We start from the raw sequence: 144,179 nt of genomic DNA on the forward strand, positions 1-144,179 counted from the left end.
TGCAGATAAAAGGCCGGGTCCGTGGAACCCACCAGGGTGCATCCATCCTGGAAAGGCAGTGCCTGGCGCTGACTGGCCCTGACATTGGGGGTGGTGTGGGGGGCGCTCCTGGTGTATGTGCACCCCAAGAGAGGGCTTTGCAGGGAAGAGGAAGGCCTTGTGTCCATCATTTAATACAACTCTGGTCTGGAGAATATGCGTAAGAGTAAGAAGATTCCTGTTCACATAGGAATGATAAATCAGCCATTCATGGAAGGAATGCTGATCAAACACCTAGTCTCACAATAACAAGATGGCAGTGGAGGTCACTGGACTCTCATTCAGCAAGCCAGATCCCCACGCCCAAGGTGGGGCCTGCAGAGCACCAAATGGGCGCCAGCTGAATATGTGCAGCCTCGTGCAGTCTACACCTGTACACAGCCACTCTGAAACACAGGTGCGCCCCTCTACTCTAGGACCGTGGGAACGTATTTGCAACTGAAAAGTTTGGAGACCACCAACAGTTATCTTTTTTGTTTCATCAAAATTTTATTAACAAAACCAGAGTTCGGGGAGGCACGGGTGAGCAGACTCCACAGTCCCACCCAGGCACAGAGAACGGAGAGATGTGAAATTCCGAGGCCCTCTGGTAAGGGCAGACAGGCAGTCAGATGGTGGACGGATGGGCACAGGGACTCGGGGACCGTCGGAGAAACATGAACGGCAGACCAGACAAACGGGGGTCCAGGGCCGGGCCCACCCACAGTGCAGGTAGAGAGGACGTGTGGGCCGCCGAGGCTCAGCGCTCAGCGTTTGACCGCAGGTCGGTGGTGAGTGGGTCGTGCTGGATGGTTTGGTGCAGCATCAGGGCCAGTAAGCCCGCCCGGTTGGTCATGGCTGTGCGAACGTTGCGCTCCTGCTCAAACAGCTCGTCCAGCTTGTACCACTGCGTGGGGAGCAGAAGCCTTAAGAAGCGGCTCTGGAGCCCCGCTCCACCCAACTGCGGCGGCATCCACATTGGCAGCCGCACATCCACGGTCAGGGCCTAGCACGCAGTCAAGACCTACCACGCGCACACGCTCCAGGTCCACCTCGGCGCGCCGCAGCTTCTCCCAGCAGTAGTGCCGGTTGCACTGGCGCTTGGGCAGGCGGCAGAAGTCACCCGTGAGCTCAAAAACATCCCTTACGAGGGGGCACCCGCATACCTCATCAGCTGGCACCTGCAGGGAGGCCGCGGTGGGTGGGGGAAGTTGCAAGTTCGGAGGAGAGTGGGAAGGAACCAAGAGGCGGGCAGAGGGAAGAGAGGAATGCAAGGAAGGGGTGCCCCAGAAAAGAGAGGGATGACGGTGAGGAGGCCGGGCAGCGGAAGGGGCAAACATGGGCAGAGGAAGGGAGCGGGGATGGGAAAGCCTTACTTTGGGGTCCCGTGAGTGCTCGGGGCATAGCACCTGGAGCCGCTTACAGTACGTCTTGCTCTGAGGGTTGTAGACATCACAGAAGAGCCGTGTGGCCCTGGGGGTGTGGAGCGGAGGGCGTGGAAGAGGAGGACAGCAGCGCCCCCGCCTGCACCGGCGGCGGCCACCGACCCCGCCGTAACCCCGCGCTCACCCCGCACGCGCCCACACTCACCCCTCGATGCGGGTGGGGTACATGGACCCAAAGGACGTCTGGCTCTCGTACTGGAGGGGCGAGCACAAACGAGGAAACTGTGGGTGTGCGCTGCGGGCCCTCGCCAGACGGCCCACCTGCTCCCCACGGACCCCACGATGTCCCCACACTGTCCACCCCCTTGGGCCGACACCCTGACCTTGGCGTAGCAGCGCTCCATGTGGCGCAAGGCAACGCGTGGGTTGATGGGGTGCCCGCAGGAGACGCAGAAGATCTGCAGGTCCGTGTCGTCACTGTCGCCCTCGTTGCTCTGCGAGGGCGGAGGGGACCATGAGGCCAGACAGGGCCAGGCACGCGGCCCCGCGCCGGGCTGCCGCGGCCGCGGCCCTCACCTCCTCGTCCTCGCGCACCGCCTGCTGCTTGGCGCGCAGGATGATGGCCTCGAGCTCGTGGAAGCGGCGCTCCATCTCCTGGAGGCGGGTACGCGCGCTCTGCTGCTCCCGGCGGATGCGCTCGAGCAGCTTCTTGCCGTGCTCCTCGGCGATGCACGGGCTCTGCTGCCACTGCTGGATGCGCTGCGGGAGGATCTCGTAGATGCGGCTGCAGGGACGTGGGGAATTCGGTGCGCAGGGGAGGAAGCCAGCAAGGAGGCGGGTAAGTGGGGTCCTCCGATGCAGGATGGAAGGGGACTCAAGGGTGAAAGGGTGCGTAACCAGGGGAATGAATGGGCAGACAGAGGATGGGTGCGTGAGCAGGTGGACGGACAGGTGGGTGCTTGGTTGACTGAACGGTGGCCACGTGACCGACTGGGGGCTCCGGTCATGCCCTACCGTGTCCTCCCCGACACCCCCAAAATGACTCACTTGGCCGCCAGCTTCATGCCGCAGTCGTCGGAGCAATACTTGGAGCCGGGCTGGGCGGCGCGCACGCAACCAGGCCCCAGGCACTGCGGCAGCGACGCGGGGTCCTTGGCGTCAGCCCGCTCTGGGTGTTTCCATTTGTCCTTGTGCTTCTGCTTCTGTCGATGGCGCTTGTATCTTTCGTCCTTCTGTGGGACGACACGCGTGGGGTCAGGGCAGGGCTGAAGGCGTCTCTGGACCCCTGACACCCCCGGTGCCCCAGCCCGTCAGGCCCTGACCTTTCCCTCCTCACACCCACTGCGCCCTGTCACCTTCTTCTCAGACTTCTTCTCCCGCCGCTTCACGTGCTTCACTTTCACCGCCCTCTTCCGCAGCGCTGGGTCCAGGTACTGGGACTCCTCCGTGTCACTCATCCAGGGCTGCCAGTGAGGCAAACGCTGATTGTCCTGCGCTCCTGGTGACCTCCCCACGACCTACTCAGTCCCCACATCAACCTTCCATACCCTCTGCCTCCTCTCTCCTCATTACGGATACTCTCTGCTTCTGTAACCTCTACTTGATGCGAAGAACTGACTCGTTTGAAAAGACCCTGATGCTGGGAAAGATTGAAGGCAGGAGGAGAAGGGGACGACAGAAGATGAGATGGTTGGATGGCATAACGACTCGATGGACATGAGCTTGAGTAAACTCAGGGAGTTGGCGATGGACAGGGAAGCCTGGCATTTTGCAGTTCATGGGGTTGCAAAGAGTCAGACGTGACTGAACAACTGAACTGAACTCAACTGGGCTGACCCTTCCACCATGGGACGCTCTGCCTGCTCACCAGGCTGTGGTCATCGAAGGCCCCTGCACAGAAGTCCTGGTACAGTTCAGAGTCCAGTGGGAGGTCCTCATCCGAGAGTGGCTCGGGTGTTGCCGTAGCCTCCGGTGGCTCCTTGACTGCCGCAGATGCCACTGCCCCCTCATCCTCTCGGAGGCGCCCCAGCTTCTGCGACGGCTGTGGCTGCGGCTGGGTGGGCAGGGGCCGGCGAGGCCTTGGCAGGGACTCTGAGGGCGTCACCGGCGAGAGCTGCGGGGCAGAATCTCAGGACTGGCCCTGACCGCCCGGCCCGCATGCCCCGCCCGCCCTGGGGGGCTGGACTCACCGAGGAAGGGAAGTACTTGTACGATTCCTGTGCCGGCAGGAGGAAGGCCCAGGTCAGCCCCAGGTGGAGGGAGGGGGGCCCTGCCCTCGCCCTGCCAAGTGCCTGACCCCACCCACCAGCCTTGCCTCACCCCCCCAGACACACCAGCCTGCCCACAGCTCATCAGCAGGACACATTCAGCCCTGTCCCAGCCAGGCCCGACCACCTAGAAATGCCTGGCCCTACCCTGTCCACCTAGAGCTGGAGGTTCCCCTGCCAGCCCGGCACATCTGGTCACACCCCGCTCATTTCGACAGGACAGGCCGCTCGCCACCTGTCTGAATGCGGTTAGACCCCACCCCGCCTAGCTTCCGGCGGCTCTTCCTGGACAGCTGGACCCCCACCTGACCTCGCCCAGCTCTGCCCATGCTCACCCGGGCCCGAAGCTGGCACTGACGCAGCCGGCACTTCTGCCGGATCTTGTTGGGGCCCCCAAACTTCTTCATGTCTCGGCAGAAGTCACAGTGACCACAGTCCTCCGTGCGCCGGCAGGCCTCGCACTCGCCACACATGCGGGCTGATCGTTTGACCTGCTGCTGCTGCTGTTGCTGCTGCTGCTGCTGCTGCTGCTGCTGGTGATGCTGACGGAGGGGCCCAGAACAGAACTCAGGGACCAAGCAGGGCCTCCCAGGGGAGCCCCTCACTGATCCCAGCCATCACTGCCACTCACCTGGCTGGGCGTGGCCACCAGGGGCTGTGGAGAGGATTTGTGGGGCGAAGCAGATCCCCGAGCAAGCATGGTCCCAACCCCTGTCCCTGCCCCTGCCCTGCGCTGCAGGTCCGGATCCGGGGCAGGCCTCTTGCGCCCTCCACCCTCATCCCGGGGCTCACTGCCGTCTCGCTCGGAGCTGTCTCGCTCCCGCGACTTCTTATGCCGATATCGGATCTCCAGCTTGGGGTCCTTCTCTGTGGGGCAGAGGGCAAGGCCAGTGGGGGTTGTTATGGGGGGGCCTGGAGGGGCCCCAGAACTCTTTCTTCCTCCTCTGGCCCACCCACAGGCTCTGTCTCCCTACTCCAGGGCAGAGCTGCCCCTTCTATCACAGCTCACAGGGCACCAACCCGCAGTCACTCCGCCCACAGCCGCCCATCCACTGCTCCCCATGACCCACCCTCCCATGAAGTCTCCTCTTCCTCCCTCAAAGCCCCAGCTGCCTGCCCCTCACCTCGGCACTCACGACAGTACCACTCCCGGATGGCCTTGGCCATCTTCTCAGTGATCCGGATGCAGTCCCCGTGAAACCATTCATTGCAGTTGTCACACCCGCTGTGGAGCACGGGGCGAGTGATAGGAGATGTGAGGGGCGGGACCCACCGGCCTCACCCCACCTGGCCAGGTGTCCGTCCCGCCCGCCTCTCCTGGGCTCACATCATGAAGCAGTTGATGTCTGGTTTGCGGCAGATGCAGTAGATGGGCGCATTCTCCCCGTTCTCGGACTTGCTGTCCTCCCCGGCGTCTGGAGGCTCTGGATCTGAAGCGTCGCCCTCCTGTGGGACCCGCCCCCCATCATGGCACCTCATCCGACTAGTACAGCCCCATCACGGCTCACCACACATCTCAGGTCTCCCAGTGCAGACTTCCCACCATGGCTCCTCATTAAATCTCTCCGTCGTGGTCCCCATAGACCACTCCCCATCGCTCACCCGTGACACCTCCTTTATCGGCTTATTCACTGTCTCAGACTTTCCAATCACTTACCCCACTGACACCCCATCACTAGGCACCCATTCACATAATGGCTCGCTGCAAACACCCCGCCACTCGCCACATTTTGCCCCTGTCATGGCTCTGCATGGGCCCCCCATCACAGGCTCTCATAGGTACCACTTTATTCATTCGGCAGACTTCCCACCACGGTGCCCTTCAGGTTCTGGAGTGATCGACTTCACCGGCGGCCCCGCCCCCCTGGTTCCCTGATACGGACTCATCACGGCTCCCTCCAGACTGCCCCAACACAACTCTTCGAAAACCTCCCCACCACTCTGCACAAAGAATCCCCCATCGGGACCCTGAAGGCACTGCCATCAGGGATCCCCGCTAAACTTCCATTACAGACCCCCATGATGGCTCATCAGAGAACTCCCCGATGGTTCCCCCACGAGCAAAAATTCGGACCATCAGACCCCCGTCATTCCACCCAGGGACCCGGGTTAAGGCTCACAACAGACCCTCCCCCTCCCCCATTCTGCCCACAGTCCCTGGTTATGGATCACCACAGACCCCCACGAGCCTGCCAATGGACTCCACCATTTCCTACCTCACTGACCTCTAACCGCCGACTCCCTCCTGGGACCGCGCACTTACCATCTCTTGGCTCCCGACGCACCCGTTCGCGAACCCCGCCAGTGACCCGCGAACCTGCACAGACCACTCGGCGGCGTCCGCGGCCGTTGCAAAGGCGCCCACAAGCACTTCCGCTTTTCCTGGTGCCTCCCAGGCACCATACTCCTACTGCGCAGGCCCAGTGCGTCGGTTCCGCGACACGCAAGTTGGTGTCTCCCGGCTAGAGCTCTGACTGTCTCCGAGGTGCCTCCATCTTGACTACAGACACCGTACGGCAGCCGAGCTCGTGTGCTCTCAAGTGTTCTCGGGAAACAGGGCGGCGCCTATAGTTCAGCTTTACCAAAGGCGCCGCCATCTTGTTGGCTGGGCTAGTCCGTACAGTCACTACCTGTACGGCCGCTAAATTTAGGCAATATGGTCGCGCCTACTGCGCGACTTCCATGCTGACGCCGCCATTTTGGAATCGTACGCTCAGTAGCAGCGTCCTAATCGGCCACCGAGAGGGCGCAGCCATCTTGCCGGTGGATTCTGGCGCCGGTAGCTGGTATTGCCTAGATGTCTGTAGGGAAGGGGATCCTCTTTTAGTGTTCCTAAAATAGTAGCTAAGTGTTCCTAAGATAATAGCTCTTTCCACTCTTCAGTCGTTTTTCCTTTCCGCGTCTACTAATGGACGTCCGTATACTGTGTGCCTTATGCTGGGAAGGAAAGCAGCCCCTTCGTTATGCGTCCCACATTACCTCTGACAGGTAATTTTTGCCTCTTAGGGGCAGGGGAAGCCCAGTCAGGCTTATATCTCATTTGGCCTAAACGTTATGTAAAACTGGAACAGCCTGATTTATGATCTGTCAAGTACACGCTGTGGAGAAGGCAATGGCACCCCACTCCAGTACTCTTGCCTGGAAAATGCCGTGGGCGGAGGACCCTGGTAGGCTGTAGTCCATGGGGTCGCTGAGGGTCGGACACGATTGAGCGACTTCACTTTCACTTTTCACTTTCATGCAGTGGAGAAGGAAATGGCAACCCACTCCAGTGTTCTTGCCTGGAGAATCCCAGGGACCGGGGAGCCTGGTGGGCTGCCGTCCATGGGGTCGCACAGAGTCGGACACGACTGAAGCGACTTAGCAGTAGCAGCAAGTACACGTTGTACATTTGTGCTAACCACTGCGATTAAAGAATGCCCACTTTCCGATAGGGAGAAACGCCTCCCTTTTGTGGTTAAGCAAACCTGCTTTCTCCAGTAATTATTAACTTACAGGAGTTTCCCATATTTTTCTACTTAGAATCTATCCCCTAAGGGGGATTAACTACTTAGTCACCTATTTTGTCCATTCATTCTTTCTTATTATTCCTGTGACACCAATGGCAGTACTTCTTGGAGGATAAGGTTCCTGTCCCACATGCCAAGGTCATGCTCACTCACTATGTGTCTGCTAGTTTGTAACTACACATCGCTGTTGAAACCTCGAAGGAATCTACCTTTGCCATGTTTGATGTATTAATATATTCTTTTTTCTGATGCTGTATCAGTTCAGGTCAGTTCAGTTCAGTCAGTTGTGTCCGACTTAGGGCAACCCCATGAATTGCAGCATGCTAGGCCTTCCTGTCCATCACCAACTCCCAGAGTTCACCCAAACTCATGTCCATCGACTCGGTGATGCCGCCCAGCCATCTCATCCTCTGTCATCCCCTTCTCCTCCTGCCCCTAATCCCTCCCAGCATCAGTCTTTTCCAATGAGTCAACTCTTCGCATGAGGTGGCCAAAGTATTGGAGTTTCAGCTTTAGCATCAGTCCTTCCAAAAAACACCCAGGACTGATCTCCTTCAGAATGGACTGGTTGGATCTCCTTGCAGTCCAAGGGACTCTCAAGAGTCTTCTCCAACACCACAGTTCAAAAGCATCAATTCCTCGGCACTCAGCTTTCTTCACAGTCCAACTCTCACATCCATACATGACCACTGGAAAAACCGTAGCCTTGACTAGACAGACCTTTGTTGGCAAAGGAATGTCTCTGCTTTTGAATATGCTATCTAGGTTGGTCATAACTTTCCTTCCAAGGAATAAGCGTCTTTTAATTTCATGGCTGCAATCACCATCTGCAGTGATTTTGGAGCCCCCCAAAATAAAGTCTGACACTGTTTCCACTGTTCCCCCATCTATTTCCCATGAAGTGATGGGACCAGATGCCATGGTCTTCGTTTTCTGAATGTTGAGCTTTAAGCCAACTTTTTCACTCTCCTCTTTCACTTTCTTCAAGAGGCTTTTTAGTTCCTCTTCACTTTCTGCCATAAGGGTGGTGTCATCTGTGTATCTCAGGTGATTGATATTTCTCCTGGTAATCTTGATTCCAGTTTGTGATTCTTCCAACCCAGCGTTTCTCATGATGTACTCTGCATAGAAGTTAAATAAGAGGGTGACAATATACAGCCTTGACATACTCCTTTCCCTATTTGGATCCAGTCTGTTATTCCATGTCCAGTTCTAGCTGTTGCTTCTTGACCTGCTTATAGGTTTCTCAAGAGACATGTCAGGTGGTCTGGTATTCCCATCTCTTTCAGAATTTTCCACAGTTTATTGTGATCCACACAGTCAAAAGCTTTGGCATAGTCAAGAAAGCAGAAAGAGATGTTTTTCTGGAACTCTCTTGCTTTTTCCATGACCCAGCAGATGTTGGCAATTTGATCTCTAGTTTCTTTGCCTTTTCTAAAACCAGCTTGAACATCAGGAAGTTCACGGTTCACGTGTTGCTGAAGCCTGGCTTGGAGAATTTTGAGCATTACTTTACTAGCATGTGAGATGAGTGCAATTGTGCGGTAGTTTGAGCATTCTTTGGCATTGCCTTTCGGATTGCAATGAAAACTGACCTTTTTCAGTTCCGTGGCCACTACTGAGTTTTCTGAATTTGCTGGCATATTGAGTGCAGCACTTTCACAGCATCATCTTCCAGGATTTGAAAAAGCTCTACTGGAATTCCATCACCTTCACTAGCTTTGTTCGTAATGATGCTTTCTAAGGCCCACTTGACTTCATGTTCCAGGATGTCTGGCTCTTGAGTGATCACACCGTCGTGATTATCTTGATCTTGAAGATCTTTTTTGTACAGTTCTTCTGTGATGCTGTATAAAACTGTTGAAAATTATGCTTCTCTAGAGTGCTTTCTTCCTTGGTGGAGGCTGCACTCCTGGGCCAGTCCTCAGCTTGGTTCAAATGAAACTCTCTTCTCTTCTTTAATATAGATTGTTTATTGATTATCTGTGTTGACACCTCCCAACACTGTTTGTAGCTGTCACTCCTCCCAGCAGTGCCTTAGCCAGGCCTACCTGATGATTCAGCCTCTGGGCCTCTACAAGAGCACTCATCCATCAGAATTAGGCAACAACTGAAGGCCATGCATGATAGTGACCTGACCATCTCTGGTGAGAATGGCTGGACCAAAGTAGATTTTTAAATCAGCAACCACCAGCTTCATCAAGTCTTCCCTTGAGCAGACACAATGGGTCTGTCATTTGGGTTATTTAGCCAATGAACACATCAAGAACTTCCTTGTCACAAGTAATAAATAATAAAGCAGAGGCATTTATTATTTGTTACTTGTGACAAGGAAACAAGGAGATAGTTCTCAAAGCACTGTGTCCCTGGGGGCGTTTTAAGTTAAGCGACAAGAGGCATTATCATTATAATGAAACAAAGGTTTCTCTAGTTTGCCCAAAACTGCAAGTAAGTAGGCACTTGGTTACTTGCTCTCACTGTAGTATCTTGTTGACTGGAATACACTGTAACCTTTTTGTAACATCTAGTGGCTGCACCTTTCTGCAAAACAAAACTCACTTTGGTTTAAACCCATCCTATCCCTGCTGCTCCCTAGCTAACACCCACCACCAGACTGTCACTTCTTGGCGATGTCCACTTGGGTTCTCTTGTTTCATAAGTATTCACTTTTCTCCCCCATAAATTTAATTTTAAAGTTTTTTAAAAATTTATATTATGTATGACAAAAAATCCTCTGACTGGAGAGCCAGAGTTTCCTCAGGGTAATGCTCTAAGGTGGGCCACCCTGAAAATCAAATAAGATACAAAGTATCAGTACAGCCCCTCCATGCCCCACACACATACGCACACTGAAAGGGGAGGTTGTGGTCATTATAACTGTCCTCATGTCCACATTCAAAGCCAGAATGACTTTATTCATTTCCAGTTTAAAAATAAGGGATTATAATTCAGATTTAAATTAAATCTAATTGTATGCATGCATGACAGAGGATGAGATGGTTGGATGGCATCACCAACTCAATGGACTTGAGTTTGGGTAAACTCGAGGAGTTGGTGATGGACAGGGAGGCCTGGCATGCTACCGTTCACAGGGTCACAAAGAGTCGGACACGACTGAGCAACTGAACTGAACTGAACTGAAGTGAATGTTCAGTCACTTCAGTTGTGTCCAACTCTGTGATCCTATGGACTGTAGCCCGCCACACACCTCTGTCCATAGGACTCTAGGCAAGGAGTGGATTGCAATGTCCTCCTCCAGGGGATCTTCCCAACCCAGGGATTGAACCTATGTCTCCTGTGTTTCCTGCATTACAGGCTGTTTCTTTACCCACTGAGTCACCTGAGAAGTCCTAAATTTGATTACTCAAGCTAAATTTAATTTAACATAATTGAACTTGGATTTATTCATGCAGGCAATTTGCTTTAAAATAATTTAATATTAATTTAATGTATGAAATTCAATGTCTTACATATTTAATTTCAATTTAATTTTAGTTCAATTTATTATATGATATTTTATTTAATATGGTTTAATTTAATTTTACATGTTTAAATTTTAATTCAAATTCACGTTAACTCATTAAACAAATTTAATATCATTGAGTGAACTAAATTTATAGTCAATTCTATATTTTTGAAATATATTTTATTAAAATATTTATTTAATTATAAATTAAATATTTATTTAAATATGATTTAATTTAATTAGTAAACACAGTGAAAAAACAGAAATCACCCCCATGACGAATGAATAAAGAGCCATCAGTACAGATCCAACAGACACTGACTAGAGAATATTATTCACTCGTATATACCACTTAATTGGAGAAGGAAATGGCAATCCACTCCAGTACTATTCCCTGGAAAATCCCATGGACAGAGGAGCTTGGTAGGCTACAGTCCATGGGGTTGCAAAGAGTCGGACACAACTGACAACTTCACTTTCATACCAACTTAATATATTTGACAACTTAGATAAAATGGACAAATTTCTTGTCTTTAGCAAGACAATTTACCAAACAAACAAATGAAGAAATAGAAAATATGAGTAGCCATATTGATATAAAATTATTTGAATTTATGATTAAAGACCATCCCACAAAGAAAGCTTCAAGTCCAGATTAGTTCACCAGCAAATTGTGTCAAATATTGAAGGTGTAAAATAGTAATCCTAAATAAACTTTTTGAGAAAACAGAAGAGGAAGGAATACTCCCCAATTCCTTTTGGGAATCATTTCTCTGACACCAAACTAGAAATAGACATTACAAGAAAAAAGACAAATATACCCCATGAACATAAATGCTGCAAAATTTGAGAAATGGTGTCCAAGAGACCACCTTTATTTCTGAAATCATTGCAGGGTTTAAGGGTTATCCAAGATGGGCTCGATAAAGGACAGAAATGGTATGGACCTAACAGAAGCAGAAGATATTAAGAAGAGGTGGCAAGAATACACGGAAGAACTATACAAAAAAGATCTTTATGATCCAGATAATCATGATGTTGTGATCACTCATCTAGAGCCAGACATCTTGGAATGTGAAGTCAAGTGGGCCTTAGAAAGCATCACTACGAACAAAGCTAGTGGAGGTGATGGAATTCCAGGTGAGCTGTTTCAAATCCTGAAAGATGATGCTGTGAAAGTGCTGCACTCAATATGCCAGACAATTTGGAAAACTCAGCAGTGGCCACAGGACTGGAAAAGGTCAGTTTTCATTCCAATCCCAAAGAAAGGCAATGCCAAAGAATGCTCAAACTACCGCACAATTGCACTCATCTCACATGCTAGCAAAGTAATACTCAAAATTCTCCAAGCCAGACTTCAGCAATATGTGAAGCGTGAAGTTCCTGATGTTCAAGCTGGTTTTAGAAAAGGCAGAGGAACCAGAGATCAAATTGCCAACATCTGCTGGGTCATGGAAAAAGCAAGAGAGTTCCAGAAAAACATCTCTTTCTGCTTTCTTGACTATGCCAAAGCCTTTGACTGTGTGGATCACAATAAACTGTGGAAAATTCTGAAAGAGATGGGAATACCAGACCACCTCACCTGCCTCTTGAGAAATCTGTATGCAGGTCAGGAAGCAGGAGTTAGAACTGGACATGGAACAACAGACTGGTTCCAAATAGAAAAGGAGTACGTCAAGGCTGTATATTGTCACCCTGCTTATTTAACTTATATGCAGAGTACATCATGAGAAATGCTGGGCTGGAAGAAACACAAGCTGGAATCAAGATTACTGGGAGAAATATCAATCACCCGAGATACACAGATGACACCACCCTTATGGCAGAAAGTGAAGAGGAGCTAAAAAGCCTCTTGATGAAAGTGAAAGAGGAGAGTGAAAAAGTTGGCTTAAAGCTCAACATTCAGAAAACAAAGATCATGGCATCCGGTGCCATCACTTCATGGGAAATAGATGGGGACACAGTGGAAACAGTGTCAGACTTTTATTTTTGGGGGCTCCAAAGTCACTGTAGATGGTGACTGTAGCCATGAAATTAAAAGATGCTTGCTCCTTGCAAGATAAGTTATGACCAACCTAGATAGCATATTCAAAAGCAGAGACATTACTTTGCCGACTAAGGTCCGTCTAGTCAAGGCTATGGTTTTTCCTGTGGTCATGTATGGATGTGAGAGTTGGACTGTGAAGAAAGCTGAGTGCTGAAGAATTGATGCTTTTGAACTGTGGTGTTGGAGAAGACTCTTGAGGGTCCCTTGGACTGCAAGGAGATCCAACCAGTCCATTCTAAAGATCAACCCTGGGATTTCTTTGGAAGGAATGATGCTAAAGCTGAAGCTCCAGTACTTTGGCCGCATCATGCGAAGAGTTGACTCATTGGAAAAGACTCTGATGCTGGGAGAGATTGGGGGCAGGAGGAGAAGGGGACGACCCAGGATGAGATGGCTGGATGGCATCACGGACTCGATGGATGTGAGTCTGAGTGAACTCCGGGAGATGGTGATGGACAGGGAGACCTGGCGTGCTGTGATTCATGGGGTCACAAAGAGTCAGACACGACTGAGCGACTGAACTGAACTGAGCTGAAGACCATGTTTACTTCTGACACCAACTGCAAATCTGGGGATCCCTAACTAATTTGCAAGAAGGACTTACCAAACTCACTGAAAGTTGTTACACCCATAGTTATCCAGGAAGAAGATACAGATAAAGTCATTCATAGGATAGAGTCCAGGAGGGTTTCAAATGCAGAGCCTCCAGTTATCCTCTCCCTGAGGAATCATGGACAGGCTTAGCTGCTCCCAGGGACAATATGCATGGAATTGCCAACCAAAGCTCAACTGAGCTTTGGCATCCAAAATCTTTACTGTGGTTCCATTACATAGACACTGTTAATTGCCCATGTGCCTGATCTCAGTTTTTAACCCCTTAGGAGGTTGAGATAATACCATGTGACCCAAAGTCCTCATCCTAAATGACATTGTTAGACTTTGTGACATGGCCAGCCCCAACCTGAATTACTATATTGACTATCAGTTCAGTCAGTTCAGTCACTCAGTCATGTCTGACTCTTTGCAACCCCATGGACTGCAGCACGCCAGGCCTCCCTGTCCATTGCCAACTCCCGGAGTTTACTCAAACTCATGCCCATTGAGTCAGTGATGCCATCCAACCATCTCATCCTCTGTTGTCCCCTTCTCCTCCTGCCTTTAATCTTTTCCAGAATCAGGGTCTTTTCAAAAGAATCAGTTCTTCGAATCAGGTGGCCAAAGTATTGGAGTTTCAGCTTCACCTTCCAGTGAATATTCAGGACTGATTTCCTTTAGGATGGACTGGTTGGATCTCCTTGCAGTCCAAGGGACTCTCAAGAATCTTCTCCAACACTGCAGTTCAAAAGCATCAATTCTTTGATGTTCAGCTTTCTTTATACTCCAACTCTTACATCCATACATGACTACTGGAAAAACCATAGGTTTCACTAGATGGACCTATATTGACTATAAAGTGACTAAAATATCCCCAGGCAAACAAAGACACTCCTGTGAGGAATAACACGATGGGGCTTAGATATTGCCACCCAAAGCCAAGTAGGGAAGAAGGCAGACCTCTCTTTGTTTAGTCACTAAGTCATGTTGACTCTTTTGTAATATTTGTAAGATGTAATATTATTCCATTACATAACATAGTGAAGTACTCATATACCATGCTATAACATGCATGAATCTTGAAAACACTGCTAAATAAAAGAAACACACACAAAAAGTCACATATTATATGATTTCATTTACATGAAATGTCTAGAAAAAGCAAATCTGTAGAAACATAAAGTAGACATCTGTGTTGTGTTCCTGCCCTTGAGGGAAAGTATTCAGTCTTTTACCAGTAAGTATGATGTGAGCTGTGGGCTTTTTTGGACTTTAAGAAGTTCCCTACTATTCTTTGTGTGTTAAGTGTTTCGTTTTTTGAATCATGAAAGGCTGTTGAATTTTGTCAAGTGCTTTTCAGTGTCTGTAGATGAGGCTAATATTCTATAAATATTGATTTATAAAGATTGACTTTTTTTAACATTAAGCCACGCTTGCATCCCTGGAATATACCCCACTTGATCATTGTGTATGATCATTTTATATGTTGCTGGATTTGATTTGCCAGTAATTTATTGAGGATATTGCTTTATACTCATAAGATATCTTGGTCTGCAGCTTTATGAGTTGGAAGTGTTACTTCCTCTTCTACTTTTTTTTTTAGGAGTTTGTGAAGGCTTGATATTAATTATTCTTTAAATATTTGATAGAATTCACCAATGGAGTCATGTGGGTTGGCCTTTGTGGGAAGTTTTAAAATTACTAATTTAATCCTTTTGCTTGTCATAGGTTTACTCAGATTTTCTATTTGTTATAGTCATATTTTGTAGTTTGAGTCTTTCTAGGAATTTGTCCATTTCATCTAAGTTATCTAATTTATTGGCAGTGATTTACACTATTTTAAAAAATAATCGTTTACTTCAGTAAAGTTGGTATTTCATTTTTGATTTTAGTAATTTGAATCAATCTTCTGTGTTTTTCCTTCTGGTCATTCTAGCTAATTCATCATTTAAAAAATCTTTTTGAAGACCTAACTGTTTGTTTTTTGAATCTTTGTTAATTTGCACTTTAATCTTTATTAGTGCTCCTTCTGATTGCAGTGGGTTTAATTTTCTTCCCTTTACCTATTTATTTTAAGCTGAATAACTAGGTTGTTTATTTGAGTGTAAGTGAGTGAGTGAGTGAAGTCGCTCCATCGTGTCTGACTCTGTGACCCCATGGACTGTAGCCTACCAGGCTCTTCCATCCTTGGGATTTTCCAGGCAAGAATACTGGAGTGGAATGGACTCTAAAAAGAGAAACTAAGCAAGTGAACAATCAAAAGTCAGTTTTCCAGCAAAGCACACGATAAGATAGGAAGTAATTTAGGAATTCTAGAAGCATACCTCCAAGGGATAGAAAGCTCCGCCTCATGGTTGAGTATGGGAATAAAAGATTATATATGATCTTTTTATGTGTTTGACAGGGGTTGTGTTCAACTGGTAGATCAATTTTGGGCAGGCCAACACAACCCTTATCAAACCCTATCAAAAATCCTACCTTATTTATTTGAAAAATTAAACAAGCTTATGGAAATTTAAGGAATTCAGAATATCCAAAGCAATTTTGAATGAATAACAAAATTGTTTGACTCACAATTCCTGCTTACCAGGGGCTTCCCTGGTGGCTCAGTTGGTAAAGAATCTGCCTGCAATGAGGGAGATGGCCTTCAGCACAGGGGGCCTGGGTTCCATCTCTGAGTCTGAAAGATCCCCTGGAGAAGGAAATGGTAATCCACTCCAGGATTCTTTCCTCAGAAGCCTGGTGGGCTGCAGTCCATGGGATCGAAAGAGTCCGATATGACTTAAGTTTTTCCCTTTACAAACACAGGATGTCATTCTTTCCTCTTCATATGAGTCCTGACTGCAGGTCCAGCTGGGCTAGGCTGGGCCTAAGAACTGGAGGCGGCTTGGACAAATGTCTGGAATCTAGGCCCCAAGTCATTAACTCCCTTCCTTTCCCCCTTCCTCCTCCCGTGTCCAGCTCCCTGCCCTCCAACTCCTCAGTTGCCCCGGTCGCCAAGAGAGAGTGTTATGCCTTTCACCTCCCAGTGTCCCAGAAAGCCAGGAAGTTGTCTTTACATTTTCAGAGTACCGGGTACCTTCAGCCGCCGCCGCCGCCTTGGCAGGATGCCTCAAATCGCAGAGACTAGTGAGGAGTGTTTCCAGAAGCGGCGTTCTGGTTGCCCCGGGCTACCCACTCTGCGCGGTTTGCACCTGGCCGGAAAGGGGCAGCGTGACCATGGCAACGTAGGACGCCGAAACCAGCTACTTCCTCTCGGTTGAGGCTTCGAGATTCTCTACTCCACCTCTCTGGATATTTTCCAGTTTCTGCTCGGAAGGCAAACTATGTAGTATGCCTTTCCTCTTGGAAAAGTTGAAGGCCAAAATACAACTCCAATTTATACAGCTAGTTGTATCTTATAATGGGAATAAAGGGTTGGTTACATGCCATCTGATCCTAAGAATGTACAGTTCAGGCTTTCTTAGCACGTCGGGAAGACTTTTGTGATTTTTGTTATTTATTGTACTGGCTTAAAATGGGGGGAAGCAGGAGTGCCCCTCCAGATCAGGCGAAGGAGTGCGAGGTTATGGTAGTGGCCGTGGCCCCTCCGCCGCCTCCAGCAGCAGCCGCGGACGCGCCCGCACCGGGTCCCTTCTGCTGCCTGCTGCTGCCGCGGCTTTGGCATCAGCTGCAGGGGCCCCAACCGGAGACCCCGGGCACTCCTAGAGCTCCTCATCCCGCCAAGGAGCCCCGGAAGTCGAGTCCCGCGTGAGGTCAGTCAGCCCTCTGCAGTCGTCCAACCTCGGAACCCGTTCTTGGGAGGGAGGGTTTTCATAATGGAAATCCTGCATCCCTCGGCGATCAGGGCGCGCCAGGAGCTGGAGGGGCCTCAGCTCAGCAACAAGAGGCCCGTGCTATCCCAGAGCCCGGCACTCCCCTGGAGAGACTTCGCCATACGCTACCCACCGCCAGGGTGACTCTCAGCCGTGCCACGGGGACGGGGTGGGGCTTCTGCGCCTTCTGGCCGGGTCTGAAAACGGCTGCCTGGCGGCCTTCACTCCCGCGGGGAAACCCGTGTCGACATATGGAGAATGTAACTAAGCTACTCCTGAGTATTGCTGCCTCCTCGTGCATTTTGTTTGGCCAAGCGGTTTGCAGAGACCTTAAACTGACATCAGCCCCCTCACACAAGCACGCACCCGCTATAGCCGCTACAGAGTCACAAGCAAACATAAGTTCCTGAAATGCCTTCACCAACAGCTCCTGTGATCAACAGTCTCTCCTGCATCCCAGCGCCTGGATGCCTTATGCACCTCCTTAGATAGACCTTCTGTGGCTTACCAAAACTCTGGTCTGAATGGATCACTGGGACCCTATCTTAGGAAGCCCAAAGTACTCCACCCAGGGACCCTTATGATAAAGGCATCCGGCCTCTCTGTACCCTGTCTTGACTTGAAGACCACTGGAGAGACGAAGTGTACCTTCTCTAGGACCCGTGAGTAATAAGCTTATCTATTTTAATTACTCTTGTGGTCCTGTTGCCACCATCCTGCTCCTATACTCCACTTGTGTGTGTGTGTGTGTGTGTGTGTGTGTGTGTGTGTTAGTCATTCAGTCGTGTCTGACTCTTTGCAACCCCATGGACTATAGCCCACCAGGCTCCTCTGTCCATGGGATTCTCCAGGAAGGAATACTGGAGTGGATTGCCATGCCCTTCTCCAGGGGATCTTCCCAACCCAGTCATCTCCCACAATGTGGACATTCTTTACCTTTTGAGCTACCCGGAAAGCCCTATACTCCACTTAACAAATGTTAATTTAATAAAGTCACAAGATTGGTGGCATAAGACAGAAGCCCACGGTCAAACCACTCTTTTCCTCCTCAAGGACTCAGCCCTTTACCTCTACCTAGGAAGAGCCAGATCACAGAGCCCTGGTCCAGCCAGTTCATGTCTGAAGACAGGCAGCGTGAAGAGCATGCTGCCTGGGAACTGGGTCGCCCTCAGTAAGCCAGGAAGTGTATCATGGGCCCCTGGGGACCGTGACACCAGGAGGAGCAGGAGTCTGAGAAAACCTGCTGCTTTGGCAGGTTGGGGTTTGCAGCTCATCAGGAGCAAGGGTCACCTGGACATGTTGCAGGAAGGGAGTTTGCCCTCCAGGGCCCAGACTGGGCTCTTGTCTAACACTTGGAAATGAATTGTCCAAGGAGACACACGTGCTGACCAAGCGAGAGACTTTACTGGAAAGGGGTGCCCGGGTGGAAGGCGGGAGGGTGAGGGAACCCAGGAGGATCGCTCTGCCTTGTGGTTCACAGTCTCAGGTTTTACGGTGATGAGATTAGTTTCGGGTTGTCTCTGGCCAATCATTCTGACTCAGGGTCCTTTCTGGTGGCATGCACATCTCTCAGGCACAATAGAGTCTAGTCAGAAGGTTTCTGGGAGGTTGGTAGGACAGGCGGACTGGTGTCTCCTGTCTCCTTTTGACCTTTCCTGAATTATTCCTCTTGGTGGTGGCTTGTTAGTTGCATATTCCTTACCAGGATCTCCTGTCATAAATCACTCATGCAAATGGTTACTGTTATGTCTGGCTAGGGTGGGCAGTTTCAATCTGTGTTTCCCCTAACAGCCAGAGGACCTGAGACTGCTTTCTCAGGTATCTGACTGTTTGTCAGCCTGTATCCTCATTGCCTTTGTGGGTCCTCAGTACTAGGATAGATAGAGAAATCTTTCCAGCATCGGGAGATATGCTGGAGGCCTTTGTGTGACAATTGTTCTCTCCCAGGCATGGCCTTTCACACCACAACTGAAGTAGAAGTTATCACCACCACTTGCCAAATTGTGGGGTTTTTTTCCCTAGTATTGTGATATGACTTTGTTTTCTTCCTGTGTCCCCAAATTACCGTTTCCTCCTCCTGATGATTTAGGAAGATAAAACCAATGTTTGCAATTTTCAAGATGCTTATGGTAGGCTACCATGTTATGGCTCTGTTTTGTGCTATTTTAGAAATGGTAATTGTCCCAACATTCTTTTGGTTTCAAGCATAGGAGGGAACTGTGTGAAAACAAAACAAACCAACCAGCCCACAAATTCTTGTGTTTTTTTGAAATTGTTTTAAATAATATTTTCGTGTTTTACCTTAATATGGACAGTGTTTTTGTTTACATTTCAAAAAACAAATGTACCTATAAAACGTATCTTTTGTTCTTAAGTGTGTTTGTAATGTTTATGAATTTATAATATATGTGTTTACATTTGCTCATTATATAAAGGATTTTCCTTTATATAATGTATAAAATTATATGTATAATATATAAAATTATATATTATATGTATAATATATAAATGTATAATATATAATTTTATATTATAGGGAAGCCCCATGAATATATGTAAAATATATAATTTTATATGTTATATATATGATATATATTATATTAATCATATGTAATAATGTATTATATTTTATATTATATATAATATATTCATATATTATGTGTTATAATATACTATTATATAATATAATAATATATTATCTATAAATAAATATAAATATATTAATATATAAATAAATATAAATTAAATATATACATTAATATATAGATATATAAATAAATATAAGTATATAAATATATCATATATTATATATTTATAATATATATTCATATAAATAAATATATAAATATATATCATAATATATATTATATATATATTTATAATATAAATAATATCATATAATATATATTATATTATAAAAAATATATAAATATATATCATATAATATATGTATTTATAATATAAATAATATCATATAATATATATTATATTATAGCTTCCCCAGTGGCTCAGATGGTATGAATATAAATATATATAACAATTTATATAATCATTTATTTATTATTTATATAATTTTAATTATATAATATATAAATATATTTTATAATTTATATTAATATTATAATATAATATAGTAAATATATTTATAACATAATATATTTATATATTATATATTATATTAATTATATATTATATAATATACAATTTTATACATTATACATATAATATATAATTTTATATATTATACATATATTCATAGGGGCTTCCCTGATAGCTCAGTTGGTAAAGAATCTGCCTACAATGCGGGAAACCCCAGTTTAATTCCTGGGTCAGGAAGGTCCACTGGAGAAGGGATAGGCTACCCACTCCAGTATTCTTGGGCTTCCCTTGTGGCTCAGCTGGTAAAGAACCTGCCTGCAATGTGCAAGACCTGGGTTTGATCCCTGGGTTGGGAAGATCCCCTGGAGAAGGGAAAGGCTACCCACTCCAGTGTTCTGGCCTAGAGAATTCAGTCCATGGAGTTGCAAAGGGTCAGCAGCGACTTTTAGTTTCTTTCAAATGTATTATGTAATCTTTATGAATTTACAATATGTACATATTTGCTCATTATGTAAAGGATTTTTTGAAAAATCACTTGTAATATTACAAAGAAGAATGGCAAACACAAAGGTTATTGTTTTGATTTCATGAATGTTTTCCTTTGATTTGACAAATATGGGAGAAGAGGATTTGTTTCTCTACCATTAAGTTGCCTGCAGCGTGTCAGTCTCATAATCTGAAGGTCCTGAGTTCGAACCTCAGAGGGGGCAACGCAAAGCTTTGGCCTTCCCATGTGGTGCTAGGGGTAAAGAATATGCCTGCCAGTGCAGGTACAGACTCGATTCCTGGATCAGGAAGATCCTCTGGAGAAGAAAATGGCAACCCATTCCAGTATTTTCTCCCCCACAGACAGAGATCCTGGAAGACTACAGTCCATGGAGTCATAAAACAGTTGGACATGACTTAGCAACGAAACAACAAATTACTGATTCACTTTGCTGTACAGCAGAAATTAACACAACATTGTAAGTTAACTATCAGTTCAGTTCAGTTCAGTCTCTCAGTCGTGTCTGACTCTTTGCAACCCCATGAATCGCAGCATGCCAGGCCTCCCTGTCCATCACCATCTCCTGGAGTTCACTCAGACTCACATCCATCGAGTCCGTGATGCCATCCAGCCATCTCATCTTCGGTCGTCCCCTGTTCCTCCTGCCCCCAATCCCTCCCAGCATCAGAGTCTTTTCCAATGAGTCAACTCTTCGCATGAGGTGGCCAAAGTACTGGTGTTTCAGCTTTAGCATCATTCCTTCCAAAGAAATCCCAGGGCTGATCTCCTTCAGAATGGACTGGTTGGATTTCCTTGCAGTCCAAGGGACTCTCAAGAGTCTTCTCCAACACCACAGTTCAAAAGCATCAATTCCTCAGCACTCAAGCTAAGAAAGTCTAATTCCTCTGCCTTGTGCCCTGGGGGAAGAACTGTTTCCCAACCTTCAAAGCATCTCATCTCCTCTCTGCTCTGGAGGGGGTGGTTCATGGAGGTTAGTAATTAGCTCCTCTTCACTTTCTGCCATAAGGATGGTGTCATCTGCATATCTGAGGTTATTGATATTTCTCCTGGCAATCTTGATTCCAGCTTGTGTTTCTTCTAGTCCAGTGTTTCTCATGATGTACTCTGCATATAAGTTAAATAAGAGGGTGACAATATACAGCCTTGACGTACTCCTTTTCTATTTGGAACCAGTCTGTTGTTCCATGTCCAGTTCTAACTCCTGCTTCCTGACCTGCATACAGATTTCTCAAGAGGCAGGTCTGGTGGTCTGGTATTCCCATCTCTTTCAGAATTTTCCACCGCTTATTGTGATCCACACAGTCAAAGGCTTTGGCATAGTCAATAAAGCAGAAATAGATGTTTTTCTGGAACTCTCTTGCTTTTTCCATGATCCAGCAGATGTTGGCAATTTGATCTCTGGTTCCTCTGCCTTTTCTAAAACCAGCTTGAACATCAGGGAGTTCACGGTTCACATATTGCTGAAGCCTGGCTTGGAGAATTTTGAACATTACTTTACTAGCGTGTGAGATGACTGCAATTGTGTGGGAGTTTGAGCATTCTTTGGCATTGCCTTTCTTTGGAATTGGAATGAAAACTGACCTTTTCCAGTCCTGTGGCCACTGCTGAGTTTTCCAGACTTGCTGGCATATTGAGTGCAACACTTTCACAGCATCATCTTTCAGGATTTGAAACAGCTCACCTGGAATTCCATCACCTCCACTAGCTTTGTTCATAGTGATGCTTTCTAAGGCCCACTTGACTTCACATTCCAAGATGTCTGGCTCTAGATGAGTGATCACATCATTATGATTATCTGGGTCGTGAAAATCTTTTTTGTACAGTTCTTCTGTGTATTCTTGCCACCTCTTCTTAATATCTTCTGCTTCTGTTAGGTCCAGACCATTTCTGTCCTTTATCGAGCCCATCTTTGCATGAAATATTCACTTGGTATCTCTAATTTTCTTGAAGAGATCTCTAGTCTTTCCCATTCTGTTGTTTTCCTCTATTTCTTTGCATTGATCGCTGAAGAAGGCTTTCTTATCTCTTCTTGCTATTCTTTGGAACTCTGCATTCAGATGTTTATATCTTTCCTTTTCTCCTTTGCCTTTCACCTCTCTTCTTTTCACAGCTATTTGTAAGGCCTCCCCAGACAGCCATTTTGCTTTTTTGCATTTCTTTTCCATGGGGATGGTCTTGATCCCTGTCTCCTGTACAATGTCACGAACCTCATTCCATAGTTCATCAGGCACTCTATCTATCAGATCTAGGCCCTTAAATCTATTTCTCACTTCCACTGTATAATCATAAGGGATTTGATTTAGGTCATACCTGAATGGTCTAGCAGTTTTCCCTACTTTCTTCAATTTGAGTCTGAGTTTGGTAATAAGGAGTTCATGATCTGAGCCACAGTCAGCTCCCGGTCTTGTTTTTGTTGACTGTATAGAGCTTCTCCATCTTTGGCTGCAAAGAATATAATCAATCTGATTTTGGTGTTGACCATCTGGTGATGTCCATGTGTAGAGTCTTCTCTTGTGTTGTTGAAAGTTAACTATACTCCATTAAAAATTAATTAAAAAAGGAAAATCCCAAAGAATTCACAAAAATAAGCTATGGAATCTAATAAACAATTTAACCAAAGTTGGAAGATGTGTGGTACAAGATCAACTTTTTAATGTGATGAAGTGCATCCATTAAAAAGCCTAGAGCTAACATCGTACTTAAATAGTGAATGACTGAATGCTTTCCCCTTACGACTTGTTGGGAAAGGCAGTCAAGTGCAGCTTCTTGCCCCTTGCAGTTGCATAAGAGTGACCTTGGGTCTGGAATATGTTGCGAGCGAAATGACACAAAGACAAAACACACGAGACACACAAGAGACAGACAATACACACTCTGGCTGGAGGAACAGAACTGCACAAACAATTTGTGGTTTATTATTATAAAGCCCTTTAGGCAGAATTCCAGACTGCATGAATAAGCCTTTTCAGTACAGTGCAGGTGCATACATGTTATCATACAGCAAGGGGAGTGAAATCCCTGTCTACTGCAGAGTCTGTCCAAAGCCCTCTTTTCCTTCTTATCACAAGAAGGGAATGCTCCCTCGTTTGCAAGGGACCATTAAACTTAAGGCTGTGTCCAGACTCTTTGGCAGAACGCCTCATTTGCAAGCACGTGCAGCCCGAGCAGAGAGACCCGTTTGCAGGCACATCTCTGCTACCCTATTAACCCTTCATCTCCCCCTTTTTTATTTGCTTTTATAAATTGTAGCATGGTCTGGATCTTCTCTGCTTCATGCTTTAGTTGTTTCTCTTTCCACCACCGCCGGAAGACTAGAAAAGCAACACAACATAAAAGTAATATAAACACAGTGTTCCCAAAGGTAATCCCAATTAGTGAGGATACATGCCCTAATGGATTTAAGTTATTCATTCCCTCTTGAAGACTTTTCAGCAAATCAGACCCCGTAATGTCAGGTAAAGTCCTGCTAAAAGTAGACAAAATTTGTCGTTCCAGGTCCATAATCTCCGTAGTGAGATTTTGATGCCCAGTCAAGGATCGTTTTACTTTATCCCATCCTTCACTCACATTAAATGGTACAGGTGTTATACAAAATTGAGAAGAATTCCAATCACATTTCAACACACTTCGTGTAGATAAAACAGCCAATTGATCTCCAAGCCAGGAAATGGTGTGTTGAAGTTTGAGCACATCGGTAACAAGTTGTGCATCCAAATCTCGCTGTTGTTGCCATAACAAATGAGAATCTTTATGCCAGTCCCGAACAAAATCAACTGTTTGAATTCCTTGGTGTAACGCAAGACCTGCTACCACTGCTGTTGCAATTACTGATGCAACTGCTAGAATCGAAGCAATGACCACACCAAGCATACGTTGAGATCAATGTAGCAAAGTCTGTATAGCGGTTACCAGATGAGAAACAGCAAAAGAATCTGACCACGGCCGAGTCAGATTTATAGGCAACCATACTTCTGTCCGAGCTTTAACAATTACTAGCGAGAAATTGGAGTTAAAGGCTTGTCTTTCAAATTCTTCCCACCAAGACTGATTTACAGATTGAGTTAGATTACAACAGTCACATGACACAGACCCCACAGTATCATTCCAGGTCCAATTCCCATATAACAATGCAAAAGGATATTTTACACATGCCATTGCGGAATAAGATTTATTAACATGTAAATTAACATGGAATGGCCCCGAAGAGTCACCGCTGTCCAAAGTATAGTTTCCTGACCAGATAGTGAGATTACCAGAAACTGCCCATAGTTTCCAAATATCTCCTTGAATGTGCGGATATCCTTGCAATTGTAATTGAGGAGGGACAAGTGCAAATTGCTGCCATTTAACTGTTTCATTACCATTACCATCAAAGTGCTATTTGCACGATGCCACCTAAGAGACTTATTTGACCATTTTTCTAAGAATTGCCCATGATCTGGACTGCAATCTACAATGATGGCCCCAGAATAATTCATGACTTTAAAGGGTTGATGACCTTGGCACCGTTCCCACTCCAAAGATTCTAGAGAAGGAACAAAAAAGTTAACAGGACATAGTGACATGTGTTTTCCATTATGAATATCTATCGGTTCTGTCGAGGTGTTAAATCCCCTGGTGGAAACAAGCACAGTAAAAGTAGCAAAATGGTAATTATTATACTTTAACCCCCCCCCATGTATTATATGAATGATGAGAATGTTCCTTGGTGGACAGACAAAAGGGATGTCCTCCTATACACAAAGGAATACCTTCCACTGCAATGGTCAAATTACTAATATTATATTGTTGTTTATGATGAGATAGTTGTTCTATTCCCCTGCAAGCTGGCAGGGGAAAGAAGGCAGTCTCATTAGTACATACCTGCATTTCTGGTTCCCCCCAGGAAACTGCTCTTACTAATGGGGGATTAGGTATATATGCCCAATATGTATGATTACTTGCCGATACACCGATTACCTGACATGTCATTATCGCCATCATGGCAAGCAAAAGATTGGTAGAATTCAGAGGTTGCCCTGCCTTCATTAACGTCTTCTATGCTTCCCCCGGTCAACCTCTTCATTTGACCCCACGTAGGAGGTGTTGCTTCCCTTGTACGGAAAGTAAAGCTTCTCTGCATAGTAAGCTCTTTGAATTTTTGAACAAAGGGATCAGCCATTGTTGATTTTGATCAATCTTGCTGGGGTCCAAAACCTGTAATTATTAACAGAAATGAAAGCATACCCTCGTCCCAAATATGTTAATGATGCTGGGATCCAACCTTTATCTTTATCTTTATGCCAAATAGGCGTATTCAAGATCTTCTTATCCTCTTCTTTCCCTTGAAAATGCAACTCTGCTGCTGATAGATTTCCCTTGCTCCAAACATTCAAAAAATTTAGGGTAAGTAAGGTTTTATTCAGAATGTCTTTAGGTTTCATAAATCTCTCTTGTTCCCCCTTTTTTATTTTTTCAAGATAATCATGCAAGGTATGATTAGCTCTTTCAATGATAGCTTGCCCTTGACTGTTATAAGGAATACCAAAAGTATGAGTTATATGGTATTGAGATAAAAAGTGAGCTAATTTTGCGGATTGGTAGGCAGGTGCATTATCAGTTTTCAATTCAATTGGTAATCCCATAACTGCAAAACAAGATAACAAATGAGTAATAACAGCATCAGCCTTTTCAGAATGTAATGCAGTTGCCCATTGAAAATGTGTGCAGGTATCTATGGTATGACGCACACATTTTTGTTATCCGAAAGAAGAAATGTAAATTACATCCATTTGCCATATCTGATTTGCTTGTCGTCCTCTCATGTTGACACCTGGTGAGGTAAATGGCAAAGCAAAGGGTGCACATATGGAACAAGAACGAACAATATTTTGAGCTTGTTTTCGAGTAATAGCATGAGATTTTTGTAACCCTTTGGAGTTGGTATGCTGTAAGAGATGTTCTTGTTTTGCTGCTTCTATAGGATAAAGTAAGGCATCAATTGTAGCATTTCCGAATGATAAGGGTCCAGGAAGGGCAGAATGGACATGGATGTGAGTAAAGAAAATTAACTCTGAATGCTGCAAGAGCAATTGTTGTACTTGGTAAAACAATTTATCAATAACTGTTTTAAGGGTCAGTGGAAGGGAGACATGGGGAAGCTGTAGGCAAGAGAGAACAGCATATCGAGAATCTGAAACAATGTTAATAGGAAGTTGGGGAAAATCTTGCAAAACTAAATAGGTAGCCCACAATTCAGCAGGCTGTACAGAAGAAAATGAGTGGGGGAGAACCTTGGAACTTTCCGGGGTCCAATATCCAGCAGTATTTTGATTTGCATCTGTAAAAATAGTGGGTCCCTTAACTGGAACATCTGAAATTGGGGAATGAGATATCATAGCATTAGTCTGGAGAAAATCAATCAATTTAGACGATGGATAATGATTAGAAAATGAACCAGGATATGAGGCAAGAGAAATTTGCCAGTTTTCATTAAATTGTAAACATCAAGATATTTGAGCAGTTGTTAACTGACTAACAATCTGGTGTGGTTCACATCCTGACAGTTGTAAAATACGGTGGTGACCTTTCTGTATAAGGAAGGCTAATTTATCCATATATGTAGTCAATTTTTTTTGAAAAACTGTTAGGTAAGAAAACCCATTCTATTAATCCTTTTTCTTGAGCAATTACACCAGATGGAGAATAAGGGGTATGAAATAGTATAAACGAAATAGGTTGAGACGCATGTAAGTAAGTCAAAAAGCCGTCATTTAGTCGTTGCTCAACAAATTGAAGTTCCTGTAAAGCCAATGGGGTTAAGGTCCGGGGGCTATCCAGAGCTGTATCTCCTTCTAAAGTAGAAAACAAATGTCATAATTGATAAGTAGGAATCCCAAGTACTAGGCGTAGCCAATTAATATCTCCCAATAACTTTTGAAAATCATTTAAGGTTTTAAGATGGTCTCTTCTAATTTGCAACTTTTGGGGCCTTATTCTATGTTGTTCCAATATTGTCCCTGAATATGAAATAGGAAAGTCCTTTTGAATTTTTTCTGGGGCTATTTGCAAATTGTATAGTCTTAAAGCCTCCTGTACTTTTAAAAAGAATTCATCACGTTCCGCAATATTAGGAGCTGCTAATAGGAGATCATCCATATAATGATATAGAATATAATTGGGGTATACTCGATGGAGGGATTGTAAAGAGCGAGCTACGAATTCTTGGCATAAGGTAGGACTATTTATCATTCCTTGTGGTAAGACTGTCCATTGATAATGCTTAACAGGCTGAGCATGATTAAGAACAGGAACTGTAAAAGCAAATTTATCTCTATCTTGCAATTGTAGGGGAATGGTAAAAAAAAAAACAAACAAAACAGTCTTTAAGATCTAGCACTATTAAGGACCAATTCTGAGGAATAAGAGCTGGAGAGGGGAGTCCCAATTGTAATGCTCCCATAGGTTCAATACATTTGTTAACTTCTCATGAATCAGTTAACATTCTCCATTTTCCAGATTTCTTTTTTATAACAAAAACAGGAGAATTCCAGGGGGAGGTAGAGGGCTCTATATGACCAAGTTGGAGTTGTTCTTGTACTAATTGTTCTAACGCCTCGAGCTTCATTTGTAGTAATGGCCACTGCTCAACCCATTTTGGAATATTAGTTAACCATGTTAATGGGAGTGCTCGAGGAATTTGAGCAGTGGCTACTAGTTTTCCAATGGAATGGTTACAGAAGCCCCCAAAGGAGACAGAAGATCTCTTCCCCATATATTAATAGGTATATTTACAATATAAAAGGGAACAAACACTTATCTTCCATTATGGAATTGGCATTGCAAGGGATGGGTACTCTTCCAGACATCTGCAATGGAGCCCAATCCTGTCAGCATTAAAGGGCTTTTTTCTTTTTCCCAATCTTGGGGCCATTGTTGAGAAGAAATGACTGAAACATCCGCCCCTGTGTCTACTAGTCACTCAAAGTTGTTTCCTTGTATAATCAAGGAGAGAACAGGGCGAGAATCTTTGATAAGCATTTCCCAAAGTATATGTCGCCCAGTACTTCCAAATCCTCCTGTTCGTTCATTAGGAAGAGCCAAAAAGGAGTGATAAGGTAGGAGAAGTATTTGAGCAATATGTTCCCCAGCTAACAATGAAAGCGTGGTAGAAGTAGAGACCATAATTAAAATTTTCCCAACATAGTCAGAGTCTATTACCCCAGGAATTATGGTTAAACCTCTCAAAGCCACGCTGTTACGGCTTAATATCAAGCCAAAAGTGCCTTTAGGCAGTGGTCCAAATACATTTGTTTTTAATTTATAAATGCCTCCCCCTGGTGACAAAAGAACATTATCAGCTAGTGGCAAATCAGCAGCAGCATTCCCTGAAGTAGCAGACCATAAGTCCGAAATCATCATCTGAGGTCCTTTTAATGGGGCATCAACTCGTAACGGTTGCTGGGAGGGAACAGGGTTGGGGCAGGTGGGATGGCAGGAGGGCAAGGAGGAGAAGTCCCCGGTATTGTTCCTGGGCCCCAAGGACTTAGGCCCGCAGGATAGTTTCCCGGTATCGGGTTGCCCATTTTGTCTGTTTTAGATCTGCATTCGTTAGTCCAATGAAACCCCTTCCTGCACCGACGGCAAAGTCTAGGAGGAGTCTTATTCTTCCCAGCAAGAGATCTGTCTCTAGGAATTGCACCTTGATCAGCTTTCAATTTCTGACACTCTCTTTTCATATGACTAGGTTTTTCACAATGGAAGCAGTTACCTCCCTTTTGTGGTCTCATAGCTTTGGCCAAGGCTGTAGCAAAGACATTAGCCTGATGTTCAGATCCTCCTACTCCCGAGCAGGCTCTGATATATTCAGCTATAGATGCACCCTGTCCCTTTAATGGTCCCAGTATACGCTTGCATTTAGGGTTTGCATTTTCAAATGCTTAAGTTTGTAATAATATCTCTGAAATCTCATCCCTCCCTACAGCCCGTTCCACAGTTACCCTCAATCTTGCTAGAAAATCAGTATATGGCTCACTGGGACCTTGCATTGTTTTAACAAAGGAGGGCTGGGCGTGGCCAGTAGGCACCACACGGCACCATGCTCGTAAAAAGACCTGGCAGACTTGTTGTAAGTTCTGATCAGAGTACTGAGCCTGTTCTCTTAAAGCCCAATAAGGGCCCTCTCCCATTAGCTTGTCCTCGAGAGGACCAGGGGGATTCTGTCCCTCATTAATCCAAGCCTGCTTTCTAGCTTCTTCTTCCCACCAGCTACGAAGTTGCAACCTTTGAGAACCCTCCAAGACAGCTTGGGCAATAGATTCCCAGTCTAACGGAATGATTAATTTGCCTTTCCCCAATGATTCCAGCATAGCCAAAACAAAGGGAGATTGAGGACCGTACTGCGCTACTGCAGCTTTAAGAGCTTTAAAAATTATATTCCAAAGGAGTGTATTGAACATTTATCACATTGTCATTTTGCTGTCTCTGGATGGGAAACAATTGTGGAGGATCGATAAACCCACCAGGGGGAGCAGGAAGTCATCATCATGAGGCATAGACAAAGGAAAGGAGAACCGACAATGTTCCCTGCCCACATCGGGCCGATCAACCACAGTGGGGAAAAGAGAAGCACAAGGAGGAGCAGAGGGTGTAGATTTTTTTCTCCTCCTTACGGGATTTCCACCACTCCTGGAATAGATGGGTCATTTCTTTAATCTCTTTGCCCTCCTCTGACGAAACCGAAGAAGCCTCAGAATCTGATTCTGAACTATCAGATGTTTCACCATTTACAGGAGGAGGCTCATTTGTATCCTTGCCTTGAGGCGATGCAGAAGCCCCACCAACGTCTGACACATCCTCGTAAATTATTTCTCCCCTCCTTGAAGCATTAGATTTAGTTTCATTATCAGTAGAGAGCAAGGTCAAAGCCCGTGTTATAGCACTACACAAAGTCCATAACTTCAAAGGGATCACATTACCCTTCTGATGTTGCTTTCTCAGTTCCTTTTGAATTATTTTCCATTCCTTTAAGTTTAACTGTAACTTAGTTTGATATTGAAACCAATGACAATATTGCTCCACCAAGCAAAAGAGCTCACTCAATCGATGAGTCAAGGCTTTAACGCCTATGGAGTGGAGAAGTCCTTTGACTAACTCCATGTATTGTGTCCGTAATGATGATGAGGAATTCCCCATGATTTTCTGAAAGTTCCCCTGCTAGGGTGAGGAATTCCCCATGATTTTCCCAAAAGTTCCCCTGCTATGGATTTAAAATCCCCCCGGGGTTACTCACCCTTTTGGTTTCACTCGAGTCCCACGTTGGGCGCCAGATGTTGCGAGCGAAGTGACACAAAGACAAAACACACGAGACACACAAGAGACAGACAATATACCACTCCGGCCGGAGGGAAAAAAACTGCAAAACTAATTGCGGTTTATTTTTATAAAGCCCCCTAGGCAGAATTCCAGACTGCATGAATAAGCCTTTTCAGTACAGTGCAGGTGCATACATGTTATCATACAGCAAGGGGAGTGAAATCCCTGTCTACTGCAGAGTCTGTCCAAAGCCCTCTTTTCCTTCTTATCACAAGAAGGGAATGCTCCCTCGTTTGCAAGGGACCATTAAACTTAAGGCTGTGTCCAGACTCTTTGGCAGAACGCCTCATTTGCAAGCACGTTCAGCCCGAGCAGAGAGACCCGTTTGCAGGCACATCTCTGCTACCCTATTAACCCTTCAGGAATATTTCTTAGCAAAGAGACAAAGAGCCCTCATGGGCTGAGCTAGGAATATCACTTTGGGAATATTTTTCCCTGATCTAGACTTAACGTGTACTTCTTCATTCTGTTTATGGGTCTGTGTCCTATAGCACCTGGCTAACCCCATTGCTATATCTGTTCCTGGAGGAGAGATAAAGGGGTCCTTCAGCTGCAGCACAAGAAGGGGTGTGCAGACCATCTTCTTATGTCATCGGTTTCTTGTGTCCCTGCTGACCATGAGGGACAGACACTCAACTGTTGAAGCTGGTCTTCCTCTGTCTCTTCTCTACATGAGGAAAGCAGTGTTCCGTTTAGCACCTATGTAAGGCATGTCTTTCTCTGCTCCCCTAAACCTGCAAACCATGGAATTGTTGCTGCTAGGCAACAGACATCACTTGTTCAACATTTGCTCTCACCTCTCCTGTTACACATCATACTTACATCTACTCAGTAAAATGAGACAAGAGAAAGAGGCAAAAGGCATACAGATTGGAACAGAAGAAACGAAACTTCCCCTATTCTCAAACAACTTGATTTTCTACATAGAAATTAAAAAAGAAAAACTTAAAAGAAATAAGCTCCAAGAACTTATAAATACTTAGTTATGCTGCCAGATAAAGGGTCAATAGACAAAATGAATCATATGTCCATATGAACATCGCACTAACTTGAAACCAGAAAAATTCAAATAATACCATTTAAATAATTTCAAAATAATGAAACATAGGTATAGATCTAACAAAATACTGTGCTGTGTCTGTATGCTGAAATCTACAAAACACTAATGGAAAAGTAAAAGAAATATAGTTAAATGGTGAGACGTGTCAGGTGTATGGATTAGATGATTAAGTATATTTAAGATGTCAGTCATTCCAAAGTTCGGAGAAGGCAATAGCAACCCACTCCAGTACTCTTGCCTGGAAAATCCCATGGACGGAGGAGTCTGGTAGGCTGCAGTCCATGCGGTTGCTAAGAGTCAGACACAACTGAGCGACTTCACTTTCACTTTTCACTTTCATGCACTGGAGAGGGAAATGGTAACTCATTCCAGTGTTCTTGCCTGGAGAATCCCAGGGACGGGGGAGCCTGGTGGGCTGCCGTCTATGTGGTCACACAGAGTCGGACGTGACTGAAGTGACTTAGCAGTAGCAGCAGCATTCCAAAGTTGAATGACAGACTTTACACAATTCCATTCAGAATATCAGCAGAATTTTCAGAGTATATATACGCAAGTTGATTTTAAATTTTTATAGAAACTTAGGAACTAAAATACCTAAAATAATTTTTAAAAGAAGAAGAAATTTGGTGGGTTCACACAACTTCACTTTAAAATATGAAACTTCAGTGATCAAGGCAGTATGGTGTTAGTGAGGGGACAGGCATCATGCAACAGAATAGAAAGCCCAGAAATAGATTCACTCAAATATGACCAATTGACTTTTCGCAAAGTTACAAACACAATTTAATGGAGAAAAAATAGTATTTTCAACAAATAATGTTGGAATGATTGGACACCCACCTGTAGACACTGAGAGAACTCCAACCCCAACCTCACACTGTATACAAAAAGTTACTGAAAATTTACCTTATGTTTGAATGTAAAACATGGAACTCTAAAGCTTCTAGAGAAAACAGGGAAAATATGGAAGAAAAATCTTCATGACTTGCAGCTCAGCGAACAGTTCCTAGACATGACATCAGGTGTGATCCATTAAATACAAAATAGATAAGCTGAAATTCATAAAAATTAAAAACTTTTGCTCTGTGAATGATACAGTTCAGAGAATGAAAAGGCAAGACAAAAGCTGGGAAAATATATATTTGAGAAAAACATATCCAACAAAGGACATCTATCCAAAATGCATAGGAACTTTCAAAACTCAATAATAAGAAAAACTAAACAGTCCAATCTTAAAATATAAGCAACAGATTTTTTTTTGGCTGTGCTGGGTGTTCGTTGCTGTGTGTGGGCTTTCTCTAGTTGCTGCACGTGGGCTCTATTTTCTAGCTGTGGTGCAGGGGCTTCCCATCACGGAGGCTTCTCTGGGTGTGGAGAGCCTGTGCTCCACAGGCTCTAGGCCCTCGGGCTCGGGAGTTGTGGTGCTCGGGCCTACTTGGCCCGCATCGTATGAGATCTTCCCAGACCAGGGATCGAACTAGCGTCCCCTGCACTGCAAGGTGGATTCTTAACCACCGGACCGCCCGACCACCAGACAAGCCCTGCAGGCAACAGATTTGAACAGACGTTTCACCCAAGTCTAATTTCTCTGTGACGTTTTTTCAGATGTCAGTGCATATATATATTCAAAAACGACAGGTTATCAATTTTGCAACAATTGTTACCTGGTGCTGCGGTTGTCTTAAGATTTGATTTCCACGGTGGACGTTGTGAATGGTGAACGTAGCTTTTCATCTAAGAGTGCTAACAAATTTTTTAAAATAGCCATTATACATTTAAAGGGGAGATTGTGTTTTGGGGGTTAAGGTTGGGTTGGAGTTGGGATTATGGTTAGGTATGGGTGAAACTCATAGTGAGTGAGGGAAGAGAAAACTCTGAGCAGGGGGTATTTACAGAGAATACTGGAAATGGTCCACATTTACCCCTGTTACTCTAGGAGCAGCACCTGGACCCTATGTTTATTTCTGACAGGTAGAATAATGAGCATTTTCATTTTATTCTTTGTCATTTTCTGTGTTCAAATTTTCAATTAAAAACATGTGCTTCTTTTATAACAGGAAAAACAAGTGCTAGCAAAGAAGATGATGCGGGCATGCTCAGTCGTGTGCGATTCTTTGTGACCCCATGGACTGTAGCCCACCAGGCTCCTCTGTCCAAGGGGATTTCCCTCGTGAGAATACTGAAGTGGATTGTCGTTTCCTCCTCCAGGGAATCTTCCCAACTCAGGGATCGAACCTGCACCTCCTGCATTGGCAGGTGGTCTTTACCATCGAGCCACCTGGGAAGCCCTTATTGAGTTGTGCCCCACTCTTTGCAACTCCATGGACTGTAGCCTATGAAGCTCCTCCATCCATGGAATTTTCCAGGCAAGAGTACTGGAGTGGGTTGCCATTTCCTTCTCCAGGGGCTCTTCCAAACCCAGGGACTGAACCCCGGTCTCCCGCATTGCAAGCATATGCGTTTACCGTCTGAGCCACCAGAGAAGTTTAACAAAGGAGATATTGACGTTTAATTTCATCAACTTTCAGAGCAGGTGGACTGCACATCTGTGGCCACAGGGGCCTGATTTTCTGTGAATGGTGCTGCCCTGCCATCTAGTGGCCATGTAGCATGGGAGCCTTCCAACCAGCATTTCAATAAAGAGGAAGTCTGTCTTTGAAGTAGGCAAAAAATATACCATATTTTAGGTAAAACCTTGATTTGGTTGAGTTTTTTAAAAATGAGTAAAAATGATTGATGTGGAGAATGAAGAGGAATGTAGACAGGCCATTGTGAGCAAAGACACAGAGGGGATGAACCACAGGGAGGGGCTGGCAGGGTCTGTGCATGTCTTGGCAGGGGCCATGCCCCCGGGCCCAGGTGCATCCCTATGAGCAAGAGGTGCTGGGAGATGAAGCCGAGGGGCAGGCAGGGCCCAGGTCGAGGGTGGACTTGGGCATCAACTTCAGCATTTCAGCAGGGCAGCCTGGAGACCCATCTAGATCACCACACTCACTCCTGACCTCATCCCTGCCTCCCTGACTTGGCTGCCTTCCGGTTGGCAGAATCACGATTCTGAATCTACTTTTGTAACCAATGACAAGTGTGAGTCGAATGATAGGAAGGAGAATGCTGTTACCACACCCAAAGCTGCTGTGGATGGCTGGGATTCAGGGTAGAATAGAAGGGGCAGGACAACATCAGGGCAAGATTCATGGAGCATAATGATGGTGAAGAGATCTGGGCCAGACGAGCAACGGGGTGGATAGTGCAGAAATGCATAAGCAAGTGCCGAAATGTAACCATATGTCCTGGCTCCCTTCTGCCTGCCCCTCAATACCCACTCTCCATGAATTTCCATTCGGCCCTGGAGCCAGATGGCCTGACCTATATGAACTGCTTCAAGGGTTTCCTTTGCCTTCTGACTTTAGGAGTGGGGAGGGGAGGTGAACAGCTGGGCCCGGGCATTGAGGTGAAGGGCGTGGTAGAGGGGCCTATGCTGGATACGAGGGGAAAGGCCAAGGGGAAAGTCTGGGCTAGCGAGGTCCTGGGAGCACCTTCACTGGTATGTGGGGAAGGGGAGCAGAGCCACTCGATTGCAGAATGTGCACAACGGCTGAGCCGCGGATGGCGGAGGGCTGAGCTTTGCACCAGGCGCAGGCATGGCGCAGGCACATGTGGGCTGGCCAGATTGTGTTGCTCACTGTGAACGCGGAGGGGAGCCTTCAACTGCGGCTCAAATTTCTGAAGGCCTCAGGGTCTCAAATGTCAATAGTAACTGAGAGGGTAAAGGTGCTGGGCTTGGGTTTGTTGACTCTCCTACAACAGTATCATGATGCATCGTGAGAGATTTCTGATGCAATCTGACCATTTTCTAGATTATCCAGAAAGTTTATCTGGAGGTTTGGGGGGATATAGTAAATCCTAAATGTGTTCTGATTTCTGATAAATCTTTGAGGCAATGATGGAAAATCTTGCAATTTATTAAAAGCACCTTTGAAATGTATGAAAGTATCAGTTGCTCAGTCGTGTCCAACTCTTTGCAACCCCATGGACTGTAGCCTGGCAGACTCCTCTGTCCATGGAATTCTCCAGGCAAGAATACTGGAGTGGGTTGCCATTTCCTCCTCCAGGGGATCTTCCCCATCCAGGGATCAAGCCTGGGTCTCCCACATTGCAGGCAGATTCTTTACCACTGAGCCGCCAGGGAAGCCATGAACTATTATTAATTTAGCTTTAAATAAGGCTTACATGGGCTTCCAGGTGGTACTAGTGGTAAAGAACCCACCTGCCAATGCAGGAGACACAAGAGATGTGGGTTCGATCCCTGGGTCAGGAAGATCCCCAGGATTATGGCAGCCCACTCCAGTATTCTTGCCTGAGAAATCCCATGGACAGAGGAGCCTGGCAGGCTCCATGGGGTCGCAAAGAATCAAACATGACTAAAGTGACTTAGCATGCACGCACAAATCTTCCACAAGATTTGTAAACATACCTGCTATACCAAATGACCTTCAGTGTGTTTGGTTGCATCCACACAGACAGAAGTTATCCAAAACATGGAAATTACTTCATCATATAGACTTGGACATCATAATGACAGTTAATAAAATGAAATTCTAACTGTGTTTCCCTTTTCATTGCTAAGTTTTTCTTAAGGAAAAGAACTTTCAGAAGGTAAGCAAGAAAAACACAGTGCCAGGAAATGAGAACGTATTCAGCAAAATGAACACCTCGATATAAATGATACCCAAACATCTTTTCTGGCTTTCATTTGACCTATTATGAGATCTGACTGGCAGCTATTTCCCCAATTAATTGATCCTGGAAAATTTGGCAAGCCTTACTCTTCTCCAGTTCAAGAACTGGACAACTCCCCACTTTGTAAGTATCAATATAATAGTATCTATTAAGTGTTTTAAAAGCTTTGGGAAAAGCATCTGTCAAATAAAATAAACAGTTATGTAACTTATTATAGTAGTTAATTTCAAATATTTATATGTAAATATTGATGCCTGTTCTAAGAAATATTTTATGAAATTCACAAAGCATGTCAGTATGTGAGTGCCATAATCTAACTGCGTGTCCTGGCTGCCTTCTGCTTGCCCCTCAGTATCCACTCTCCATGGTTTTCCATCCAGCCCTGGAGCCAGGTGACCTGACTATATGAACTGCTTCAAGAGTTTCCTTTGCCTTCTGACTTCAGGATGGATGTGGTCAACGGCAGTGGGAAGATCCACAGGTAGGAAGAGAGGGGAAGTAGGTACTTACTCTCTCAGCTTCCTTCCTGCTGCACAGGGATGCTCTGAAACTAACCAGAGGCCACAGCTCCTGCCAGGTCACCCCTCCATACGGCCTCCACCCCAGGATCACATGATTGTTAGTCTTTGTGCTTAGAGGTACTAACTGGTCCTTGAGGTTGTGAACCCCAGGGAAATTCACCATCATTTGTTACCTTCTATAATCTCTGACTGCACATTGTGGACAGCCCTTTTTATTAACTCTCCTCCAATTATCCAATTTGACTTTTCCTTCTGATTCTTGCCAGGATATTGAACGATAAAATGTAAAAAGTTAAGCACACTCTGACATCTTCCTTTCTTGTAGTCAATTTGCTTATCACCTTAATGCTTAAAGAACTCTTTATATTCAAAGTTCAGAGAAGGCAATGGCAACCCACTCCAGTACTCTTGCCTGGAAAATCCCATGGACAGAGGAGCCTAGTAGGCTGCAGTCCATGGGGTCACGACTGAGAGACTTCACTTTCACTTTTCACTTTCATGCATTGGAGAAGGAAATGGGAACCCACTCCTGTGTTCTTGCCTGGAGAATCCCAGGGACGGTGGAGCCTGGTAGGCTGCCGTCTACGGGGTCGCCGTGGGCCTGGGATTCAGTCCTTGATTGGGGAACTAAGATCCTGCAAGCCATGGTGGGCAGCCATAGATAGGTAAATAAATACCAAAGGGAAGTCAAAGGAATGTAGTTTAGTAGGAAATGTAAAAACATAATCTGCCTTGGGTGTAATAACTCCTTAAAAGGTCAGACTATCCTGCGTGATCAGTGAGGCATCTCAGAACACAGCCCACCTGTTACGGTGGGCCTTCCCTCTTCTGAAAGGAAGACCCATCAGCAGAAAGCTATAAACCTGTCCCCAAACTTACTGGACCAATTGGTCGCTAGTCACCTCTTTCCCAAGCTGCCTAGAAATGCAGAGTTCTATTGCTTAAAGAAATCTGTGATCTTTATTCTACAGTGAAGACTTTCATTAATTCTGATTTAGGGACATCTGGAGGTTAAGCGTGACACTTAACTGCAAGAGAAAGACAGAGAGAAGTACAAAACGTACAAGTAAAGTCTTTTCTGTCAGAGTCAATTGGGTATGAAAAGCTTGGAATTCATAACTAATTTAAAATTGTTCATGGGGTGATATGTCATGAGGGAATTAAATGATGATGGAAGTCTATAGCTTCAGAAACACAAAACATGGGAGCAGATGACCCCTGGCTCCTGGGGAGTAGCAGAGCATCATGGGAAAGAGGACCAATTCTGAGGTCAGGGTCCCATTTTGCCATCTATTGACTTGGGCAAGTTACTTAATTATAAACCTTTGTTTCCTCATCTGTAAAGTGAAGATCATAATATAAGTATTCATACATTTATTACAAAGGTTAAATAGGATAACATATGTAAAATGCCTAAATTAGAATAAGTACCCCATAAATGTTAACTGATGTTATTGTTGTTATTATTTTCTCCTGAAGACTAGAGTTCACATCACTTTTGCTCATATTTCTTGCAAGGAACAGTCCAGCGATTTCTTACATCTTGCTCTTTCCATCTTTTTTTCCTCTTGGATATATGTGGTCATAACCCTGAAGAAGACAGGTTTTTGTTTTGTTTTATATCTCCCTGTCCCCATTGTCTCATAAATGTTGCTAGATGTTCCTTTGAGAAATTACCTCTGTCCTACTCTGAGACTCTGTAGGGTAAGGCTATCCTGGCTTCCAACTCCAGGCTGTCTAGTGAATCAGGCCATTTCAAATAGACTGATTGACTCAGGAGTGAGTAGATAGCCCAAGTCAGGCTGATGAGATTCAGTCCTGGGGTTTTTGCTAGATCTCTAAGGAAAGCGAGAACTGCTAACCCAGTAGGGTATAAATCTGGAGATACCAGTGGTCATCATAGGGAACAGGCCGCCTGAGAATGAAACCAACACAGAGGAACACATAATTGAGAGATGGAGTGGTTTCCTAAAGGTATGAGTACCTGGGTTCAGCTGTAACTAAACACACACACACACACACACACACACTTTACAATTTTACAAGCCAAATAAAATCTTTTTCTTGCCTAAGTCAGTTTGGATTGAGTTTCTGTCATTGCAGCTGAAGGAGTCCTGCCAAGTCCCAGAGAGAAATCAGAAGTAGATAGTATGGTCCAATTGCTCATTTCTGTATTTTTCCCCCACATTTCCCCCTTCTCTTGTATTCAGTACTTTTAAGCTGTCTTCTTCTTCATTTTTTTTCATGGGAAATAATCTGATAATGTTTGCCCTTGATGCTGCAGGGTGAATTTCTGTTATTATGTTATTTTTTGTAGAGTTGATATTCTAAGCTGTACATTTAGCCCTACAATGAAAGGCTTTGATCCTGCTATAGGATTTTAGCTCTAAATAAGGTATGTCCCAATCAAAAGAGATTTAAGAAATGTATCAACCAAACAACAATTTGTAAATCTTGTTTGAATTCTACTTTAAAAAACCAACAGTTTTAAAAAATAAACACTTTTTAAAGTTTCTATCTTTAGGAGATAAACATGGAAATGTTTTTAGGTGAAAAGATACATTTGAGATATGTTTCAAAATATTCTGGGAGGCAAGAGGTGGGAGGAGATGAAGTATAGCTGAAACAATATTTGCTATAAATTAATAGTGGTCAAAACCCAATGATGGGTTGAGCATGGGGTTCATTGTACTCTCCTAATTGTATATGTTCACATTTTTCAATAATAAAAGACTTTTAGAGAATAATAAGTAGAAATGGCCAAGGCAGCTGTTCACTGCCCCCAGAATCTCTGTTCTCCTCACTTACAAAAAGAACCCCTTTATTGTTGAGGATGCAATGTAACTGTCCAGATTTTTTTTTTAATTTCAATGATTTTATTTTTTTCTAGTCTCCCTTGTAGATGTGACTGACCGATGGAAAGCAGATAGAACTCATTAGGTGTGGTTTTCAGGAATACTCTTTAAAGGTGCTGCTTCAGCTAGTTCTTTCTCAAAGAACTGAGAGAGGTACTGACAGTTATTTTGCATCTCAGGAGAACTTCACACCAGAATGCATGATGCCATCGGGATGGGTGGAAAAGATAGACAGAACTTGGTTCCGTGATGACTGTGTAGCTGCCACACCAGCCCTGGGCAACTTTTCCTCTTTTTTTCAGAGAATTAAACTTTTTTTTTAAATTTGCATTTGCCCTTACAGAGTTTGTTAACTCCACGAAAGAAGGGAGGATCTCTCAGTCTTACAGCTCACTAACTTGGCTGCTTTTTGGAAGTACCTGGTGTGCTTTTAAAAATGTTAAGGTTTGGACCCGACTTACAGTGTCTGAATTCATTGATTTAGGGTACATTTTGGGCGCTGGAATTTGTAAAAGCTGCCCTGGTGATTCTAATGTGCGGCCAATTTGGTGATCCAATGTTGAAGCTCACGATTTGATCCCCCCGAGCGCTGGGCTCTGGCTGGAGGTACGGTCTGCTAAGTGTGTTGGTAGTCTTCGGCGTCGGAGCCAATCCGGCCCCGCCTTTTCCCCAGATCGGCCCCGCCCCCAGCCCGGGCCCCGCCCTGGCCCCGCCCAGCTGTGGCTCCGTGTGAACGCGGAAAAGCGTGATCCTTCCGAGCAGCCTTCGGGAGTGCGGCTGTGCGCCTGCGCGGCGTCGAGCGCGGGAGTGCGGCTGTGCGCTTGCGCGGCACTGGGTACCAGCGGGCAGTTTGAATTTCGCTCCCGGAGCCAGGTCTCGAGACCCTACGCTTCCGACCGAGATTGGGTGGGGGAGGGGGCGGTTCTCGGCGCCTCGCGACCCCACTGAGTGGGCCCTTTGCTCCCGGACCCGCACGAGGTTAGAGTCTGGTGTTGAAGATCCCCCCGTTCGGAAGCGGGCATTGTTTAGGCGGGGCGGGGGGCCGGGATGAGGAGCGGGCCTTAGCCGCGTTAGCCGGAGTGGAGGCTTTATTTAGACCTTCTCACCTACCCTTGGGCTTCCCTGCTGGCTCGGAGGGTAAAGCGTCTGCCCGCAATGCGGGAGATACGGGTTCGAACCCTGGGTCGGCTCCGAACCCTGGGTCGGCTCCCCTGGAGGAGGACATGGCAAGCCCACTCCAGTAATCCTTCCTGGAGAATCCCATGGACGGAAGAGCCTGGTGGGCTATATATATAGTCCATAGGGTCACAGAGAGTCGGACACGACTGAGCGACTTCACTTTCTTTCACCTCCCTTGAAGTGAACGAACAGTACCTGATTTCTTTCCTTTCCCCTCCTTCCGTCTCCTTGTGGGCTTTGCTGTGCTCAGTCGTGGCCGACTCTTTGCGACCCCACAGAAGAGCCAGGTTTCTCTGTCCATGGGATTTTCCCGGCAAGAATGCTGGAGGGGGTTGCCATTTCCTCCTCCTGGGTCCGCCTCCTTACCGACCCCAGTAGTAAAGCCCCAGTCCCCACAGCATAGGAGAAATGCTTCCCTGGACCCGTTTCTTTGAACTTCCTGTGTTTTTCCTTAAAATTCTCGGGTATTTAAGTTTTCAGAGAAAATACTGACGTTGTCTTTCTGTATAAATAGCAAATTTGTCCGCCTGAATCTCTGAGGAAATGACACAGTCTTGTCTTCTGTACCTTGCTTTGGGATGCACTGACTATAGAAAGACTGTGGTTTTTCCAGTGGCCATGTATGGATGTGAAAGGTGGACTGTGAAGAAACCTGAGCGCCGAAAAATTGACGCTTTTGAACTGTGGTGTTGGAGAACACTCTTGAGAGTCCCTTGGACTGCAAGGAGATCCAATCAGTCCATTCTAAAGGAGGTCAATCCTGAGTGTTCTTTGGAAGGACTGATGCTAGAGCTGAAACTCCAATACTTTGGCCACCTCATGCGAAGAGCTGACTCATTGGAAAAGATTCTGATGCTGGGAGAGATTGGGGGCAGGAGGAGAAGGGGACGACTGAGGATGAGATGGCTGGATGGCATCACCGACTGGATGGACATGAGTCTGGGTGAACTCCGGGATTTGGTGATGGACAGGGAGGCGTGGCGTGCTTCAATTCGTGGGGTCGTAGAGAGTCGGACACGACTGAGCGACTGAACTGACTATAGAAAGCTCTAAGACGGATCATTACTGGACATTGGTGGTGGTGGTTCAGTCACTAAGTCGTGTCTCTTTGCGACCCCATGAACTGCAGCATGCCAGGGTTCCCTGTCCTTCACCACCTCCCAGAGCTTGCTCAAACTCATGTCTGGAGTCAGTGATGCCATCCAACCATCTTGTCCTCTGTCGTCCCCTCCTCCTGCCTTCAATCTTTCCCATCAACAGGGTCTTTTCCAGTGAGTCGCTGTTTGCATCAGGTGGCCAAAGTATTGGAACTTCAGCGTCAATCCCTCCAGTGAATATTCAGGATTGATTTCCTTTAGGATTAACTGGTTTGATCTCCTTGGTTAGAAACTGAATTTTGTAGAATTGAAAGACATTACTCATGAGTTTTTGTACTTTGTTTTCCAGGAGATATGACTTACTGGATATTTATCATTCTTAAGTTTTGAAAGTGAACAGAAATTTGGGTTTTTTTTTGTAAATGTGTTTATATATTTTTTTTTCTTCAGAGGCTTAAAGGATGGCCTCAGATCTGGAACAGTTATGCTCTCATATTAATGAAAAGATTGGCAATATTAAAAAAACTCTGTCATTGAGAAATTGTGGTAAGTAAAACAGATTCCACTGACTTTGTACATTGAAAATACATTTTGATTATTATCCCACTTTGATATCTTATGCGTGGATAAGTGAATGTATCTTAGAAAGTTAATTTTCAGTTTTGAATAGTGATTTTTAAAGCAATCTGCTATCTGTAGTTTGAATATTGCAGAGGATACTAAAGTGTAAATCACATTGAACAATGAACTAGCTAATAATTACATTTATTTATTTATGTTTTTCTGAGACACACAAGGCTGAGCAGTAAGATTTTAAGGTTATGTTGAGTTCCTGATTCTAGAGCTAAGCAGAGATACTAAAAGATAAGGAAAAAACCAGAAATGGAAAACACCCATAGCGATAGAAGTATCCCATAACTCATATTGCAGACTGCTTTGATAAGGAAGGTTATCAATATATATCAATATTATCAATATATATCACTAGGAAACAGCTAATTGAAAATGAAATAAATTATTTAAACATCCAGAAACTTGGAGGTTGTGACCATCTTCCAAACTAGTCTGAAGTGCAGAGAAACGGGATCCTGGAAAAATATCGTTTACAAAAATGATGTGCTCTCCAGCCTTATCTAGGAGAACTAAAGATTTGATAGGCAGAATTCCATCTGCAGGGGAGATCCTGTTGAACTTTTATTGTATTTTGAATGGATACTTTTTAAAAAATTCAAAAATGAAATTATACATGTCCTTCTGAGACTTGCATATTCTCCCTCCCTTGTTGAGAACCACTAATAAAGAGACTCATCCAGTTTACAGTTGGTGGCTATGTATTCTGTAGAAAGTTAAAGCTGAAGCAACTGTGGGTTCTTCTGTAGCCCCCAGTCTCATATGAGGAAACTGAGGCTCTAGAAGTCAGGTGACTTGCCCAAGTTCTCCTGCTTATCAGTGGTCAGCTGGGACTACAGCTTTTGTGTCCTGATTCCCAGTATAGTACTTGTCTATTTCTATGCCATTTTTATTGAATAATCTAAAAAGGACATTTAAATATTTAATAAATAGTCTTTAGATTTTCTTTCTGAGAGCATGATTACTCTTGGATAAATATAACTTAGAGATTATAAAACTATCCAACTTTGAATTCAAATGGCCCCACTGAAGCATGAGGCCTGGCAGAAGCAGTCTGACCTGTTAGGTTACTACACACCGGGTAACTGTCGTTTGTACGTGGGGAGAATAATTTGTCTGTTCGGTTCCGCAGCCTATTCAGGAAAGCCCAGTAATATGTTTGCCACGTTGGCTGCTGTAATTTACTAGATCACTACTATCAAAAGTAGTGAATTTACTTAGTGCACTTATTTTACTACAGATCAGCAAACAAGGCCCTAAAATTTAGGTGACTGGGTTATTTGAGATACCAGTATCTCCGACTAATCCCCCTGAGATTAGTCTCAGCAGAGACATCAGTACTCTCGTTTATTTGTTCATTTCTTTCAGCTGTTACGGTCAAATGCTTTATTAGATTGTTGATTTGTAACAGCTTGCCTTTAGTGAGTGCCTTACTAGGTTGCAAGCAGAATGCCCGCACCTCTTCTATGTACTTTCTTGCTTCTCATTAATTCTCTGAGGGCAAGTGCTGGTGTCTCTGACTGCAGGCCTAGAAACTCTAGCCATTTCACTCTGCATCTGTAATCTCCAGTGTGGTCACATTTTGTTTTCACTTAGGGATATTTCATGATTTGGTTGTTAGAAGAGAAGATGGAAAATATTTGGTTATGAGGATGGTTTTCCCTTTTGTGCTTTTGAGGTGCCCTTAAAAAAAAATTTTTTTTTTCACTTCTTTTATTTCTAAGGAGGAAGTTTCTCTGGTTTTACCATCCTTGTATCTATGAAGCTGGGGAGAGGGGCCTGGCGGTGGGGCTGGGAACTTGAGAGCAGGCTACTCTCCCCTGCCTCCCCCAGACACTTGCAGGCCAGTCCAGAATGTAAGCTTATCTTTCTGGCCAGTGACTAGAATTTTTCAGGTTTACACATGCACAGGATATATCCCATGAAGAGAGTCCTGGCCTCCTTTGGGATTCTCACTTCCAGCATTCTGTGCTTTAAAGGCCCAAAGCCGGGACTCTTATCCCCATTAAAACCAAATATATTAGGTTGCTGAGGTTGACAACCTCCTCTCCTGCATTTCTCTGCACCTTGAGTCCCACTTCTGCATGCCCCCCACCCCCCTCCTTAGGGCTACTGCAGCATCAGCTCATACATTCTATCTGGTCTGTGATTCTTTCTTCAAGTTGAAACTCATGGAGATTTACCTTTTTTCTCCTAAGAGCTCAACTATGCATGCAAAAGGGTGTGTATTTTATCTAGCATTTCTAAGTGCTTTATTATAGTGGAAGAATTTTCCAAAAATAAAAGATTCAGGGGATACTTTGTATTTACCGCCTCCTTCCTTTTTTTCATATTACTTAGTAACGAATTCTTAAGATTATTCATGGAGACAAATCCTAGGGGCTGAAACATTGTTCTTTCCTCAGTGTCCCTTTATGGTAAGGCTCTGTTCCAGGAGTTCCCTTGGCTACATGTAGGTTTTATGGTTTTCTGTATGTTTTATTTTCCATTTCATCTTATAGGGAAAGAACCTACCTTGAAGACCATTTTAAATAAAATAGGAGATGAGATCATTGTAGTAAATGAACTTCTAAATAAATTGGAATTGGAAATTCAGTATCAAGAACAAACCAACAGTTCTCTCAAGGTAATGGTTTTTCTAGTGATGAAACAAAATAAAAAAGGCAGTTAATATAAACACCTAATCACCAGGGAATTCATAAGGATTCTTTATGTTTATAATGTTGTTAGCTTCGATTATTAACAGTAAAGAGTACTATTTGCATTTTGTTTTCTCAGTGTAAAGGACTTCAGAGTTCCAGAGGTATTTCTTTCCATGCTGGTAGCCAATTTATTTACTAAAAAGGGAATATTTCCTAAATAATTCTTGGGAGGTTTAATTTAAATAAATGAGCTCCTGGGAATGTGGTGTGGGAGGAGTGCCTGCCCTGGGTTGAGGAGACATGGTTTCCCACCCTGGTTCCCCCAGCGCGTTCTGCTACCCTAAGAAAGTCATTTTTCCTCTTGGAGTCTCAGTGCCCTTAATTGAAAAGTAATGGGTCCCTTCTATTGTGCGTTTCTTTCTCTGTTTGTACAGATTGTAGTGTAAAGATTCTCAGGTTAAAAAAAACACTTGAGCCTCATTCACACACACATTTTGTTCTAAATAAGCCTTTACCTAATAAAAATGCTTCTGATAGGATGGGAAAAGAATCTGTACCATAATTACCTCTTGCTCTTAGAGCCACTGATATGTTCAGCTGGATTGATCGAGGTGGCTTCTATAGTCCTTTTCAAGCGTTACAATCCTCAGTGTCTGTAAAGATTTTTCAGGGGATTTTCTGTAGGACTGGACATGATTATGCCTATCCTGCTGTTGGTTGAAATGAGATCAGTATCTCTGAACATGATCCAGGTCTTTAAAAGAAAGATGTCATACAAATTCAAAACAAACCAATAATGGTTACATTTCTGCCTTGCCCAATAAGGCCCAGGGTTAGGTGTGAGTTTAGAGAAGGTCCAACTCAGGATTAAAGCCTGTTTGGAATTTTTATTTACATGATGACTGAAAATCAGATGACAGGGATCCAAAGGTACAGAGTATTTTTTCTTATTGAATTTCCATGAGTTCATAACCTCAGATTCTTGGGAAAGTTAAATAAAGACAACACAAAATGCAGGCAGTTATGATCAAGTAGAAATTTTCATTAAGCTAGAATATACAAAACCTTCCTAAGCAATATCTCGTCCTTGCATTCCAGGAGTGTGTTCTCATTTGGTGCCGGGGAATGCTTGCTAAGTCAGCAAAAGCACTTTTACCAGAATGACAAACATAAATCTTTCATATACTTTTTAGTTGCTTCCCAAGGTTGAAGTATTTTAGAAAGACATACATGTCAATCCTGCCTGTTGTAATGTTATTCTAGCAATTGTTCTCTGAACAAATCCAGTAGAGAAAAATGATGTATCACTATCCCAAGTCAGCTCTAGAAACCAAAGGGCTCCTTTTAAATATTGCAGAGTTCAGTGCTTTTTAACCCCTTCCACTCAGCATCATTGTAGTTGAACTCAGTCTTTCCTGCTCTTTTTAATACGTTAAAACACACATAGGCAGGACAGATGCTCATTTGTGAGCTTTTTTCTTTTTTTAAAGGAACTCTTTGAATCTCTTGAAGAAGATTGCAAAGATGTGGAGCATCTCAAAGAAAACATCCCTCCCCATTTGCCTCAAGTAACCGTTACCCAGAACTTGTAAGTGTGTTTATAATTATTTTTATTCTCTGGACTTATAAAACTATTAAAACAAGCACTTTAGATCTTTTTGCTTTTCGATATACTTGCAGTTTTGTTAGTGATTATCCAGTTTTGTTTTGTTTTGTTTGCACTTACACGAGAAATAATCTTTCCCTCATCTTTACCAGTTTTCTTATCCCACTGTCTCTAGGGAAAATGTGGTGCCTCTTTCCCAAGGATCAGTCCCTCAGAGCAGAGTTTGTTAACATTGGCTCTGTTGACATTTGAGGTCAGATAGTTCTTTTTTGTAAAAATAGCATATTTAGCAGCATCCCTGCTCTCTTCCAATGGAGTATCAGTAGCTCTCCTGTACACCCCGCCCCCCCACCCAGGTCGTGACAATGAAAAATGCCTTCAGACATTGTGGGGGTGGAAAATCTCAGCTGACCCTTGAGAAACACTGCCTTAGGGTAAAAATAAACTTAATGAACCTCCTATCTTAAAAATAGCTCAAGGAACAAAGGCTTAGCTCTACTTTTACCCTGAAACTCCTGTCCTGCCTGTCTATTCACTGCTGGTAGATGTTCTTGCCTGCCCTTTCTCCTGAAGCCCCTAAAAGAGGCCATCCTACATCTTTGACTAGGCTGCCCCCCGGTTCTCTGCCCTCCTTTAAGTTACAAGTGTCTCCTAAGACAGTGTTACTTAACACCGTTATTAATGCTCTCAGATGTCCAACTCCAGCCTTGACATGACCCCTGTTTCAGCTGTCTGAACTGCTTGCTGGGAGTCTCACAAATAAGCTGTTCTCTCCTCCAGGTTTATGTATGTGAGACTAAATTGGCTATCTCCTTGTCACCTACCCATCACCTGGACAGGAACAGGGTGTCTCCAGCCTCTGTCTCTGTCTTGTAGCCCCTTGGCCTCTGCGGGGTGTTGTCTGCCTCTGCCCTCCCTCTCATTGTCTGGCTCCATGAGATCTTTCATCATCTTTCGTCTTTATGATTTGGGAGTTACTTGTGTTTTGTCTCTCCAGTATTTCTCCACGGCATCTCTCCAGTCCTCTGCCACCAAAATTGTATTTCTTTTTTTAATTTTATTGAAGTATAGTTGATTTACAAAATTGTATTTCTAAAAGGGGCTCCCCTTGTATACCACGACTAACTTAACTATTTTAACTTTTGAAATGGATCATATATACAGAAAAGTAATTGAAGTATTGTTAGTGCAAATTAAAGGCGAATAATAAACATCAGTGAATCTACCAGTCCGGTTAAGAAATAGGACACTGCCAGTACCTACAATACTTCTGTTGCAGATTCTCCTTCTATCAAAGAGGTAATCACCCTGGCATTTGTGATAATCACAGTTTTGTGTATGTGTTTCCACCAACAATTTACTGCTTAAATTTGAAAACTAAAAGGAAAGCACGAATCTTGCTGTGTAGGAAAAGAGCCATGTTGCTGCTGATAGTTGAAGGTCTCCAGGAAATAAGCTCAACAGAGTCCCTGGCGTGCCAGGGTACCTTGGAATTTCCCTCCAAGAAGAGAAAATTAGGGAGTTCCTTGGCAATCCAGTGGTTAGGACTTGGTGCTTTCACTGCCATGGACCAGATTCAATCCCTGGTCAGGGAACTAAGACCCCACAAGCTGAGCAGTATGGCCCAAAATGGAAAAAAAAAAAAAGGAAAAGAAGATTAGTGGGTAGGGTCATGAATGAATGGAGGAACAAAAGACACCTTGGGGTATCTGCCAGGTCTGCTGGGCTGGACACTGGCCACCCAGCAAGAATGTGGCCCAAGGAGTAGGGGGGGATTTTCTTCTAAACTCACTGTGGCCTAGGTTCAGCTTTCAGGGCCAGGTCACAGCAGAACCTTTGTATAGGCAGAAAAGGTTATTTTTAGCTGATGCGCACAGCAGGGCCTGAGAACAGGCAAGTACAGGTAAGAACCAACCAGGCTCAGCGTGGAGTCTCAGGATAGGTTTCATGTAAGGATGATGCTACAAGCACTGGGCATCTTCACCTTCACAGCCTGTCACACGGTCGTCTCCTCAGCCTGGTCGCTGTCTGTGTCTGGTACTCAGCTGTCATCTTGGGATCTCACCTCCCTGTCTGTGGGATTCCCTTTGTATACTCCTGGGTTGGATCATTTCTTTCCTGTTTCCCTTTTTCTGTTTGGAGAAGTCAAGCCAACCTGACTTGCTGCTGGCACGGGGGTTTCTTCCTTCCCTGGCAGTTAAACAGCCTAGAAGCTATAGCCTGTTCCTGGACTCTGTTTGCCAGTGCAGAAGGAGCTGTATCAGGCTTCTCACCCACACCAAAAAATGGAGCAGGACTGGCCCTAGGGCACCCACATTCGTTTCTGGCAGCTGAAATGAGTCTGCAGCAGGTGGGACCGATACTAGCAAGCCAATGGGGTAAATTAGAAGTATAAGATGATTGATGTTTGCACATCCAGAAATAGGGGAATCAGAAAGATAAGTTGTATAGAGGTTAAATTCAGCTTCACACATACTGACTTAGAGGAGCCAGTGAGATAACAGATGAAGATGTTAGGCATGTGTATTATTTGCACCATGTTTTGCGTGCATAAATGACGTGATTATGTTACTGAAGATTTGGGAACTTAATTTTTCAGTGTTCTCCCCACTATTCAAAAAAAAAAACAAACCTTTTTTTTGTCTGTGCCATGGGGCATGTGGGAACCTAGTTCCCTGAGCAGGATTGAACCCGTGCCCCCTTCATTTGAAGCTTTTGGAGTCTTAACCACTGGACCACTGGGGAAATCCCTTCACTATTGAGATCTTCAAAGCATTAGCAGTAGGGATAGAAAATGAAAATGTTGCCTATAAAATTATAATGAGATGGAAAAATTATAAGATCATGTGCTTAATACTGGTCATTTTCACTTGCGAAGCCTCCTACTATGCCACAGAATTCTGACAATTGTGTGTCTCTATTCTGTAGTGTTAACAGATCAGATCTTGACCCTGAAGAACCAGTCAAAGTTGAGGAACCTGCACCCACAAAGAAGCCTCTCAAAGAACAAAGAAGTATTAAAGAAATGCCATTTATAACTTCTGATGAGTTTAATGGCATTCCTGCGTAAGTATTTGAGATAAATTTTAACATTCAGCTCTTTAGTAATCAGCATATATGATTGTCACAAACCTTGAATATATTATTTGTAACATGCTGTATTCCAGTATTGATCTTTTCTAAAATAGTTTTATATTATGCTGCAGGAATCTTTTGTGGAAGATGCTTAAAATTTTGTTTTTTATTTAGTTGTAAAATCTAGACATAGATCTAGAGATGGATCAGTTTGTTCTGGAGTCCTCTCAGGGTCATTTTATGATACAGATTTTTTATCCAATTACATTTTAGAAGTAGCCTCAGTTTTGCTACAATTTTAAGGAAAGGGAGTATGTTGTATAGATTTGGAAATTAGCACAGAGAGAGCTCTGTTTGATTTCCGTTTGTCCATTAACTTGTGCCACACACTTGTTTGAGTCTGCTCTATTCTGGGCTCTGGGTCACTGAGGAGAAGAATACAGGGGTGAATGGGACAAGATGCTTCCTCTCAATAAGGACTCCACTGCTCTTCATAGAAGACATTAATGGGGAATTAATTATGGAAATCCCTATTATAATTCCAGGGCTTAACTTCACATCTTGGCTTTATAGTTGCATTTCTTTTTATTTTCTTATACAAATAATGCATGTTGTGAGACTGATAACTCATCTGTAATTCCACCACTCAGACAAGATAGAGTATTTCCTTCTGTATTTTAATTTACAGAACAAGTTGTTTCTGATTGTTATTACAACAGTGTAGTTATTCTATGAATATAATTTACTTTTTTTATTGAGCATTCTTCCATTATTAACTGTCATCGAAAACTTGGATGTTAATAGTTGTATAATATTTTATGGTGTGACTATAAGCTATTTAAGCATGACTTTATCAAATATTTGGGTTGACTGTTGTTATGAAGAATGGTACAGTGAAATTTCTTTTACACAGGTCTATTTTGTAATTTCTTTATTATTATTATTTCCTTGAGATAGAGTCCTAGGAGGAGACTCCCTGGGGCAAAGAGCATGGTTATTTTACTTGCCTGAGAGTTGTCCATCCAGATATATATATTTTTTTAGGTTTACAGAAAAATTGAGCAGACTGAACAGTGTTCTCATAACTGAAAACAGTTTCCCTTATTACTGACATCTTGCGTTAGTGCAGTAAATTAGTTACTATTGCTAAACCAGTCTAGATACTAACTAGATATTAACTAAAGTCTGTAGTTTGCAGTAGGGTTCATTCTTTGTGTTGTGCAGTCTGTGGATTTTGTCAGATGTGGGATGTCACGTCCCCGCCGTTATATCATACAGAATAGTTTCACTGCCCTAAAAATACCCTGTGCTCCTCCATTTCATCTCTCCCCCCGAGACCCTGGCAGCCACTCATCTTTTTATTGTCTCTATAGTTTTCCCTTTTCCAGAATGTCATACAGTTGACATTATACACTGTTGCCTTTTTGGACTGGCTTCTTTCACTTAGTAATACACATTTAAGATTTCTCTAGTGTCTTTTTGTGACTTGATAGCTCATTTCTTTTTATCGCTGACTCTGATGCTGGGAGGGGTTGGAGACAGGAGGAGAAGGGGACGACAGAGGATGAGATGGCTGGATGGCATCACCGACTCGATGGACGTGAGTGTGAGTGAACTCTGGGAGTTGGTGATGGACAGGGAGGCCTGGCGTGCTGCGATTCATGGGGTCGCAAAGAGTCGGACACGACTGAGCGACTGGACTGACTGACTCTTCCGTTGTGTAGGTGCAGTAGTTTGTTTATCTGCTCATCTGTGGAACAACATTTTGGTTACATCCAGTTTGGGGCAGTTACGACTAAAGCTGCTGTAAATGTTCACCTGCAGGTTTTTGTGTGGACATGTTTTCAGCTCACTTGGGTAAGACCTAGGAGTGTGATGGCTGGATCATATGGTAAAACTGTTTAGCTTTGTGAGAAACTGTGATGCTGTCTTCCCTAAGTAGCTGTACCATTTTGCATTCCCAGCAGAAGAGTTCTGTTGCTTCATATCCTTGCCTGCATTTAGTTTTGTCCGTTGTTTTCTATTTTAGCTGTTCTAGTCAGTATAATGTACCTCACTGTCTTAATTTTCAGTTTCCTGATAACATGATGTTGAGCATCTGTTCATATACATAGTTGCCCCTTGAAAAATATATGGCAGTTTCACAAATCTGAGACTCGGAATGAGGCTGACATTTTAGTTTTTTTTGTTTGTTTTGGCTGCCCAGTCATTTCCTTTGTTGACAGCTTTATGTGATTAAAGTTGTTTGATGCTATTTGGTTTTCTAAATTGTTGTTGTTGCCAAGAACAAATGGCTGTGAGGAACGGTGCAGTAGAAAGGTCTTTAGAAAATGCTTTCTTGGGGACTTCCCTGGTGGTTCAGTGGTTAAGAATCCACCTTGCAGTGCAGGGGATGTGGGTTCAATCCCTGATCGGGGAGCTACGATCTGACATACCTCAGAGCAGCTAAGCCCACGTGCCACAACTACTGAACCCACGTGCCACAGCTACAAAGTCTGCATGCCACAGCAAAGATCCCACGTGATGCAATGAAGGCCCGCCTGCTGCAACTAATAGCTGGTGTAGCCGAGTAAATACACAGATAAAAGAAAATGCTTCCTTGTAGGGAGGATATTGAAATAGTCATGGTAGAGTATTCGTTTTTAAACTAAGAGATTATTTAACGAATGAGAGAAGTTAAAAGGTTAGGATAAGAAGAATGTGTTCCAAGCATGGGGCTTTGGTTCATTTATCTTTAAAAAGCTGATACTGAGGTGCAATTTAAAGTGGAAAACACTGGTACTTGTTTTGAGGAAATTAGAGGATAGTTCACATGGTTTAAAGCAGGGGTCCCAATCTCCGGGATCTAATGCCTGATAATCTGAGGTAGAGCTGATGTAATAATAATACAGTGCACAATGAATGTATCACACTTGAATCATCCCCAAATCATCCTCCCCTACCCTGCCCGACCTGGTCTGTGAAAAAATTGTCTTCCATGAAACTGGTCCCTGGTGCCAAAAAGATTGGGGACTGCTAGTTTAAAGGAATGTCTTGTGTTGAGCTGTGGCATCAACTGTTTGTGGAAATTGTGGTTAAAAAAATGAGTGGAGAAAATGAATTTAGAAAAGAGAATAATGAAAATAAATGGTTTGGGTCAATATGAATATTTTTCTTTAAACATTTATACATTATTTTATATTAAGAAACTTTCTATTAGAAAACTGCCCCTTTTAACAGAGGGGAAGGTCAGAGTTTAATATAATGAATCCACAATTTGTTGAAGGGAAAAGGCAAGCAGATCATGAAAATTTTGTTTTGGGTGTATACAGACCACTCAAAATTGAAGGTCTCCTATTCTTATATTCTAAGACTGTGATTGGCATCACTGACTCAATGGACAAGAGTTTGAGCAAACTCCAAGAGATAATGAAGGCCAGGGAACCCTGGCATGCTGCAGTCCATGGGGTTGTAAGAGTCAGACAGGACTCAGTGACTGAACATCAAGAAGACTCTGGCGACTGGGAGGACAGGCAGGAGGGAGACTGAATTGGAAGAATTTCATGGACAGAGTATCCTGGTGGGCTGTAGTCCGTGGGGTCACAAAGTGACTGAGTGACTTTCACATTCACTTTCAGACAGTACTTAAGGCCATTTGAGCGCGAAACGAGTGAGGCTGTCCATCCTTCTCCTCTGCCAGGCAGCTGTGCAGCTTAGCTTCTGGGCCCTCTGATCCCTTTGCAGCCCCTCCACCACCAATTCTTCGTCGGCTCTTCATCTCTGTTGTCTTCTTTGTCATTTCCCCTTCCTCCTCCCTTTTTTCTCCCCCCTTTGTTTCTCTGAGCAAATCTGTTTCTGCAGAAAACTGAAGTGCTATGAGTTATATAATTTATTAATACTAAAATATTTCTTCCCCTTGCTTACAAACATTTAAAAATATTTAAATAAACTGTTATATTGGAATTAATCCATTGGAATCAGAATTTGAGATTAAATTGTTAAATTATTAACTTATTACAGTAATTCTGTAAGGAGTAGGGATAGAGATTTCTGCATCCAGATATAAGTAGGGAAGATAAGCACTAATACATTGTAGCCTCTACTTAATTTTTCAGTGGTTGAGACACATCTAGTTTATTTGGAAGTTGCTATAAAATATTTTTCCAAAAAGTGCTAGTAGCTTGTATAAAGTAGTTGACTGTATAAAGTCACCATATGTAAATATTTTTCTTCAAAGAAAACAATTTTGTATGATGATTCTTTTAAAAAATTAATTTTCTTTTTTTACAGGTACATGAAATCCCGTTTAACCTATTGTCACATTAATGATGTTATTAAAGAAATCAACAAGGCAGTTGTTAGTAAATATAAGATCCTACATCAGCCAAAAAAGGCTATGAGTTCTGTGGCCAGAAATCTCTATCACAGATTTATTGACGAAGAAACGAAGGAAACCAAAGGTAAAAAAGAGAGAGAGAGAGAGAGAGAGAGAGAGAGAGAGAGTGTGTGTGTGTGTGTACATGTCAGCTGTTTGGAGTGTAACTAAATCATGAGAAACAAATGTAATTCCAGAAAATTCTAACTCTAGAGAGGTAGTTCTCAACCAGGGGCACTTTTCCCACCAGAGAATATTCTGCCATCTCTGGAGACAGTTTTGATTGTTACGCCTGGGGTTGGGGGTGCTCCTGGCGCCTGGTGAGTAGAGACCAAGGGTCCTGAGTAGAGTAGAGACCACCATAGGGTACCCTATAGTGCACAGGGCAGCTCCGACAAGAAAGAATTATCTAGTCTAGGTGATTATCTAGAATTATCTAGTCTGAAACAGTAGTAGTGCCGAGCCTCAGAAATACTGCGTTGGAGTCTCTTACGGAATGATACCCAGTGTTTTCAGAACTAGAATAGTAATAACAGCTGGTGATGCTTAGGTAACACTTACTATGTGGCAGAGAGTGTACTAAGGGCCTTAGTCCTCACAGCATCCTTATGAGTTGTGTACTATTATTACTCCTGTTTTACAGATGAGGAGGACGTCAGTTCCTTGCCCCAGGTCAGTCAGTTGAGTGGTAAAGCTGCCATGGGTTTCTGGGTTACATTCTCTTAACCACTACCATATTGCTTCTTGAAAAGTGAATTGTTCAAAAGATACCAGCAGATAGCCAGTGATAAAATAAGCAAGGCTGCACTGCTGAAATGCTACAGTAAACATTATGCAACTTCAGTTGAAAGAATAATTATTTTAGCAAGAATACCCGTTCTCACTTTGGTTCATTGATGATAGTCAAAATCATTAATGGCATTCATAGTCATAATGTAATATATTAAAGACTCATCTTGAAAGTTGTCCTAATAAAAATTAGCACTAATATCTTTACTTTCAGGTCATTATTTTGTAGTGGAAGCTGACATAAAGGAGTTCACAGCTTTGAAAGTCGACAAGAGGTTTCACGTGATACTGAATATTTTACGACACTGTCGGAGGCTATCAGAGGTCCGAGGGAAAGGGCTTACCCGATATGTTATAACATAACATCCTTGTGAGCTTTTGAACCAGCTAATAGGGTTTAGAGGCTGTTCCTATAGTTTCCTTACATGTAATTTTTTAATACATAATTTTTTTAGCTTTTTCATTCCTTTTTTGTTTCTTCTAAAAATAAAGCATGTATATTTAAAAATCTGCTACCTTACAGTAAGTCCTTAATCACCTACCATGTGAGCCTCTGTTGTAGGCATACAGTGGAACTAAGAAATGTTCCTATTTAGTTTTTGTGTTCAGTGACAGTGGCGCCAGTCCCAGTGAGAGGGATGCAGATAGAAGCCAAAGTTCAAGAAGAGAAGACCAAGGAAGGTCAGGCTCTCTGGAATTAAAGGTCATTAGTGTCTATATTCCATCCTATAGACTGATGATATTTCAGGCTATAGTCAGAGGTTGGATATGAGGGCAGCACATTGATCCCTGGGTCGGGAAGATCCCCTGGAAAAGGGAAAGGCTGCCCACTCCAGTATCCTGGCCTGGAGAACTCCATCGACTGTGTCATCGATGGGGTCACAAAGAGTCGGACACGACTGAGCGACTTTCACTTGTTCACTTTCTTCCATGTGGTTTTCTGCTTTCCCATATGTGGTTAAGGGACAGCTTACCTGAAATGCCTTCAGTGTAAATCAGTCTGTAAACATCGACCTGTAATGAAATTGCAATAAAAGTATATTGAGATGAAAAAGATAATACGATGTGTGAGCAGATTGATAGTGGTCACGAAAGTGGGTTGTGGATTGTAAGACTTTAATGGAGTTTTACTTCCACACTTGGGGAGACTGTTAGTGTAATCTGTGTCTTAGTGTTCTCTAGAGAAACCGAATCAACAGGCTGTCTATCTGTCTATGTGAAGGGAATTGGAAGTGACTTAGTCATGTCCAACTCTTTGTGACCCCATGGACTATACAGTCCATGGAATTCTCCAGGCCAGAATACTGGAGTGGGTAGCCTTTCCCTTCTGCAGGGGATCTTCTCAACCCAGAGATCGAACCCAGGTCTCTCACATTGCAGCTGGATTCTTTACCACATGAGCCACAAGGGAAGCCCAAGAATACTAGAGTGGGTAGCCTGTCCCTTCTCCAGCAGATCTTCCCAACCCCAGAATCGAACCGGGGTCTCCTGCGTTGCAGGCAGATTCTTTACCAACTGAGCGATCTATATCTGTCTGCATCTATCTATCTCTCTATCCATCTGTCTCTAGTGGAGATTTATCATGAGGAATTGGCTCATGTGATCATGGAGGCTGGGGCCCCCCCAGAAGTGCTGTCTGCTAGTTGGAGGCCCAGGAAAGCCGGTGATATGATTCAGTCTGAGTGTGACAGCCTGAGGACCAGGGAAGCCAGGCCAGAGCAGGTGAGATGAGAAGCTGCAGCTCAGCAGTGAGGCAGGAAAATAAGGAACACATTCTTCCCTCCTTCCTCCACCTTTTGTTCTACTCAGGTTCTTCCTGGTTGGATGGGAAGATACCCACCCACATGGGGAGGGCAGTCTTTGTTTCATTGAGTCCACTGGTCCAGTGCTCATCTCATCTTGAAACACGCTCATAGGCACAGCCAGAAATGATGTTTAATATGGGTGCCCGGTGGCCAGTTAATCCTCACAGTCTATGTCTGTGCCATCTGCTTGGCAGGCTGATCCTTGCAGCCGAGAAAAAAGTGGCCTGGTACTGTGATGACCCCAGAATACGTTACGGGCACTGCTTATTTATTGTTATTCTTTTTCTCCCTAATTTAAATGCAGGTATGTTTAATTTTGACTAGATGGACCTTTGTTGGCAAAGTAATGTCTCCGCTTTTTAATATGCTGTCTAGGTTGGTCATAAAACTTACCTAGTCAAAGCTATGGTTTTTCCAGTAGTCATATATGGATGTGAGAGTTGGACTATAAAGAAAGCTGAGCACCAAAGAATTGATGCTTTTGAACTGTGGTGTTGGAGAAGACTCTTGAGAGTCCCTTGGACTGCAAGGAGATCCAACCAGTCTATCCTAAAGGAAATCAGTCCTGAATATTCATTGGAAGGACTGATACTGAAGGTGAAGCTCCAATACTTTGGCCACCTGATACAAAGAACTGACTCATTGGGAAAGACCCTGATGCTGGGAAAGATTGAAGGCAGGAGGAGAAGGGGATGACAAAGGATGAGATGGTTGGATGGTATCACCGATTTGATGGACATGAGATAAACTTTGGGAGTCGGTGATGGACAGGGAAGCCTGGCGTGCTACAGTCCATGGGGTTGCAAAGAGTCGGACATGACTGAGTGATTAGAACTTCATTTTCAAGCAAAATGACAGGCTTGTTCTACTTACTTTTGAAAATAACATTTTCTTAAAATCCAATTTTGAAAGGACTTTGTGGTCCTGGCCTCTTTGCCCTCAGGCCGTTCCTTGCCCTTTCTTTGCCCCCTGTCTTCTGCAGTAGCATCAGTAGCTCACAGCCCAGAAGCACCCGTGCTGTCCAGTGCCCCCGTAGCATGGCCCTCTCTAGAACTTTATGCCCTGAACCTCATGTCACAGCTTTCTGCTGCAGGTCTCACAGCCTGGAGGGGAACAAATTTCAGCTGACTGTCTCCAGCTGAATTCCGTAGAGCCTGACGCCTGGTTTACCACCCTCTAGTCCTACCAGCCTAGGTAGAAGAAGGGCTCACAATAGTGACCGAGGACCTCACTCTGTCTTCTTTGTTGAGATACTCATTTTTAAAAAACATTTTATTTTGTTTTGGGATATAGCCAATTAACAGGCTTCCTTGTTGGGTCCGGTGGTAAAGAATCCATCTGCAATGTGGGAGACCCAGGTTTGATCCCTGGGTCGGGAAGATCCTCTGGAGAAGGGAATGGCTACTCACTCCTGTATTTTTGCCTGGAGGATCCCATGGACAGAGGATCCTGGCAGGCTACAGTCCATGGGGTTGCAAAGAGTCGGATATGACTGAGCAACTAATATATACATAGTCAGTTACCAAACAGTGTTGTGATTGTTTCACATGAACAGCAAAGGGACTCAGCCATACATATACAGGTATCCATTCTCCCCCAAACTCCCCTCCCATCCAGGCTGCCACATAACATTGAGCAGAGTTCCATGTGCTATACAGTAGGTCCTTACTTGTTATCCATTTTAAATATAGCAGTGTGTACATGTCCATCCAAAACTCCCTAACTATCTCTTCCCCCCCTGGCAACAATAAGTTGATTCTCTAAGTTTGTGAGTCTCTTTCTGTTTTGTAAGTAAGTTCATTTATATCATTTGCTTTTAGATTCCACATGTAAAGCGTGTCATGTGATATTTCTCCTTCTCTAACTTCACTCAGTATGACAATCTCTAGGGCCATTCAGTTGCTGAAAGTGACATTATTTCATTCTTTTTTAGTGGCTGAGTAATATTCCATTGTGCAATTTGTAGCACGTCTTCTTTACCATTCATCCATCCATGGACCTTTAGGTTGTTTGCATGTCTTCACTATTGTAAACAGTGCAATAATGAACATTAGGGTGCATGAATCCTTTCAGATCAGGTTTTTCTCTGGATATGTGTCCAGGAGTGGGGTTGCAGCGTCATATGGTAGCTCTATTTTTAAGTTTTTTTTAAGGAGCCTCCGTACTGTTCTCCAGGCTTCCCAGGGGGCACTAGTGGTAAAGAACCCACCTGCCAATGCAGGAGATATTAAAGACGCAGGTTCAATCCCTGGGTCAGGAAGATCCCTTGGAGAAGGGAATTGCAACCCACTCCATTATTCTTGCCTGGAGAATCCCATGGACAGAGGAGCCTGGCCGGCTACAGTACATGGGGTTGCAAAGAGTTGGACATAACTGAAGCAACTTAGCACATATATACATACTGTTCTCCATAGTGGTTGTACCAATTTACATTCCCACCAACACTGGAAGTGGGTTCCCTTCTCTCCACACCTTCTGCAGTATTTATTCTTTGTGGATTTTTGATAATGGCCATTCTGGCTGGTGTAAGGTGATAATGTTTTGATTTGCATTAGCCACGTTGAACATCTTTTCATGTGCCTCTTGGCTATCTGTATGTCTTCTCTGGCAAAATGTCTATTTAGGTCTTCTGCCCATTTGTTGATTGGGTTGTTTGTTTTGATGCTATTAAGGGTCATGAGCTGTTTGTAAATTTTGTGATTTACAAATTTCTATGTGATGAAATCTTTTAATCTGTTCCTTTATAGGTTCTGTGTGCTAGAAAAGTGGGTTATTTGTAAACTGAAACATTTTTCCCAGGTAACGTGGGCTAGCTAAAAGTGGTCATGCTAGACCACCACCTAAGTCTTATTTTACCTCTCCTAAGGACCCCTGTCCCCTTTCACCTCTCCTGAGAATACTCTATCCCCTTTTACATTTCTTGACCGTGTGGGTGTCCCCTCAAATTGGCCTCATCTAGTTTGAATGTCTGGATGTGAATCTTGTGTCTATCCTACTTTCTAGTTACAAAGGGGAAATGTAACTTTAAATGAAGAGATCTGACTGTACTCCTTGTGGCAGGTTGTACTTTCCGGAATGGATGGATGATGGGAGAATTCCATACTCCACCCCATGCGCTCTTTCAGTGTGATGTCAGCACTCTTCCAGCAGGAGGCAGGAGCTTTGTTCCTTCTCTTTGAATCTGGAGATATATTTGTAACTGCTTCAGCCAGTAAAATTGAGAGGAATGCCACTGCCTGATTTCCAACCTAGCTATTAAAGAGAATATGAATTCCATCTGGTCTCTTCCTTGGGATGCTTGCCTTTGGAACACTGTCACCATATTGCAAGAAAGCCCAGGCAACATGGAGAGGTCACATTAACTGCCACTGACTACCAGTCATGTGAGCAAATTATTCCAGCCCCCAGCCTTGAAGTGTTCTTGCTGAAGTCCCAGACATCCAGGAATGGAGACAAGCTGCCTCTACTGTGCTCTAAATTCAGGACCTGCAGAAATCATGAAAAATAAATGATTATAGTAGTTTAAATATATTACATTTTTGCATAATTTATCATACAATGAGAGAGAATGAAAATACTACTCAACCTTTGCATCACCAATAATGGGACATCCCGACATTATCTGCCTCCTAATGTGACACGATATGAAATAGACAGCACTGCGTGAAATAATGTCAAAAAGATTCAACTCAAATCTGATGAAGACTTTGGTTCTATCATTTTTGTAGGAAGCACAAGGGATAGAGAAACAAGTTAAAAGTCATCATGAAGAAATAAACAAATCCAGATATAAGTAATCTGGTCTCTTAAAAACAAGTCAATAATAGAAAAAAATAAAGGGATCCAGTTCTAGATTAAAACAGCCTATGATTATAGTCAACATAAACCATGAACCTTGCTTCCTTTTGAAGAAAAAGATACAGGGACAGTATGGAAACTTAGGTTGTATATTGGATGCTGTGAAAGAACTAGTATCTGTTTTCTTAGGTCTGATAATGGTCTTGTGGTTATGTAGGAGAATATCCCTATTTTCTGCAGGTATGTCTCAGATATTTTGGGATAAAACAATATGTTTATAAATGGCCAGTCAATATAATTAGATACATCCATACATAGAGTATACATGGCAAAGTGTTAATAATTGTTTAATCTGATAAAATAGCATTCCATTTTAACATTCTTTCTAATCTTATGTGTCAACATTTTTTTCCTAATAAACTTTAGAATACTTGTGAAACAAACACTGATTAGATATTTACATTTCATGAAAACACAGATTAAGAACTTATGGGCTGGAAAGGAAGGGTTGTTAGCAATCCTTGTGAAATTCAGGTTCCTGTATCCATGCTTGCTAGCACTGCTCACTGAGCCTAGACTGGGTGTTTGAGTTTAATGCATTAGATGAAATTTCTTGAGTTATGCTGGATGTAAATATCATGATTACACATGAAGCAATGTGTTGGGCATCTATTAATAATTTCTGCATGGAGAAATGATGCACAGTGTATAAAGATTGATATCTGGAAAATATGTCACTTTTAATGAACCATGTTTTCACAGAATCTTAGGTGGGTCATCTACTCCATGAGTGAATGTGGACAGATGTTCATTTCAAATGCATGTTTAACTTAATGATGAGCCCACTTGCCTGCCTTTTTTACAACTGTAGTGCAATTTCAAACTAATATTTTAAATCTAAGATAAATGCACCAACTCCCAAAGCTCAGCTAATTAAAATTCCCTTTGTCCTAATGGGTCAACATGACAGCGGGCAATTTTAATGACAAAAGTTTTCTTGGTAGAGTGAGTGTCAGCCATGCCTCAACTGCATACTAAAAATTACAACTCTAATCCTAACTGTGACTTAGAAATCAAATTATTTCTTGGGGATACTCTCCAACTTAAAAAATCCAGTAGCAGCGTGCATCAGTAAGAAAACTTAAGGCACTCCAGGGCTTCCCTGGTGATCCAGCGGATAAGAATCTGCCTGCCAATGCAGGAGAGACAGGTTCGATCCCTGGTCCAGAAAGCTCCTACATGCCACGGAGTAACTGAGCCCATGCACTGCAACTACTGAAGGCTACGTGCCCTGGAGCCCGGTAGCTGCAATACGAGAAGCCACTGCACAGCAATGAAGCCCCAGCACAGCCAAAATAAAATAAATGCTTTTTTTTTTTAAAGGGAAGAAAACTTAAGCTTCAGAAACATGGTTCTAGTCCCACCTCTGCAGTTTACTCTCTCGGTTCTACCTTCAAAAATGTAACCCCTTCTCACAAGCTACCATCCTGGTTCCAGAAGTCTCTCTTGGATTAACTCAAAGCTTCCTGACTGGATTCTGCGTTAATTCTTGCCCTGCTACTGTCAGTTCTCCACATGAACTCTGGGAGTTGGTGATGGACAGGGAGGCCTGGCATGCTGCTGTCCATGGGGTCGCAAAGAGTTGGGACACACTGAGCGACTGAACTGAACAGCCTATTTGCCACATGAACCAAAGTGATGCGTTCACTCCGCTGCTCAGAACCCTCCAATAGCTCCGCATTTCTTACAGAGCAAAGGCTGAATCCTCATGAAGGCCTGAGAGGCTCCTCGTGGTCCCTCCGCTCAGTGGTACCGTTTCCTACTCCAGCCACTGTGGCCGCCATGCTCTTCCTGGACGGGCCCAGCGTGAGTCTCCCCAGAGCGCTGCACTGGCTGGTGCCTCTGCGAAAGTTCCTCATCCTTCACCCACGTGACCCTACCCCTCCCCTCCTTTATATCTAATCAAGTGTCATTTGATCCTTCAGGCCTTCTCAGACCACCTGTCATTATATTTACAGCTCCCGCTGTTAACACTTTCCTTTGCTGCTTTATTTTCCTTCTTAGCACATACGTCTGTCTGATGGTTTATATACTTTACCTGTTTATTTGTCTCTCTCTTCCCACTAGAATATAAACTACTAAGGCCAGGAGGTTTTTTTGTCCCTCTCATTCCTGGCTCAGAGGGTAAAGAGTCTGCCTGCGATGTAGAAGACCTGAGTTCGATCCCTGGGTTGGGAAGATCCCCTGGAGAAGAAAATGGCAACCCACTCCAGTATTCTTGCCTGGAAAAATCTCATGGACGGAGGAGCCCGGCGGGCTACAGTCCATAGGGTCGCAAAGAGTCTGAGCGATTTCACTTATTTCTCCGCAGTGTCCCCACTTTAACAAGGCTTTCCAGCAGAGGGCGCTAAACAAACATTTACTGAGCATACAGGAACGGACAGTTTGTGGCTGTGGGCAAGTGACTTCATCTCTCCAGGTCTTGGTTTTCTGTATATATTGAGATGGTTGAATAAAACTTTCTCTCTGGACCTTCTAGTTTTAATATTCTATGATTTTAACATTCCCAGTTACTTCTGGGAAATATACTAATGTTGAGATTAAAGGATATTCTCTCTGCAGGATTATAAAAATTGTTTTTCAACCCACTCCAGTATTCTTGCCTGGAGAATCCCCGTGAACAGAGGAACCTGGCAGGCTACAGTCGATGGGGCAGCAAAAAGTCTGACACGGCTGAACATCTAAGCACACGCACATTTTACTATAATTACATGGAGCTCTCATTGTTGGGGCCAGTGTGAGGAAAGCAGGGGAGACTCCATCTTGAAGCCTGTTATCCATCTTAAAGACTTGACGTGAGCTGGGCCTAAACCCTTCCCCAGAGTGAGGAAGCCGTTGCTGGTGAAAACCAGGTCTCCTGGAGAATTCCCTCCCAATGGATGACAAAGGAGATTGTATTTGAGGTCACGCTGCTGCTGTTAGATTAACCATGGAGATATCACCCCTTGACATAATCATTGTTCCCCACCTTTAACCTTAGTTGTTTGTTCTCCTAGCACCTACTTGTGGTAAAACTCAAACTTATACAACAAAGAGGTTGCTACCATGTAACCAGTCACGTAGTGGGGGGTATAAAACTGGGCCTCTCAGAAACATCAGGGTCCTTGTTGGGAACTGATTTCCCTTGCACCCGCTGGCGTAATAAACTGTACTCCACTGTCTTGAGTGTCTTCCGAGGTGTGTTTTGCGACTCCTGGATTCCACAACATCAACTTTTAACCAAAGAATCTGTAAAGTATTAAGCTTCAAGAAATACTGAAATTCTAATTACTAGTTAAATAATAAAAAGAAGCTTTCATTGACTAAAGTGTTAGTCGCTCAGTCATGTCTGACTCTTTGCAACCCCATGGACTGTATAGCCTGCCAGGCTTCTCTGTCCATGGAGTTCTCTAGGCAAGAATACTGGAGTGGATAGCCATTCCCTTCTCCAGGAGATCTTCCCAACCCAGGAACTGAACCTGGGTCTCCTCTACTGCAGGCAGATTCTTTACCATGTGAGCCACCAGGGAAGCCCTCCACTAAGGAATGGACACTTATGAAAACAAAACGAAACAACAAATCACGTGTTTTATGGGGTCACAAAGAGCCAAACACAACTGATAGACTAATGCTGTTCACTGTTGCCTAAGGACACTTACAAAAAAGTGTTTTTTCTTTTTTCAGCCAACATCTTTAGCCTTCTAATCTTGCTTATTAAAAATACTTTTAGGATTTCATAATTTATAAATGTTATACTTAATCATAAATGAAACTACTGTGGTGCATTGAATAGACCTATGTGCTATAGAATGCAGTTTTGTTTCATGATATTAAACGATTTCTTTTATGAAACATTCCACCTCCTAATAACCATTGTCATTGTTGCATAAATACATCTACTAATACAAGTGGCATAAAGGGATGATTACTCAAGATATTGAGGACTCTTCCTGGATATATTCCCAACAGTGTTACTCAAACTGGTGCCAAGAGTATATATATGCGTGATTCAGTTCAGTTCAGTTCAGTCGCTCAGTCGTGTCCGACTCTTTGCGACCCCATGAATTGCAGCACGCCAGGCCTCCCTGTCCATCACCATCTCCCGGAGTTCACTCAGACTCACGTCCATCGAGTCCATGATGCCATCCAGCCATCTCATCCTCAGTCGTCCCCTTCTCCTCCTGCCCCCAATCCCTCCCAGCATCAGTCTTTTCCAATGAGTCAACTCTTCTCATGAGGTGGCCAATGTACTGGAGCTTCAGCTTTAGCATCATTCCTTCCAAAGAAATCCCAGGGTTGATCTCCTTCAGAATGGATTGGTTGGATCTCCTTGCAGTCCAAGGGACTCTCAAGAGTCTTCTCCAACACCACAGTTTAAAAGCATCAATTCTTTGGCACTCAGCCTTCTTCACAGTCCAACTCTCACATCCGTACATGACCACTGGAAAAACCATAGCCTTGACTAGATGGACCTTAGTCGGCAAAGTAAGGTCTCTGCTTTTGAATATGCTGTCTAGTTTGGTCATAACTTTTCTTCCAAGGAGTAAGCGTCTTTTAATTTCATGGCTGCAGTCACCATCTGCAGTGATTTTGGAGTCCCCCCAAAATAAAATCTGACACTGTTTTCCACTGTTTCCCCATCTATTTCCCATGAAGTGATGGGACCAGATGCCATGATCTTTGTTTTCTGAATGTTGAGCTCTAAGCCAACTTTTTCGCTCTCCTCTTTCACTTTCATCAAGAGGCTTTTTAGCTCCTCTTCACTTTCTGCCATAAGGGTGGTGTCATCTGCATATCTGAGATGATTGATATTTCTCCCGGCAATCTTGAATCCAGTTTGCGCTTCTTCCAGTCCAGCGTTTCTCATGATGTACTCTGCATACAAGTTAAATAAGCAGGGTGACAATATACAGCCTTGACATACTCCTTTTCCTATTTGGAACCAGTCTGTTGTTCCATGTCCAGTTCTAACTGTTGCTTCCTGACCTGCATACAGATTTCTCATGATTAGAAAGTAGAAATAATTCAACACAATGTCAACTGAACTTTGTTCAAGTTAGGTTGACAGAAGATAAGTCTAAGGAACATGCAAGAGAAGTGTTTATCAGAAATTATGGTGCTTAGTAGGTGGTACCTCAAATTCTTCATTGTGAGCACTCTTTTGCCCTGTTCCTTTTTAAAGAATATTTTTAAAAACTTCTTATTCTTTATTATCTGCTCTGGGTCTTTGTTGCTGCTCTCGGGCTTTCCCTAGTTGTGGCAGTGGGGGCTACTCTCTAGTGCAGTGTGAGGGCTTCTCACTGCGTTGACTTCTCTTGTTGCAGAGCATGAGCTCTCGAACGTGTGGACTTCAGAAGCTGCGGTGTGCAGGCTCAGTAGCTGTGGCTTGCAGACTCTAGAGCACAGTCTCAATAGTTGTGGCGCACAGACTTAGTCACTGCATGGCATGGTCTGGAAAGATCCATGTCCCTTGCATTGGCAGGCAGATTATTGAAAAGTAGTAAATGTAGCTGGTTTCCCTGGTAGCTCAGACAGTAAAGCATCTGCCTACAATGCGGGAGACCCAGGTTCGATCCCTGGGTCAGGAAGATCCCCTGGAGAAGGAAGTGGCATCCCACTCCAGTATTCTTGCCTGGAAAATCCCATGGACTGAGGAGCCTGGTAGGCTACAGTCCATGGGGTCGCAAAGAGTCGGACACAACTGAGCAACTTCGCATTCAAATGTAGCTAGGAGGTTACATCATTTCTTTAAACTTGATATTAAATTTACCTCCAGTGAAATGCACAGTTCTTAAGGATACAAATCAATGAGTATTGACCACTGCATCTATCCATGTAACTTATACCCCTATCATTTTCTTTTCTTGAACTTCTTATTTTGAGATAATTATATGCACTTGTACAAAATAATACAGAGAGCTCTTAACCTTGTATTCTTCACCTCAATAGCACCACCCTCCACAATTTTTGTGCAATGATCAGAACTTGGATATTGACACTGATACAGTGGAGACAGAACATTTCCATCCCTCACAAATCCCCTTTCTGGCCACAGCCACTCCCCTCCCATCATCGCCTCCCCCTTAGCCCCTAACAACCACTCATCTGTTCTCTGTTTCCATAATTTTGCCATTTCAAGTGAAGTCGCTCAGTCATGTCCGACTCTCTGTGACCCCATGGTCTATATATAGCCCACCAGGCTCCTCCATTCATGGGATTCTCCAGCAGGAATACTGGAGTGGGGTTGCCATGTCCTTCTCCAGGGGATCTTCCCAACCCAGGGATCGAACCCAGGTCTCCCACATTGCAGGCAGATGCTTTACCCTCTGAGCCACCAGGGAAGCCCAAATTCTTGAAATTCTTTCAAATTCTTGAAAATCTTGTCATTTCAAGAATGTCATATAAACGGAATGATACAGTATAAAACCGTTTGAGACTAGCTGTTTTCACTCAATGTAAGTCTCTGGAGATTTATCCAGGGGGTTGCACAAGGCAAGAGTTTGTTCTTTTTATTGCTGAGTAGTGTTCCCTGGTGTGTGGATGTACCATAGCTTCATCATTCTACCCGTTGAAGTACAACTGAGTTATCTCTAGTTTGTAGCTCTCATGAATTCAGCGGCTATAAACATTCAAGCACAGGTTTTTGTGGGGAAACAACTTCATTTACGTGGGAGTACAACTCCCAGGAGTTCAATTGCTAGATCCTGTGGTAGCTGTATGCTTAGTTTTTTTTTTTTTTTTAATGACAAATTGTTTCCCAAGTGGCTGTACTGTTTGAAATTTCCCTCTGAGCACAGCTTTCACTACATCCCACAAATATTGCTAAGTTGTATTTTCATTTTTCTTCCTTCAAAATATTTCAAAATTCATCAACATTTCTCTTCAGACTCCTTGTTTACCTAGGTGTTATTTGGAAATATTTGTTTAATCTCCAAATAAATATTTTGCCATTCTCCAGCTATCTCTCTGTTATTGATTTTTAGTTTAATTCCATGTTAGTCTGAGGACATACTTCGTATTCTTTCTAGTTTACAAATGTGTTATTTGTGACCAGGGATGTGGTCACACATCCATGTTAGTCTGAGGACATACTTCGTATTCTTTCTAGTTTACAAATGTGTTATTTGTGACCAGGGATGTGGTCTCTCCTGGTGACTATTCCATGTGAGCTTGAGAAGAATGTGTAGTCTGCTGTTGGATGAAGTCTTTTATAAATGTCAATTAAATCCAGTTGATTGATGGTGCTGTTCACCTCATCTCTGTCCTTACTGATTTTCTGCCTGCTGCGTCTGTTGATTACTGACAGAGGGGTGCTGAAGTCTCCAACTGTAAGAGCGGCTTTGTCTATTTCTCCTTGTTCTGTCTTCTTACCTCATGTATTTTTCTGCTGTATTGTCGGGTCTATACATGTTGCTGTTGTTCAGTCCCTAAGTTGTGTCTGACTCTTGCGACCCCATGGTCTGCAGCAGGCCAGGCTTCCCTGTCCTCCACTATATCCCAGAGTTTGCTCAAACTCATGTCCATTGAATCAGTGATTCCATCTCATAATCTGCTTCCTCCTTCTCCTCCTGCTCTCTCTTTCCCAGCATCATGTTCTTCTCCAGTGAATCGGCTCTTCGCATCAGTTAGCCTAAGTACTGGAGCTTCAGCTTTAGCATCAGTTCTTCCAATGAATATTCAGGACTGATTTCCTTTAGGATTGACTGGTTGGATCTTGCTGTCCAAGGGACTCTCAAGAGTCTTCTCCAGCACTGCAGTTCGAAAGCATCAATTCTTCGGTGCTCAGCTTTCCTTATGGTCCAACTGTCACATCCATACATAACTACTGGAAAAACGATAGCTTTGGCTAGACAGACCTTTGTTGGCAAAGTGAAGTCTCTGCTTTCTAATATACTGTCTAAGCTTGTCAAAATTCTCCAAGCCAGGCTTCAGCAATACGTGAACTGTGAACTTCCTGATGTTCAAGCTGGTTTTAGAAAAGGCAGAGGAACCAGAGATCAAATTGCCAACATCCACTGGATCATGGAAAAAGCAAGAGAGTTCCAGAAAAACATCTATTTCTGCTTTCTTGACTATGCCAAAGCCTTTGACTGTGTGGATCATAATAAACTGTGGAAAATTCTGAAAGAGGTGGCAATACCAGACCACCTAACCTGCCTCTTGAGAAATCTGTATGCAGGTCAGGAAGCAACAGTTAGAACTGGACATGGAACAACAGACTGGTTCCAAATAGGAAAAGGAGTATGTCAAGGCTGTATATTGTCACCCTGCTTATTTAACTTATATGCAGAGTATATCATGAGAAACGCTGGACTGGAAGAAACACAAGCTGGAATCAAGATTGCCGGGAGAAATATCAATCACCTCAGATATGCAGATGACACCACCCTTATGGCAGAAAGTGAAGAGGAGCTAAAAAGCCTCTTGATGAAAGTGAAAGAGGAGAGCGAAAAAGTTGGCTTGAAGCTCAACATTCAGAAAACGAAGATCATGGCATCCGGTCCCATCACTTCATGGGAAAGAGATGGGGAAACAGTAGAAACGGTGTCAGGCTATTTTTTTGGGCTCCAAAATCACTGCAGATGGTGACTGCAGCCATGAAATTAAAAGACGCTTACTCCTTGCAAGAAAAGTTATGACCAACCTGGACAGCATATTCAAAAGCAGAGACATTACTTTGCCGACTAAGGTCCGTCTAGTCAAGGCTATGGTTTTTCCAGTGGTCATGTATGGATGTGAGAGTTGGACTGTGAAGAAGGCTGAGTGCCGAAGAATTGATGCTTTTGAACTGTGGTGTTGGAGAAGACTCTTGAGAGTCCCTTGGACTGCAAGGAGATCCCACCAGTCCATTCTGAAGGAGATCAGCCCTGGGATGTCTTTGGAAGGAATGATGCTAAAGCTGAAACTCCAGTACTTTGGCCACCTCATGCAAAGAGTTGACTCATTGCAAAAGACTCTGATGCTGGGAGGGATTGGGGGCAGTAGGAGAAGGGGACGACCGAGGATGGGATGGCTGGATGGCATCACGGATTCAATGGACGTGAGTCTGAGTGAACTCTGGGAGTTGGTGATGGACAGGGAGGCCTGGCGTGCTGCGATTCATGGGGTTGCAAAGAGTCGGACACGACTGAGCGACTGAACTGAACTGAAGCTTGTCATAACTTTTCTTCCAAGGAGCAAGCGTCTTTTAATCTCATGGCTGCAGTCACCATCAGCAGTGATTTTAGAACCCAAGAAAATAAAATCTGCCACTGTTTCCATTTTACCCCATCTATTTAGGATTGTTATATCTTCTTGAAGAATTGATCCAATCAATCATTAATGCCCATCTTTATCTCTAGTAATTTTCCTTATTTGGAAGTTGGCTTTGCCTGAAATTAATATAGCTACTCCACCTTTGTTTTATCATTAACAAGACATACCTCTCTCTATTCCCTTACTTTTATCTGTCTTCATAATAAAGTTCATTTCCTATAGATAGACAACATATAGTTGAATCTTGATTTTTTTTTAATCCACTTTGTCAGCCCCTGTCTTTTAATTGGGAGTTTCCAGGCAAGAATACTGGAGTGGGTTGCCATTTCCTTCTCCAGGGGATCTTCCCCACCCAGGGATCAAACCCAGGTCTCCCACATTGCAGGCAGACGCTTTACCCTCTAAGCCACCAGGTAAGCCCTATATTTAGACAATTCATATTTAAAGTGATTATTGATATATTTGGATTAACATCTGCCATACTTTTTACTGTTTTCTGCTTGCTACATTTGGCTTTAATTATTTTAAAAAACCTTCTTTCCTGCCTTGTCTGATTTTGAGTGTTTATATGAATCAGTTTTCTCTTTTCTCTTAGCTTGTAAATTATACTTATTAAAAATTTTTTTTCAGTCGTTGGCCTAACATTTGTTAACGTACATTTGCAACTAAATGAAGTCCACTTTCAAATAACACTATAGTGATTCACAGGTAATGCAGGTTCTTTATAAAAGAGTGTTCCCAGTTACTCCCTCCCATCCCTTATAACTCAGTGTTATTCATGTCACTTATCCATAAGCTGTAATAGTTCCTATTTTTATTTTGAACCAACAATTATCTATCACATCAGTAAAAGATAAGAAACATAAAAGATTTTACCTTTATTTCTACTCTAAAGGTTCTTCCTAACTTTATGTAGATCTGAGTTTCTGACCTGCATAGTTCTTTTTGTCTCTAAAGAACTTTTAACATTTTTCTCAAGGCAGGTCTACTGGCAACAAATTCCCTCAACTTCTGTTTGTTTGAAAGAGTCTTTTCTTTTTCAATATTTATTGTTGTCCTATTTATTTTTAATGTTTATTCATTTATTTGGCTGTGTTGAGTCTTTGTTGTGGGATACGGGATCTTAGTTCCTTGATCAGGGATCAAGCCCGTGTCCCCTGCACTGGAAGGCAGATTCTTAACCACGGGGCCATCAGGGAAGTCTCCGAAAGAGTCTATTTTTCTTTCATTTTTGAAGGATAATTTTTACTTTTTTTAAAGCCCATCACCTTAAATATTTCACTCCATTCTTTTCTTGTTTGCTTGGTTTCTTATGAGAAGTCCAGGATAATTCTCATCCTTGTCCCTCTTTAGGTGACGTATTTTTTTTCTCTGACTCCTTTCCAGATTTTCTTTTTCTTTGATTTTCTGCCATTTGAATGTAATATGCCTGGATGTGTAGATTCGGGTATTTATCCCTGCTTGATGGTTTCTGAGATTCTTCTGTTGTTAATTTTGGAAATCCTCACGAATTATTACTTCAAGTATTTCTTCTCCTTTCTTTCTTCCCCTTCTGGTATTCCCACGATATTTATGTTCCCCATCTGTTCCCTCATTAGTCCTGGGACATAGGTTGTTTGCTCGGAAGGCTCTGCAGCCCTTTCAATGGAAAGCCAGTAATGTGTAACAAATTCCTCTCACCTGGAGAATTTGATCTGAGAAGGTGATGGCACCCCACTCCAGTACTCTTGCCTGGAAAATCCCATGGATGGAGGAGCCTGGTAGGCTGCAGTCCATGGGGTCTCTAAGAGTCGGACACAACTGAGCGACTTCACTTTCACTTTTCACTTTCATGCATTGGAGAAGGAAATGGCAACCCACTCCAGTGTTCTTGCCTGGAGAATCCCAGGGACAGGGGAGCCTGGTGGGCTGCCTTCTCTGGGGTCGCATAGAATCGGACACGACTGAAGTGACTTAGCAGCAGCAGCAGAAGTCGATATCCAACTCTGTCTCCTCTTGATGAGCAGCAGCTGATATCTTTCCTCGACTTTTCAGCAGTTATTGCCCACGTGCTCCTCGCAGGCTCCTCCTCCAAGCCCTTCCTCCCCTCAGCGCAGCGCAAAGCAAACTTCTGAGTGGAACGTTTGAGTAGATCTGAGGGCTTCTCTCCCTGTGACTCCTTCGTTTCCAGGATTCCATCCTATTTCCAGTCACTCTGGCATTCCCAAGGTCCTTCCTCTGATACTCCCCCATTTTGCATGGTAAGGTTGGCGCTTTCTATTTGAATTTTAGTTTGTGGTCCACACAGCTGGGGAATGCCTTTCTAAATGTGGGAATCACCTAGCGCAGTTCCCTTTTTCCAAGGGCCATATTCCGTCCAGTTATGCCTGTGTGTAGTCATTTTCCAGAGCCTTCAAACAATAGTTTTTCTTTAAATAACTTAAATAGTGTTGACTGTTGTTATCTATGGGAGAATTAGTTCATTTTATTCCTCCATCACCGGAACTAGAACCTAGGAAGCGATTTCTTCATCATTTTGATGAGACCAGCAAGGTAACCTTTAGGATATAGACACTACCTTTAATTCCCTGGTGGCTCAGAGGTTAAAGCGTCTGCCTGCAAGGCGGGAGACCTGGGTTCAATCCTGGAAGATACCCTGGAGAAGGAAATGGCACCCCACTCCAGTACTCTTGCCTGGAGAATCCCATGGACGGAGGAGCCTGGTAGGTTACAGTCCACAGGGTTGCAAAAAGTCGGATACGACGGAGCGACTTCACTTTCACTTAAGTCCCTAGATCACTAGTAATTTAAAAAAAAGTCATGTGCTTGCTGTGTGCCCTTAAGGGTCCATTAATGTTTTTCTACTAAGAATAAAGCCACCATTTTCTATTTTCGACAGGTGTATTTTGGATTAAGGAATTTCTTCCAGCAGGACGTATTTATATATCTAGACTTAATCCTGGCCTGTTTCTACAGCTTGGAAGAATATTGAGAGAAGTGTTCTGTTTATACTTTTCTTATCTACTCTAATCATTGAGGAATCATTGAGAAGAAGCTCTCTCTCCTTCTCTAGTCCTTTGTGTTATCAGAAGCAGCTCTTGGTATTAATAAGCTAGAAATAATGATTCACTCCTGGTCATCCTTTCAAACAGTTGTTTGTTTCCCTAAACTGGAACACCCAAGCTTTGCTGTAGCGCATGGGCAGGGCATGGAGGTGGGCGGTTCTCTTCTATTCCGAGGCTCTCCTCGGAGGTGGGGTTGGATTCAGAGATGTTTATTCACAAACACCGTTGTCATTTGTGAGTGTGAGCTGACTGCTGTCTTGGGGGAGGAGTGAGAAGGGCATTTGTTCTTTCTGCCTCCTGGACCGGCTCTGAGTCAGAAGAGACTGCCTACCACGTGAACCCCCATATTTTGCGGGTTCTCCAGCCCAGAGCACCTTTTTGAGATGAGTGAAGGGCAGTACTCTGATCACACAGGTTGGAAATTCATGTGTCAGATACGATTTTCTGCTTGTCTGTACTACCGGGGTAGAGACACAGCGATAAAAACAGTCACTGTGTTGTTAGAATACTTGTTTGCAACATTAAGAGGCTGAATCCCAAGAGCTTTGATGGGCTATAATGTGTAATTTTATTAAAAGTTAAATCTCATGTTATGTGGACCTCTTTTAGGTGGCTGTAATCTTAGATGGTGAAATGTCCCCTCTGCCGTAAAGGATTATGTGGATTATTTATGAAAATGGAAAGTGACTCCCAGTTTTCTTTCTTTTTAAGCCTCTTAGCTTTTTAAATTATTTTTAAAAAGTTTGGCTGTCCTGGGTCTTCGTTGCTGTGCAAGGGCTTTCTCTGGTTGCCACACCTTGTCTTAGTTGCCCTTCAGTATATGGGATCTTAGTTCTCCAACCAGGGATCAAACCCACGTTCCCTGCATTGGGAGGCAGATTCTCAGCCACTGGATCTCCAGGGAAGTCTCTGCCCAGTTTCCTTAGCTACTAATTTCTCTTTGTATCTGATTGTGTCTCCTAGTTTGGCCATCTCTCAATCATCTTTTCTATCTACCCTTTGGTTCACCCTGCATCTATTTCTAATCCCAGCCTGATTTTCAGCCTCTTGTGGCTGCGTATGATCTGAACCCTTAGCCTCCTGAGCTATGCCTGCCTCCTCACGCCCCTTTCACCCTGTATGGCTTCTGTAGACGCTCTTGGGAGAAACTTTAACACAGTGCCCCTCCATCTTTTTTTCCAGTCTGATAGACAAGATAGATGTGTTTCTCCACTTGACAAATGGTTACTGAACATCTGCTTTGACTCAGGTGTGTTAGAGCTTGGGGATTAGAGATATTAAAAAAAAAAAAAAAGATACGAGTTTTTGCTCCCATGAAGCTTCTATTCTAGAAGGGATTACAGCTAAGTAAGTGGAAAATATTCATGAATGCTTTGATGTGCGTGTACAGGATATTGTAGTGACACACAGAAACACCTGACATAGATGTGCAGGGATCAAGGAAGAGTTCTGGGAGGAGTGGTATCCAGGCCAAGGCCTAAGGGTGATTAGGAGGAGCGGGAATCCAAGCAGAAAGATCATGCCCATCCTTATTGCAGGGCATACGCCCAGGAAGGATCCAGGGTTAGACCCAACCTCCAACTACATCGTCTACCCACCCTTTTCTCTCCTGTTTTAGAGAGTGTATAGACCACAAGGGAGCAGTAAAGCCCCTGTGGTGGATAAATCAGAATCTGCTCTTTTTAAAAAGATAAATCATAAATTATTCACAAACTCTGCTAACTAAGAGTCTAGGTATGATCCATAGTTAAGGAATGCACTTTGGAAATAGTTTAATGTTCCAGTGTGGTGCTTTAACAAAGCAATTCATAAAAGAAGAAAAGTCATTAGAAATACACCCCCTCCCCAGAGACAACCACTGTTAAGAGTGGGGATACATTCTTCCAGATTTTTTTCTTTCCAGCTGTATGTTAGGTGTATAAAAGTCTTGTGCAGTATTATTGGTCCTTTTGATTGAATAGATCATAAACATTTTCCAGTGTCATTAAATACTATCCTACAGCATCACTGAAGTAACTGTATACTCTTTCATATGATGTATTTATAGAATTAGTTCCTTTTTGTTTGGCATTTGGGGTGCTTCCAGATTTTTATGAGTAACATTGTAGTATCTCAAAAAAGTCTGTAAGGTATGTAGCTGAATCTTTCTAGTTTTGGAACTTCTATAAAGTGATTCTTCCATTTCTTAAGTTAAAGTTGAGATTCACTCAAATACAATGGGGTAAGTGACACAATAAAAGAGTTGTTTTTCTTTTTTTAAAGTTTGAGAAAACTTGGTTGTGAAAGCAGCAAGAATAAAAGGAAGCATTATAATTTTATAATTTTCTTCTTCGTAAACCTAGATAAGGTTTTCAATTTATGTTTGCATGGTTTGATGATATTATTTACTGAGTTTTATAGAACTTTGAGAAATAGAATGAAAAGCCATGGATAATAGATTTAGGCACACAATGAAAATCATATTTTCTTAAAATGTTTACCATCAAAAACATAAAGGTGTAATTAAGGAAAATTTGCATTTATAACTTACTGCATTTGGTAGAAATCTAATACTTCATGTAAATTCAGGGAGAGTGGGGCTCGAACTCCTAAGTTCAGGTTAGTTATTTAAAGTATTTTAAGCTACTTCAGTTCAGTTCAGTTCAGTCGCTCAGTCGTGTCCGACTCTTTGCAACCCCATGAATCGCAGCACGCCAGGCCTCCCTGTCCATCACCATCTCCCGGAGTTCACTCAGACTCATGTCCATCGAGTCCGTGATGCCATCCAGCCGTCTCATCCTCGGTCGCCCCCTTCTCTTCCTGCCCCCAATCCCTCCCAGCATCGGAGTCTTTTCCAATGCGTCAACTCTTCTCATGAGGTGGCCAAAGTACTGGAGCTTCAGCTTTAGCATCATTCCTTCCAAAGAAATCCCAGGGTTGATCTCCTTCAGAATGGACTGGTTGGATCTCCTTGCAGTCCAAGGGACTCTCAAGAGTCTTCTCCAACACCACAGTTCAAAAGCATCAATTCTTTGGCACTCAGCCTTCTTCACAGTCCAACTCTCACATCCATACATGACCACTGGAAAAACCGTAGCCTTGGCTAGACAGACCTTAGTCGGCAAAGTAATATCTCTGCTTTTGAATATACTATCTAGGTTGGTCATAACTTTTCTTGCAAGGAGTAAGCGTCTTTTAATTTCATGGCTGCAGTCACCATCTGCAGTGATTTTGGAGCCCCAAAAAATAAAGTCTGACACTGTTTCTACTGTTTCCCCATCTATTTCTCATGAAGTGATGGGACCAGATGCCATGATCTTCGTTTTCTGAATGTTGAGCTCTAAGCCAACTTTTTCACTCTCCTCTTTCACTTTCATCAAGAGGCTTTTTAGCTCCTCTTCACTTTCTGCCGTAAGGGTGGTGTCATCTGCATATCTGAGGTGATTGATATTTCTCCCGGCAATCTTGATTCCAGCTTGTGTTTCTTCCAACCCAGCGTTTCTCATGATGTACTCTGCATATAAGTTAAATAAGCAGGGTGACAATATATAAACTTATTATAATACTTTCCTTATTATAATACTATCAATGATAATGTGAGTTTATAGTGATTGGAGAGTTCTCAGTTGAGTCATAGGGGTTTATGAATCCCTTAAAATGTTAATTTTAAAAAGCTAAAATACTATTATCTTAATATCCATCTTATTTTGAATTTCTCTTAAATCTCTATTTCCCCCAAGAACTGATAAGTTTTATACCACCTTGAGATCATTAGTAGTTAGATCAAAGAAAATTTCTTGCAACATAGATATTTGATCATCTAGAAGCATCCACCAAGAAGCCATATGCTGCTGCTGCTGCTGCTAAGTCACTTGAGTTGTGTCCGACTCTATGCAACCCCATAGATGGCAGTCCACCAGGCTCCCCCATCCCTGGGATTCTCCAGGCAAGAACACTGGAGTGAGTTACCATTTCCCTCTCCAGTGCATGAAAGTGAAAAGTGAAAGTGAGGTCGCTCAGTCGTGCCTGACTCTTAGCGACCCCATGGACTGCAGCCTACCAGGCTCCTCTGTCCATGGGATATTCCAGGCAAGAGTACTGGAGTGGGTTGCCATTGCCTTCTCCGAGAAGCCATATAAGCATACTTAATTTTGAAGAAAGTGCTAAACCTTTCCTAATTTCATCTGGTTCCACAGTTTTTCTTTCTGGAGTTAGTAGGACTGTTTGGCAGTCATAGCTGGCTTATTACAAGTCAGTTTCAGGTCAGCCCCTGTTTTCTGTTCTAGCCTGAATTTCCAGACCGTTCTCTGTCTTCCCCCTCCTTCCCTCCTCCTCTCTCTTCTGCGTGCCATTGAGATTCAGCGCAGAGGCTGCCTCCTGGTCCCCTGAAGGCTGGGCTGGCTCTCGGGGATTTGTGTCCCCACGGGACACCTTCCCACTTGCCTCACTGTTGCTTCTGTCCCAGGGAGCCTCTGGCCAGGAAGCAGGTGACAGAGCATCCATCCTAGGTGACAGGAGGAGGCAGGACCATGTGGACTGGGGCTCCAGGTCCTTGGCATGTGCTCCCATCAGACTTCATTTACTAAACACAAGAAAATCAAAGATAAAAATCATTAAGCATTCCAAGATGGCAATGGAGGGGTGGACTGGGGGACCATTAAATCCTAAGAAGGAAGCCTTCCTGAGGAGAGGGAAGGGGTGTATGAGACCATGCTGGTCACAGACCCGAGAAGCTGGCCCTGAATGTGGAGATTGATTTCAAGGAAAATACTGCACTGAAAGGCTAAGTTACAAGTCAGATAGCAGGCAACCTGGGATTTGAACTTGGGTAGTTTATTCTTGTAGTTCTGCTCTTAACTCTTTGCTGGCCCATCCCCTGTGGTAAGGTGAGGCCAGGGTTCATGCTCTGGGAGGTTGGAAGCACAGGGTATGAGTAGCCGTTTCTTTGTGCTTTTCCTGTGTGCATGCTGCTGAGGTGAATGAATCTCAGTTAGGTCTTTGGTTTCTGTTGAGGATGGATGATGTCTCACCTATTATTTCTTCTACTTTTTAAAAATATTTATTTCTTTTTGGCTGTGTCGGGTATTAGTTGCAGCATGCAGGATCTTTCATTGTAGCATGAGTGCTTAGTTGCACCATGGATTTGGGATCATAGTTCCTGGGCCAGGGATTGAACCCGTGTCCTCTGCGTTGGAAAGTGGATTCTTAACCATTGGGCCACTGGAGAAATCCTCACCTATTCTTTACATTGGATGACGTTAACAATAAAAGCAGTGTGTCGTCAATCAGCGTTGTCCTGATTTTTAAAAGGCTTCTCTCGTTATATGTGTAATTATTTTTTTATGTATTAACTCTGCTGTTTTTGAAAACATTGCATCTGTATGGCCCTCCAGTGGCCGTGAAAGTGTCAAAAGGGACTAGGATAGCAAGTGGAAGAGCAGCTGTGTAATAAGTGTGTTCATAAAAGCATGAATCATGCCGCTACCATTTATTGCTGCTGTGCAGACACAGGTCCACAGCGACCAGATGGGCCGTGGCACAGGGCTGTGGGCTGGGACGACAGGAAATGGGACAGTGCTTGTCCAAAGGGGGAAGCTTCCAGTGAGTTCCAACCTCTGGTTGCCCTGGGGGAAGGCAGGCTGTGTTGTTAAGGAAAAGCCCCAGATCCATCTTTTTATGTAAAAATTCCCAATTTTTCATTGCAGGCAGTTAACTAAAAAAAAAATTTCAGTATGGGCCATAACATTGCCATGAACTGGATTTGAGCTGCTATCACCGCTCACATGTGACCTTTGGTTTATTGGTGTTCGCTGCCAGCTGGGCCCTGTGCTAAGGCTTTCATACAGCTTCCCACTTGAGTCTACAACATGGCCCTAGAATGGTTAGTCCCCAGGCATAGATGAGTAAGAGGCACAGAGGAGTGACACAAATTGTCCAACCCAGCTCTTCCAAAGTCTGTGGATTTTACTCCTGTTCTTACTGCCTGCCTCAGGTATATAAGATTCATTCCACTGAGAAGAAATTGACATTAAGTCACTAACACGTGCCAGAGACTCTCTTAGGTGGCAGAGATACAGCAGTGAAAGCACCCTTGTTGGGGTGCTTTTGCGTGAATCTAATGAAATAGAGACAGAAGGGACCCAGGGTTTGTTTTGAGCGACAGGATCGCTCGGTTTCTAGCCCTTGAGGCCAATTGCTCATCAGCCTCAGTTTATCCCACCAGTCCTGTGTGTTCTGCCCCTGTCCAGCTGGCGTCTGGATGCTCTGTCCTTCTGTCCAGCCTGGCCCACTACTTCACTTCCCACTGTTTAGTGAAGAATTTATTCCCTCATCCTGACAACAAAGCAATGTGGCCTTCGACTTGACCCTGGGGACATGCCCCTCAAACCCAGACCCCGCCCCTTCCCAGACCCCATGACAGGAGTATCATGTAAAATGTCTTGCTTCTTAAACGTAGCTACACTTGTGCCATAAAAGAAAAGGTAGTTTCATACCAACCAGCTATTATTCTGTCTAGAAAGTCATACATATTCTTACATGCTAAGTTTGGAGTTTTATTTCACTATTAGATGTACTTTTTTTTTTTTTTTGGTAAGTCAGGTTTATTGAGGCAAAAATTAAATTTGGTAAAAATTTCCCCTTTTAAGATATGTACTACTTTGACTTTTGACAAACACATAACAGTCATGTAAGTTTCACTGCAACCAAGATATAAACCATCTCTCTCCCCAGCCAGTGTCCCTCTGCCCCTCTGCGGCCTCTCTCCTGCCCTCAATCTCAGTCCCTAGACACTGCTGATCTGATTTTTGCCCCTGTGGTTTTGTCTTGTCCAGAATGTCGTATGAATGGAATCATACAGTTTGCAGCCTTTTAATTGCTGAATAGTAGTCTAAATTGTTCTCTAAGACAAGTGTTTCCTCACTGGCAACATTAACTTTGAAATTCTAATGAAAACCAATGGAAAATAATGGTTCCTGTTAGAAACTTGTCTTACAAACCACTTTCAAGAGCAGGCCAATGTCATTATGTGAAGCATATCTGAATTCAGCAGCATCCCTTGGTATATGCATATAATTCATTGACATGTGAGATCATGCCTAGTCAAAGTAATAACTTTCTTGGGGATTGCGGTGGCAATGGGGTGGATAGAAACCAAGGAATCACCTTGGGAATTGTTGCTGAACTTCTATCATTGTCTCCCCACATAGAGAAATACAGATATAAATGTTTCAATGTGCTGCATACTGCTAGTGTTTAATCAGTGCTGCTGCTGGAGTAGTGAGACCAAGGACCATTGGGTCTTCATGGAAAACTAGTGTTCCTGGGACACCCTCACACATAGATTGACTGGAATTAGCTTACTTCAGTGACTTAGAGGCAAGTTTGGTGAAGAAGGGAGAGAAATCATTTCAGGCAGAATGAATATCACATGCAAAGGTCCTGTGGCATTGTGCTATTAGTACATCAAGGTTAGCAAAAACTCACGGCTGATGCTCAGCTGTTCTCACTGGTCTGACCATCCAGATGGTCAGTATGCATTCTGGCGGATGAGAACATGGACCTTACCCCTTGGTAAATATGTTTAAATTATCTTCACTAAATGCCTTTAGGCCAGTTAGCCCCAGGCAGTTAGGTTGTTGAACATTTGAGCCCAGCTAGAAATAGGAAGCAGTGTAAAGAAACTTAAACCCAGAGACTCTTGTCCATAATACATACTGGGCTGAGAGCAGCTCCGTGCTGACTTTCTAGAGAGTCCCGTTATTACCGTAACTTAACAGTAATCAGTGCCATGAGCAAAATTGGGGTCCCTAGTTATTTTCCTGCAGCCATCAAGAAGACAAGCTGAACCAAAACCACTGAGGAAAGTGCTCAGCATAAAGCTGCTCATCCCTAAGGATTAATATTTGTTGATCTGTTGGCAAAGGACATTCAGGCATCTGTTATGTTTTCTTCTGAAGTCCTGTCTGATTAATACCTGTTTTACGACAATAGGTTAGGTCTATTAGGTGAGAAATGGAGTATTTCCTGCCATATCAATCAACAAGGATGTCACAGCCATCAGCTATTCCTGCCCTCCAAATGTGCATTTCTGAGCCCAGAGGGCTCCCAGGAAGAGCAGTGCCTGCTATCTAGCAGCCATCAGCCACTCCCCACAGAGAGCACTGAGGAGTTGGAGAGGAGGATGGGGGTGGGGGGAAGTGTGAAAAATGCGGATACTGGCCCCAGATCCTGAGATGCATATAAAAGGAGTGATTTCAATGAACCCAGACTTTTGCATCTTCCCATACACAGAAAAGTGCTAAATTCCTTAACTTGAGACATCTGGTTTTCCTTAATTAACAATAGTCTTCTGATGTTCTGACTACCTGCCCTTTCTTGCAAACTTCTATATAACCTGACTCCTCCCTCAAGTTCTCTCAGGGTCACTTGAGATGCTGTCTCCTGGGCTTGAAGTCCTAAAAAATTTTCCACCAAATAAAACCAGACTCTCTCAGCTTCTAGGTTGTGACTATGTTTTTAAGTCGACACAGGTTTGATTTAACAGATTCCATTCTGATTCCTGATATTTAGAGAATATTTAATCCAACTCTAATTTTGCAAGTGAGAAAGGAATTTGGCTTGAAGGACCCAGCTAGACAGTGAATGCAACGATGATTGAACTCAAGTTGACAACGTCAGTTTACTTTCCTGTTTTAATCAACATAAATCCTCTCCCACCCTCTCCACTCCCATCCCTCCTGTCAGGCGAGTGTATGCTCCTCGGTTCTTGGTCTCGTCACAACAAAGATTTGGAGTGACAAACATTAAAGCCCCTTTGGCATGTCACAGCTCTCGGGTCATGGACAGACCGTGTTATAGCTCTCAGTCAAATCAGTGTTACAGCTCTATTTTATTTAGAAGATAGCAGGAAAACCCATCTTCGAGGCGTGAGGGCATGTCCATCCAAAGATGCGAAGAGAAGAGGGCCCCAGCACTTGGGAGAGAAAGAGAGCCCTTTGGCTCCTCTTTTTATATGTTTTTTCCTTCCTCCTGGGCCTGCCCTATGCAAATTGGGCTTAGTCAGGAGTGCTGTTCTACCTGAAGTCCTCACTCCAGTCCTCGGACCTTCCTTTGACCTTCCTCTGTTCTACTTTTGTGGCCTTTTCCCTTCCTTGTCTTTTCAGTTCAGTTCAGTTCAGTTCAGTCGATCAGTCGTGTCCGACTCTTTGCGACCCCATGAATCGCAGCACGCCAGGCCTCCCTGTCCATCACCATCTCCCGGAGTTCACTCAGACTCACGTCCAACAAGTCTGTGATGCCATCCAGCCATCTCATCCTGGGTCATCCACTTCTCCTCCTGCCCCCAGTCCCTCCCAGCATCAGAGTCTTTTCCAATGAGTCAACTCTTCGCATGAGGTGGCCAAAGTACTGGAGCTTCAGCTTTAGCATCATTCCTTCCAAAGAAATCCCAGGGCTGATCTCCTTCAGAATGGACTGGTTGGATCTCCTTGCAGTCCAAGGGACTCTCAAGAGTCTTCTCCAACACCACAGTTCAAAAGCATCAATTCTTCGGCACTCAACCTTCTTCACAGTCCAACTCTCACATCCATACATGACCACAGGAAAAACCATGGCCTTGACTAGATGGACCTTAGTCAGCAAAGTAATATCTCTGCTTTTGCATATGCTATCTAGGTTGGTCATAACTTTTCTTGCAAGGAGTAAGCGTCTTTTAATTTCATGGCTGCAGTCACCATCTGCAGTGATTTTGGAGCCCCAAAAACTAAAGTCTGCCACTGTTTCTACTGTTTCCCCATCTATTTCCCATTAAGTGATGGGACCGGATGCCATTATCTTCGTTTTCTGAATGTTGAGCTTCAAGCCAACTTTTTCACTCTCCTCTTTCACTTTCATCAAGAGGCTTTTTAGTTCCTCTTCACTTTCTGCCATAAGAGTGGTGTCATCTGTGTATCTGAGGTGATTGATATTTCTCCCGGCAATCTTGATTCTAGCTTGTGTTTCTTCCAGTTCAGGGTTTCTCATGATGTACTCTGCATATAAGTTAAATAAGCAGGGTGACAATATACAGCCTTGACGTACTGCTTTTCCTATTTGGAAACAGTCTGTTGTTCCATGTCCAGTTCTAACTGTTGCTTCCTGACCTGCATACAGATTTCTCAAGAGTCAGGTTAGGTGGTCTGGTATTCCCATCTCTTTCAGAATTTTCCCCAGTTTATTGTGATCCACACAGTCCAAGGCTTTGGCATAGTCAAGAAAGCAGAAAGAGATGTTTTTCTGGAACTCTCTTGCTTTTTCCATGATCAGAGGATGTTGGCAATTTGATCTCTGGTTCCTCTGCCTTTTCTAAAACCAGCTTGAACATCAGGGAGTTCACGGTTCACGTATTGCTGAAGTCTGGCTTGGAGCATTTTGAGCATTACTTAACTAGCATGTGAGATGAGTGCAATTGTGCGGTAGTTTGAGCATTCTTTGGCATTGCCTTTCTTTGGGATTGACTGACCTTTTGCAGTCCTGTGGCCACTGCTGAGTCTTCCAATTTTGCTGGCCTGTTGAGTGCAGCACTTTCACAGCATCATCTTTCAGGATTTGAAACAGCTCAACGGGAATTCCATCACCTCCACTAGCTTTGTTCGTAGTGATGCTTTCTAAGGCCCACTTGACTTCACATTCCAAGATGTCTGGCTCTAGATTAGTGATCATATCATCATGATTATCTGGGTCGTGAAGATCTTTTTTGTACAGTTCTTCCATGTATTCTTGCCACCTCTTCTTAATATCTTCTGCTTCTGTTAGGTCCATACCATTTCTGTCCTTTATCGAGCCCATCTTTGCATGAAATGTTCCCTTGGTATCTCTAATTTTCTTGAAGAGATCTCTAGTCTTTCCCATTCTGTTGTTTTCCTCTATTTCTTTGCATTGATCGCTGAAGAAGGCTTTCTTATCTCTTCTTGCTATTCTTTGGAACTCTGCATTCAGATGCTTATATCTTTCCTTTTCTCCTTTGCCTTTTGCCTCTCTTCTTTTCACAGCTGTTTGTAAGGCCTCCCCAGACAGCCATTTTGCTTTTTTGCATTTCTTTTCCATGGGGATGGTCTTGATCCCTGTCTCCTGTACAATATCACAAACCTCATTCCATAGTTCATCAGGCACTCTATCTATCAGATCTAGGCCCTTAAATCTATTTCTCACTTCCACTGTATAATCATAAGGGATTTGATTTAGGTCATACCTGAATGGTCTAGCGGTTTTCCCTACTTTCTTCAATTTGAGTCCGAATTTGGTAATAAGGAGTTCATGATCTGAGCCACAGTCAGCTCCTGGTCTTGTTTTTGTTGACTGTATAGAGCTTCTCCATCTTTGGCTGCAAACAATATAATCAATCTGATTTTGGTGTTGACCATCTGGTGATGTCCATGTGTAGAGTCTTCTCTTGTGTGTTGAAAGTGGATATTTGCTATGACCAGTGCATTTTCTTGGCAAAACCCTATTAGTCTTTGCCCTGCTTCATTCCGCATTCCAAGGCCAAATTTGCCTGTTACTCCAGGTGTTTCTTGACTTCCTACTTTTTCATTCCAGTCCCCTATAATGAAAAGGACATTTTTTTGGGTGTTAGTTCTAAAAGATCTTGTAGGTCTTCATAAAGCCGTTCAACTTCAGTTACTTCAGTGTTTCTGGTTGGGGCATGGACTTGGATAATTGTGACATTGAATGGTTTGCCTTGGAGACGAACAGAAATCATTCTGTCATTTTTGAGATTGCATCCAAGTACTGCATTTCAGACTCTTCTGTTGACCAAGATGGCTACTCCATTTCTTCTGAGGGATTCCTGCCTGCAGTAGTAGATGTAATGGTCATCTGAGTTAAATTCATCCAATCCAGTCCATTTTAGTTCCCTGATTCCTAGAATGTCGACATTCACCCTTGCCATCTCCTGTTTGACCACTTCCAATTTGCCTTGATTCATGGACCTGATATTCCAGGTTCCTATGCAATATTGCTCTTTACAGCATCGGATCTTGCTTCTATCACCAGTCACATCCACAGCTGGGTATTGTTTTTGCTTTGGCTCCATCCCTTCATTCTTTCTGGAGTTATTTCTCTACTGATCTCCAGTAGCATATTGGGCACCTACTGACCTGGGGAGTTCCTCTTTCAGTATCCTATCATTTTGCCTTTTCATACTGTTCATGGGGTTCTCAAGGCAAGAATACTGATGTGGTTTGCCATTCCCTTCTCCAGTGGACCACCTTCTGTCCTTGTCTTTAGCCACTGCCATTTTGGACTCCTTTTCCCTATTCTAACTACCTAACATTCCGAAAGAAAAATGTGTTATGTTCCCGGAACCAAGGGAGATTCAATTGCTGCTTTCAGGTCTAGTTCAGTAAGGTCCTGGTTTGGCCTACAGCGGCAAGTAGATCTATCACAGATGAAGTGGATATAAAAAGAAAAACCCTCACACCTCATAAAGCTTCAGGACAGCATCTCAGAGAGACTGATATCCAGTGGTTTTATGAGGCCACCGATGGGGCAGGCCCTCAATCTGTTGCCAGAAGCTCATGGACCTGTCAGAGATGGGGCAAGGTACAGATGCTGCTCACAGTTTGTCCAAGATAAAGAAACTGATTTAGGATTAATCTAGGTGGGTGTTGTCTCAAGTGCAGCTAGAACATTCTTTACTGCATAAACGCCTTCCTTTTATTATGTTTTCCTCCTACCTTGGTAGGAAGATTCATTTCCAGAGGGTTACATGTCTGGTTTTTGTGACAGAAAAATGGGTGATTGCTCTAATTTCAGCAGGAGAAGGAGACGGGACTCCAGAGCATTCACTACAGCAAGCAGCTGGATTCCTTGCTGAGCACTTTTGCAGTCTAATTAGGGAGAGTTACACAAAATGTAATTTGGCCTGAACTGCCTTCATGCAGGGGTAACAGACTTTCTGCCTAATCTTAGCCTCCAAGATGAAACTGAACAGAAACTAGAAATTAGTAAATTTTTAAAAAGTAGCTGTAAGCCCTTCTTGAATTAACAAGAGTTGCTGTTGTCCAGTTGTTCAGTCATTCAATTGTGTTGTTGTTGTAGCCACACGTTCCAGGAAACAAACTCACTCAGAAGGATGATGCAGATAGTGGAGCGCAGTTTATTACACCGGTGGGCCCAAGGCAGAGTCTCCTCTTAGCCAAGGACCCCGACTGACTTTTGTGAGAACCTTATATACCTTAAGTGTACTGCTCAAGCCTGCATCCCCAAATTCCTTAAACCTAGCCTCAGTTCAGTTCAGTTCAGTCGCTCCATCATGTCCGACTCTTTGCGACCGCATGGACTGCAGTACGCCAGGCCTCCCTGTCCATCACCATCTCCCGGAGTTTACCCAAACTCATGTCCATTGAGTCGGTGATGCCATCTAACCATCTCATCCTCTGTCGTCCCCTTCTCCTCCTGCCTTCAATCTTTCCCAGCATCAGGGTCTTTTCCAATGAGTCAGCTCTTTGCATCAGGTGGCCAAAGTGTTGGAGTTTCAGCTTCAGCATCAGTCCTTCCAGTGACTATTCCAGACTGATTTCCTTTAGGATGGACTGGTTGGATCTCCTTGCAGTCCAATCAAGAGTCTTCTCCAACACCACAGTTCAGAAGCATCAATTCTTCAGCCCTCAGTCTTCTTACAAAAGAGTAAGTGAATGGATAAAACTCAGTCATCAAACCTTTGGACGGAAAGCATCTCCCTCGAAGCCTTTGATGAGCCCCCATCCTAGTATGCTGGTGCCTTTTGTTCAGTTTGGGCAAAAGTGAATAACAAAGTGGTTAAGGGCCTTGTTTGGGGTCTGACATTTAAACAGACCTTGCAGGTGCTAAAGAATCTCTAGAAGACAATAGCAGTCAGGCAGGGAGTCTTTCTCATTGTCAAAGAAATGCCATGGCAACATCTCTGTGAAGCTGTGTGTGGGCGGATGGGATGGAGCCAAATGCAAGTTCACTCTATGTGTGCTCATGTGTTTCACATGGATCACCCTCCTTTCTAAATCCTCATGTAACTATATATAATCAGTCACATATGCCTATATCAGCTACCCCAAAGCAGCTTCTAATTGGTACTTCAAGCTGAGAACAAGGAGTGAAACTGAATAAATTTATCAGTGAGGGGGACAGAAAGTCTGCACACAGTCCTACGCTGTATGAATGAACCTAAGCAAAAAAGGCACTTTTTAGCTTAGAGAGCTCTCCAGGCATGGAGGTCACATGGAGGAATCAAGAACAATCACTGCTATAACAAGCTGGGACTTTTGAGAGTGACTTGATTCTTTCTGCAGGTAGAACAAAATTGAAAAGTCTTTTTCAATTTAGCAATTTAGTTTCAACTACAGCTTCCTTGGTGGCTCAGATGGTTAAGAATCTGCCTGCAATGTGGGAGGCCCGGGTTCGATCCCTAGATCATAAAGATTGCAACCCACTCCGATATTCTTGCCTGGGAAATCCCATGGACAGAGGAGCCTGGCAAGCTACAGTCCATGGGATTGCAGGGTCAGGCATGATTGAGGAACTTTCACTTTACTTCACTTTTGAGAAGATTCAGAGTAAAGTTTCCACAATTTAGTTGTTTCAGATGTTGTTGTTCAGTCACTCAGTCATGTCCATAGTGATTTTGGCGTCCAAGAAAATAAAGTCTGTCACTGTTTCCATTGTTTCCCCATCTATTTGCCATGAAGTGATGGGAGTGGATGCCATGATCTTGGAGTCCCAATGCTGTCACTGAAATCAGGAAATTTATTTCCACTTCAGGATCTCTCACCAGTATCCTCGGCCTGTAGAGAATGGGCCCTACCATTACTTTTGAGGATGATGACAATACTTTCACCAACATAATTCTCAAGAGCTTGGTGAAGAAAGTGTATCCTGGGTTCTCTTGAGGTACATAGAAGATGGATGAATGGGATGCCTGTGGTAATTCCACCTCAACATTCATATACCCCACACGTTGGGTCCTTTCCTCATATCCTGACTGCTCAAAGTGTATGAGGAGCAGGAATACTGGCATCACCTGAAGCCTGTTAGAAACCCAGAATCTTGGACTCTCTCCCAGACTTTACTGAATTAGAATTTTAACAAGACCTCCATGCTATTTATGTGCACATTAAAGCTTGAGAAGCACTAACCTACAGTTATGCCAGCGAATTTCTGGCATCTCAGCATCTTGCAGTTAGGCCACCCCTGAGCCCAGGTATCAGTCACCTAATTGAAAACACAAGGAAAATCATTTCCACCTGCTCAACCTGACATACTGAATTCAGAGTTTGGGGTACACCCAAGTACCAGTAAAATCAGCCTAATGTAACGTTATGTTTCTCTCTCCTTGGCCTAGACCCCCTATTTTCCATGTTTTTGAAAATAAAAATCAGCAATATCTTCCCCATCTTTTGGTGTGTTCATCTCCTCCTGGGTTTGTCTTTGTAATTACATTCCAGGCTATGCAGTTACTGGAAACTGGAATCTAGTCAAAGCTTGGAAACAAATAGGGGTGGCAGAACTGAATCATAAGGAGAATGGGTTCCCTTAGCAAGGTAACCACTGAGAAATGGAATATTGCCTGCCGTGTTAGTAAACAAAGGATGTCACAGCCATAGCGGATTGCAGCCACCACCAGACTACGGCCACCACCTGCCGGTGAGCTGGTGAGCCCTGAGGAACTCAGGAAGGAAAAGAATACCTGCCTTTTGGCAACCAGCTGACTAGCAGCCTGCCGTCATTCCTCATGGTGAGCCCAGAGGAAACTCAGGATGTGAAAACACAGGATCCTGGCCCCACATATCTGAGTTGCATATCAAAGGAATGATTTCAGTGAACCCAGACTGTTGCATTTTCTCCTACTTAGAAAAGTGCTAAATTCCTTAACTTGAGATGTCTGATTTTCCTTCATTTACAAGACTTTTGACATTCAGACCACCTGCCCTTTGTTGCAGAACTCCTATATATACTAGCGCCCTCCTTGCCTCCTGGAAGCAGTTCTCTCAGGGTTACTTGAGACGCCGCCTCCTGGGCTTGAAGTCCTAAATATTTCTGCCAAAAAGCACATACAACTTTTAGGCTGCGAATATATTTTTAGTTGACACCACTTCAGCTGTGATCTGTAGGCATCCCCGGGCAAGGAAAGGATGACTTCATCAGGAGGGAAAGGAAAGGCTCCTTCTGAGGCATTCAAACCCTCCTGTTACATCCGTTTGATTTTACATGTCCAAATTTTTACATAAGAATCAGTGAGGCTGTGAATTAAACCAGTGCTGTAATTCAGCAACCCAGAGCTATCTATGGCCATGCTCCCTGATTCCTGCCAACGAGAGATGGGAGGAGACAAGCTATTGGGCTTGTCTCAGTAGCTTACTGGCAAACTATTCATCCTTGCCCCCAAGAGGGAACCAGAGGGGAAAGACGGTTTCTGTCTTCCTCTGGAAGTCTAAGTCTAGAGGTGTTACTTGGCACTGCTGCAGTTTACCTGCTATCAGCCTGAGTGTGTAGACATCACTGAGAGTGGGAAAGAATGAGAGATGCCAGGGACCTGGGGCCTTGGAGACATTGCTGAATCTTTGATTCCACCAACCCTGGGGACTGTTTTCCTTCCGTGTTTCCTGTTATGTGAGATGACATCTTTTATCATCTTTTCAGCCTGTTGGAGCTGGATATTTGTTACTATGGCTAGAATCTGGGTGTAGAAGTACTAGGATGTCCATTGATACCAGATCCCATGGCAAATAAGTGAGAGGCCCAGGATTTAAATTGGTCTGAAGGCAAAGCCCATGCTCTAGGAATGTCCCTGCATATAGAAGGGACATTGGGATTTTTATTAGTCATTTCCTGGTAGTTCTAGGGCAGGTGATGGCAAGGGCCAGATAGTAAAGATTTTAGGCTTTGTGGGCCATATGGTCTCTGTCTCAGTTACTCAACCCTGCCATTGTAGCAAAAGTAGCTATAGACAATATGCAAATGAGTGAATATGGCTGTGTGACAATAAAACTTTATTTAGGTTGGTGGACTTAAGGGGTTGTATTTTGCACATCATGGTAATAGAGTAAAAGGTTGAAAAAATCTGGAATTAGATCCTATATTTTAATTATAAGTGTCATTATATGAAATATTGACTGATCTGATTTAAGTGTTTGCGGCAAAATGTGAAATTTCAACACAGCCAAATCATGTGTTGCATTTTTTAAAAGTTTTACCTACATCTTCCAGTAGCAGGATTTGGGTCACCATAATGTGAGTTGAAGGTTTCCTGGATGGTGTTAGTGATTAAGAACCCACCTCCCAATGTTCTTTGCAGGAGGTGTAAGAGACAAGGGTTCATTTCCTGTGTTGGGAAGATCCCCTGGAGGAAGGTATGGCAACCCACTCCAGTATTCTTGCCTGGAGAATCCCAGGGATAGAGGAGCCTGGCGGGCTGCAGTCCATAGGGTTGCAAAAAGTCAGACACAACTGAAGCGACTTAGCATGCACGCACAGTGTGAGTTGATTTCTAAATACAGAGTGAGTAAGAAAGTTTTGCAAGTAAAGGGTTATGACCAAGTGCCCTGATGTATTTGCAAAAGGCAGCCCTGGGAGGCTGAAAGGATGTGATTCCTGCCTGAGAGTGCCAGGAGGTAATACGGTTGACTTTCCCTCTGTTTCCATCAGTTGCTTCCCTCTTCCCCGTAAGGCAGTGACTGGGAGAGTAACTCTCTAGCTGGGAGTGGTTATTGCACAGGGCACTGTGGGTGTGACTTAGAAGTAGGGGTGGGGAAGTGGATTAGGGATGTGTGGACCAAAAATGTCACCATATTAGTAAACTAAGGATTTTGCAGCCATCAAGCTACCAGCACTGCATCCACCCCCAAACAAGCATCCTGAGGGGGCTCAAGATGGAGAAAAATGGAATACTGGCCGCAGATAGCTAAAGTGTATATCAGAGGCATGATTTCAGTGAGCCCAGACTCTTGCATCTTCCCATACATAGAAACGAGCTGAATTCGTTAACTTGAGATATCTGATTTTTCTTTAATTAACAGTAGTCTTTTGATGTTCTGACTACCTGGGGTTTTTGTTTGTTTGTTTGTTTGTTTTGTTTTTATTTTGCAAAAACTCCTTTATGTCCTGGCTGTTCCCTTACCTCTTTGGAGTGGATCCCTCTGAGAGGTTGCCTCCTGGGCTTAAATCCTCAGCAAGTCTACCTAATAAAACTTAATTCTCAACTTTTAGGTTGCGCATTTCCCCCCTGGCTGACAGTGGGAATCCCTCCCATGTCTCTTCCGCAGAGAACGTTCAAGTAATCCTAGATAACCAGAGCTTTTGATGTGTTCTACCATGATTATTAGTGAATTAAATGGTCTTTTGGGGGGAACCTGTAAGATTTTTGGTCTACAGAGAGAGCAACATTTATAGCCCTCTTTACTTGATTTCTGTCCTAGGGTTCATAACAGTAATTGAAGGGACTGCAGTGAGGGTCCAGATCAGGATGTTGGCCAGAGCTGGGGAGAGAGGAGCCTGGAAACTCTCTGAAGAGATACAGAATGGAGCTTAATGATGTTGCCACGGCTGAAGATAACAAAAAATGAAATGCTTCCATTTGCTGCACAGTGAACATACATTTTAAGATTGATTCTCTGCAGAGCTAAGTATTTAATATGTCAGCTTAGTGGTAAACCATCAAGAGCATCACTTTTGTACCTGCTGTGATGAAGGCCAGCTCTGGCCTGGGCTCAGACAGTGCGTTTGTGCCTGGCAGGTCCTCCTCAGCATAGGAAGCATTCGAGGTCCTAGCTCCCGCCTCAGGCTGGCTTCCTGGCACTCCCTTGGGGTTGGCTCATCTTGTCTGTTATGGCTGGAGGGAAGCCTCCTGGGGCTGTCGACCTGAGCAGAGGGTACCCGAGACACAGTGGAGCCCTTTCCTGTTCCCCACAAGCTGGATGAGGTCCCCATCAGTGCTTTTTAATTTCAGCCATGGGATCCTCTGCTTGTGGTTCAGGAGGGAGAGTCACAAAGTGAATATGACAAGTATTTCATTTTATGGGACACTTTCTGAAGTCCTTGCTAGAAGAAGAGATTTCAAAAGATAAAATGATGAACTGGACATCACAGGTATTGACCAAACAAAGCCACAGCCCAGGAACCGCCACAAAGCTCGGGGCCTGGCTGGGAGCACAGAGTAGCCCCTTTCAAAGGGGATTCTTAGACAGAAAGTCATAACTTATTCATGCTTCATAAACACACGCAGGCATTCAGGTCCCTTAAACACAGTATGCCACTTCACTTCAATTAACAGCAAAGTGGTGCCATTTGCTCATAAATTCTGCCAGCTTTGGTGTAGAGAGAGCTCCTGCAAGGAGGTGGCTAGCCATCAAACCCAGAACTCTAGCAACTGATTTGAATCCAAGAAATGCCGGCCTCCTTGCCCACAGGAAAGACATTTGGGGCCATTTCTGTTTTTTTCTTAATTTGGAATAATTTGTTGTCATTAACTAGAAAGTCTTAGTATCTGAGCTTCACTTGATGGGTAAGAAGAGATACAAATTAGAAATAGCAAACCTACTATAGAAGTCACAGCCGCATGGACTGAGGCCTGCCAAGCTCCTCTGTCCATGGAATTTTCCAGGCAAGAATACTGAAGTGGGTTACCATTTCCTACTCCAGGGGATGTTCCTGACCCAGGGATCAAACCCGTGTCTCTTGTGCCTCCTGCATTAGCAGGCAGATTCTTGACCACTAGGTCCACCTAGGAAGATCCTGAGAAAGTGAAGAAGCAGAAAACTCATTATCTGATGACTGGATGTGCTGTCTGGTTGGAATCAAGAGCTGGGCTGTCGAGAGCAACCTTTTCCCAAGGCCTAAATGGCTTCAGTTCAGCACTCCATGTAACTATAGGCATTTGGATGCGGACAAAACACCAACATTATGTGGCTCAGTGGAAAAGAATCTGCCTGCCAATGCAGGAGACAAGAGTTTGATCCCTGATCTGAGAAGATCCCACATGTCGTGGAGCAGCTAAGCCCGTGGGCCACAACTACTGAGCCTGTGCTCTAGAGCCCAGGAGCTGCAACTACTGCAGCCCACGTGCCTGGAGCCCATGCTCTGCAACTTGAGAAACCACTGCAATGAGAAGCCCGTGCACCATAGCCAGAGGGTAACCACCACTTGCTGCAACTAGTGAAAAGCCTGTGCAGCAAGAAAGACGCAGCACAGCCAAATAAATAAATACATAAAATTATTTTAAAAAAAAACAGCAGGATACTCCAGCACATGTGACAGCTGCGTAGGTCTTTATTGATAATGCTTTTGCAAGCCCTTGTTGACACAGCACACCTCAAATAATTCAGAGAAAGAGCCCTTACGTCATCATGAAAACCAAAACCACCTCCAAACATTTCTGTAATCATATGGCTGGAAGGCTCTTTGGGAGATTACTTAGTTGAGTGACAATTGACTAGAGTATTATTACCCCATTCTCCCCTACCCACCCTGCCATTGGGCATCTGGAAGTGTTTGGAGGTACTTTTGACTTTTATGATGACTAGGGGTAGGGGCTTTGTAACTGCAGTTAGAGCTCAGGATTTCAGGGACCTTAAACATCTCACCACAATGAGCAATTCTGTCCAAGAAGAATTGTCCCACATAAAAGTCAGTAGTGTTCAATTTAGACCGACAGCCACATTTTACAGATGAGAAAGCTGAGGCTCCGGTATAGAAGATCTTTTGTCTAAGATCATCCAGGTTGTATTGGAGCTCTTTGCCAGGAACTGGGGACATAGACCACAACGATTTCTTCTTACACTACAGTCACACTTAGCACAGTGCCTGGTGTGTCATCAACCCTCAATAAATGTCATCTGTTACCGTCATCAATATCACCATTACCTTCCTGAGTTAAGCTATTCTCTTACAAGTAAGGAAGGTTCCTGGGGTGTAGATTGGAGATACAAATTATAGTTTCTAATTAAAACAGGAAAGCAATCAGAAAAATACAAGGGTCAGTACACTGAGACAGGACATTCAGAATCATTCAGTTAATTCCAAACAGACTGTCTCAGCCTGAAAGGCTATACTCAGGGCAAAAGGCCATATCGTGGCTTGGTTGGTGGCATCTCCAGAGTGCTGAAGAACTGCCCTTTGGCCCAATTGTTTTTAACTTAAATGATCTGGAAAGGAGAATAAATCACACATCATGGCTACCCAGAAGTGTGTCAAGCATTAAAAACAAGTCAGAAATAAGTTGCAAAATATTGGTTTCCAAGATGGAAAATAAAAATATGACTTCATGAAGAATGTTGGCTGTGCCAATCCGTGTTAATTCGCATAGGCTTCTGAGTCCCTGGTTTGATAGAAATACTTTTTAGGCGGGCTAAGATTTTAATTAAAATGGGAAAAGCCTCACTGCACTCTCTCTAATGATCATTATATACAAGGCTCATAAGGTTGGAAGAAACGGGGGAGGATTTGCAGGAGAAATAACTTTGCAGAGAACTTCTGAAGGCTGTAGGAGTCCTGAGAAATTATTTTATTTAAAACCATTACTTTATAAGAAGAGAAACTAAAGCCTAAGGAGATGACGCAATTTACCCACATCCTACATAGTAAATGACATAATTCAGCACCGCCAGCCTCCATCCAGGACTGCTCTCACCACTATACTTCTAAAGAAACTGTAGAAATTGGTGATGGTGCCTCTTGATTTTTTTCTACTCAGCCTTAAAAGGAGAAATTTTCTGAATACAGAGGGTTTCTGATATGCTCATTTCCTGAGCTTTTTTATGCTTTGAATATTTATGTATAATGAGATGATCTTCCATCATGGGAAATAATGTCAGGTTTTCCTCCCAGAATCTTCTCTGCAGCATTCTGGATAGGCATTTACCTGTAAAGAGAGAGCTGGTCAAGCCTAAGGCCAAGGTCCATTCCAATCCCACTGCTGTTCCACCTTCACGTTCCTTAGAAGCCAGACTCTGCTCTTGCAAGCCGACTGAACTGGCTGGTGTCAAATAGATTGTGCAACTGAATGAAATGTGGGATAATTGCACCTTCCCATTAATCAATTATACAAGACTCAGAGTCATCCTTCCCTTAAAAGCCAACTGCTTCAGCAGTGGAGATTTCTCCCTTTCCATTAAATATGTCAGAAGTTAAGCTGGAAAAGATCACATGGGTTCATACATCAGTGAAAGAGAAGTGCACTCACACAGAATAATGGGAGTGAGAACAACTTGAAACAGATTGAATGCTCACGGACTAGTTGCCTACTCTTTCTTGCCCTACAGAACAGAAAACACAAGTAAAGCTCAGTTATTAAGGGTAGAAGAAAGAGAACCGTCAAGAGATTTCCTTGGAGAAAATGTTCCAGGTTCTTTTGCATCCCCAAGATTAAGCTCTGTCCTCATTTATGATGATGGTTCAAAGTTTTTCCATTAGATAGGACCAAATGCTTTTCAAATGTCAAGCTCTGTCGTCATCAGCAGCAGCACGTAGTGTCCATCTCTGCATCCCATGAGATGATGTCTTAGTCCACTATGGTCCTATAACAAAATACCACAGGCTGGGTGGCTTATAAACAGCAGAAGTTTATTTCTCATAGTTCTGGAGGCTTGAAGTCTGAGATCAGGGTGAGGGCACCCCCAGTTTATGAGGGTGCTAATTTCTTCACATCCATGCCGATACTTATAGTCTGTCTTTTTAAAACTTTTTATTTTGTATTGGAGTATATTAGATTAACACTGTTGTGATAGTTTCAGGTGAACAGCAAAGGGAATCAGCTGTACATATTACATGTGTCTAATTCTCCCCCAAACTCCCTTCCCATCCAGGCTGTCATGTAACATTGAACAGAGTCCAGTGTATTTGACTTTTTGATTATAGCCACCCTAGTAGGTCTGAAGTGGTATCTCATGGTTTTAATTTGCGTTTCCCTGATGCTGGTTTTAGAAAAGACAGAGGAACCAGAGGTCAAATTGCCAACATCCGCTGGATCATCAAAAGAGCAAGAGAGTTCCAGAAAAACATCTATTTCTGCTTTCTTGACTATGCCAAAGCCTTTGACTGTGTGGATCACAATAAACTGTGGAAAATTCTGAGAGAGATGGGAATACCAGACCACCTCACCTGCCTCTTGAGAAACCTATTTGCAGGTCAGGAAGCAACAGTTAGAACTGGACATGGAACAACAGACTGGTTCCAAATAGGAAAAGGAGTACGTCAAGGCGGTATATTGTCACCCTGCTTATTTACCTTATATGCAGAGTATATCACAAGAAACGCTGTACTGGAAGAAGCACAGGCTGGAATCAAGATTCCCAGGAGAAATATCAATCACCTCAGATACACAGATGACACCACCCTTATGGCAGAAAGTGAAGAGGAACTAAAAAGCCTCTTGATGAAAGTGAAAGAGGAGAGTGAAAAAGTTGGCTTGAAGCTCAACACTGAGAAAATGAAGATCATGGCATCCAGTCCCATCACTTCATGGAAAATAGATGGAGAAACAGTGGAAACAGTGTCAGACTTTATTTTTGGGGGCTCCAAAATCACTGCAAATGGTGATTGCAGCCAAGAAATTAAAAGACGCTTACTCCTCGGAAGAAGTGTTATGACCAACCTAGATAGCATATTGAAAAGCAGAGACATTCCTTTGCCAACAAAGGTACGTCTAGTCAAGGCTATGGTTTTTCCAGTGGTCATGTATGGATGTGAGAGTTGGACTGTGAAGAAAACTGAGCGCCGAAGAATTGATGCTTTTGAACTGTGGTGTTGGAGAAGACTCTTGAGAGTCCCTTGGACTGCCAGGAAATCCAACCAGTCCATTCTAAAGGAAATCAGCCCTGGGTGTTCTTTGGAAGGACTGATGCTAAAGCTGAAACTCCAGTACTTTGGCCACCTCATGCGAAGAGTTGACTCACTGGAAAAAACTCTGATGCTGGGAGGGATTGGGGGCAGGAGGAGAAGGGGATGACAGAGGATGAGATGGCTGGATGGCATCACTGACTTGATGGATGTGAGTCTGAGTAAACTCTGGGAGTTGGTGATGGACAGGGAGACCTGGCGTGCTGTGATTCATGGGGTCTCAAAGAGTCCGACACGACTGAGCGACTGAACTGAACTGAACTGGTGCTAATAATGTCAAGCATCATTTCAGGTGCTTACTGGAAGCTTGTCTATCTTCTTTGGATAAATTTCTTTTCAAATCCTCTGTCCATTTTTAATTAGGTTATTTAGACTTCTTATATATCCTCACATGATGGAAACGGCTAGGGAGCTCTGTGAGTCTCTTTTATAAAGGCCCAAAATCCATTCATGAGGGCTCTACCATCATGGACCTAAGCACCTAATGCCATCCCCTTGGGTATTAAGATTTCAACATTTGAATTTAGGGAGGAGACCAATGTTCAGACCATAGCAGATGGTAAGAACACTGCGCTTTTTAATCTATTCTTGAATTTGAGACCAGAGTGGTAAGTAGTGAGAGCTATTTATGGCAATGAGATGGACTCTGGGTGTGAAAATTCAAGTCCACATCTTAGTTCAGAAATCTTCCTTCTCTCCTTAAGTTTCCTGATCAGCCGAGTGCACACAGCTGGATACACTTAGTGAGGTCAGACCCAAGACACGCTGAGGAGTCTACAGTCCTCAGAAGCCTGCTGTCTCCATCTGCTATGCTGGAGTCTCGCTTCCTGGGAACCTGTGGAGGGGCCTCTAGATCCTCCTGGGATTCTCTCCTTTCTTGTTTTCAGTTATTTGGGACTTAAACATACCCCCAAATGCATAGGCAGAGAGTTCCTAGGCTCTGAGAGTAGGGGATCAACTCCAGGGGTCCTCCTTTTGCATTTAGTTTGGGGAACTGTGGGAGTCATTTACTAACATGCCCATGATGCCAGCTCTCAGAGTGGTGTGGGTAACAATGATATCAGAGAGTATAGGAGCAGTAATATCTGTAATACCATCAAAGCCGTTTATTGAGTGTTTACTAAGTGCTAGGAACGATGTTAAGCATTTCACAGTCTTTCTTTTTACTTCTAACAGCCCAGTGAGGTGGATGTTATCCCTCTTTTACAGGTGAGAAACTTAAAACTCAGAGGTGAAATAATCTGCCTAAAGTCATACACAGCGAATGGCAAAGCTAAGATGGAAGTCTGTCTCACTCTCGGACTACTTGGCCACTACTTCCTGCTCCTCACAAGTGTTCTTATTTAGAGAGTCAAGACCCATCCTTGGAAATTAGTGGGAAAGACCTACAGGCACAAGCTATCTTCCCTTAATCTGGCCAGCTAGCTGGCCAGCCTCAGTCAGGCTGGCTCCTGTCATTTGTGGGCTTGCCCAGGTTGTAAATGACACCCCACATGACTAAATGTCCAAATATTTTAAAAGTATAAATCCAGCTAACCCATAGTTAAATACAGTGTGTTATCTATTTATTATTTAAGTATAGTTGAATTACAATATTAGTCTCAGGTATACAACATAGTGATTCAATATTTTATAGATTATATTATATTTAAAGTTATTATAAACTAATGGTGATATTTCCCTGTGCTGTAGGATATACCCTTCTTGCTTATCTATTTCATACATAGTGTTAATAGTTTATATCTCTTAATTCCCTACCCCTCTCATGTCCCTTCCGCTATTTCTCTCCCCAGTGGTAATCACTAGTTTGTTCTCTATATCTGTGAGTCTGTTCTGTTACATACATTCATATGTTTCACTTTTTAGATTCCACATATAAGCTGTAACATGAGTATCTGTCTTTCTCTGACTTATTTTGCTAAACATAATAGTTCCTAGGTCCTTCTGCAATGTTACAAATAGCAGAATTTTATTCTTTTAATAGCTAAGTAATATTCCAGTATTCTTCTTCAAATTTCAAATTTGCAGAAGCAAAGATGCACACTGAGGTAAATTCATAGCCTTGAGTGCGTGTGTGCTAAGTTGCTTCAGTCCTGTCTGAATCTTTTGTGACCCCATGGACTGTAGCCCTCCAGGTTCCTCTGTCCATGGAATTTTCCAGGCAAGAATACTGGAGTGGGTTGCCATTTCCTTCTCCAGAGGGTCTTCCCAACCTGGGGATCGAACCCATGTTGTTTATGTCTCCTGCATTGGCAGGCAAGTTCTTTACCGCTAATGCCATCTGCAAAGCCCAATATATTCATATATATATTTATTTATTTATACAGGAAGATCCCCTGGAGAAGGAAATGTCTACACACTCCAGTATTCTTGCCTGGAGAATTCCATGGATAGAGGAGCCTGGTGGGCTACAATCCATGAGCTTGGTGAACAAATCAAAATGTTGGGAGGATGTTTTTGTCTTGAGATTGGAGATGGCATGTAAGCTCTGAGACCACTGCCCTCTCCTCGGCTGGCAATACCTTGCCCTGTGCATCTTCCATTTAGCTATTCCTGAGTTTATCCTTAATTAAAAAAAAACCCATAATAATAAACAAAGTGTTTCTCTGAGTTCTGTGAGACACCCTAGAGAATTGCTGACCCTGAAGAGGGGGTTGTGGGAGCCCCTTAAATAATGGCCTACAGACAAGAGTATAGGTGGACCCTAGGAGTTGCCAGTGGTATCTGAAGTGGGGGCTATCTTGTGAGACTGAACCCTTAACTTGTGAGGTCTGCACTAATTTAGGGTAGTTAGTGACAGAATTGAATTGTTGGATGTCTGGTTGTTCTCAGAGAATTGGAGAATTGTTGGTGTTGGAAAAACCACACACATTTGGTCTCAGATGTGGTTTCAGAAAACACCCCACAATGTATAAAATATGCCTTTTAAAATAATTCTTTAAAGATAAACTGGTTTGTAATATATCTGTGTATTTACTTATTCGGCTGCATTGGGTCTTAGTTGCAGCATCCAGGATCCTTGTTGCGCCACGTGGGATCTTTTGTTGCATCGCGCGGTCTCTCTAGTTGTCGTACATGGGCTTAGTTGCTCCATGGCATGTGGGATCTTAGTTCCCCGACCAGTGGTTAAACCTGCATCCCCAGCATTGCAAAGCGAGTTCTTAACCACTGTATCACCAGGGAAGACCCAAAGCTACATCTCTTAAATAAATTGAGTGACTGGAGCACACGATTTTGATTGCAGGTGTGATGTGGATCCTGGAAAAAACAGGCCCAGGGCTGGAGTCCCTCTTGTCCAAGACTAAGAGTGGTACTGGCTTTAGAAACATCAGGGATGGTCTAGCATAAATCTAACTCTTTGACTGGAAAACATGGCTCAGACAGCATCCTCTTTATAAAAGACAACTTACTGTGAGTTTGGGGTGATGAATTAAATGAAGTCACAGTAAAACTTAAAATTGAGCTCTGCAATTTGATCTCATTTTTGCTGTAGTAATTCAGTTTTTAAGTTACCATTTGGCATGAAAATTACTTATTCCTAAACTCAGGCAGAATGATTGACTTTTCTTGGGTGTGTATTTAAACTCTATTAGGCAATATAGGGTTGAGCTTCGAGGCTTAACAGAAGTACAGTTTATCTTTGGAGAAATGTGTTAGTCACTTTTCACCCATGCAGAAACATCCCTTTGCCGTTTGAAAGGAACAGTTCTCCAAACGGAAGTAGGATTTCTGATTTTAAACATTTTAGGTCAAAGACAAAAGGTTAAGATCCCTGGTATACAGAGTTTACTTATGAGTAAGATAAAAATGAAAATGCAGTAGAAAAAAAGGAAAGGACACAAATCAACACTTCACCAAAGGAATATAAATGGTCAACACATGTTATAAAAGATACTCAACCTCACTAATCATTTTAAAAACGCAAAGCAATAGGTGTTGTTTTGTGGGTTGTCTTTTTTTTTTCAGCCTATTAGATTGGGAGGGGGAAAAATTGCTAATATGAGAGAACAGACTTTCTAAACCTGCAGGATGAAGTGTCAAGTGGGTAGACTATTTTGGGACATGGGAACAGCATATAGTGTTATCTGCTATTACTGGAAATGTTTAAAAACATTGATTTGACAACTGATTTCTAGGAATTCATCTTAAAGAAACAGTCCAAACATAGATGAATTAGGATGCTCCTTGCCACAGAATTTGTTAGAGTATGAAGCTGCATATTCAAGAATCTCCAGGTCTACCATCTGATACCAGCTGCAGGTTTGGGGAGCCCCCAGACTACCTTCAGTTTCAGTAATTTGCTAGAAGGACTTGCAGACTCAGCAAAGCCATTTCAACAAAGCCATTACTCTAACAATTAAATTTATCCCAGCAGAAACATGGATTAAAATCAGCCAAGGGAAGAGGCGCACAGGGCTGGGTCCAGGAGACACCAAGCAGTTTCCAGGTACTCCCTCCTGCCCCCTCAGTGGACCGGCTTCTCCCAGAAACTGTATATGACAGTATGCATGGCGTATCGCCAACCAGTGAAGATTACTTGGGATTTGGTGTTCAGAGATTTTACTGGGGCTTAGTCACATAGACCCAACTGACCACCTGCATGGCTGATTTTAATCTCCAGACCCTCCAGAGTTCGAGCTGCTACTGTATAACTCAAGGACCCCCAGGCATAAATCACGCTGTTAGCCAAGACTATCCAGTATGGCCTGAGGCCCCCAGATAAACAAGGACACTCTTATCAGGCCACAGAGTTTGAAGGTGTCTAATGGATTTTATTCTGTAGATGGAGAAGATTCATTGAAGAATCTTAATAAGGGGGTACCAGGTATAACATGCGCTGTAGACAGAATGTTATCTAGGTTAGAGATGTAGACAGGATCACAGTGCTTATTAATTCCTGCCCTGGGCAGCACTGCTCCCCACTGAGGCCCAGTCTCACATGCACATCTGAACTGGCTGCCATCGCTTCTTGGCCTTTTGGTTAAGATCAAGTGAACTGGTTACCATTATATTTAGGTTGGTGCAAAAGGTTAGTGTCGTTTTGCCCGGATATCAGCTACATTCGTAAAGAAATGTGGTTATGTTATACATCATTTTAATACACATTTCTCACTCTATGTTTTTTGGCTAATGGATTATTATTTGCTATGTATTTTATATTTATTTTAGACTAGGGAAATGATGTTAGACAAAAATCAAATTTGAGCAATTTTCATATTTGAGTTCAAAATGGGTCATAAAGCAGCAGAGACAACATCAACAATGCTTTTGGCCCAGGAACTGCTAATGAACATACAGAGCAGCATGGTTCAAGAAGTTTTACAAAGACGAGAGCCTTGAAGATGAGGGGAATAGTGGCCAGCCATCAGAAGGTGACAATGACCAGTTGAGAGGATCGTCTAAGCTGGTGATCCTTACAGCTACACGCTGAGCTGCCGAAGAACTCAGCGCCAACCATTCTGCAGTTGTTTGGCATTTGAAGCAAACTGGAAAGGTGAAAAAACTCGTAAGTGTGTACCTCACGAACTAACTGCAAATAAAAAAGAAATCATTGTTTTGAAGTATTGTCTTCTCTTATTCTGTGCAACAGCAACCAACCATTTCTTGATTAGATTGTGATGTGCGACTACAGGTGGATTTTACACAACAACCAGCAACGACCAACTCAGTGGTTGGAGTAAAAAGAAGCTCCCAAGCACTTCCCAAAGCCAAACTTGCACCAACAAGAGATCATGGTCTCTGTTTAGCGGTCTGCTGCTCAACTGATCCTCTACAGTTTTCTGAATCCTGGCAAAACCATTACATCAGAGAAGTATGCTCAGCAAATTGATGAGATGCACCAAAAACGGCAATGTCTGCAGCCACCTTTGGTCAACAGAAAGGGCCCAATTCTTTTCTGGGACAACGCCGACCACACCTCGCACAACCAACGGTTTAAAAATTTAATGAATTGGCCTATGAAATTTTGCCTCATTTGCCGTATTCACGTGACCTCTCGCCAACTGACTACCACTTCTTCAAGCATCTCAACAACTTTTTGCAGGGAAAACACTTCCATAACCAGCAGGAGGCAGAAAATGCTTTCCAAGAGTTCGTCAAATCCTGGAGCACAGATTTTTATGTTACAGGAATAAATTAATTTATTTCCTGTTGGCAAAAATGTGTTGATTGTAGTGGTTCCTATTTTGATTAATAAAGATGTGTTTGAGCCTAGTTATAATGATTTAAAATTCACAGTCCAAAACCACAATTACTGTTTCATGAATCTAATATTAAAACACTGTTCTACTAATGAGTGGGCTCTGGAATGGGACCAGTTGCCAAGAGCTTAATGTCTGTGGTATGTGCCGTGAACCTGGGAAGCCCAAACCTTCCTGGGTGCATCTTTTTCTGCCTCGTCTACCTGATTGAGTCCGCCTCTGTATCTGTTTCCTGACATGTGCTCCAGGTGTCTGAAGGTGAGCTATCCTGAGCTGTCCACTGTTTGACCAGCTGCCTGGACTAGGCCTGCTCACTCAGGCATGAAGGTCAGAACATCCTTCTTCATCTTCATGTCTAGACATGATTCTAGAAGGATCTCCTGGAACCGTGATTCTGCCATTCATCCAACTCCCAGCATCATCCAGAGAAGAGTGGCTAACATACACTCTCTCCCCTCCCCTAGACCCATGCCAGCAGGGCCAGTGAGCCCAGCAATCTTTCCCGCTGTCATGGATGCAGCTTCAAGATCTTTTTCTACACAGTATTCCAAGCAGCCACTCAAAGATTAGTGTTGGCTATCAAGATGAAGCCCATTTCTCATTCTTGATGGAGGGCCCTGCCCCCCTTGGATGTCAGTGCAGTCCAAGGTGACTTCCACTTCAACAGAATCCTCCCGTGTGGGTTGTTGGCATGTCTGGGACCTCACCTGGCCTTGAGTCCACTTACTCCTGGCTTTTCTCTTCAACTTGGGTGTCTTAAGGTCAAGTCTGCCTGAACCATAGTTCCAAGATATGAACTATGGAGATAGTTTGTGCTTCTGGAAATTTGGAAATTTTTGGAGACCAGTCAAGCCTTTTTTCAGTCAATACACTGAGAATTTCTACTCTCCCCGCAGCACTGGGCGCAACCGGCTTGCTTCCCCAGGAGCTTACTAGCTAGTTGGAGAGAGATTATGTGGGGCCATGAGATGAACCTAAAACTCCAGGCATCATAAGCTAAATGCTAAATGAGCAGAGAGGGTGACAAGTGCCAGAGGAATTCAAAACACATGGGAGCAGATGCTTTCAGAAACAGCACACAGGGCTCCACTCCTGATTCATCACCCAGTTGCTGGCACTGGCCCCACAAGTGCCAGATGATGAGGAGGCAAAGCCAGATGCTGCGGAATGAGCAGGCAGGAGGAGGTGGTGTCCTGCCAGCCCAGCGGGGCCCCCAGGGCTTTGGTGATGCCTCCTGGTACTGGCAGAGGTTGCAGGAGGCAGGCAGGAGTGGGCGAGCAGAAGGAACTCCAGTCACCGGGAACATTCATGTGCTTCCCTGTCATTATCTGAACTAAACTCAGCTACACCCACAGGGCCCCAAATCCCTAGGGAGGCAGCAAGCAGAGAAGCCATTTCTGGGGGTGGGCGGGAGGCTGGGGCGTGTCCTGTGAGGTTTCTCGGTGGCTTCACAGCAGCTGGTTCATGTGGGCTTAGGAAAGTGGAGGAGGACGAGGGTCTGGGGCAGCAGGAACACTTTGACCACTGTGACTCCATTTTGAATTACTTACCATGTCTTAACAGAGCTTAAATCCCATATATTTCACACGAGATGAGTAGGAATCATAGCACTGAAGAAATCACATCATAACAGAAAGACAAGGAAAGTGCAGAATATCCTCAGAGGAGGTAACTACAGAAAACCAGGAAAGTCACACCCACCTCCTGGAGCAAACTTAGAAGACGTGTGCTTTGCCTCCCCCCTGCCCCCTCAACGTGTTGCAGTCATCTCCATGGCCTGTTGCCAGACGTTGAGGGGGTCCTTTCTGGGGTAACTTGCAAGCATCTGCCAAATCAGCCCCTTTTTGCTCCACCTCTGTTGCCTGCTCTGATGGAGGCCATGGGCTTCCCTTGCCCACACTGGCCCCTACTTGGGCTTCCAGATTCTAATCTTGCCTTATAAACAAATAACCTGGATTTTACATTTCTCTTCTGGGAAGGCAATCTGTTGGAAAAACAAAGCTCTTTGTGTCACTCTCTTATTTAAATCTGAACTCTAGATCACAGCTTTCACACCTCTTAGAGACCTGAGTTGGAGAAAAATAATTTACAACATGAGAGTTGTGAGTTAAGTTTTACTGGGGGCAAAATGAGGAATGGGGCCCAGGAGGCAGCACTTCAGATCCTCTGAGAAACTGCTTTGAGAAGACAAGGAGGGAGCCTGGTGGGCTACACTCCATGGAGTCGCAAAGAGTTGGACATGACTGAGCGACTAACACACACGCAAACTGTGTGAAGATGCGAGAGTCTGGACTCACTGAAATCTTGCCTGTAATAGGCACTTCAGCTATCCCGGCCTGTGTCCTGCTTTTCTCCACCCCGAATCCCCTCAGGGCGCACAGTCCAGAGTGACTGCAGTGGCTGAGGGCTTGGCAGCTCGCAGTCTGTCTGTCTCCATCATTTGTCTCCATCCTGTCTCCCTCAGGGGCTGGTTGTAGTGGCTTGATGGCTGCAACGTCCTTTGCTTACTGGTTTGGCAGCAACATTTTTTCACCCACACCATGAACTAGTCAAGAAAGCTTTTCCCATTGTTCAGGTCCCACAGAGAAAGTGTCTTATTTCCATAAACACGAGAGGGATCCTTGCCCACTTGCTGCCCTTCAGCCACATTATCACCTTTGTTGATGTCTTCGATTTCAAAGAAATAAAACAAGAGACAATTGCAGGGAGGCAGAGAAGCCCACTGTGGTATGGGCTGGGGCTACCCTGAGCTGCTTGCACCCCGACTCCGCAGGAGCATTAGGAACAAATGAGATCGTAGCGATGTTTTCTTAGGTGAGTCTCGCAAGGCAATAGAAATAAAAGCAAAATAGACAAATGGGAACTAATCAAACTTACAAGCTTTTGCACAGCAAAGGAAACCATAAACAAAACAGACAATCTATGAAATGGGAGAAAATATTTGCAAATGATGTGACCCACAGAGGCTTACTTTACTGAATATGCAAGTAACTCATACCACTCAACAACAACAAAAATCCAAACATCCATATCAAAAAATGGGAAGAAAATCTACATAGACACTTCTCCAAAGAAGACAGACAGATGGCCAATAGGCATGAAAAGATGCGCAACATCACTAATTATTAGAGAAATGCAAATCAAAATTGTTACTACAATGAAATATCACCTCACACCAGTCAAAATGACCATCATCAAAAAATCTGCAAGCAATAAATGCTGGAGAGGGTGGGAAGAGAAAGGGACCTCCTATACTGCTGGTGGGAATGTAAGCTGATAAAGCCACTATGGGAGACAGTATGGAGGGTCCTCGGAAAACTAAAATTAGGACTACCATATGATCCAGCAATCCTACTCCTGAACATATACCCAGACAAAACTATACTTCACAGCAGCACTATTTACAATGTCCAAGATATGGAAATAACCTAAATATCCACTGATAGATGAATGGATAAAGAAAGTATGGTACATATATACTATGGGATACTCAGCCATAAGAAAGAATGAAATAATACCATTTGCAGCACCTTGGATATAACTAGAGATTATCATACTAAGGGAAGTAAGTCAGAAAGAGAAAGACAAATACCATATGATATCACTTATATATGGAATCTAAAATATAGCACAAATGAACCTCGCTATGAAACAGAAGCGGAGTCACAGACACAGAGAACAGATCTATGGCTGTGTAACACCCAAAAAAGATGTCCTTTTCATTATAGGGGACTGGAATGCAAAAGTAGGAAGTCAAGAAACACCTGGAGTAACAGGCAAATTTGGCCTTGGAATGCGGAATGAAGCAGGGCAAAGACTAATAGAGTTTTGCCAAGAAAATGCACTGGTCATAGCAAACAACCTCTTCCAACAACACAAGAGAAGACTCTATATATAGACATCACCAGATGGTCAACAGCGAAATCAGATTGATTATATTGTTTGCAGCCAAAGATGGAGAAGCTCTATACAGTCAACAAAAACAAGACCAGGAGCTGACTGTGGCTCAGATCATGAACTCCTTATTACCAAATTCGGACTCAAATTGAAGAAAGTAGGGAAAACCACTAGACCATTCAGGTATGACCTAAATCAAATCCCTTATGATTATACAGTGGAAGTGAGAAGTAGATTTAAGGGTCTAGATCTGATAGATAGAGTGCCTGATGAACTATGAAATGAGGTTCGTGACATTGTACAGGAGACAGGGATCAAGACCATCCCCATGGAAAAGAAATGCAAAAAAGCAAAGTGGCTGTCTGGGGAGGCCTTATAAATAGCTGTGAAAAGAAGAGAGGCGAAAAGCAAAGGAGAAAAGGAAAGATATAAGCGTCTGAATGCAGAGTTCCAAAGAATAGCAAGAAGAGAGAAAGCCTTCTTCAGTGATCAATGCAAAGAAATAGAGGAAAACAACAGAATGGGAAAGACTAGAGATCTCTTCAAGAAAATTAGAGATACCAAGGGAACATTTCATGCAAAGATGGGCTCGATAAAGGACAGAAATGGTATGGACCTGACAGAAGCAGAAGATATTAAGAAGAGGTGGCAAAAATACATGGAAGAACTGTACAAAAAAGATCTTCACAACCCAGATAATCATGATGATGTGATCACTAATCTAGAGCCAGACATCTTGGAATGTGAAGTCAAGTGGGCCTTAGAAAGCATCACTACGAACAAAGCTAGTGGAGGTGATGGAATTCCAGGTGAGCTGTTTCAAATCCTGAAAGATGATGCTGTGAAAGTGCTGCACTCAATATGCCAGCAAGTTTGGAAAACTCAGCAGTGGCCACAGGACTGGAAAAGGTCAGTTTTCATTCCAATTCCAAAGAAAGGCAATGCCAAAGAATGCTCAAACTACCGCACAATTGCACTCATCTCACATGCTAGTAAAGTAATGCTCAAAATTCTCCAAGCCAGGCTTCAGCAATACATGAACTGTGAACTCCCTGATGTTCAAGCTAGTTTTAGAAAAGGCAGAGGAACCAGAGATCAAATTGCCAACATCCGCTGGATGATGGAAAAAGCAAGAGAGTTCCAGAAAGACATCTATTTCTGCTTTATTGACTATGCCAAAGCCTTGGACTGTGTGGATCACAATAAACTATGGAAAATTCTTTAAGAGATGGGAATACCAGACCACCTAACCTGACTCTTGAGAAACCTATATGCAGGTCAGGAAGCAACAGTTAGAACTGGACATGGAACAACAGACTGGTTCCAAATAGGAAAAGCAGTACATCAAGGCTGTATATTGTCACCCTGCTTATTTAACTTATATGCAGAGTACATCATGAGAAACACTGGACTGGAAGAAACACAAGCTGGAATCAAGATTGCCGGGAGAAATATCAATCACCTCAGATATGCAGATGACACCACCCTTATGGCAGAAAGTGAAGAGGAGCTAAAAAGCCTCTTGATGAAAGTGAAAGAGAAGAGTGAAAAAGTTGGCTTAAAGCTCAACATTCAGAAAATGAAGATCATGGCATCTGGTTCCATCACTTCATGGGAAATAGATTGGGAAACAGTGGAAACAGTGTCAGACTTTACTTTTGGGGGCTCCAAAATCACTGCAGATGGTGACTGTAGCCATGAAATTAAAAGATGCTTACTCCTTGGAAGAAAAGTTATGACCAATCTAGATAGTATATTCAAAAGCAGAGACATTTCTTTGCCAACTAAGGTCCATCTAGTCAAGGCTATGGTTTTTCCTGTGGTCATGTATGGATGTGAGAGTTGGACTGTGAAGAAGGCTGAGGGCTGAAGAATTGATGCGTTTGAACTGTGGTGTTTGAGAAGACTCTTGAGAGTCCCTTGGACTGCAAGGAGATCCATCCAGTCCATTTTGAAGGAGATCCTGGGAGACCCTGGGATTTCTTTGGAAGGAATGATGCTAAAGCTGAAACTCCAGTACTTTGTCCACCTCACACGAAGAGTTGACTCATTGGAAAAGACTCTGATGGTGGGAGGGATTGGAGGCAGGAGGAGAAGGGGACGACCGAGGATGGGATGGCTGGATGGCATCACGGACTCGATGGACGTGAGTCTGAGTGAACTCCAGGAGTTGGTGATGGACAGGGAGGCCTGACGTGCTGCGATTCATGAGGTTACAGAGTCGAACACGACTGAGCGACTGAACTAAACTGAACTGAAGGGGGAGGGTTTTGGTGGAGGGACAGAATGGCAATTTGGGGTTAGCAGATGTAAGCTATTATATATATTATAAATGACAGGTTGCTACTGTATAGCACAGGGCACTCTATTCAATATCCTGTGATAAGGTGTCATGGCAAAGAGTATTAAAAGAGAATATATATATAGAACTGAATCACTTTGTTGTACAGCAGAAATTAATATGACATTGTAAATCAACCATACTTCAGTAAGAATTTTTAAAATTTATAAAAAGAGTAAGTGAGGACCATTCAACTTTACAGGCAGGTGCCCACACTCTGCTCTGCGGGGCTGAGGGAGTGTGGGCTTTCTGTAGAAGGAAGCTCCTTGGCTCTCCACGGTGAGATGATGCTCACAGGCGATGACCTACTTCAAAAGCACCTGCTTAGTTACTCTCTGGCATCCCAGGCTTTCTGATAAGGAAATGGTTTGTGGGGACTGGAATTCCAAGGTCAACAGGAGTCAGGACATGAGCTTAGAACAAGGGGCAGGTACTATGAGTCTAAAATAGGGGGCATGAACTTTTGTTTATAAAGGCCAAATAGTAAATATTTATGACTAAATAGAGACCATGAACCATGTGATTTCTGTAGCAACCTCCCAGCTCTGGCCATTGCAATGTGAAATAATATGCAATTGATGGACCTGGCTGTGTTCCAACAAAACTTGTTTAAACAGCAGGTGGTGGGCTGAATTTGGTCTGTGGGCCATGCTTTGCCAACCTGTGGTCTAGAGTTTCACATTCAGAGATCCTGGGGGATTGTGTGTTGACGTGTTGGGCCACTTCTTGGATCACCCAGTTGCAAACGTGCATTGTGACTTACTCCAAGTCACACGGCTGGTAAACAAGGCTGGGATCCCAGGCCAGGTCTCCTGACCCCCGTCCAGTGCAAATTTTCACTGCCCAGGGAAATGCCACCTCCTACTGTTCTCCTAATGTACCTACTATACTGACAATCCCAGATGGTGGGCACACAGAAAGGAAAATGGGCTAATTAAAATAAGCCTTTTTCATCCCCCTTTAGCCAGAAGGTTTAGTAGGAAAAACGATCAGTCACTCTGAGTTGCCTTCTTCTAGAAGTCCAGCACAGAGTGACTCTGAGCGGGGTTGAGGGTCAGCCTTTCCTTCGCCTCCTGGATCCACCGGGCTGCAGCGAATCAGCGTTCAGGAAAAGTCGCTGTGGTTCACTTCTCAGCCCAGGTTCCCTGGCAAGGACACTGCTGCTCTAATCCACTGAACTGCTGCTCTGATCAGAGCAGAGCAGGCAAAACAAGACTTGTCTTTGGGGAATTAACCTTAATTTGCCATGTGATTTGTTTCTGTCCGCCTGACTGTAGAAGTGTGGTGCGTTTTAACTCTGATTCTGCTTCAAGGTTCCTACAGTCTAGTTGTCAGAGTTAATTAAAATGCAACACTTGGAAAACATTTCCAATGCAATAAGAAACCTCCATGTGTATATGCTTGTATACGTGTGCATGTGTACATACACTGTTCTTTCAGTGAGCAAACAATAATTATTAGACACTGTGTAGTAGCATTAAGCCACTTTAGGAAAGACAAAATTTTTTGTGAGTATGCCGTAATCTATCCCACCCCTCCTTCCCGTCATGCCCTTTCTATTGCTATGCAGAGCAGTTTTGGTGTTTTTTTCCCAGCTTACAGACAATGCCCGAGATTCAGTGTGGTCTAAGAAAATGAGGGTCACTTCAGTATCTTGCCAGCCAGAACCATTCATCCCTGTTGGATGCCTTGAATTACCTAAAACTAGTAAAAACTTTTGAAAAGTGTCCTTTCCTTTCTTTGGAAATAGAAGTTTTAGCTTTTAGGCAAGGACCATTGACTGGGCAAACTGTCCTCCTTTCAGAAGAAGGGTCATGCAAGGATTTAGAATCCTCCTGGCCACACTACAGGGAAATGGGTCATTCTTACCAGCACACACTGGATGTTTCATCTGGTCATTTCACAAAAATAAATATCGAGTATTTACTCTGGGGAAGGTGCTCGGTGTTCCTAAACCTAAAACGATGAGAACAGCGACTTAAGACTTCTTTGATTTTTAACCTGACATTAACCACAAAATGGAATTATTAACCTTCCGTTAACAAAGCAGCAGAGCAGAAACGGTGGTGAGGGTCCAGGTTGTTTCCCTAGGGAACTGGGTATGTCATGCGTGTCCTGGTTCAGGGAAGAGCAGCGGCCGGGGATCTGCCCTGCTGCACAGCCCTGGCCTGGCGATGCTCCTGGGCCCTGCTCATAGAGGGAGCCTTGACGACCAGCCTGCGGATGTGAGTGCTGAAAGGGACTTCAGGACATCCCTGGTCCCTTCTCTCTCTGTGCAGATGCACTGGAACCAGCACCGCCAGGCGTGTGGCCACTGAGCAAACCAGAACCCGGGGCTGGCACAGTCCCATTGGAGAGTGCTGCTCCTGGCTGGCCAGCTGTGCTTTGTGCCTGCACCTGTGTCTGAGCTGCTGGAGTCTGTACCCATTTCTGATTCTCTCCCTGACCTCTGGCTGCCTTCCCCTGGCGCTGGGTCTGCTGGATCACCTGCCAGCTTTCCACAAACAACCCTCCTGACAACTCCATCTCCAGTTGTTTCTTTTCCAAATCTGGTCATTAGGAAACATCTCCTGCCCTCTGCACCTGGCCCCCCATCCCCTTCCAAGGCCCATGGATGGTTCCATTTGTGCTTTAGCTTGGAGTTATTAGCTACTATTTTTCTGGGATGGTATGAGCCTTCTGGAAACTTCATATTAACAATTGCCACAGGAACAACCAGTTTAATAACAGCTTTAATCCTCTGAAATCCAGGTCCTCCCAAAAGAGTATCCCCTTGCCTCAATCTGTCATTTTCAAAGCAAGTGAATTTACTCATTAGCAATCAAAATGATTACAGTTCAGATGTCTATTTGCTAATAAACCTGATATCATTTTAAGGGCATCAGTTGTACAGTGAAATTCCTGCATTTGTCTGGAATCATGATGCTTTTGCCATTTTATTTCATGGCTCATGTTTTAACTCACTGCATATCTTAACCAGCCGTATTGTAACAGGGTGGTGCTATATTTGAAAAGTGACTTCACTTAGCCCAGAGATATAGAAAGACACTGACTGAAGGGGAGGAACCCTGATTTTTCCTGTCTCTGCTTAGTTTGGACTTGTCATTTTGAAGGGACATGATCTGCTAAGATGACGTCAGAGCAGTGGTCCACATGGACCTGGTTATTCCTGGATTTTTGCCACGGATTCAGGCTTCCCAAATGTCAAAAAGAATTTGATCATGTCCCTGGCTGTTCCCTTGTCTTTGGCATTAAAAACCAGCAAGCGTGTGTCATCTCCCAGCTTCCTGGTTACCTCCCACTCCCCCATTCCTGATGATGTCCAATCTCTTTTCCGTGGTTTGCTTCTGGATTTTATCAACCTAGCTTCCTAAGTATGATTTAATCTTACAATTCACTCTGAGCTCTGATCCCATCTAGTTTTTTAAAATGAATAGCTTTATGGGTTTTTTTTTAATTACACATTTTCATTGAAATGAATTCATACAAAACAAAAAGGTACCAAGAAAGAAATTTAAATACCACCTGACCTTATACCATCCAATGACAAGCACCAACTTCTTGCTAGGTACCCTTTCAGGTATCTATATACAATTTTATAAGAATGGGATTTACTTTACATTCAGTTCTATGTCTTGCTTTCTTCACTCAACCAGATGTCATTGTGGAGAGAGAGTTCCCCATGGGTCTCTTGTGCTCCTACAGGTCTTTTTGGGCATGCGCAAAATTGCAAGGTCATTTTTCAGGATTGCGTTGATAGCAGACTACCTGAAGGATATCTTCTTCCTGGACAAAGGGCTGTCTTGCTTACTGCTTGCAATAAAATGGTGGGTTCACTTGAATGTCAATGAAACCTCTATCTGAAAGGACACAGTTTACATGTCTATAGACAAGAATTATTTTGGAGTAATATCTACAATTTTTCAAGAAGTAAAATTGCTTCCATAGCATCAGGGTACCCCAGGGGTGTCCTTTACAGTCTGGATAAATCCACAGTTTCCGCTGAAGCGCATTTCACCCATTAGCACTAAGCAAACAGAGGCAACGAACTCTACTAGTTGCCTCTCAGAGGGCAGCAAAACATTGGGAAACATGCAAGGGCAGGGTTGACTTCAAGTTCAGCTAGAGGAGAGCCGCCTTCTATCCTTCCTGATTCAGAGCAGGGCTGGTCTCAGAGCTGGTGGGTCAAGGTGTTGAGGGTGCTGAGGAGCCAGAGGGGGGCAAAGAAGAAGAGAGAGCCAGTAAAGTCATTACAAACACATCCATCATATGTGATAGTAATGGATTTCTATTCAAACCCACTTGAATTTCATGAAGCAAAACTGGTGCCCTGTCAAGTGTGTTAAAGCTGGGTGTTAATAAATGAAAACTGAGAGTAGGAAAAAAACTAAAAATGGTACAGGATTTTGGGAAAGGGTCTAGAAGTAGCTCTATTTTCCCTTTTATTGCATCTCAGTTTTATTTCCAGACACAAATTTTCTCGGTGGAAGTGCCCACAGTTCAAAGTTCTGAGACTGGCCGTGAATCTCTTTTTAGCACCTTTTCATGGTAAAAAAAAATCTGGGTTGGTTTCCTCAGGGCTGGCCTGGAAGGGGCCTCCCTCCCTCCTGCATTTGGAGCTGCATTTTAATGAGACCCCAGGGGATGACTCTGGGGATGCAGGGAGCCAGCACTCAGGTTCATTTAAGAGACTGGCTTTTTTAATTTTATTTTTTTCCTTCTGGGTCTTGGGCAATGCTGAGCACTCCAGCTGACGAGTTTAGCTCGCCATTCTGAAGCACCAGTGCTTTGGTTCACTGAAAAGTCCCGAGAGGACTCAAGGAAATAAGAATGATGTGTGTCTAGTGACCGCAAGGCTGTCTTTAAACGAGGAACAGTTTCATAGCACGAGGAAGTCTGCTCAATATTCTTTAATAACCTATGTGGGAACAGAATTTGAAAAAAAGAATAGATTCATGTGTATGTGTATCTAAATCACTTTGCCACACACCTGAGATTAACGCAACATTGGCCATCAACTAGACTCCAATATGAGTAAAAATTAAAAACATTAAAAGAACAGTTAGGAAAATTCCACCTCTGCCAGCTGCCCTGTGTCAACTTCAAGGCCCATTCAAGTATTCATTCAGCAGCACTTACATTAAGCACATGTTTTAGGTTTCAGAACTTCCAGGATGAGCAAACACAGAACTCATGTCTGTTGAGGCTTGTTGTCCAGTACATGATAACCCCCCAAACAGACCGTTGTAAGCAGCCTTTTTTGTTGTTGTTAGTTTCTCGGTTGTGTCCAACCCTCTGCTACCCCATAGACTGTAGCCCATCAGGCTTCTCTGTCCATGGAATACTCCAGGCAAGAATACTGGCACGAGTTGCCATTCCTTTTTCCAGGGGAATCTTCCCAACCCAGAGGTTGAACCTGGGTCCCCTGCATTGCGGTCTCCTGCATTGCAGGCAGACTCTTTACCATCTGAGCCACCAGAGAAGATCCCAAGCAGCCTAGAAGTGGCCAAAGATTCATGATGACGAGAAAAAAAGCTAGGAACAGACCACCTGACTAATACCCACTCCCATCTGAATAACGAGTTATTTATACATATGGAGAGACATAAGACATATATGCTTATATATGCAGAGAACATTTCTGGAAGCATAGAGGATAACTGGTTATTTCTGGAGGCTTGGCTTTGGGGAAACAGGCAAGGAGATTTTTACTTTCCACTTTATACCCCTCCATATGTTCAGAAAGCATTCTTTTTACAATGAGCAAGCATTACTTATAAAATAAAACAACAACAACACAGCATGGCAGTGCCATCAAAAAGATATAGACGGTGAGTAATGGAAGCAATGAAACGAGTTACCAGAACTAAACTTAGGAATTTTCTTGACCACCTTAACTGGGGTCAATTTTTCTGTCTTCTGGAATCTCATAGGCTTTTGCTTACACATCTCATGCATAATACCTATCATTCTAAACCAGCATTTCCTTCCCCTTCCTCCTTCCCTCCCTCTCCTCCCTCCTCTCCTTCCTGCCTTCTTCCTTCTTTTCTTCTACAGATGTTGATCAAGATTCTATTATGGGCAAGGCAGATGATTCAGTACTGTGTCATGACCAAGTTTGGGGACTTCCTCAGTGGCTCAGCAGTAAAGAATCTGCCTGCAATGCAGGAGATGCATGAGACATGTACTCAGTCCCTGGGTCAGGGAGATCCCCTGGAGGAGGGCATGGAAACCCACTCCAGTATTCTTACCTAGAAAATCCCATGGACAGAGGAGCCTGGCAGACTATAGTCCATGGGGTTGCAAAGAGTTGGACACAACTAAAGTGACTGAGCACAGCACGTGATCAAGTTTTGCTGAATATGACAGAAAAAAAATAGTGGCTCAAATAAAAAACAGAAATTTGTTTCTCTCACACAGGGGTTGCACAGAGTCTGACACGACTGAAGCGACTTAGCAGCAGCAGCAGCAGCAGCAGCAGCAGCAGCACACATGAAAAGTAGTCCAGAAGTAAGCACTCCAGGATCTCTGTGGTAGCTCCAGAGTCATCAGAAACCCAGGTTGCTCTAGCTTGCTGTTCTATCATCCTTGGCATGGCAATTCAGGGTCTAAGATGGTTGCTGCATCTTCAGCTCTAATGTCCAAATCCAAGCAAGCCAAAATGAGGACTAGAGAGGAGCTTGTACTCTCCCTATTTGTGAGACTTTCTAGAGCTACCACACCACACTCTGCTTAAATCTAACTGGTCAGAGCTTAGCCACATAGTCACATCTAGCTGCAAGGGAAGCTGGGACCTGTAAGAAAGTTGGAACATGTAGGGAAGCTGGAACATGTAATATTTTAATGGGATGCATTGCTGCCTTCAATAAATTTAGGATTGTTTTTCTAATTAAAAAAAGTGGAGACCAGATATTGGAAGGTCATTAGCAATCTCTGCTACCCATAGGAGCCAAAACAGTCCTTGTCTTTATGATGCTATGCTTTAGTAGGGAAACGAGACAGTAATCCAACAATCATGAAAATAACACTAAAATTGCACGTTGCAGTAAGTGAAGTAAAGAGAAATTTCAGTGGGTTCTAGAAATATATAATTAAAAGTCCTGACCTACTCTTGGGGGAAGATATCCCCAAGAAGTATGTAATGAGGTTGGAGAAATAGGCAGAGGTCAACCACGCAGGGCCTTGTTGTCTATGTCAAGGATTTTGATCTTTGTCTTAAAAATAAAGTCATCCATGGAAAAGTTTTGAGCAGGTTGTAGGGTTGATTTTGTTATTCTTCTATGATTATGTTATAGAAGATCTTTTTGACAGCTCAAAGCAGTATGTGCTACAGGTAGGAAGAGTGGATGTGAGGGGTGAGATTGCGCATCAGCAAAGGGATGACTGTAGTCCAGTTCAGAGTGTCTTCCTCTTTTGGAAATTGCCAGTGGTTGCTGGTGAGGCTGCTCGGGGTTGTGCCATTTGTCTTGCCCTATCCTACTGAAGGAGGAGGGAAGGGCCTACAGCCACAAGAGAGGAAAGTCTGCACTGAGTCATGTGGAGTCATGTGTTATTTATCTGTGTTTTTCCAGTGATAGCACAGCCTGGTAAGCATGGTCGGTTGCCTACCCAGCAGCTATTTCACTCACCTTTTTCCTGCTGAGTGAACTCTGATATACTCAGTTGCATGGTAAACTCAGTAAGATCGATCCCTCCTTTATCCCCTGGGGATAACTCATGATAGTACAGATATGATAATCCCATACTTCTTCCCAGATACTTTCCCAGCTTTCCTGTAGCTAGTGATAAACTTGTGACTCACTGAGGTGAAATGGAGTTTCTTGCCTAATTGCCCTAGCGGGAGAGAGCAATGTTGAAAAAGTGTGCTGAACGTAGGCATTGTGCCTTGTTACTAATCTGAGAGGGAAAGTCTCCAGTCTTTAACCATTAAATATGATTTCATTAAATATGGGTTTTTCTCAGATACCCTTTATAAATTTGAGGAAGGTTTTTTTTCTGTTCTTCATTTGTTGAATGTTTTTTATCATGAAAAAAACGTTGAATTTTCTCAAATGCTCTTTCTATATCATCTGGAATGATCATGTGATCTTCCCCCCTTCATTCCATTAATGTGTATTGCTTTGAGTGATTTTCTAGTGTTGAGCTATCCTTGAATTCCTGGGATAGACTTAGTCACAGTTTAGAATTCTTTTTATATGCCACTCGGTTTGTTAGTATTTTGTTTATGATTTTTGCATACATATTCAGAAGAGCTATTGATCTGTAGTTTTCTTGTTAGTGTTTGCCTTGCTTTGATAAGACAGGGTTATACTAGCCTCATAGAATGAGTTGAGAAGTGTTCTGCCTCCTTCTTTTTGGAAGAGTTTGTGAAGAATTGGAATTAGTTATTCTTTAAATGCTTGATAAAATTCATCAGAGAAGCTAGCTGGTTTTGTTTTCCTTTGTAGGCAGTTTAAAAAATATCATTACTAATTCAATCTCTTCCCTTGCCTTTGCAGATTGTTTATTTCTTCTTAAGTCAGTTTTGTTCATTTATGTCTTTTTAGGAATTTGCCCATTTCATCCAATTTATCTAATTATTTTGCATATAATTCCATTCATTTTGCATACATTTCCTTTATAATTTGTTATTTTTGTAAGATTGGTAATACTGTTCCCTCTTTTGCTTATAATTTTATTAAGTTGAGTTTTCTTTCTCTTTTTTTCCTGGTCAATTTAGCTAAAGGTTTATTAATTTTATAGATTTTTTTCAAAGAATCCACTTTTGGTTTCATTGCTTTTTGTCTATTTTTTCTATTTTCTATTTCACTAATTTCCACTCTAGTTTTTGTTATTTCTTGCTTTCTGCTGACTATAAGTTTTTTTCCAGTATCTTAAGGTAGAAGGCTAGGTTACTGATTTGAGATCTTTCCTCTAAATATTGGAATAGCTGCATTCTCTAAGTTTTAGTATGTTGTATCTTTATTTTCATTAATCACCAAAGTATTTTCTAACTTCCCTTTTGATTTTTGCTTTGAAAGTGAAAGTGAAAGTCACTCAGTCCAAATCTTTGCGACTCCATGGACTGTAGGCTGCCAGGCTCCTCTGTCCACGGAATTCTCCAGGCCAGAATACTGGAATGAGTAGCCTTTCCCTTCTGCAGGGGATCTTCCCAACCTAGGGATCGAACCCAAGTCTCCCACATTGCAGATGGTTTCTTCACTGTCTGAGCCACCAGGGTTTATTTAGTAGGAGTATGTTGTTTTCCCACATATTTTTGAATTTCCTAAAGCCTTACATATTCTAATGAATAGAATATTTCAAAATTGAGAATATATCACTGTTGTGATTAGAGTTTTGAAAGACTGGTACTTCTATATTGTTTGCACAAATTTTCACAAATTGGTATACAGCCGCTGTGCAGAACAGTATGGAGGTTCCTTTAAAAACTAAAAATAGAGCTACCATATGATCCAGAAATCCTACGCCTTGGCATATCTGGAGAAAAACGTGATTTAAAAGGATACAAACACCCAAATTTTCATTGTAGTGCTATTTACAATAACCAAGACAGGCAAGCAACCTAAACATCATTGACAGACAGATGGCAAAGAAAATATGCTACAAATATACAATGGAATATTACTCAGCCACTAAAAAAGAATGAAACAGGGAGGAGAGGGGGGAGTTCAGGATGGGAACATGTGTATACCTGTGGTGGATTCATGTTGATGTATGGCAAAACCAATACAATATTATAAAGTAATTAACTTCCAATTAAAATAAATAAATTTATACATATATAAAAAGAAAAAGACAAATTCACTTAAGGCCATGAAGCAGGCATTCAAAAAAGGATGAACACAGTAAATATGATACAATGTTTTATATGAATAAAAATAAAAGTATAATAATATAATAAATATAATTTTTATTAAATAAAAAGAATGAAGCAATGCCATTTGCAGCAACATGGATGGACCTGGAGATTATCATACTAAGTGAAGTAAGTTAGAGAAAGACAAATGTCATATGATATTGCTTATATGAAGAATCTTGAAAAATAATGCAAATAAACTTATTTACAAAATGAAAACAGATGAACAGATTTAGAGAATGAACTTATGGTTTCCTGACAGCATGGGTCAGGAGGAGGGATTGGTTGGGAGTTTGGGATTGACATGTACACGCTACTCTATTTAAAATGGATAACCAGCAAGGATATAGCACAGGAAACTCTGCTCAATATTCTGTAATAACCTAAATGGGAAAAAGAGTTTGAAAAATAATAGATACATGCATATGTATAACTGAATCAATTTGCTGTATACCTGAGACTAATACTGTTAGTCTCATGCTGTTAATCAACTGTGCTCCAATAAAAAATAAACATTTTTTTTAAAACCTAGTATTTTCATCTTGTTTGTACAAGCTCTTGCTTTTTCTAATGAAGCAAGCTGCCATGTTGCATACAGATAGAGAGGCCTAACCATCAAGAACTGAGGGCGGCCCCTGGCCAACAAATCAGAGTCCAATGGCCCACAAGCAACTGAGCCAAAGGACCCAGCCAATGCATACTTGACTCACAGAAACTGTGAAATCATAAATGTTGTTGTTTTTAAGCCACTAAATTTTGCATTAACTTACACAGAGTTTCTCTGTCCACAGAATTCTCCAGGCAAGAATACTGGAGTGGGTAGCCATTCCCTTCTCCAGGGGATCTTCCCCACCCAGGGATTGATCTTGGGTCTTCTGCATTGCAGGTAGATTCTTTACCATCTGTGCCATCAGGGTAGCTTGTAGTAGATGGCAAATATAATGCAGTTAATTCAAAAGAAGGGTCTAGGTCCTTTGGGTGGACCAGCCATTTCTTTCTTTTTATTTCCTATTTCCATGATGTATGAGACCTTGAAAGAACCCTAACTCACACATTCTCTCTTTGCTCCAGCAGCTCTACTAGGAACTAAATGGTAAATCAAATTGGGTCTGCTCCAGGGAACTGACCATCTTAGACTCAAGAGAGGAAGAATCAAAAGACCCTTCTGTAAGTTCAGTTTTCCAATCTTTCATTCAGTATTGGAGTTAGATGGAGGTTGCTGTTTCTAAAGCTTTTCTTTGTTTACCATTTGGTTATTGTACCCTGGTGGCTCAGAGGTTAAAGCATCTGCCTGGAATGCGGGAGACCTGGGTTTGATCCCTGGGTTGGGAAGATCCCCTGGAGAAGGAAATGGCACCCCACTCCAGTACTCTCGCCTGGAGAATCCCCTGGAGGGAGGAGCCTCAGTCAGACACGACTGAGGGACTTCACTTTCACTTTCACCCAGTGAATAAATTTGGTTGTTTATAGAGGTAAGGGAGGAAGGGGAATAAAAGACTAGAACTCTCAAACCTTTACACCTAATCCTTATTATGATGAAAGCAGAGTATTCAGTATTCATAGTAGGTGATCAATAAGTGTTCATTTTTTCCCTATTATGTTCCTTTCCCTTAGATAGTCTTCCAACCCAGGAAGACTAAAAGACTCAAACCATTGGCATTATACCCCAGAACCATGGTCTAATGGGAGGTTATAAAACTCCTAATTTGTCTGCTATTGACATGCTTATTGATAACCTTTGTTGAAAGGGGAATTCAATTCAACAAACATCTAGGTGATGGGTATTATTACATTGAGACCTCACAAATGGAGATGAATAGAGCATGGTTTCTGTCCTCAGAGCTTTTAGTCCAGAATTAGTACCTGTATGGGATAAGTTCATCTTTGTGGATCATCTCATAATTTGAAGTTAAATTGCCAAGAATCCACTGATTCTTTCTTTTTTTCACTACACTTTCCATAACCCATCCTGCTAAGTGATCATTTCAGGAAATCTAATAGTTCTTCCATTGTAGCTTCAGTCCTGGTGATGGATTTTTCCTGAAGCTATCTACCTGGGTGCCGCCTTGGCTCCCACTCCTAGAACAGAAGCCTACCCTGAAGGAACTCTACTGGCCTATACAGTAACTTAAGTGCCTGAACATCAAGTCACTTCACGGCCATTGGTCGCAAAGTGTCCACAATAATGGTACAACTCTATGACATCTATGGGGTAAATGGTTCCCCACAGTTGTGTAAAGTATGCTTGCACAAACATGAGAGATATACAGCTTGTACACTTACAGGGAGCAGGAGTTGGAAATATGGGGAAATGGTCTGCTTGATCTGGAGCAGGAATCCGGGGATGCAGGAGAGGGGTGGAGCAGGGGTGTCGGAGGAGGAAGGAGAGGAAGGCCTTGTCCTGGGCGTCTCCTCCAGGTGCGCACCCGATGCTAACATTCACACAGGAATTTGCTAGCCCACCGTTGCTATCAGTGCCTGTACAGCCGCAGGATTTGCAGTGTCCTCCTTTTAATTCTGGTCTCAGAGAGTCAGACCAAGTAGGCTTGTCTCCGTGTTGAGCGCCCCTGCCCTGCAACCACTTGAGGGCAGCATGCCACCACTGGGGCTGCTGCCAAGTCTGTTCTCGTAGACCAGTGACCACCCCTTACAGGCAACGGGTTTCCCAGGTGGCTCACTGGTTAAGAATCCGCCTGCCAAAGCAAGATATGCAAGAGACGTGGGTTCAGTTCCTGGGTCAGGAAGATCCCCTGGAGGAGGGCATGGCAACCCACTCCAGTACTCTTGCCTGGAGAATCCCATGGACAGAGGAACCTGGTGGGCTACAGTCCATGGGGTCACAAAAAGTTGGACACAACTGAGCATGCCTGCCCTGCACTACTTAGGCTACAGTAGCCTTCGAAGAACAACAGGGCACTTCAGATGCCGACACTCCCCACTCCCGTCTGCGTTCCCTCCCGTCTCTGTCCATCGAGACCCACACTGTGTCCCAGACAGAAATCTCCCGCCCAGATCCACCCTGGCTGTGGCTCTCAGGCCCTTCAGCAACCATGCTTGTCCCCTAGACTTCCCTCATGCAGACGGCACCCCAAGGTCTTTTCTGCTTTAATATTTCCTCCATTATACTTCCAACCGGAGAATCTCAGGGACAGGGGAGCCTGGTGGGCTGCTGTCTATGGGGTCGCACAGAGTCAGACACGACTGAAGCGACTTAGCAGCAGCAGCAGCATACTTCCAACACCTCCACCAGTTAGATACAACCAGCTTCTGAACACCCATCATGGGGTGTCAGAGAAACTCACATCACCCTATTACAGTCATTCTGGGAAGTGGACCTTTACTTCAGGGAAGGGGTTTCCAGAAGTTTTGTGAATTAAAATGGTACTGTCTCCCTCCTGCAGCCATATTTTTGTTGGTACAAGAGGTAGATATGGGTGAAGAGGGATAAAATCCTTGAGCAAATTGTTTCATGTGACTGTATGTGTGAGACGTTGACCCACATCAGGATTAGAAGATTAGAATGGAAGCCCCTGCCAGCTTCACTCTTTTCCCTTCTGGAAATCCCAGCACACCTCTGGCTCCAGGTTGGGAATGGATCACAGCAAGATTTCTGAGAACAATAACCAGTTTCCACAACCACTGCCTGGAGCTTTGGACTCTGCCCTGAAGGGGCTTCTGTGCTGGACACAGAAGCTGTGTTGGGGGAACTAGCTTCCAACCAGAAGGAAACTCAAAGTTCAGTTTTCAGATGAGTAAATAACTATGTAGCAATATCTGTCAGTCAAATGCTGACTGAAAATTTCCTGGATTTTTCCTGGTCTTCTGAATACATCCAGACCTTCCTTTGATCTTTTCTAGGAGGTGATTGCATTCTCACTCTGAGTCAGCTCAATTAAAAAATTAATGAATGAACCTGCGTGGAGGGAGAGAAATGATCGAAGAAAAGAAAACTGAACAGGCACTGGGAGACCATGGCTCAGGGTCTTTCATTAAGTATTTGGGTGACACTGTGTCTTAGTGATCTCACCATTAAGATAAGTGGTTAAGGCAGTACCGTTCTTGAAGGCAACCTGCAACGCAAACGTTCTCTGCGGACACCCTTTCCCTCCCCCTTTGCCTGTCCGCCCCCATTTCTCCCTTCTTGCTCTGCTTCTTCGGCACTCTCTCCTTTCACTGTTCCTTTTCCTCTTCTCTCATGTCTGTTTTTATTTCCAGATCTTTACACAGACTCTTTTATTTTCATCACCAGGCGATCTGTGCCAACAAGTGTGATGCAAATAAAGTTAGACAGGATTTTGGTTCTGACTGAATAAGAATTGCTCCACTTGAATTTTTTTAAAAAACAACCCAGTCCCTCTCAACTGATTCTATTCAAAGTTTCTTGGCCTCTGAATTTAAGGAACAAGTTGTTCTCATGGGAGGTTAATTATAAAATGTTCGGTCCACCCCCTGCCCCAGGAGTGACCAACACACAAAACGAGTCCCCAGAAGGTTGTGCAAGCTCGGAAAAGTCTTCCAAAGTGAGGACTTTCCCCTCACCTACCAGGTCAGTGAATCCAAGTTCAAAATTTAAAAATTCTATGAAGCCAAGTCTGTCTAATGATAGTGAGTTGAGGAGTCTCAGGAGCATTTTCTGGCACACACACACACACACACACACACACCACACCGGACTGTCGCTGTCAAAGCAGACTGGAATTAGTAACTCCAACTTTCTAAATGGTCTCTCTCGCTTATAGAAACAAGTGGCCGTGGTGGGGTAGTACATTTGGGAAGAATAAGAAAAACCACAAAAAGATGAAGCATCTTGCACTTCTTAGTTATGAGTTAGGGAGAGAATAGGATTCAACTGCCTGAGGTGGGTGACATAATATGAATAAATCATGGGGACAGGACATAATTCTACTCTTTCCACCATTTTTTATCAAGGAGATGGAAAAATCAAATTGAATCAAGTGGAATAAACAATACCTTTGTGCCTAAAGTCCAAAGATAGGTGAGAAGAAATTAAGAGAGCTCCTAGCTGCCCAGATAAAGTACCCTCCAGGCAGTTAAGATGGGCATAGCGTCTTAGCAGATGTTTTGATGCCTTGTCCCATATCCCTGGAAACCACCCGAGTTTGCAGCTACGGTGAGCAGTTTCTGCGTGCTGCCGGCTTCCCAGCTCAAGCACCTGACCCTCTCTTCTCTGTATGAAGGCTTTCTCCGTCCTCACCAGGCATCATTGGACTGCTCCCAGGCACAACCCAGAAAGTCAAAGGGGAGTTAATGCCCTCAGAGGCAAGTCTCTGGGAAGTAAATGGGAAATAGGAGCCAGTGACAGATGCCGCAACCTCCCCCATTCTCCAGAGAGATGCTCTTACATCACGGCCCACCTGGTACTCAGGGTAAGGCAATGATTGCCCACAGGTGGAGGCTGCTCCTTGGCGCTTCCTTGAACGGGCGTTTGGCTTTCTCCATCTCACTTTCCCTGTTTCCTGCCTGGAGCCTCCTGACTTCACTTCCCAGACAACCTAAACCCAAGTCCTTGAAGTCCTTGTCTCAAAATCTGCTTTTCCGGGAACCCAAATGAAGGCTCCACTAGGTAATTATTTTTTGGTAAATATGCATAATATAACATTCACCGTTTCAACCACTTTTAAGGTTAAGCTGCTTCCAGTTTCATCCATGTTGCGTCATGTCATAACTGCATTCCTTTTTTTAAAATTCAGATGTATTGAGATACAAGTTGCATGTAGAAACATTCACCCCTTTGAGCTATAAAGCTCAGTGGGTTTTGATCAGTGAACATAGTTGTGGACCTGCCCCATAAATCAAGATACAGAACATTTTCCTCACCTTAATGCACAGCGGCGTTAAGTACATTCACATTGTCGTGAAACTATCACCACCATCCACCTTCAGAAATTTCTCACCTTCTCAAGTTGAAAGCCTGCACCCGTTATCTAACAACTCCCCATTCTTCGCCTCCTCCCAGCCACTGTAACCACCATTCTACTTTGTGTCTCTATGAATTTGACTATTCCAAGAAACTCATATGAATTGAATCATACATTTATTTTGTCTTTTTGTGGCTGGCTTATTTCACTTAGCATAGTGCCTTCAAATTTCAACCACGTTGTAGCATTTGTCAGAATTACATTTTTTAAAAAAATTCAGATATACTGAGGTACAAGTTACCATATATATCAGTCACCCTTTTGAGCTATACAGTTTAACGTGTTTTGACAAATGGACACAGTTGTGGAATGGCTGCCGTCAATTAAGATATAGAACATTTTTATCACCTCAAAATGTCCTACTGTGTTCAAATAGCCAGCACACACATAATAAGATGCTCAACATCACTATCATCAGGGAAATGCCAATCAAAGCCACAATGAAATATCACCTCACACCTCTTAGGATGGCTCTTATCAAAAAAACTTCTTTCCTTTTTAAGGATGGATAATATTCCATTGTATATATATACTATTTGTAACCTTTAAGAATTCACATTAATCATTGGGTAGAATTGTTGAAAGACTGTAGATGGACTGGTTTTCAAAAAGGAAAACATTCGTTTTTGCTGCACAGCAAACAATCCCCAAATCTCAATGGTTTATAACAACAAATATTCATTTTTCTCACTGCCAGGTGTGCAGGTCTGCTAGGGCAGCTCTGAGTCACACTGTGGGTCTGGTTCAAATCAGCAATATATGTCTTTCATTCTTTGTGGGCCAGCAATCCCTGGCACAGGTGATTTTCATGGTGAATGGTAGGAGCACCTGAGGAGGGACGGGATGTGTAGGGCCTCTTGTATGTTTTATAAGCCTGCATCTCTGCATCTCCCCCATCTCTTCTGCTGCCTTCCTTTGACTGGCCAGAGCTGCCATATGGCCAGACCACTGTCAGTGCTGGGAGGAAACAGAATCTGCCATTTCCCATGGGAATCCTGCAACGTCACACAGAAAAAGACGTGGATATGTTATTCCAATGTAGGAGAGTGGAGAATTAGTAGCAATAATCCAAGCTATAACAGAGTTGGTTATGGAAAATAAGAATTGATGCTTTTGAACTGTGGTGCTGGAGAAGACTCCTGAGTACCCCTTCCTTGGGCTGCAAGGAGATCAAACCAGTCAATCCTAGAGGAAATCAACCCTGAATATTCATCAGAAGGACTGATGCTGAAGCTGAAACTCCAATACTTTGGCCACCTGATGGGAAGAGCTGACTCACTGGGAAAGATGCTGATGCTGGGGAAGATTGAGGGCAGGAGTAGAAGGGGATGACAGAAAATGACATGGTTGGATAGCATCACTGACTCAATAGACATGAGTTTGAGCAAACTCCAGGAGAGAGTGGTGCTGCAGTCCATGGGGTTGCAGAGTCAGACGCAACTTAGCAACAGCACAATAACAACAACAAAACTTGATAATGATTCCCAGTAAATTTCAAATGGGATTCCTTAATGGGTGGTTCTGGAGTACTTAAAGAGAATGGCAGGTATTCAGTATAACTTCATTAAGAGTAAATCAGGTCAATCTAATTTCAGATCTTTTTTCTCCTTTAGATTCGCTTTACAACCAAATCCAGGGAATGTGGCAGTTTTACTTAATTTAGATTTTAGAAAGGCAGTCTGAATTTTTGTCTGCTATGTGCACCACACCACACAATACATTCCTGTGGCCTGCATTCTATCCCTATGCTATACATGCTGATCTGTATGCTGTACAATATATCCTTATACAAGATAGTTTGTGCCCCCCTCTCCCCCGTCCCTATAGTCCCCTCCCCCATAACCACTAGCTTGTTCTCTGAATCTGTGAATCTGCTTCTCTTTTGTTATACTCGCTAGTTTGTGGTATTTTTTAGATTCCACACATATGTGATATCATACAGTATTTGCCTTCTCTTTCTGACTCATTCACTTAGCATAATACCCTCCAGGTCTTTCCACATTGCTGCAAATGGCAAAATTTTCTTTCTTGTTTATGGCTGAGTAGTACTCCATTGTGTATATATGCCACATTTATTTATTTATCTGTTAATGGACACTTAATTTGCTTCCATATCTTGGTAATCGTAAGTAATGTTGCTTTGAACACTGAGGTGTATATATCTTTTCAAATTAGTGTTTTCATTTTTTTCCAGATAAATACCCAGGAGTGGGATTGTTGGATCATATGATACTTCTATTTTCAGCTTTTTGAGAAACAGCCATAGCATTTGCTGTAGGGGCTGCACTAATTTACACTGCCACCAACAGTGTAGGAGCGTTTCCTTTTCTCCGCATCCTCGCTGACACTTGTTATTTGTGTTCTTTTTGATGATAGCCTTCTGACAGGTGTGAGGTGATATCTTGTTGTGGTTTGCATTTCCCTGCTGATTAGTAATGTTAAATATCTTTTCAGGTGCTTGTTGGCCATCTGAATTTCCTCTTTGGAAATTCATCTTCAGCCCACTTTTTAAATGAATAGTTTGGTTTTCTTTATGTTAAATTGTATTACCTATTTATCTATGTTGGGTATTAATCTCTTATCAGTCATATCACTTGCAAGCATCTTCTTCCATTCAGTAGGTTGTATTTTTATTTTATCAATGGTTTACTGTGCAGAAGCTTTTAAGTTTAATTTTGTCCCACTTATTTATTTTTGCTTTTGTTTCCTTTACTTTAGGAAATAGATCCAAAAAATACTTCTGCAGTTTGTGTCAAAGAGCATTCTGCGTGTTTTCTTCTAGAAGTTTTATAGAAACCAGTCTTATATTTAGGTCTTTAATCTATCTTGAGCTTATTTTTGTATGTGGTATTAGAGAACATTCTAATTTCATCCTTTTACATGTTGCCATATAGTTTTCCCAGTACCATTTATTGAAAGACTTATCTTTTTATCATATATTTTGCTTTTGTTATTGTAGATTTATTGACCATAAGTGCATGGGTTTATCTCTGGGCTCTGTATCCTGTTCTATTGATCTATGTGTCTGTTTTTTTATGCCAGTACCATACCCTATGATTACTGTAGCTTTGTAGTATAGTCTGAAGTCAGGGAAATGTGAGTCCTCCAGCTCTGTTCTTCTTTCTCAAGATTGTTTCGGCTGTTTTCTGTCTTTTGAGTTTCCACACAAATTTTTAAATTACTTGTTCTAGTTCTGTGAAAAATGCCATTGGTATTTTGATAGAGATTACATTGAATCTGTAGATTGCTTTGGGTAGTGTAATTTTAACAATACTGACTCTTTCAGTTCAAGAACATCTTTCCATTGGTTTGTGTTGTCTTCAGTTGGCAGATATATTTTATTTGAATTTTAGAAAGGCATTCTAAATTTTTTCCATAATATCCTTGAAGTTAAAATGGAGACATACAGATTATATACCAGTATTGTTATATAACAATATAAACAGATGTTTACACAACTGCTCTTAGATACTCTTGACTAATGGATCATGTGTCATTCTGGGAGGGAATTTTTTATAGCATGGCACAGAGATAAAGCTCTGTTTGGGCCTCCATTTTATATCAGTGATATGTGTGAAGATAGACATGGGAGTGAAGCAAGCACAGAATGGAATTACAGATAAAAACCCAAAGCGTAAAAGTTAACAGATATAAATGCCAACTATCCTACTTAAACATTTTTTAAAACACCGAAGAAGCAAAAATCAACTACAAGAAGAGGTACACGAGGGAATGAGGAAAACTTTAAAACTCTACTGGGGATCATAAAGGAAGACTTGACTGAAGGGAAAATATAACTAATTCTTACATAGGAAGATTCAGTGTTATAATGCTGTCAATACTCCCTCAGTTGATACATATTTTAATAAATGAGTTTATTAACTCATTCATATTTGAATTACTGATACATTTGCAATTCTTTCTTCTGGCTCTTTTAATTTGGGGGAGAGCATATGGGGACTTGCAGGATACTGGCAAGGTTCTATTTACGGACCTGGGTGGTGCCGTATAAAGGGGAAACCCCTCTGTGTTTCTCCTTTATGCTTATACCACTGCAAACACTTTGCTTCACTTCTGACACCAGATGTGTGGATTTTCCACACATCAAGTAGTTCTCTGATGACAACTGGGTGTCCTACAATTTAACTTAATTCTGATACCATCGACTTGAAGATAGCTTCAGACCTTACACAGGAAGGGCTCCTTCTCACAAGACATGCTCCTCCCCGCTGCCATTTTTAGATGCCAGTCACAAGTCTCAGGTTATTATCTATACTGGTTATAAATCAGGTTTCTGTGACTCCCTCTTGCATTCAGTACTTTGCTAGAAGGTTCACAGAACTCAGGGAAATTCTTATGTTTACTGGTTTATTATATAATGAAGGATGCAGATGAACAGCCAGATGAAGAGGTACATGAGGTGAGATCTGGAAGGGTCCCAAGTGCAGGAGCTTCTGTCCCTGTGTAGTTGGGATATACTACCCTCTAAGCATTTGGACTTGTTCACCAACCCAGAAGCTCTCTGATCCTTACACTTGGGAGTTTTTATGGAGACTTTATCACGTAGGCATAAACTCAATCTCCAGCTCCTCTCCTCTTCCTGGATGATAGTGGAATAGAGCTAATAGTTCCAAGCTTCTAATCATGGCTTGGTCTTTCTGGTGACCAGCCCCCATCCAGGAGCCCACTAAGAGCTGCTTCATCAGAACAAAACACATCCCTATCACCCAGAAAATTCCAAGGGATTAAGTTCTGTGTCAGGAACTGAGGTCAAAGACCAAATGTTACTCTTAGCACTTAGGAAATTACAACAGTTTAGTAGCTCTGTGCCAGAAAACAGGGGCAAAGACCAATATAAATATCTTCTATTTTACATGATACCAGGGCATTTGCTTTATAATTTATTGCTTTACATTTGTTTTATGCCCTCCTAATCATAATCTCCTTCCTCTCCCCAAATGTAGCCATCATCCAAACTCTTATAGTAATCAATTTCTGGCACTTAGTTTATATATCTGAATGGTATAGTTTAGTTTTACCTATTTTTGAACTTAATATGAATGGAATGAAATAGTACATATTTTTAATGTCTGGCTTTTTTCCCCTCCAAACTGTATTTAATATTCATACATTTAAATATAATGCCATGTATTTTCTGTCTTACTGTTGATTATTTTGACGTGTCTAGCTTTTGAGTATTAAGAACATTGCTACCACAAGCCTCTTCTTGTATATGTGTTTTGGTGCATATGTGCTCAAGTTTCTCTTGTATACATAACTAGGAGTAAAAATGCTGAGTCACAGAGTATGAGACTCTTCACCTTTAGTAGATAGAACCAAGCAGTTTTTCAAAGTGATTATAGTAATGTATACTACTCCTGGAAGTGTTCAAGCATTCTTGTCCATCCACTCTTTCCAACTCTTGGTATTGCCAGGCTTTTAGAATTTAGCCAATGGATTTGGTGTGATTATAAAGTTGTCACATGCATACTTAATGTACGTTATTCTCAGAAAGTCTCAAATTAATAAGTATATATAAAAATATATGTTTTTTCCCCTGGGACAGGAGAAGGATATTAACATACTTTTATTTCTTTCTTCTCCCCTGGTGCCTCTACAGCCTTACACATACCTACCTATGTTATCTTCTAGAATTTTAGACTTAATTATTTTTTAAAATAATATTTTTATAAGTAAAACTGATTATATAGTTTACTTTTGTCTGTGTGTTATTACTTCTTCCATCCCTTTACTTCTTTCTGGATTCACTTCCCTTCTTAATGGAGAATATTCTCTGTGAGGGTCTGTGGGTGGTGAACTTTCTGAGTATACTAAAATGTCTTTATTTCATGAAAATAGTACATAACAATATGTCTTTTTATATCATTGGAGAAAAGATGAATTATTTACTCAACAACAGCTTAAAATTAGATCCCTACATCACTCTGTTTTAAAATTTATTTTATTTTATTTTATTTTTGGTTGCGTTGGGTCTGCATTGCTTTACATGGAGTTTCTCTAGTTGTGGCGAATAGTCTCCTCTTGGTTGCGGGGCGGGGGCTTCTCTTCTTGCGGAGCACAGGCCCTAGGGCATGTGGGCTTTGGTAGCTGCGGCACCCGGGCTCAGTCACTGCGGCTCGCAGGTCCTAGAGCGTGGGCTCGGCAGTTGTGATACGTGGACTTAGTTGCTCCACAGCATGTGGAATCTTCCTGGACCAAGGATCGAACTGGTTTCCCCTGCACTGGCAGGCAGATTCTTATCCACTGCACCATGAGGGAATTCCCTTATATCACTCTTTATAGTGAAAAAATGTTCAGATGGATCTAAGATTTGCATGTGCCAAAAGGGTGAGATTAAGCTGGTTTCACCAGAACCCACTGGTCAGTCATTACATCATTAAAAGTGGACATGCATTTATTGAGTGTCTCCTAATTTGATCCAGTCAGATACAGAGCACTTGCTAAGAAGTATTCCTGCCCTTCACAAACTGAGCCTAAATCCAGTCAAGTTTTAGATCTACTAGAGAAATACAGGAGATGGTGCTACATATTTAGCAATACCACGAGGACATAGTCAATCAAGACCAAGGGTGGGAAATTCTAAAGTCTACCCCAAATTCCCCACATTATTAAAAATTAACTGGCTCACACAGACAACACAACACACACACACACACACACCCATACACACAGGAAACTACTGTGGATTAAAAGAGACAAGATGTAATAGCAAAATTCAAGGTATGACTTTATATGGATCCTGCATTGAACAAACTAAATGTGAAAGACATTTTTGCTACAATCAGGAAGACTTGAACATGGACTGAAGATTAGACGATATTGAAGAATTATTATAAATTTCATTGGTTGTAACATGGCTTTGTGGTCTTTTAGAAAGTCTTTATCTCTTAGAGACATACACTGAAGTATTTAGAGATGAAATGATATGATGTCTGGGATCTATTTTAAAGTAATTTATTAAAAACGTATGGAATCTAGAAAGTCGGTGCTGATGAACCTCTCTGCAGGGCAGCGGTGAAGACGCAGACATAGAGAAGAAACATGTGGACCAAAGGGGGAAGGAGTGGGTGGGACAAAGGGAGAGAAGAGCGCTGAAACATCTACATTACCATATGCAAAATCAAATGACCAGTGGAAATTTGCTGTATGCTTCAGGGAGCTCAAAGGCAGTGCTCTGTGACAGCCTAGAGGGGTGGGATGGGGTAGGAAGTGGGAGGAAGGTTCAAGAGAGAGGCAACCCACATATACCTATGGCTGATTCATGTTGATGTATGGCAGAAGCCAACCCAGCACTGTAAAGCAATTATCCTCCAATTAAAAATAAATTAATTTAAAAAAAATTGGGGGAATGCATGAAAAAAGAATAACAGAAATCAATCATTTGGTATAAGGAGGTGTTCAACTTTTGTGTGTGTTTGAAATTTTTCATAATGAAAAGCTGAAAATAAAGACAGCCTTTGTAAAGCATCTGCCTCTGCTTCTAGGAAGCACTCAAACCTGTTAGCTATAATCACAATAACCACACACATAGAATGCTAGACAATATTCTACCAATTTTTACTAAGTTAATAAAATACAGTTGATGCTAATATTGATGTGATTTGTGTTAAGATATATTTTAACTGGGAGGAACAGACTTGATTAACAAAGGGCTCTGACTACCAACTTAATATATTTACTTAATGTCTCAAATACTGCATATAAATAAGTTCTTGGACTGTGATTAAGAGACTTAAAAAAATAAAATTCTTAAGTTAGCCATTTAGGTTTCCTTGGCTTAGTATTTCTAGACAACAGTTTATTCCTAGTATTTCCTGCTTAAATAATTTCTGCCTTTTTCTCATTAATATTCTCACACTTTCAAAACTCAGCATAAAGTAAATTAATAGGAATTTTCTTTTCAAATTACCATTATGAGATAAGAAGCAAAATCTTGTGTGATAAATGGATATGAGATCTAATTTTTTCACTCTTTCCTGCCCATTTCACACATACTCTTTCAACATACAATTAACCTAATTAACTCCTGATTAGTCCCTAATAGGTAGGGAGGGTTTGTTATCTTTTGAGGACCATTTACTAAACAATGCAAAAAAGAAACCTCCCTGTGTTCTTCCTCCTCATGTACATTCTACAACAAATTAAGGATAAAGAATCCACATTGAGAGAACTCTATGGTCCACGTATCCCAGAAGTAGTCTCTGGAAATTCTTTGCAGCCAAAAATGGAGAAGCTCTATACAGTCAGCAAAAACAAGACTGGGAGCTGACTGTGGCTCAGATCATGAACTCCTTATTGCCAAATTCAGACTTAAATTGAAGAAAGGAGGGAAAACCACTGGACCATTCAGGTATGACCTAAATCAAATCCCCTACGATTATACAGTGGAAGTGAGAAATAGATTTAAGGGACTAGATCTGATAGAGTGCCTGATGAACTATGGATGGAGGTTTGTGACATTGTACAGGAGACAGGGATCAAGACCATCCCCAAGAAAACGAAATGCAAAAAAAAAGCAAAATGGCTGTCTGAGGAGGCCTTACAAATAGCTGTGAAAAGAAGACAAGTGAAAAGCAAAGGAGAAAAGGAAAGATATACCCATTTGAATGCAGAGTTCCAAAGAATAGCAAGGAGAGATATGAAAGCCTTCCTCAGTGATCAGTGCAAAGAAATAGAGGAAAACAATAGAATGGGAAAGACTAGAGATCTCTTTAAGAAAATTAGAGACACCAAGGGAACATTTCATGCAAATATGGGATCAATAAAGGACAGAAATGGTATGGACATAATAGAAGCAGAAGATATTAAGAAGAGGTGGCAAGAACACACAGAAGAACTATACAAACAAGATCTTCATGACCCAGGTAATCACAATGGTGTGATCACTCACCCAGAGCCAGACATCCTGGAATGTGAAGTCAAGTGGGCCTTAGGAAGCATCACACGAACAAAGCTAGTGGAGGTGATGGAATTCCAGTCGAGCTATTTCAAATCCTAAAAGATGATGCTATGAAAGTGCTGTACTCAATATGCCAGCACATTTGGAAAACTCAGCAGTGGCCACGGGACTGGAAAAGGTCAGTTTTCATTCCAATCCCAAAGAAAGGCAATGCCAAAGAATGCTCAAACTACCGCACAATAGCACTCATCTCACATGCTAGTAAAGTAATGCTCAAAATTCTCCAAGCCAGGCTTCAGCAATATGTGAACCGTGAACTTCCAGGTGTTCAAGCTGGTTTCAGAAAAGGCAGAGGAACCAGAGATCAAATTGCCAACATCCGCTGGATCATGGAAAAAGCAAGAGAGTTCCAGAAAAACATCTATTTCTGCTTTATTGACTACGTCAAAGCCTTTGACTATGTGGATCACAATAAGCTGTGGAAAATTCTGAAACAGATGTGAATACCAGACCACCTGACCTGCCTCCTGAGAAACCTATATGGAGGTCAGGAAGCAACTGGACATGGAACAACAGACTGGTTCCAAATAGGAAAAGGAGTACGTCAAGGCTGTATATTGTCACCCTGCTTCTTTAACTTAAATACAGAGTACATCATGAGAAATGCTGGGCTGGATGAAGCACAAGCTGGAATCAAGATTGCTGGGAGAACTATCAATCACCTCAGATATGCAGATGACACCACCCTTATGGCATAAAGTGAAGAGGAACTAAAGAGTGAACTGTGGTGTTGGAGAAGACTCTTGAGTTCCTCTTGGTGAAAGTGAAAGAGGAGAGTGAAAAAGATGGCTTAAAGCTCAACATTCAGAAAACAAAGATCATGGCATCTGGTCCCATCACTTCATGGGAAATAGATGGAGAAACAATGGAAACATTGGCAGACTTTATTATTGAGGGGCTCCAAAATCAATGCAGATGGTAACTGTAGCCATGAAATTAAAAGGCGCTTACTCCTTGGAAGAAAAGTTATGACCAACTTAGACAGCATATTAAAAAGCAGAGACATTACTTTGGCAATAAAGGTTCTTCTAGTCAAGGCTATGGTCTTTCCAGTGGTCATGTATGGATATGAGAGTTGGACTATAAAGAAAGCTGAGCACTGAAGAATTGATGCTTTTGAACTGTGGTGTTGGAGAAGACTCTTGAGAGTCCCTTGGACTGCAAGGAGATCCAACCAGTCAATCCTAAAGGAAATCAGTCCTGAATGTTCATTGGAAGGACTGATGTTGAAGCTGAAACTCCAATACTTTGGCCACCTGATGCAAAGTGCTGACTCATTTAAAAAGACCCTGATGCTGGGAAAGATTGAAGGTGGGAGGAGAAGAGGATGACAGGATGATATTTGGATGGCATCACCAAGTCAATGGATGTGAGTTTGAGTGGACTCCGGGAGTTGGTGATGGACAGGGAGGCCTGACGTGCTGCAGTCCATAGGGTCGCAAAGAGTCGGACACAACTGAGCGACTGAACTGAACTGAACTGAACTGAACTGAACTGAATGACCTTTGAGATGCTCAGGGTAATCATTAGCTTTCAACTTTTTGAGTCCAAAGCCTGCTGGTACTCTTTGATAGTTTGAGAAGATAATATTGCAAAGAAGGGGAAAATGCTTTTCAAAATCACAGTGGGCATCATGGTCGGACATAGCAGAGTCTTTGTCAGGCTTCTCATATGCTGTGTATGTGTGCTCAATTGTGTCTGACTCTCTGTGACCCCATGTCAGTCTCCTCTGTCCATGGGATTCTCCAGGCAAGAATACTAGAGTGGGTTGCCATTTCCTTCTCCAGGGATCTTCCCAACCCAGGGATCAAACCCGCATCTCCAGCATTGACAGGAGGATTCTTTACCACTGCACCATTTGGGAAGTTGTCGTATGCTAATGAGCCCTATTTTTCAATTGATGACTCGATATGGGCCCGAATGGGTTAAGGACAAGGGGTTGAAGAGAACTGACATTCAGGTCTAGAGAATTGACATTCAGGTCTTAATAAATAACAAGAATTTTTAATTCTTGGGGACAGCATTGGGGAAGGAGGAGTAAAGAAAAGAGACTGAGGGATAAGGAAAAGAGAGTTAGCTAATTGGCATAGTGCCTTGAATGTAGGGAGTACATCTAGTGAAATGTCCAGTGGCACAGTAGCCAAGATGACCTTTAGGAAAGGGAGACCTAACACAAAATTTCAAACAGTTTGTATTCTGTACTATAAACACATTTGATTTCCCCGTAAACACTGATGCACAAGCAGAAACCTTTATGATCAGAATGTGTTTATTTTTTGTAGGAGAAAGGTGAAGAAAATCAAAGAAACAAGTTTCGTTTCCTACGGGGGTGGGTTTAGCATAGAATAATGTGAAGTTCATTAACTCAAGCATGCCATCAGAAGAAAGAAATTAGAGCCAGAGGTGACCATGAAAAACCCAAGCTTCCGGGAATTTGTAAAAATTGGTGGTAAGAGCTTAGACTTTTAAAAGTAGTGGAATGGGCATTGAAGCAAACCTTCTCCAGCTCTTAACAGGCAGGGCTACCTCGACTGATATGAATCGTACAATCCTACTATTTGTGCTCATCCTAGAACAACATTGCGCAAACTTCAAGGATGTCATGTCTCTTTTCTAATGTTGACATGAAAGCGATATGCCTTTCATCAGTCCCCTTCAGCCTGTTCCCATTTGAAGCCACATCCAGCCTCTGAACCCTGACACTGAATTAAATCTCAGAGTGCTGGGTGAAGTAGAAAAGAATAGTTTTATTGCTCTGCCAGGCAAAGGGAGGCAACAGCAGGCTCATGTCCTCAAAACTGTGTGTCCCCACCTGGAGAGGATAGTGAGAAGTTTTATAGTATTAGTTCCCAGAGCGCATGATCAGCTCCTGGACATTCTTCTGATTGGTTGGTGGTGAGGTTAAGTCAGAGTCAGCATCTTCAAACCCTCCATTTCCAACTGGTTTGGGATTTACACGCTTGTGGGCAGCATACCATTGTTAACCTTTAACTTCTCCCATCTGGTGGGGGTTTCAGTATCTACAAAATAGCTAAAAGATATTGGCACATGTGTCCTTTGATGGGGAACCAGGACCTTGCCAGAAGCTGCACTGTAGTTCCTCTTGACTGTTCCTCCTTTGTCTCCCATTCTCTCCCTTCCCTCATTAGCAACTGTTTGAACCTGCCTGTTGGAACTCAGGGAAGGTCATAGAAGCTGAATGGAGAATCAGAGAACTGAGGGACACAGGAAGGCTTTTGTGCTCAGGAGCCTCACAACATCCTGCCTGGTATCCAATTTGCAACTTTGAGCAAATCAGTTGTATTTGATTACAATTAATAGTTGTATTCATTTCAGTCTGTCTTTGAGAGAGAATGGTTCGATCTCCATAAGCATTTTTGCTGAACTTCTCTGGCTCAATTCTATTACGATGTACTTCTTGTGTAAGGCTGTGTTTTACACAAATATTATCCAAGTTCAACGTTTCTAACCATTACCACTGACATCAAGAGGGTTGAGTGTGCCCTAGACTTGATCATCTCAGAGATGCAGAGGACTCTAGACCAGGAGTAAAAACTTCCATCCTTGCGTCTCAGATTTGCCACTTAACTCACAGTGTGACCTTGAGCCTCAATTTCCTTATCTGCAAAACAGGGTGACGGACCTTCACTGCTCACCTCATAAGACCCCTGGAAAAATTAGAAGAGATAATTTATACCAGTGATATTTTTATAACATAAGAATAGATAAATTAGAAGAGATAATTTATATCAATGATATTTTTCAGCATATAGAATTATGTAAATAAAGGTGAATAACTGAGCTGATGATATTTAGATTGTAAAGACAAATGTATTTCGTTTGCTAAGGACTATTTGATCTAGCGATGTACCTCAGAAAAGAATTACTAAACCCTGAATGTTCTTTCTTGCTCAGTGGGTGATCTGACGATGGTCTAAAGAAACACAAAATTGGGAATTCCTTTAAGCCTTTCTGGTTGTTAATTTCCCTTCACGCATTCAAGCAGGCCAAGGACCCAGCTAACTTCTAGTTTCTCTCTTGTGAACAAACTGCAGGGAGAACCTCAGCTGAACTTACTTTCAGGGTTACCGCCCTGAGGCTCTTGACGTTTTGCAGGACTTCCTCTGCAAGCCAAGAATCAGATCTTTACCAGACTCAGGTAAATAGCCTCCGGGCTGTAGTGCTTCAGCTGAGGAAGAGAAACTCCTTCCAGAACAGCTTCTCTGGCTCTCCTACTGCTTCACACCCCTTCAGCTGCTCTTCTCGGCTGTCATCACTTTGGTTGAATTCTCTTCCTTACTCCAGGGAGGGAGACTGAAGAACCTGCAGGTCTCACCCATGCATGTTTTTCAGACTTAGTAACTGGATGTTTTTATGGTAGGGGTGAGAAAGTTACTATTATGACACAGGAAAAATAGAAACTAATTAGAGAATACTTGGTATAGATTATCATGAATGGATAATCATTGTTATCTGGTTATACATTTATCCAAACCCAGAGAATGCATTACAGCTTAAGGCAAACTAGGACCTTTGGTTGATGAGGACGTGTCAGTGTAGGTTCAAGAGTTGTAACAAATGCACTGCTCGGCCTGGGATGTTGATTAGGGTGGAGGGTGGCAACGTATGCATAAGGGCAGATATGGGAAATCTCTGTACTTTCCATTTTGCTATGAATCTAAAACTGTTCTAAAAATGGAAAGTCTTTACAAAAGAAATGCAACAAACTTGATAAACTATACAAAGATTAAAAAAAAATAAACTATACCAAGATTAAAAAGCAGAGACATTGCTTTGCCAACAAACGTCCATCTAGTCAAAACTATGGTTTTTCCAATAGTCATGTATGGACATAAGAGTAGGACTATAAAGAAAGCTGAGCACTGAAGAATTCATGCTTTTTGAACTGTGGTGTTGGTGAAGACTCTTGAAAGTCCCTTGGACTGCAAGGAGATTCAACCAGTCCATCCCAAAGAAAATCAGTCCTGAATATTCATTGGAAGGACTGATGCTGAAGCTGAAACTCCAATACTTGCCACCTGATGCAAAGAACTAACTCATTGGAAAAGGCCCTGATGCTGGGAAAGATTGAAAGCAGGAGGAGAAGGGGATGACAGAGGATGAGATAGTTGGATGGCATCACCAACTCAAAGGACATGAGTTTGAGTAAGCTATGGGAGTTGGTGATGGACAGGGAAGCCTGGCATGCCACAGTCCATGAGGTCGCAAAGAGTTGGACATTGAGTGACTGAACTGAACTGATAGAAAGATATTTTAATGCTAGTATCAATACATCCTTTCACAATCTAAACCTTAAAGTTCTTGATACATCACACACATACACAAACAAAAGCAAAGTAATTACAGAGCAAGCTCCTTACCCACTTGTCAAGGCAATCACTGGTTCTGCATGAATAGTTGAGTCTGGGGGTCGCATGCTGGCTCTCAGCTCCACGTTGGTCCCCCAGCTGCTTACTCTTGGACCACCAATAGTTATCACCAGGCAGTTGCAGCCATGCACTCCCTGAGAACTGAGCTCTATGCTTTGCTTCTCCTTTATTTTTTCCTTAGTTGTGTCATTTCCTTGGGTCTACCACTTTTCTCCTTTTCTTTCATTCCTGAGAAGAGCAAGTATGACCCATTTATACCTGTCTTTATTGTTGTTGTCTAAATATCATCAGGCCAATAAGTAATCACACACTCTGTTACACAAAGCAAGTTGATCAAGGAGCAATGGATTGCATTCCACTCACCCCAAAAACGCATGGCTGGGAAAATGAATAGTTGGCACTACTTATAAGGCTTTTTAAAAATAATTTTTTCTTCTTATAAAATAATAAATGTTCATGATAGAACCTGGCAACATATAAGAATAGCTCTAAAACTCTTTTGTTGGAGATGTCTGATGTTGCATTTGGTTGTACGAATGGTGTCTGAACCTAGAACATCTTCCTCTTTACATGGTGCCCATGGGAGAGAAATGCACAAAAGAAACAAGGCCAGGAAGGGCCTCCTTGCCACGAGGAGGGGTTCTGGATCTAAGTCTGACTCTAGACTTCTGCTAAATCACATGCAATGCTCCTTTTTCTGAAAATAATTGGGCTTAAACGGCTTTGAACCAAAGCAGACTATAAACTGTGTCATTTGGGCCTCCAGTCCTGAGCCCAAGGGGAGTGACAGCTGCCCTTATTGGAGCCAAGGGGAGAGAGGAGTCAGGACAGGGGCCACTGAGGCTCCGGGCTCGCCCTGCTCTGGTGGGCAGTAGCCTTGGGTCCAGCGGTTGGTGGGGACTGCATGGCCTTCCACCCTAGCCACCAGCTGTTTAGCTGCTCCATCACGTCTGATTCTTTTGCGACCCCAGGGATTGTCACCTGCCAGGCTCCTCTGTCCACGGAATTCTCCAGGCAAGGATACTGGAGTGGGTTGCCACTTCCTTCTCCAGGGGATCTTCCTGACCCAGGGCTCCTGTACTAGCAGGCAGATTCTCTACTACTGAGCCACCAGGGAAGCCCCAGCTACCTGTGCTGGCCCAGAAAACAAGGCCCCTAAGAGACCTGAGATCTGATGGATACAGAGCCCTCTTCCTCTTGGGGGTGATGAAATGGGAGGGATGGGGAGAGAAGAAGAGAGGACATTTTCCTCCAAGAGACCTTCACCTTTGACCCAACAACCCCACTCCAGGGATTGTATCTAAGGAAATGATCAGGCACATGTGAAAGCCTTGGCTATAAGAATGGCCATAACAGTTTTTCCCGGCTGGAACCATGGAGGGTGCAGAAGAGAAGAAAAAGAAGGTTTCTGCTGTGCCAGGAACCCTTAAGAGAAAGCGGAAGAATTTCACAGAGCTTAAGATCAAGCGACTGAGAAAGAAGTTTGCCCAAAAGATGCTTCAAAAGGCAAAGAGGAAGCTTATCTATGAAAAAGCTAAGCATTCCCACAAGGAATACAGGCAGATGTACAGAACTGAAATTCGAATGGCTAGGATGGCACGAAAAGCCGGCAACTTCTATGTACCCATGGAACCCAAATTGGCGTTTGTCATCAGGATCAGAGGTATCAACCGTGTGAGCCCAAAGGTTCGAAAGGTGCTGCAGCTCCTTCACCTCCAGCAGATCTTCAACAGCACCTTTGTGAAGCTCAACAAGGCATCAATTAACATGCTGAGAATTGTGGAGCCATACATTGCATGAGGGTACCCAAATCTGAAGTCTGTAAATGAATTGATCTACAAGCGTGGTTATGGCAAAATCAACAAAAAGCGAATTGCCCTGACAGACAATGCATTGATTGCTCGATCTCTTGGGAAATATGGAATCACCTGCATGGAGGATCTGATTCATGAGATCTATACCGTTGGAAAACGTTTCAAAGAAGCAAACAACTTCCTATGACCCTTTAAATTGTCTTCTCCACGAAGTGGAATGAAGAAAAAGACCACCCATTTTGTAGAAGGTGGAGATGCTGGCAACAGGGAAGACCAGATCAACAGGCTTATTAGAAGGATGAACTAAGGTATCTACCAGGATTATTTTTGTAATCTGGTTAATAAACAATTGAAACAAACAAACGAAAAAGAATGGCCATTACAGCTTTACTCATGATATTTAAAGTAATTCAGATGTTAAGTGTTAAATTATGAAAACTAAATTATGAGGCTCTTAAAGGCAGACTCTACATATCAAAGTTAGAGTCCCTGATCCTATCAAAGCCATTTTCAAGAACTTCAGCTTATAGCTCAAGAATACTTATTTTTCTAAATTTCGCAGGATTAATCCATTTCTCCCACAAGGAAAACATCAGAAAAAGACCAGTGAAATGCCTTTCACAGATCCAAAGAGCAGAGAAAAAGCCAAAAATAATACGGACATTTGGAGCTGGACAGGACTTTAGAGATCATTTGGTCCAATACTTCTCACTGTGCAGATGATATAAAATCAAGTTCCTGTTGAGGGGACATGACTGACTTGAGATGGAGTCAGGATCAGATTCCTTTTTGTGGATGCCCCCCACCCTTGGGAGCCTTCTTCTGCCCCTCTGAGGCATTTACATTCTGGGAGGGATTTGGATCAGACCTTTCCTGTTGATGTAACCTCTGATTAAATTTGACATTCAAATAGAGTTGCTCAATTTAGCAAATAGAAATAAGGACACCCAGTAAAATTCAAATATTGGATAAACAACAAAAGTTTTTTAGTATAAGTACGTCCTATGCATACTTTTGTTGTTTATCTGATATTTGAAGTTTACTGGATGTCCTTATTTCTATTTGCTGAATTGAGCAACTCTATTTGAATGCCAAATTTAATCAGAGGTTACATCAAAAGGAAAGGTCTGATCCAAATCCCTCCCAGAATGTAAGTGCCTCAGAGGGACTCCTTCTTGGGTGGGGGGCACCCGAGAAAAGGAATCTGATCCTGACTCCATCTCAAGTCAGTCATGTCCCCTCAACAGGGACTCAATTTTATATCATCTGCACAATATATAGTGGGCTTCCCTTGAGGCTCAGCTAGTAAAGAATCCGTCTGCAATGTGGGAGACCTGAGTTCGATCCCTGGGTTGGGAAGATCCCCTGGAGAAGGGAAAGGCTACCCACTCAACTATTCTGGCCTGGAGAATTCCATGGACTGTATAGACCATGGGTCCACAAAGAGTCAGACAAGACTGAGCAACTTTTGCTTTCACTTTCACGTATATACTAAAAATGGATTTGTTCATATATATATATATATATATGTCAGCTTCCCAGTTGGCACTAGTGGTAAAGAACCCAGCTGCCAGTGCAGCAGATGTAAGAGACATGAGTTCGATCCCTAGGTTGGGAAGAGGCCCTAGAAAACGCATGGCAACCCACTCCAGCATTCTTGCCTGGAGAATCCCGTGGATAAAAGAGCCTAGAGGGCTACAGTCCATAGGGCTGCAAAGAATCGGACATGGCTGAAACTACTTAGCACGCACACATATACATTTAGTATATATATGTAAGCTCAAAACTATCTAACTTTCAAATTTTACTGGCTACTTATTTTTAAAAACTGGATATGTTTTTATTTGCTAAATCTGGCAACTCCACATGCAAAAAGAGATAGGAGTGAAAGGTTGTTAGCATAAGAAAGGATGAGCCATTTCAATTTCCTGGATTTTGCAGATGAAAAAGCGGATGAACAAAGAGAAGCTGTGACTTTTTCAAGGTTCTGAAGCTGTCGGACCAAGTTCAGATCAGAAATCAGCGTGATGACTTCCAACCTGTGACTCTTTTAAGAATGAAATTCCAAGGAGATGGTCTCCTGTTCAGTCAGTACCCCTCCACACATCTCCTAGGCTACAACCTCACAGTGAGGATTTTCCAGGTTGCCAACACAACTTGTCCAGCACAGCATGCTGGGAAGATCTTTTAGAACAGTGGTTCTCAGATGCCAGCCTGCATCAGAATCCCCAAGAGGCTTTCACAGATTGCTGGCTCGCACCTCCAAAGTTTCTGATGCTGGAGGTCTGGGGTGGCCCTAGACTTCACAATTTCCAATATTTTTACAGGTGATGCTGATGCTGATGCTCTGGGAACCACAGTGGAGAATCACTTCTTATTCAACAGGAGT

At 43.1% G+C, this 144,179-nt stretch overlaps 2 protein-coding genes, 2 long non-coding RNA genes and 1 pseudogene across 6 annotated transcripts; 4 read left to right on the forward strand and 1 right to left on the reverse strand.

Moving 5' to 3' along the window:
* Window positions 1–503: 503 nt before the first annotated feature.
* CXXC1 (CXXC finger protein 1) lies at window positions 504–7,075 on the reverse strand. 2 transcript variants are annotated; one of them, XM_069568576.1, is made up of 15 exons: window positions 5,934–7,075; window positions 4,998–5,116; window positions 4,795–4,895; window positions 4,302–4,537; window positions 4,006–4,212; window positions 3,593–3,619; window positions 3,271–3,516; window positions 2,759–2,866; window positions 2,451–2,635; window positions 1,980–2,187; window positions 1,787–1,897; window positions 1,609–1,658; window positions 1,395–1,491; window positions 1,047–1,199; window positions 504–925 (listed from the first exon to the last, which is right to left on the reverse strand). In XM_069568576.1, exons 1-15 carry the CDS (start codon window positions 5,934–5,936, stop codon window positions 779–781), a joined length of 1,998 nt encoding a protein of 665 aa, XP_069424677.1. In that variant the 5' UTR covers window positions 5,937–7,075; the 3' UTR covers window positions 504–778. The 2 variants fall into 2 exon arrangements, with proteins under 2 accessions (XP_069424677.1, XP_069424676.1); XM_069568575.1 differs by having other exon boundaries at window positions 1,047–1,491; window positions 5,934–6,188.
* LOC138428177 (uncharacterized) lies at window positions 6,474–16,728 on the forward strand. Its single transcript, XR_011252316.1, has 2 exons — window positions 6,474–6,658; window positions 16,354–16,728. It is a non-coding gene; the product is annotated as an uncharacterized lncRNA (long non-coding RNA).
* Window positions 16,729–17,023: 295 nt separating this feature from the next.
* LOC138428176 (uncharacterized) lies at window positions 17,024–37,342 on the forward strand. The gene is made up of 3 exons (XR_011252315.1): window positions 17,024–17,763; window positions 36,749–36,984; window positions 37,214–37,342. It is a non-coding gene; the product is annotated as an uncharacterized lncRNA (long non-coding RNA).
* A 3,662-nt stretch (window positions 37,343–41,004) lies between these two features.
* Window positions 41,005–56,668, forward strand: SKA1 (spindle and kinetochore associated complex subunit 1). Of its 2 annotated transcripts, none has more exons than XM_069568577.1 (7): window positions 41,005–41,215; window positions 42,964–43,059; window positions 45,645–45,769; window positions 47,276–47,373; window positions 50,320–50,457; window positions 54,736–54,905; window positions 55,824–56,668. In XM_069568577.1, exons 2-7 carry the CDS (start codon window positions 42,975–42,977, stop codon window positions 55,970–55,972), a joined length of 765 nt encoding a protein of 254 aa, XP_069424678.1. In that variant the 5' UTR covers window positions 41,005–41,215; window positions 42,964–42,974; the 3' UTR covers window positions 55,973–56,668. The 2 variants fall into 2 exon arrangements, with proteins under 2 accessions (XP_069424678.1, XP_069424679.1); XM_069568578.1 differs by having other exon boundaries at window positions 41,042–41,215; window positions 42,863–43,059.
* Window positions 56,669–141,350: 84,682 nt separating this feature from the next.
* On the forward strand, window positions 141,351–142,143 carry LOC138428226 (large ribosomal subunit protein uL30 pseudogene; annotated as a pseudogene).
* Window positions 142,144–144,179: the final 2,036 nt, after the last annotated feature.

Source organism: Ovis canadensis, chromosome 23 (assembly GCF_042477335.2).
Source record: "Ovis canadensis isolate MfBH-ARS-UI-01 breed Bighorn chromosome 23, ARS-UI_OviCan_v2, whole genome shotgun sequence".
Taxonomy (NCBI): Eukaryota; Metazoa; Chordata; class Mammalia; order Artiodactyla; family Bovidae; genus Ovis; species Ovis canadensis.

Excerpts from the sequence above, each read along its gene's own strand:
- CXXC1 (XM_069568575.1), bottom strand. Across the intron at positions 2,867-3,270 it reads CCTTCGATGACCACAGCCTG|CCCTGGATGAGTGACACGGA; the intron begins GTGAGCAGGCAG and ends CCTCACTGGCAG. Across the intron at positions 2,188-2,450 it reads GGCATGAAGCTGGCGGCCAA|CCGCATCTACGAGATCCTCC; the intron begins GTGAGTCATTTT and ends ACGTCCCTGCAG.
- SKA1 (XM_069568577.1), top strand. The coding sequence starts at position 42,975 with ATGGCCTCAGATCTGGAACAGTTATGCTCTCATATTAATGAAAAGATT. Across the intron at positions 43,060-45,644 it reads TCTGTCATTGAGAAATTGTG|GGAAAGAACCTACCTTGAAG; the intron begins GTAAGTAAAACA and ends TTCATCTTATAG. Across the intron at positions 50,458-54,735 it reads GAGTTTAATGGCATTCCTGC|GTACATGAAATCCCGTTTAA; the intron begins GTAAGTATTTGA and ends CTTTTTTTACAG.